General features: G+C 36.4%; 1 long non-coding RNA gene across 1 annotated transcript; it reads right to left on the bottom strand.

The window, feature by feature from the left end:
- Positions 1-62,605: 62,605 nt before the first annotated feature.
- On the bottom strand, positions 62,606-143,911 carry LOC103349593 (uncharacterized). The gene is made up of 3 exons (XR_007922491.2): positions 143,673-143,911; positions 141,979-142,184; positions 62,606-63,078 (listed from the first exon to the last, which is right to left on the bottom strand). It is a non-coding gene; the product is annotated as an uncharacterized lncRNA (long non-coding RNA).
- Positions 143,912-144,179: the final 268 nt, after the last annotated feature.

Below are 144,179 nucleotides of genomic sequence, written 5' to 3'. Positions count from 1 at the left end.
TAAAATGAACAGTCTTGGATTAAATGTTATTATGGTTTTAACAGTGGCTGTGTATATATAGCAACACATTCTTTAGGGGATAAAAGGGGATTTAGGGACGGGGGTTGTGGTACAATATTTTAAGCTGCTGCCTGTGACACTGACAACCCCTATGGGACCCAGTTCAAGTCCAGCTGCCACACTTTCAATCCAGCTCCCTGGCAATAATGCACTGGGAAGGCACTGGAAGATGGTCCCAGTAGATGAGTCCCTGCCACCCATCTGGGACACCTGGTTGGAGTTCCAGACTCCTGGCTTTGGCCAGGCCTAGGCCTGACCATTGCACCTATTTGGAGAGAGAACCCAAGGATAGAAGACCTCTTGTCTTTGCACCTTTCAAATAAATAATTAAATATTTTTTTAAAAATGAAAAGAAAAAAAATTTATAAAACAAATAAATGTTTCACCATAGCATTGGATTGCAATGAACATGAGGAATGCTTATTTTCCATGAATTTTTGGAATGTATATTATCTGTAATATTTATAATGCAATACAGTGTTCATTATACAGGATTTCAGGATTTCGATGCATAATACAGAATACAGGATTTCAAACATATGCTGACAATTTTAATATTGCCTTCAGAAATGCATAACTACTATCTATGAGAAAAAAGAACTGAAAATATCAATTGAGGGATTCTTATGAAATGTCTGACTAGCACCCCTCAAAATTGTCAAGATCATCATTAAAATTAAAATATGGAAAATTGTTGCAGTCCAGATGAGGCTAAGGAGACATGACAATAAATGCAGCATGTGATCTTTAATGGGATCATGAAATACCAAATAAAAAAAGGCATTATATAAATATATGTTTTCTCTGATATGTGATAGTTAATATAAAATACAAAAAATGTATAAGAATGAAACTGACATCTTATGATTTAATTAGAGTTTATAGCCCTTGTCAATATTCCTGTGGAACAGCGGTCTTTCACCTTTTCACTTATTGAACATGACGGCTAATGACACATTAAGTATGTGTGATTATAAAATAAGTTCCAAGTATGTTATTACAAAAATTAAAAGAATAAAAGAAAGGCAAGAGGAAGAGAAGAGTGGGGGAAGGAAGGGGGGAAGTATGGCTCTGTCTTAGAATTGTATCTATGAGGCCAGCGCCGCAGCTCACTTGGCTAATCCTCTGCCTGCAGCGCCGGCATCCTAGGTTCTAGTCCTGGTTGGGGCGCCGGATTCTGTCCCAGTTGCTTCTCTTCCAGTCCAGCTCTCTGTTGTGGCCTGGAAGTGCAGTGGAGGATGGCCTAAGTGCTTGGGTCTTGCACCCGCATGGGAGACCAGGAGGAAGCACCTGGCTCCTGGCTTCGGATTGGTGCAGCGCACTGGCCGTGGCTGCCATTTGCGGGGTGAACCAACGAAAGGAAGACCTTTCCCTCTCTCTCTCTCTCACTGTCTAACTCTGCCTGGCAAAAAAAAAAAAAAAAAAAAATTGTATCTATGAAATACTTGAAATCTGTTCTATTTATAATTAATAAATTTTTAAAAGGCATTAGGAAAAAATAATGAAGACCAAATGAATTTCTGTATTTAGTTAACATGAACACACTCATATTTGTTCTCTCATAGTGAGAAATATACTGGAGTCAATTTATCATATATATATATGATGTATATATAGCAATTTAATACATAATGTTAACAGTGGGAAAATGAAAATGAAGAATATATTGAAACTCTGCATTTTCTTCCAAATTGTCTGTACTAAAATGCAGATTTTACTGTGAATACACTTTAATTTTCATTTATTTTGAATTTTTTTGAAAGACAAAGAGACAAAGAGGGATTGAGACAAAGATGGAGAAATATTTTTCATGTGTTTATTTACTCAATAGATACTCACAACAGCCTGAGCTGTCAGATGCTGAATCTGGGAGCCTGAGCTCCCTCTGGGTCTGCTAAATGGATGCAGGGAATTAAGTGCTTGAGCCATTACCCACTCCCTTCCAGTGTGCACATTGGAAATAAGATGGATCAGAAGCAATGCAGTAGGGACTCAAACCGGCACTCTAAATAGGATGCAGGCTTCTAAAATAGTGTCTTGACCAGTGTGTCAAACACCTGTCCCAATAAATTTTCATTTGTAAGTCCATGTGTGAAACTAAAATTTTCCACAAATTACTATGAAATAGGAAATATGTGATAAAATGAATGAATTCCATGTAAGGAATTTTTAATTAATGCTTTATAAACTTAAACTGTACTATTATAAAAATAGTACTGATTGACTAAATTAAATTTGAGTGAAAGAAAGGACAAGTTATTTAAAAGTTAATCACAGTGTTTCATCAGTTTTGTAAATGAATATCCAGTTTATGCCACACAGTAGTAGAATATTTCTTATGCAGATTCAGACGCAAGGCCAGATTAAATAAATACATTATTTACTTTAAAAATAAAGTTATATTCTTTTAAGTTTATAAGTAATTTTTTAAAAGATTTATTTTATTTATTTGAAAGAGTTAGAGAAAGAGAGAAGGAGGAAGGAAGGGAGAAAGAGAGACAAAGAGGACGAAAGAGAATGATCTTCCACCTGCAGGTTCACTCCCCAGAAGGCCACAACAGCCTGGGAAGGGTGACAGGCCTAAGCCAGGAATCAGGAACTTTATCAGTATCTCACACGACAGGAGCCACGAGCTTCCTCCACGTCTTCTAAGTGTGTGCAGGAGCTCAAGGACTTGGGCCACCTTCTACTGCTTTCTCAGCACATTAGCAGGGAGCTGGATCAGAAGTAGAGTAGCCAAGACTCAAACTGGCTCCCATATGAGATGCCAGCATTCCAAGCACCAGCTTAACCTGTTAAGCCACACTCTAGCTCTATATGACAATTTAAAGTAATAAGACAATTTATAAGTTGGCTCCACAATGAGCTTTTTTAGGTTTGACACTTTTATGGTGAGAGTACAGTAAATTTGAAATCACCAGATCTATTACTTTTATATTACTGGTTACTCTGTAACATTGATGGTATTTCATGTTTAAAGAATACTTTTTTTCTGTGACCCATCGTGTTATGACAAGAACTAATCAATAAATTTGTTAAGCTAGTTGTTAAACTAAGCTAGATTTTAAATTAATATTTTAAGTCAAAACCAAAAAACATATTGATACCTTCAATTTTAAAAAATGAAATTTTTAAAATTTTATTAAAATAAAAGAACACATTTCATATATTTCACAGGTAGAGTTCTAAGAAAATGACTATATTTCCCTTTCTCCCTCTGTCAATTCCTTAATGTTCATTTTTTGTCTTAAATTTTAGAAAAATGTAATTTCAGTCCACTCTTGACCATAGGCTTAATGCACCACTAAGTACTATACTCAACAAGTGAAAAAATATAAAGAACACAATTCCACAGGATTATAAACAAGGGTTAAAAAACAATCAAATCTTAAGATGTTCATTTCAATTCTATAAATATTTTTGTATTCTATAGTAACTACTACGTATCAGAGAAAACATGATATTTGTCTTTTTGGGACTGGCTTATTTAAGCATAATGACTTCCAGTTGCATCTACTTTGCTGCAAAAGACAACATTGCATCATTTTTTTATGGCTGAGTAGTATTCCATAGTGTGTGTGTGTGTGTGTGTGTGCAATTTCTTTATCCTGTCATCAGCTAATGGACATCCGGGTTGATTCCATGTCTAAGCTATTATGAATTGAGTTGCAATAAACATAGAGGTACGAATAGCTCTTTATATGCTGATTTAATTTCTCTGGGCAAATTCCCAGGAGTGGGATGGCTGAGTCATATGGTAGATCTAATTTTAGACATCTGAGAAATCTCCATACTGTTTTTCATAATGGTTGTACTAGTTTATGCTCTCACCAACAGTGCATTAGGGTACATTTTTCTCCACAATCTTTTCAGCATTCATTATGTATTCATTTTTGGATGATACCCTATCTAACCTAATTGTGGTTTTTATTTGCATGTCCCTAATGACTAGTGATCCTGAGCATTTTTTCATATGACTGTTGACTATTTGTATTTCATTCTTTGAAAAATGCCTTCTCTTGGCCTTTGCCCATTTCTTACCTGCATTGTTTGTTTTGTTGTTGTTCAGTTTCTTGAGCTCTTTATAGATCCTGAATATTAATCCTTTACCAGTTGCACAGGTTGCAATTTTTTTTCCATTCTGTCAGATATCTCTTTTCTTTTTTGAATGTTTCTTTTGCAGTGCACAAGCTTCTTAGCTTGATATAATTCCATTTATCTATTTTTGCGTCTATTGCTGTGTCTTTGGGGTCCTTTCCAAGAAGTCTTTGCCTAGGCCAAAGTCTTGCAGAATTTTTTTCCATGTTTTCCTCTAGTAATTTGATGATATCAGGTCATAGATTTAGATCCTTGATCCATTTTGATTTGATTTTTGTATAAGGCAAGAAATAGGGGCTTTGTTTCACACTTTTGCATGCATAGGTATAATTTTCCCATTTCTTTAAGAGACTCCTTCTACCAGAAAATGATTTTAGCTTGTTTGTCAAAGATTAGTTGGTTGTAGCTATGTTGATTAATTTCTTGGGTTACTATTCTGTTACAATAGCCTACATGTCTGTTTTTCTCCCAGTACCAGGCTGTTTGGATTATAACTGTCCTATAGTATGCCATAAAATCTGATATTGTGATGCCTTCGGCTTTGTTTTTGTTGATTCTTTTAGCTGGCCATAGCAGGTAAAGCTGCTGCCTGCGGTGCCAGCATTCCATATGCACACTGGTTCGAGTCCCAGCTGCTCCACTTCTGATCCAGCTTCATTTTAATTTATTTTTTATTTAGTAAATATAAATTTCCAAAGTACAGTTAATGGATTACAATGGATTCCCCCCCCATAATTTCCCTCCCACTCACACCCCTCCCATCTCCTGCTCCCTCTCCCATTCCATTCACATCAAGATTCATTTTCAATTATCTTTATATACAAAAGATCGATTTAGTATATATTTAGTAAAGATTTCATCAGTTTGCACACACACAGAAACACAAAGTGTAAAATACTGTTTCAGTGCTAGTTATAGCATTACTTCACATTGGACAACACACTAAGGACAGATCCCACACGAGAAGTAAGTACGGAGTGACTCCTGTTATTGACTTAACAATTTGACATTCTTGTTTATGGCGTCAGTAATCTCCCTAGGCTCTAGTCATGAGTTGCCTGATCCAGCTTTCTACTATGGCCTGGGAGAGCAGCAGAAGATGACCAAATGCTTGAGCCCCTGCACCCACATGGGAGACCTGTAAGAAGTACCTGGCTCCTGGCTTCAGATCAGCTCAGCGCTTGCCGTTGTGGCCAATTAAGGAGTGAACCAGAGGATGGAAGACCTCTCTCTCTCTGCTTCTCCTCTCTATGTAACTCTGACTTTCAAATAAATAAATTAATCTTTAGAAAGAAGTTTGCTTTAGCTATTTGAGATGTCTTGTATTCCCATCTTAATTTTATAACTGTTTTTTTAAGATCTGTGAATTTTCTTGGTATTTTGATTGGCATCACATTGCACCTGTAAATCACTTTGAGTAGTATGGACATTTGTATAATATTAATACTGCCTTAAACTATACATGCCTGAATATTTTGCCAGTTGTGTACCACCAGTGTTGTGGTGCAGTAAGTTGAGCTGCCTCCTGTGATGCCAGCATTATATATGAGCACTAGTTTGAGTCTAAGCTGTTCCACTTCTGACCCAGCTCTCTGGTAATATGCCTGGAAAGCAGCAGAAGATGGCCCATGTACTTGGGTCCCTAACACCCATGTGAGTGACCCAGATGAAGGTCCTGGCTTTGTCCCAGTGAGACCCAACATTTGCAGCCATTTGGAGAGTTAACCACTGGATGGAAAATGTCTCTCTCTCTCTTTCTTTCTCTGAAACTTTGCCTTTCAAAGATATAAGTAAATATTCAAAAATATTTTTGGCATAAATAATAGATCTTAATATTTTCTGCATTTATTATGGCACATGATTGATAAGATGATCAGAAATAATGTCATAAAATATGACAAATGTCAAAGTAAAAAATTACAGAATATCCATTTTCTTTTTCATCATATTAATATCTGTATTTTGTCTATGTGCACAGTCAGCAATAGTAAGTCAAATAGTTACCATAGCTTCCACATAAATTGAATACATGTTAGATGAGTGTGTGAGGGAAATTTTAACTTTAAATGAAACTTAGTACACATACATATTTAGATACACCACTAAAGTGGCAGTAGACTTAATCTAACACTCCTAAAACCTACACACTAAAACCTCAGTGTAGTCAGAAGTAGCCATGAAAAACAAGCTGGCAAAAGTGATTCTATGAAGGGAGGAGAGAACTTCCACTTTGATTATGACCTTGTCTAAATATGATCAGATTTGGTGAACTCAAAAGGCCTCCATAGCCTTGGCAACTCATGACAAGAGCCTAGGTTGATTACTGATGCCATAAACAAGAGTGTCAATTTGCTAAGTCAACAACAGGAGTCACTGTGCACTTACCCCTCATGTAGGATCTCTGTCCTAAATGTGCTGTACATTGTGATTTAATGCTATAGCTAGTACTCAAACAGTATTTTTCACTTTATGTTTCTCTGTGGGTGCAAACTGTTGAAAGCTTTACTTAATATATGCTAAATTGATCTTCTATATATAAAGATAATTGAATCTTGATGTGAATGGAAGTGGAGAGGCAGTGGAAGAAGGGAGGATTGATGGTAGGAGGGAAGTTATGGGGGGAAAAAGCCACTGTAATCCATAAGCTATACTTTGCCGGTGCCGCAGCTCAATAGGCTAATCCTCCTCCTGAGGTGCCGGCATTTCGGGTTCTAGTCACGGTCAGGGTGCCAGATTCTGTCCTGGTTGCTCATCTTCCATTCCAGCTCTCTGCTGTGGCCTGGGAGTGCAGTGGAGGATGGCACAAGTGCTTGGGCCCGGCATCCGCATGGGAAACCGGGAGAAGCACCTGGCTCCTGGCTTTGGATCAGTGCAGTGTGCTGGCAGCAGTGGCCATTGGAGGGTGAACCAATGGAAAAAGGAAGACCTTTCTCTCTGTCTCTCTCACTGTCCACTCTGCCTGTCAAAAAAAAAAAGTGATTCTATCATCAGTGGCTATGGTGTCAGTGATCAACTTTGGTTACTAGAAGGAACAGATTTAATGTTTTTAATCCAATATAACTTAACCATTCTGAAGATTACTAACATTAAGATTTTACTGTATTATTATCAAGTGTGACCTTACATGTATAATATTCTAGGAATATTCTGGTATTAAACTCCATAGAGTGAGACACCACACAATATTTAACAATAATACATCGTTTCCTAACAGAAGGTCTGTTGGGAAGGAATAGTGTTTTGTGAGTTCATAAGTATCAAAAATATATTTCTACCATTTTATTTCAAATGTATTCCCATATATTATTACACAACAAATTACCTCACAAGTTACCTGATTAAAACAACAAACATTATTATCTCATACATTTGAGAGCAGTTTAGCTTGATGGTCTGGTCCAGTTTCTTGAAGGAGGCCGTAGTAAAACAGTTTTCTAGGGCTGCACACATTGCACAGTTTATTTGTGGCTAGAAAATCTACTTCCCAGATCCCATCCTGGAACACTTCTTGTGAGAGGTTATTTTTCCTTGCCACATTGTTCTCTCCATAGGGTTCCTCTTGTTATGATTTCTCCTTTACTGAGTTTTCTACCTGAAAGAGATGAAGGGAACAAGGCAGTCCAAGACAGAATGTTCAGTCTTTTATGACCCAATATCAAAAGTGGCATACTATCACTTTTGCCATAGATCACAAACATAATACCCCAGGCATGTGGAAGAAAATTTCAAGGGTCTAAATGCCAGGAGGTGGAAATCATTGTGGTCCTTCCTAGAGCTTAGATACTGCAGCAACTCACATTCCTTAAAGTGTGTACGATTTTGTGGGAATGTGTATATTTTTCGTGCACATAGGCTGAAAGCTTTTTAAACTCAGTACCTATAAAATAATAGGCAACATCACTGTAATCATTATATTATTCTAAAATTTGACATCATAGCAATACCAAAAAAAAAAAAAACCACTTTTTTTCCCAACCCTTATTCTCAAGCATTTGAAAGTCCATTTTATCTGTTTTGTTAAAATCTTACATGTAACAGTTTCCATTTAAAGGAAAGCCACCACCTGCGCCAGTGGCATTGCATATGGGCACCAGTTCATGTCCCAACTGCTCCACTCTGATCCCTGCCAATGATTTGGTAATGTAACAAAAGTTGTTCCAAGTACTTGGGCCTCTGTCACGCATGTGAGAGACTCAGAAGAAGCTCCTGGCTCCATGGCCATTGCAGCCATTTAGAAAGTGAACATGCACACACACACAAACACACACACATAGAGATAGAGAGAAACAGAGAGAAGATTCATTTATTTATTTGAAATGAGAAAGAGAGGGAGAGAGGGGAAGAGAAATAGAGAGAGAGAGAGAGGGAGAGAGAGAGAGAGAGAGAGAGTGAGAGGTTTGGGCTATGGCTGGAGCCAGAAACTGAGAACTTAATCTGGCTCTTCCACATAGGTTGAGGGAGTCACAATTGTGTCCTTAGCTACAGGAGGCAGGAATCAGGAGGCAGAGAGAGATACTGAGCCCAGGCACTCCAACATGGAATGTAAGTGCCTTAACAGCTCTTAACCATTAGGCAACACACTGCTCTGAATATTTAGATTAATTATTTAAATGTTTTTGTTGTTCCATCGCCTTAGAGAAACTAAATGTTTTGAATTACATAATGTAATTGAAGATCTAATTTTTGAATATAGTCAACCATGTAATTATTTTACTATTGAAATGCATATCATTTAATTATTTTTTACAACCTAGTAGTAATTCATCCGAAAATCACATTGCTTTGGGCAAAAAAGATATGGTTGTTTTAAATATTATCATTTACAAGCACTGTTCCATGCAATGACTGAATGTGGCAAATTCTAAACCAAAATTTCCCTCATCAATTTTCCAAGCATTTGCCTTTCAAAGCATTATTCAAAAGTAGGTTTTATGGTATAATTTTTAAGAGCTGATAAGGTCAATTCAAAAGCAAACCAGAGTAAATAAATCTCAGAGATTTGTGCCACTACAATTGCAATTTTGAAAGAAAGAAAGACAATAACCTTTTTCATTCTAATGTTACCAAAATATGTGCTTTCTTATATTGCTGTGTTGCACTGGTACACTGACTGCCACTGTGGGGAATTTAAAAAAATAGTTATGAGCTGTTTCGAGAATTCAATAAGCTGGCAACCTGCAGTTCATGACAGTTAGAATCATGCTAATCTTTGGAAATCATTTGGATATCATTTTATAATACCAATGAGAGTGGAAGTAGCAAATTATTTAGCTTTATATTATTTTAATTCCGTAATTAAGTAACTGGAATTGGAACAAACAGTTTACTACTTCCGTTTTAATTAACATTTCACTATATAACTATAGTACTCACTAAAAACAACATCTGCATACAGAAGCAATTATGATATGCATTACTACAAGTAATAAAATGTTTTACTAATCAAACATTAATGTTGATCAGACATTTTTGTACAATTGCAATTATAAGAAAAGGAATCAGGTTACCAGTGAAGAATGTTCTTAATTAGGCTTTAACATGTCCAGATTAGCCATATTTTGTGTTCCTATTTAAAATATTCTTTCATTAGAGACATTCAGATTACTTTTAAAGTCATTTAAATGTTTCAAATTTAGCTAAGAGATATTATTCTTATTTGGTACTCCATTGTAATGACACAGTTTTATTAATAATACAGCTCCAATTGTGGGTAGATTTATCTAGTGAGCAATAAACTTTTTAACAGCATAAAGAATTATCAAACATTATTAACTCTGATTTGCAATTTTAATGTAGAACATCAGTTGGCTTAGATTACTTATACAACAGATATAACATTAAAGACCAAAGATCTCATAAGTAATATATAATATTTAAAGTATTCTTATCGCATTAAATATTTGGCTCAATCACACAAATCAAAAGTCTATATTAATGGGTTAACAGTTCTTTGTAATATTGCATTTTGAAATAATTATTTTACTTTTCAGTAGGGTTATTTGATATTTGATAGATAATTCGTTGTAGCAATAAAATTAATCTATACTAAAGAAATACAAGATAGAAGAGAGGGAAAAAGTGTTCCACATCTGGCAATGACAGAATCACTCTTATTAGAATTTCCTTTCTTCTAAAACTTAATAAAAATTTGGGCAAGTTAGAAGGAATTGGAAAGGAAGGATGATTTAAAAATAAATAACCTAAATCATCACTAGAAATAGTTAGAAAAGATAGAAATTAAATCCAAGGTCAGGAGAAGTAAACAAACAATAAGTATGACTATTATACAATAAATAAAACTAATAAAGATGAAATTTTAGGCCAGCGCCGCGGCTCACTAGGCTAATCCTCCGCCTGCAGCGCCAGCATCCCAGGTTCTAGTCCCGGTTGGGGCACTGGTTGTGTCCTGGTTGCTCCTCTTCCAGTCCAGCTCTTGGCTGTGGCCCAGGAAGGCAGTGGAGGATGGCCCAAGTGCTTGGGTCCTATACTCACATGGGAGACCAGGAGGAAGCACCTGGCTCCTGGCTTCTGATGGGTGTAGCGCACCGGCTGTGGCAGCCATTTGTGGGGGTGAACCAACGGAAGGAAGACCTTTCTCTCTGTCTCTCTCACTGTCTAACTCTGCCTGTCAAAAAAAAAAAAAAGATGAAATTTTATTCTTTGAACTCTTAGTAAAACTGACAGTCCCTTTAGTGAGACTAATCTCAATAAAAGGAGTGAGGATGGAAGTATCAATAATGAAAAGGGAAAATACTATATGATATATTCATTTCAGAGATAGCAAGGGAATATTCTAATAAAATTTAGGGTGTATCTTTCACAAATTTTATAAAGGGGACAAATTTTTGTGGGATACAACCTGGTAAAATTGATAAAAGATGAATGGAAAAACTGGAAACTTCTATGATTAATAATAATTTAAACTGTAGTTACAGAATAGCCCACAAATTAATCCCCAGATGGCTTCATTGGTAAATGCCAAAGAGAAAGTAAATACAGTAAAAATTTAAAATCAGTGCTCAAATACATATTTCATTAACAATTTATGATGATTAATTAATTTGATTCAGGAAAAGTCTATTCCTATACATCAGAAAGTTTACATTATATATTTTACATCATGAGAATTCCCCAATTCTTTTGGTAGATCTTGAATGTTTTCTTTTAAGGAGATTGTGTGGTGAAATGGGGACAGAATCCTAAGATTTCAAATTACAAAGAACAAAATTTTCTTTATTTTCCTTTCTAAACTGAAAATGTAACTTTGCAGTTTAGGTAAGTAAGAAGTAAGGAATCAACCACAACATTCCTGTATTGTTTTCTGGGATTTTGTATCTTATTATTAACCATTCAACCACACAGTCACTACACTGATCAAAAATGGTTTCTGGGGACCACTGCCTGTAGTGCCAGCATCCCATGTTGGCTCCTTTTTGAGTCCCGGCTGCTCCACTCTTGATCCAGCTCTATGCTGTGGCCTGGGAAGGCAGTAGAAGATGGCACAGTCCTTGGGCCCTTGTACCCACATCAGAGACCCGAAAGAAGATCCTGGCTCCTGGCTTCAGATTGGTGCAGCTCTGGCCATTGCAGTGATCTGGGGGAGTGAACCAGTAGATAGAAGACCTCTCTCTCTCTCTCTCTTCCTCTCTTTTTCACTCCGTCTTTCTAATAAATAAATGCATCTTGGGATTACATCAAATTGAGAAGTTTCTGTACTGCAAAAGAAACAGTCAGGTAAGTGAAGAGGCAACCGACAGAATGGGAAAAAATATTTGCAAATTATGCAACCAATAAAAGTTTAATAACCAGAATCTACAAAGAGATCAAGAAACTGAACAACAAAACAAACAACCCACTTAAGAGATGGGCCAAGGACCTCAATAGACATTTTTCAAAAGAGGAAATCCAAATGGCCAATAGACACATGTAAAAATGTTCAAAATTACTAGCCATCAGGTAAATGCAAATCAAAACCACAATGAAGTTTCACCTCACCCAAGTTAGACTGGTTTACATACAGAAATCAACTAACAACGGATGCTGGCGAGGATTTCAGGAAAAAGGTTCACTAATCCACTGGTGGTGGGAATGCAAACTGGTAAAGCCACTACAGAAGACAGTTTGGAGATACCTTAGAAACCTGTATATTGCCCTACCACATGACCCAACCATCCCACTCCTTGGAATTTACCCAAAGGAAATTAAATTGGCCATAAAAGAGCTGTCTGCACCTCAATGTTCATTGCATCTCAGTTCACAATAGCTAAGACATGGAATCAACCTAAATGCCCATCAACAGTAGACTGGATAAAGAAATTATGGGATATGTACTCTATAGAATACTATATAGCAGTAAAAAAATAAAATAAAATACGGTCATTTGCAACAAAATGGAGAATCTGGAAAACATTATGCTGAGTGAAATAAGCCAGTCCCAAAGGGACAAATATCATATGTTCTCCCTGATCTGTTGCAACTGAGTACCTAAAAGCAAACCTGTTGAAGTGAAATGGACACTATGAGAAACGGTGACTTGATCAGCTCTTGTCCTGACTGTCAAGGAACAATTTACTACTTTATTCCTTTTAGTATTTTTTTGTTCTACTTAATAGCATTGGTTGAACCCTTTAATTAACACACAAATTATTCTTAGGTGTGTAAAATTAACTAAAACATGATCCCTGTGAAATATAAGAGTGGGAATAAGAGAGGGAGGAGATGTACTGTTCAGCACATGCTCACTCAGTCTTACTCCTAATGGCAAAGTTAGAGATGGTGCCAGGGGATTCCAATTCAATCCCATCAAGTTGGCATGTATCAATGCCATCTTACTAGTCAAAGTGATCAGTTTAAGTTCATAACTGATCATAATGATAGGATTATGTGTCAAAGGGATCAAATAAACTAGTGTCTGATAATAATAACTGATAGAATTAAAAAGAAGAGAACAATCCAACATGGGAAGCGGGATACACAATACACTCATAGAATGGCAGATGGCCTAAACAACACTCTGGCCTCAGAATTAGCCCTTAAGCCATTCGGATCTGGCTAAAAAGCCCATGAGAGTTTTGCAGGCATGGAAAGTCAAGACACTGTGGTGGGCCGGTGCCACGGCTCACTAGACTAATCCTCCACCTTGCAGCACCGGCACACTGGGTTCTAGTCCTGGTCGGGGCGCCAGATTCTGTCCTGGTTGCCCCTCTTCCAGGCCAGCTCTCTGCTGTGGCCAGGGAGCGCAGTGGAGGATGGCCCAAGTCCTTGGGCCCTGCACCCCATGGGAGACCAGGATAAGTACCTGGCTCCTGCCATCGGATCAGCGCAGTGCACCGGCCACAGTGCGCCGGCCGCAGCGCACTGGCCGCAGTGGCCATTGGAGGGTGAGCCAGCGGCAAAGGAAGACCTTTCTCTCTGTCTCTCTCTCTCACTGTCCACTCTGTCTGTCAAAAAATAAAAAAATAAAAAAAAAATAAAAAGACACTGTGGCAAAAAAAAAAAAACAAAAAACAAAAAACAAAAAACAAAAACAAAAACAAAAACACCTAAATGAAAGATCTCTGCGAGTGAGATCCCAGTGGAAAGAATGGGCCATCAAAGAAGCAGGTACCTTTCTCTGAAGGGAGGAGAGAGCTTCCACTTTGCAATGGCCTTATCTAAATAAGATCGGAGTTGGTGAACTCCATAGGCTTCCATAGCCTTGGCAGCTCATGACAAGAGCCTTGAGTGATTACTGATGTCATAAATAAGAGTGTCAACTGTTAAATCAACAACAGGAGTCACTCTGCACCTGCTCCCCATGTAGGAGCTCTGTCCTTAATGTGTTGTTCTATGCGAATTAATGGTAAAACTACTACTCAAACAGTACTCTATAATTCGTATGTCTGTGTGGATGCAGTCTGTTGAAATCTTTACTTAGTATATACTAAGTTGATCTTCTGTATATAAAGATAATTGAAAATGAATCTTAATGAAGAATGGGATGGGAGAGGGAGTGGGAGATGGGATGTTGCGGGGGGAGGAAGGTTATGGGGGGAAAAGCCACTATAATCCAAAAGTTGTACTTTGGAAATTTATATTTATTAAATAAAAGTTAAAAATAAAGTATTTTTGTCAGATTTGTTTTGTAGAAACTACTAAAATGTTAACACACTGTTTCTTGTATTTATGAATTCAAACCTGAGAGTAAAAATTCATGAAATTATTTTTTCAATTGTTGACTCATGTTCATTTCTAAAGTTATGCTTTTATTTTCTCAGTGTGGTGATGTGGCTTTTATATTTTTAGATAAATACTTTTATCATCATCAATAGAATAAAATGAAACATGCAAACTTGTAAATACTATTTTCATTACTGTTACTTTTAAATGAAGAAAAATTAATTAATACAATTTTTATTGTGTATTTAATTCCTGCACACAATTTCTAGAAGTAAGCTAGTTTTTAAGAGATAATGCAAATCCTATGAATTTGAGAAGTGTCTTCAAACTGATTGCTTATTACATACATTAAAATTTCATGTTTCATGTTCTTGTTGTTTCTTGTTTTGTAATCGAGGGAGACTAGGCATAAGATCAGTTATTTTCAAATTTAATTTACTTGTGTGTGTGTGTCTTTTTTTTAGTGTTACTCTTATTGCATCAATCAACTTCTCCTTTGCTTCCTTGAGTGTTCTGATTTTCTTCATTTAGGTTCATTTTTTTTAGACTTTGAATCAGACATATGAAGACATTTGAATACTACAGAAGTGGCATTATGCTCTGCCTAAAGAGGTCATTAACACTGACAAGTTTACTATTTATTCAATAGTTTTAATTTGTTTTTTTCACTTGACCCTAAAGCTGTTTGTTTTCTCACTCATTTGTTTAATTCTCTAGGCCTTAATTTTTCCATTGTGCCTCTTCATTTGTTCATGATTGGCCTTTTCTTGATTTAGCAACTCACAACATTCATAAAAAAAAGTGTAGTTGTTCACAGAGCATCTAATGTCGGAGAGATTCATTATGTTGACATTTTATAGTCTTTCCAATTATACTTTCTTCACTGGTTGTCCTCAAGTATCCTATTTATCTTCGTAAGTACTTTCCTTAGCTTTACAGAAGCTTTTCATCAGGAAACCATTTTTAGGCTTTATTAAAATCAGACATGTGCTGGGCCTTATTAAAATCAGGCATGTGCACTATTTCTCATTTTCTAAGTGAATAATAATATTTCTTGCTTATACGTATATCATTTAGCAAAGCTGAGAAAGAAAAAATGACTTTCTTTGATATCCCATTACAAATAAGTGTACTTTAAAAGTATCTATCTTAGGCTGGGTATTTATGTGCAGAGGCAAAATTTTAATATATCACATGTTTATTATTTCACTTTCATTACTTTCTTCCTTCTTTTGTGATTATTTCTATGAAGATGGAAGTGATATTTCTGTCAACTATTAGAACAGACTGATTTTTGTTTGCTTCTGCAGTGAGGCTAAGTAAATAGTACTCTCTTCCTTGTCAAGAAAGTACTGCAAAGGTGTAACAAATGAAGTATACAAATCACATGAATCACAAATCACTTCAAAATTGGAGTTCTTGACTTGTTTATTTAAGCAAGTTTATTTCATAACACACATTTCTAAAATTGAGTATACTTACACTGCCAATGAGAACATTTGATGATGGAACAATAGAAAAAATTCTTTTTCTCCTGATTACTTTCTCACTGTATCCAAAGGAATGAGGAAGTAAATTAAGTGTTCCCAGATGCACTCAACTTGGTCGATTACACTCACTTTACCTCCCTCTATGTGGAGTAAATAAAATATCTGAAGGAGGATAACCATATGTGTAGAAAGCAACATTCTATGTCCTCGAAATCCAGACTAGAGAAAGACGTCCCTCAATTACCCAATTACCATCCCCCAAATTTTTATTTAGTAAGACCACTAGAATCTGTAGTTGCAAAGACACATTGATATCCTCCTTAAGGGTGAAGATGGAAGAGTGGTAGCAGGGCAGATCTGGAGCAATATTTGTGAGAATATTTTTCATATACTAATTCACTGCATATTTGCATACCTCCTGGGACAATGTAGAGGACACTAGATATTTGTCCCTAAAAGTTTCTGCAATGTTTAAGAGCAGTACAGTGACTAAATTGAGTCTAAAGCAACGGTCTTACCACTGAAAATTCACTTGCTATCTCACTTTTCTTACAAGATTATTTTGAGCACCCCTTTTCCATGAAAGCATAACCAAGATTCTGCAATAATAGAAGTAGTATCATTCTAAAACCAGATGCCTAAAGCTAATCCAATGATTAAAAATGTCAGTGAATAGATATGCTTTATTTGGACATATATTTTGTCCTAATATTACACACCATGGAGAGATTTAATTCCAGATGCTAAATCCCCTTAACATTAATCCAAAACAGATGAAAAAAGTCCAAAATTAATTTTTCTTGCATATGTGAGTTTGCATCCCAAAGAAATGAAAATCCGCGCTTCGTTCTCTCTTTGAAACTTTGCTATATTTCAGATCTAGAAGTTCATTTTCAATGCCTGGATAGAATTTGGCCTCTTCATCATCACTACATGAAAATATGTATATTATATGTATATTTTCTTTCAGGGCCTCAGTCTCTGATGTACCTTACCTTCAGTGCATTTAAAGGTTTAATGTTACGATATAATGTTACTACCCTGGACATATACCCTCCACCTCTAGCAAACCACAGAATATACAGTACCTAATCCAGTTAGCACATTTAATTATGTTGCCAGGAGATAAGCACATGATATTGCCTCTGGCTATAGAATAAGGTCATCTGAACCTGATGGGATACAGAGTGTCTGGGGTCTTGTCTTGGCTATACTCTTCCACTTTCCTCTAATGTGCACTCTGTGAGGCAGCAGCAGAAGCTGAAGTACTCAAATCTCTGTAGCCTGCGTGGAAGACTCAGATTGAGTACTTGCTTTCAATTTTGGCTTGGCTATTGTGGGTATTTGGGTAGTGGGTAGGAGATCTGTCTGTAGCTCTGCATTTCAAATAAAATAAAAATAAATTTATTTTTAAACTAAAATATACTTTTGTAACAAAATGAATTTCAGTAGGCAGTGAAGAAACTCTGATATTTCAAATCACTTTTTTACAAGAGTCATTAAGCTAATTTACCAGTAAAATATATGCCAAACAAAACTTTTTCAAGGAAGTAAAAACTCAAAAGATTAAGTAGGAATTCTGTAACTTATAAAACTGTAGATTTTTTTTTCAATTTTTCACCTGCTAAGTTATTATTTGATAAGACTTAATTTTTTTAACTTTTATTTAATGAATACAAATTTCCAAAATACAGCTTATAGATTACAATTGCTTTCCCCCATAACGTCCCTCCCACCTGCAACCCTCCCCTTTCCCACTCCCTCTACCCTTCCATTCACATCAAGATTCATTTTCTATTCTCTTTATATACAGAAGATCAGTTTAGCATTCATTAAGTAAAGATTTCAACAGTTTGCTCCCACACAGAAACATAAAGTGAAAAATACTGTTTGAGTATTAGTTATAGCATTAAATCTCAATGTACAGCACACTAAGGCCAAAGATCCTACATGAGGACTAAGTGCACAGTGACTCCTGTTGTTGACTTAACAAATTGACACTCTCGTTTATGGCATCAGTAATCACCCTAGGCTCTTGTCATGAGCTGCCAAGGCTATGGAAGCCCCCTGATTTCACCGACTCTGATCATATTTAGACAAGGCCATGGTCAAAGTGGAAGTTCTCTCCTCCCTTCAGAGAAAGGTACCTCCTTCTTTGATGACCTGTTCTTTCCACTGGGATCTCAGTCGTGGAGATCTTTCATTTAGGTTTTTCTTTTTTTTTTCCCAGAGTGTCTTGGCTTTCCATGCCTGAAATACTCTCATGGGCTTTTCAGCCAGATCTGCATGCCTTAAGGGCTGATTCTGAGGCCAGAGTGCTGTTTAGGACATCTGCCATTCTATGGGTGTGCTGTGTATCTCACTTCCCATGTTGGATCATTCTCTCCCTTTTTGATTCTATCAGCTAGTATTTGCAGACACTATTCTTGTTTATGTGATCCCTTTGTTTCTTAGTCCTATCATTATGATCAATTGTGAACAGAAATTGATCACTGGGACTAGTGAGAGGGCATTGGTACATGCCACACGGTCATCAATATGAAAGAAGGTAAAGGAAGGAAACCTGACAGCAAAAGATCACAGGGAATTCAAAGCATACATTAGAACTTATCTTTGGCAAATGGCAGGGCAAAGTTACCACTTATCATTAGTCACATTGAACATTAATGGCCTGAACTGTCCAGTTAAAAGACACCGATTGGCTGATTGGCTTAAGGAACAAAACCCATCTATTTGCTGCTTACAAGAAACACATCTTTCCAACAAAGATGCATACAGACTGAAGGTGAAAGGCTGGAAAAAGATATACCATGCCAACAGAAATGAAAAAACAGTGGGCATAGCCATCTTAATATCGGACAACATAAACTTTACCACAAAAACTGTTAAGAGAGACAAAGAGGGACACTATATAATGATTAAGGGATCAATTCAACAGGAAGATATAACAATTATCAATGTATATGCACCTAATTACAGGGCACCAGTTTATTTAAAAGATTTGTTAAGGGACTTAAAGGGATACTTAGACCCCAATACAATAGTACTGGGGAACTTCAATACTCCACTCTCAGAAATAGACAGATCAACAGGACAGAAGACTTAAATTTATACAATGGTTCTCAACTGGGGGTGATTTTTGTTCCAAAGAGACCATTTGGCAATGTCTGGAGATATTTCGATTGTCACAAATGGAGTGAGATTACAATTTGTAGCTAGTAGGTTATATTAGTTTCCATAACAAATTAGCACAGTAGGATCCATTAGAAACTAGCACAAATATGATGGCTTAAAAACAACAGATGCTGGAATAGACAATTGGCACAGCACTTAAGATGCTGCTTGGGACACCGACTTCCCACATTAGAATACCTGAGTTCAATTCCCAGCTCCACCTCTGATCCAGTTTCCTTTTAGTGTGTACTTCGTTGGGCAACAGATGTAAACTAACAGATGAAAGAGTTCTCTCTTTCTCTCTCTCTCTCCTATCTCTCTCTCTCTCTCTCTCTCACACACACACACACACACACACATACGCATACTCTGCCTTTCAAATAAGTACCCCCAAAAAAGTCCAAATGTTTATTCTTTCATGGTTTTAGAGGACAGAAGTCCGAAATCAAATATGGCAAGATCAGATACCCACTAAATGTGCCAGCAAAGAATCCTCCCTTCCTTGCCTCTTCCTAGCATCCATTGGTTACTGGAAGTCCTAGGCATTCTTTAGTTTTTAGTTCATCAAGATAAAGGGTCATGGGTATACACTGCTCTGAACCCACATTCTATGGATTTTGAATTCAACAAGGAGAAATTCTCAGCACAAAATTAACATTTCAAATATATCCCAAATAGGCATAATTCCACCTATGTTTATTCCTATGATTCAATTTCCCTTTGAACAAAATTTCTAACTCAGAACTTATTGTAATCCTATAAAGTGACATGTCATTCCTCTATTTTTGAGCAGGAATTTTAGTCCTTTGTATCAGTGGAATTTCTTAGGACCAAGAAATTCGTCTCCCAGGAAAAGTTTCTCTGTAATCAATAGTCAATTCTTCAAGAATCACCTTCAGATCATGCAACAGGAGATGGCATTTCAATGCACACAGAAGCCACCACTGGACTTGAGACCACTTAGTGCCTTTATTTTCCTGTGTGAAGGACCCCTGAGTGGAGAATGTGACTTTTAGCCATGATTTAGAGTTTCTTAACCCTAACCCTAGCACTAACACTTTACAAATGAAACCTCCAGAGCTCACATGATCACAGGTAGAACTCAGATGACTTGAAACTGAAAAGCGGTCAATATTGTTCAGCCTCCCAACCCCACTTCCAATGTTCATAAATTTCCCTTTAGAATTAAATAATCATTACTTCTGACATGAAAGCTTGAGAGAAGCTTTCTATGCTTTCTTGCTGAGTTGCAGCAGCCTATCTATATCTATATCTATATCTATATCTATATCTATCTATATCTTGAGGCTGGCAATCTAAACAAGATAAGAGTCGGAGAACTCAAGGGGCTTCCATAGCCTTGGAAACTCATGACTGGAGCATAGGGAGATTACTGATGCCATAGACAGGAGTGTCAATTGGTAAAGTCAACAACAGGAGTCACTGTGCACTTACTCCTCATGTAGGATCTCTGTCCTTAATGTGCTGTGCATTGAGATTTAATGCTATAACGAGTACTCAAATAATATATTTCACTTTGTGTTTCTGTGTGGGAGCAAACTGTTGAAATCTTTACTTAATGCATACTAAACTGATCCTCTGTAAAAAAAAAAAAAAAAAAAAAAAAAAAAAAAAAGAAAGAAAAGAAAAGAAAAGAAACTATCAACTCCCAACTTGACTCTCACTGGGATTAAACATGACAATAGGTCTGATCTGATTTCATCATCATTAAAAAAAATCATCTATTATTTTTCACTTTATGTTTCTGTGTGGGAGCAAACTGTTGAAATCCTTACTTAATGTATACTAAGCTGATCTTCTGTATATTAAGATAATCGAAAATGAATCTTGATGTGAATGGAAGGGGAGAGGGAGTGGGAAAGGGGAGGGTTGTGGGTGGGAGGGACGGTATGGGGGGGAAGCCATAGTAATCCATTATTCGTACTTTGGAAACGTATATTCATTAAATAAAAGTTAAAAAAAAATAGAATCTGGTAACAAGATAGAAAGTATTTTAGATTTCTCATAGTACTAAATGACAGAGAAAGCTGTCTAAATCAACTACAGAGACATCTCCACATTTTGTAGATTAAAGAAATGACAAACATTTTATATTACCTTTTTTTAACCTAAAAATCTTTTATTTAAGGTATACAAACTTTATGCATTACTTTTTGTATAATGAAAAATAATGGGAAATGGGGGTGAGTGTTTGGCTTAGCAGTTAAGATGCTTTAGATCCACATTGGAGTACTCGGGTTTGATGCCCCAGCTCTGGCTACTGGATCTACCTTCTTGCTAATATAGACCCTGGAAGGCAGCAGTGATGTCTCCCAAGTGATGGGGTCCTTAATACACATGTGGAAAACCTGGATTGAATTCCCTTGCCCCCCCCTCCCCCGTAGCCACTGCAGGCACTTGGGGGAGTATAGCTATAGCTGTGGATGGGATCCTCTTGATCATCTTTTTCTGTGTTTCAGCCTCTCAAAATAAATATCTCTTAAAAAATGGAACGGTTGATGTACAATGTAATACTTTATCCATTTTAGTATTTTTTTTGTTCTAGTACCATTGGTTGAACTCTGTAATTAACACACAATTATTCTTAGGTGTTTAAATTTTAACTGAAAAGTGATCCCTGTTAGGAATTTGGAAAACATTATGCTGAGTGAAGTAAGCCAATCCCAAAGGGACAAATACCACTTGTTCTCCTTGATAGGTGACAACTAACTGAGCACCAAAAAGGAAACCTGTTAAAGTGAAATGAACACTATGAGAAATGGTGACTTGATCAGCCCTCACCCTGACTGTTGATGAGCAGCTTAATATGTTATCCCTCTTAGTATTTTTTTTGTTTGTTCTACTTAATACTTTTGGTTGAATACTGTAATCAATACACAATTACTCTTAAGTGCTGAAACTTAACTGAAAAGTGATCACTGTTAAATATAAGAGTGGGAATAAGAGAGGGAAGACATGTGCAATTCAGGACATGCTCAAGTTGACTTACCTCAAACGGTAGAGTTAGAAACATACCAGGGGATTCCAATTCAATCCCATCAAGGTGGCATGTACCAATGCCATCTCACTAGTCCAAGTGATCAATTTCAGTTCACAATTGATCATAATGAAAGGACTAAGAGTCAAAGGGAGCACATAAACAAGTCTAGTACCTGCTAACACTAACTGATAGAATAAATAAAGGGGAGAGTGATCCAACATGGGAAGTGAGACACTCAGCAGACCCATAGAATGGCAGATGTCCTAAACAGCACTCTGGCCTCAGAATCAGCCCTAAAGGCATTCGGATCTGGCTGAAAAGCCCATGAGAGTATTTCAGGCATGGAAAGCCAAGACACTCTGGCAAAAGCTCTCTGCGAGTGAGATCCCAGTGGAAAGAACAGGTCTTCAAAGAAAGGGGTACCTTTCTCTGAAGGGAAGAGAGAACCTCCATTTTGACTATGACCTTGTCTAAACAAGATAAGAATCGGAGAACTCAGAGGGCTTCCATAGCCTTGGAAACTCATGACTGGTGCATAGGGAGATTACTGATGCCATAGACAGGAGTGTCAATTGGTAAAGTCAACAACAGGAGTCACTGTGCACTTACTCCTCATGTAGGATCTCTGTCCTTAATGTGCTGTGCATTGAGATTTAATGCTATAACGAGTATTCAAACAATATATTTCACTTTGTGTTTCTATGGGGGTGCAAACTGTTGAAATCTTTACTTAATGTATACTAAACTGATCCTCTGTAAAAAAAAAAAAAAAAAGAAATTATCAACTCCCAACTTGACTCTCACTGGGATTAAACATGACAATAGGTCTGATCTGATTTCATCATCATTTAAAAAAAATCATCTATTATTTTTCACTTTATGTTTCTGTGTGGGAGCAAACTGTTGAAATCCTTACTTAATGTATACTAAGCTGATCTTCTGTATATTAAGATAATCGAAAATGAATCTTGATGTGAATGGAAGGGGAGAGGGAGTGGGAAAGGGGAGGGATGCGGGTGGGAGGGACGGTATGGGGGGGAAGCCATTGTAATCCATAAATCGTACTTTGGAAATTTATATTCATTAAATAAAAGTTAAAAAAAAAAAAACTTTCCAGATCCGTTTTTTGTTTGTTCATATCTACTATGCATTAGACTGGGAGAGGCTACCAACAGGGACCCTGCAATCAAGTTCTTTATGTCAATTAGTATGACAACTGCAGCCTCCAGGCCTACTACCATTTGTATGAGATCAGTTATGTTCTTTGTAATGCTGCTTAAGTTCTCTCCTGTGGCCTTTGCTGAAATCAAGATTGTGTATGTCTAAGGTTAAATCCTTAACATCTTTCTGTGGCCAGAACGTAGCCCTCAAATAGATGTTTAACCTTAATCCCCAACCAGGTGGTGTTAAGGAATGAGACTTTTAATTTAGGGCTCTTTGGCCTTAAAAAAGAGTTTAAGGGAACTGCTTTCTTTGTTCCACCACGAGAGGACACAACAAGACAGCACCATCTTGAAGCACCAACCAAGCCCTCACCAGGCTCTGGATCTACTTATGCCTTAAATTTGGACATCCAGACCCCAGAAATGTGAGCAATCAATTCCTATGGTTTATAAACCACTCATATTTAAAGCATTTTGTTAAAGCATCATAAATGAACTACAATCCTCAAGACAAAGAGCCTTTATTTTGTGGAAGAAGCTATAGTCCCTGTCCAAAGACAGAGTAGCAAGTGGTTACCTTGGCGCTTCACACTCAGTTAATAGATATTAAAAACCAAACCAAAAGTCATCAAATTGTGCGTTTAAAGTGAGGAATTTTATTTATTTGGATAAAACCATAATTCTAAAAAGTGATATAGCAAAACAAACAAGTAAAATAAAATTTTAGGGACAGCAAGCAAGTCAAAGGTTGCCATGCACTGGGAGCTGAGGAAAAGGAAGAACTACAAAGGGACATGAGAGCACAATTAAGGGCAAGGTAAATGCATTACATCCTGATTTAGTGTCCTCTAGGAAATTGCACGTACATTAAAAAATTATGGAACTCTAAACTTAGAAACCAATGAACATTACTCTATGGAAATTTTATATTAATAACATTGATTTGTAGAATATTTTTAAGGTTAACTACCTAAGAGTCTACTAACGTGAAGTCTAGACACATGCTAGGAACAGCCAAAAAAATTCCTCCATGGGTAGTTTCTTATCTTCAAAATTTCACTCTTTTGTTTTGCTTATGAATTTCCACAGAATTTGTACAAAATATTGTAGCAATATATAGGATTTGAACAAATAAGACCTTAATTTCCTGTAGAATGTTTGTATAATTTAAGGAATAGTACAAAGGAGTGACTGAAGAAAATGTTTTTAGTATAGACTTTTAATAATGAAAAAGCCCAATTTGAAGACAAGGTTTTGAAAAAGTAAAAAGTTTTGATCCTAACACTAAAATGCAGAAAAAAGCAGATTTTTTCCTTAATTTGTAAAATTTATTTTTAATTTATTTTTAAGGAATACAAATTTCATAAGTACAACTTTAGGAATATAGTTATTCTCCCCACCGCATCAGCCCTCCTTTTCCCTCCCCTCCTCCTCCTCCCTCTCCTCTTGCCAGTTCCATTCTCCTTTAAGATTAATTTTCAATTAACTTTGTACACAGAAGACCAACTCTCTACTAAGTAAAAATTTCAACAATTTACACACACATACCAAAAAAAAAAAAAAAAACTGTTTAAGAGCTATTTTTACAGTTAACTCTCAATACAACTCATTGAGGACAGAGGTCCTGCATGGGGAGTTAGTTTATTGCAGCTCCTTAATATGTTTGATTTTGAAAATTTGAGGAAACCTTATGCTTTGCCTTCTTTTTCATAAACCTTCTCCACTCAAACATGTGGAACACAGTTATAATTTCATTTTCTTCCATAGGCATTTGCAGTTGTCTTTCTTTTCCCTAAAGATTTATTTTATGTATTTGAAAGAGTTACAAAGAGACATAGAGCCTGAGAGAGAGAGAGAGAGAAAAAGTCTTCCATCTGCTGGTTCACTCCCCAGATGGCCAGAACGGCCAAAGCTGCACCGATCCAAAGCCAGAAGCCCGGAACTTCCTCTGGGTCTCCCATGTGGGTCAGGGGCCCAAGGACTTGGGCCATTTTCTACTGTTTTCCCAGGCCATAGCAGAGAGCTAGATTGGAAGAGGAGCAGCCAGGACCAGAACCAGAGCCCATATGGGATGCTGGCACTGCAGGCTGGAGCTTTAACCCACTGCACCACAGCGCCAGCTCCTGCAGTTGTTTTTGAGATGAGTAGTTTCTGTGTCTGGCATTGTAGGATAGTGAATAAAGCTGCAGCCTGTCATTTGGAACCCAGCTGCACCACCTCCAATCCAGCACTCTGCTATGGCTCGGGAAAGCAGTAGAAAATGGCCCAAGATCTTGGGCCCCTGCATGTAGTGTGGGAGACCCAGAAGAAGCTCCTAGCTCCTGGCTTCAGCGGTCCAGCTCAGGTCATTGCGGCCATTTGGGGAGTGAACCAGAGGATGGAAGTCCTCTCTTGCTCTTCTCTCTCTCTGTCTCTGTCTCTGCCTCTGCCTCTGTCTCTTTGTAACTCTGCCTTTCAAATAAATAAATAAATCTTTAAAAAGAAGATGGGTAGTTTCTTTTGTTAAATTTTTCATATTTCCTGAGCATCTTTCAAATAGTATATATGATTTTATCTGTACTAGTCTCAATAATGTGTTTTTATTCCTTCTCACTTTGAGAATTCCTTCCCACTATTGTGTCTTTCAGCACCCAGTGCTCTATCCTAACTGTACACAGGCCTTGGTGTTGGGCCCTGCTTGTCCCAATCTGCTCTCCTCAACACAAACTGAAGCATTCAGTATTCAGTACCCCTTCACTTCTTCCAATAATGCTGCATTTCTGTTTTAGAGAGTCCTAGCAGGTAGAAACCCTAATTCAAAGGCATTCTTAACACATTTACAGGTTATAATATCAATATTGACCCATGTCATTTCATACAATTTGCAATGAAACCCTTCTAGCAGAGGTCAGAGAAGCTCAATCACCAGAAGGCAACACACACAAATCTGGATTTGACTTTCACTAGGTGTTTTAGTGGTTTCTTTATAGCTCTAATCTTTGCTTTGGACACTGAGTAATACGAAGACAGCCTCAGTTTGACTAAACTTTAGACAAGCTTATTTCCAACTCTAGGACCCTGATTTCTTCCCCCTCTCCATCTTTATTGAGATGTAGTTGACAAATGAAACTAAATGCAATACAAGTGTAGGGTTTAATGCTTGATTACATTGTGAAATAATCACCACAATCAAGGTAATTAACATGTCCATCACCTCAGTTAGTAGTTTGTTGTTTTGTTTTTCTATTTTGTATATATGATGAGAACAACCCCTCTCCCACTCTTGCTTGATATTCACTTTAGAAAACTTGTAATCCTAAATCCTTTCCCTGCACCCTTTGAGATGTAAATCATGTTAAAAGCCTCTTGGGTGATTTGCAAACCACAATCATCTTTCTTCAGGATCTGAGAGCCATCTCTCTGAAATGCAGTCATCAAAGATGTTAGAGTCCCTATCTCCCAGTTGCTGTGGGAAAGTAGGAATCTATTTTTGTCAGTTGCCCAATATCAAATTGTAATCCTAGAGGTGGGTGCTGTGGCACAGTGGGTTAAAGCCTCAGCCTGCAGTGCCAGCATCCCGTGTGGGCACCGGTTCTAGTCCCAGCTGCTCCACTTCCGATCCAGCTCTCTGCTATGACCTAGGAAAGCAGTAGAAGATGGCCCAACTGCTTGGGCCCCTGCACCTGCGTGGAAGACATGGAAGAAGCTCCTGGCTTCCAGCTTCAGCTCAGCTCAGCTCTGTGCTGTTGTGGTCATTTGGGGAGTGAACCAGCAGATGGAAGACATCTCTCTCTGGCTCTACCTCTCTCTGTAACTCTTTCAAATAAATAAAATAAATTTTTTTTTTTAAAAAATTGTAACCCTAGCTCTTGTCATGAGGGAAGAAGGTTTACTTTTCCTTTGGATAAAGGCAATTTTTGCTTTGACAAACTTTACAAGATAGGCTGTCAGGAAGAGAGGAGAGACATGAAGTTGAGGGCAATAAAGTGAGGCTGGAGCCCATAGTATGAACAGGAAACTCAGGAGAGTGGACTCCTTCCTTTACGTGAATATTAAATGCCCTATGAAAACAGGGGCTTTCAGAGTGATGCAAAGCATACATTTACAGAGAGTTTGTCAAAACTCTCGGTGGTGTTGAGTAACCTGAGCCAAGTAGGGTAGGGAATTTTGTGAACCTAGTATTCCAGTAGACACATTGCAGAGTTCCCACACTCTCTGTTTTACTCTTTATCAGGAACAAAAAACAATTACCCTACTAATCTCATCCCTAATGGAACAATTTCTGCGATACTTGTTATCCTTTGACCCATCACACTCATCAGTTTTCATTGCTATGAGATCATTTATTATAACATAATTGATTATATCATTCTCTATTGCTATAACAAAATACCCAAGTCTAGCTAATTTATCAAATAAGAAATTTCTTAGCTTTTTCTTCTATAGAATGTGAAATTTCATAGCATGGTTCAGCCATTTGTTTAGCATTTGATGAGGGCTTTGTGACACTACAACATAGTATGAAAAAGCACAGGCTGAGATGGTGTAAGCATGCTAGATGTAATCTTTCCTCCTTTTCCTGTAAACTCAATACTGCCACTTATTTTGAGTACCATGTTGGTACTCAAATATTTATTCAGTTCTATTTTTTTTAATTGCAAGCAGATTCTGCTTCTGCTGCTTCTTTGTCTTCTTACTCTTTTAAGATTCATCCATTTATTTGAAAAGCAGAGTTACAGAGAGGCAGAGGCAGAGAGAGAGAGAGAGAATCTTCCATTCACTGGCTCACTCTCCAGCTGGCTGCAAGGGCCAGAGTTGTGCTGATCCAAAGCCAGGAGCCAAGAACACCCCTCACCCTGGGTCTCCCACATGGGTGCAGGGGCCCAAGGACTTGGGCCATCCTCTACTGCTTTACCAGGCCACAGCAGAGAACCAGATCAGAAGTGGAACAGCCGGGACTCAAACTGGCACTCATATGGGATGCCGGCATTGCAGGCAGGCAGCAGCCCATTCGTTACGCCACAGCACCGTCCCCTAAAATGTTGTATTCTATTTCATAAATCAAATATCCTATCTATTTATATATTTCTTCCAATATTCTATAGTATAACATTGCTTTTTGCTTCCCATATCTGTTAACAGAATTTTCACATTTTATCCTTATTATGTTAGCTAGCATTGTGATATTACTTTAAAAAATTAATTTAAAATAAATTCATTGATAACTTTCCTCCAATTAAATTTTATTCTGATATGGAGTTTATTTTTCTATATCTATTTTCATTGTAGATCATGTAATTGATTCAGTTTCTTCTCATTTCCTTTTATAGAATTTTTTTTTTTTTTTTTTGGTTTCTAATCCACACTTTTTTCAGTATTCACGGTGTGTCATTTAGGAGTTTTAAGACCTCCAACAGACTTACTCCTGAACATTTATTTATTTGAAAAGCAAAGAGGCCGGCGCCGCGGCTCACTAGGCTAATCCTCCGCCTTGCGGCGCTGGCACACCGGGTTCTAGTCCCGGTTGGGGCGTCGGATTCTGTCCTGGTTGCCCCTCTTCCAGGCCAGCTCTCTTCTGTGGCCAGGGAGTGCAGTGGAGGATGGCCCAAGTGCTTGGGCCTTGTACCCCATGGGAGATCAGGATAAGTACCTGGCTCCTGCCATCCGATCAGCGTGGTGCGCTGGCCGCAGCGTGCTGGCCGCGGCAGCCATTGGAGGGTGAACCAACGGCAAAGGAAGACCTTTCTCTCTGTCTCTCTCTCTCACTGTCCACTCTGCCTAAAATAAATAAATAAATAAATAAAAATTAAAAAAAAAGAAAAGCAAAGCAAAGAGACAGAGAGACATCATTCATCTGCCAGTTTGCTCTCATGATGCCCACAACACTCATAGCATTCTGAAGCCATGACACTCAATCAGAGTGTCTCACATTGGTTACAGGGACCTAACTACTTTGAACATCAGAAGTTGCCTTCCCGGGCTCATGTTAACAAGATGGAATTGGTTCAAGCTGGGACTTGAACTTAGACACTGCTGTCTGGAATGCAGCTACCCCAGGTGGCATTAACAACTGCGCCAGAAGACTGCCCACAACAGACTGTTTAAAAATCTATTTAGAATGCTACATTATTTTAGTTTTACAGAGAATTAATGCTTTAAGATTTTGTTTTCATGCTTCTTAGTATGCTTTGTTTTCAGTTATATTTTCCATCATTTTTGTCTTGCAGTTTTTATTTCTTAATTTTCTTCTCTTTGATTTGACTGCCTAGCAGTTTCTTCTGTCCAGAACTACCAAGTCAGAAACAGTCTATTATTTCTATCCCAGAAATTGCTAAAGTTTTTTTTTTTTAATTTAATTTTAAGCCATGAAGATACTGGGGGCTAGAAGAGTTCTGTGTAGTGGATTCCTGCCTATTCCTCTCATTTGCCTAGTTATACAACTTCATCTGATTCATGGTTATAGGATAAATCAAAGGATATTCTGTGGAGTTGCACTCTATGACACAGGGGGCATCATGCTATTCCTTGATCTCAAATCATTAGCGTGGTTCTAGTTCATTACCTCTTTTATGGTAGTTTCTGTAAAACTCATAGGAGCTGAACATTTCACTGTATGAAGATAGACTTTTAAGATTATGTTTTGTTATTGTTTCTTGGGTATATTAATATTGGATTTTAATTTAGATAAGTCTTAAAATTTCATTTATTAATGGTATATTTTTGGTGCAGTGTTATTAGAGATCAAGTCAAGAAGTCACAATACAGTCATGAGTAGGTTAAAAGCCTCAATACTTTCTGTCAGGATTGGAAAAAATTTTCTATAAAAAGTCAAAAAATAAGGGTCGGCGCTGTAGTATAGCAGGTAAAGCTGACACCTGCAGTACTGACATCCCATATGAGTGCTGGTTCAAGTCCCACCTGCTCCACTTCCTATCCAGCTTTCTGCTATGGCCTGTGAAACAGTAGAAGATGGCCCAAGTCCTTGGTCCCCTGAACCTGCGTGGGAGACCTGAAAGAATCTCCAAGCTACTGGATTTCGGTCTGCTCACCTCTGGCCATTATGGCCATTTGGGGAATGAACCAGTGGATGGAAGGCCTCTCTCTCCTTCTCGGCCTCTGTCTCTCTGTAAGTTTACCTTTCAAATAAATAAATAAATATTTTTAAAAAGTCAAAAAATAAATATTTTAGGGTTTTTAGGCCATATATGGTCTCTGTCATATTTTGTTATCCTTCCACCCACCCTTTCTCCAATGTTTCAAATGTAGAAATTATTCTTAACTTCCAGGCCATACATTGTCCCTATACCAGGTAAGAAGATAATTTTGTGTTATCACTTCAATAAATATTAGTACTGATGTGACAGAGTAGTTGTGCCCATATATAAGATGAATGCATGTGTTTTAGTTTTTAAGTGGGAATATCAAGGTTACATCATGCTTAATCCAAATTTTCTTAATTGAATATACCTTAATTTTTTTTTTTTTGCTTAATGATAATGTATATAATAGTAGTTCATTTTTTTTCCGGGAGATATTAGAGACTAGACTTGGGTGTCAGTCAAAATAATGGGAAATTCTTTAGTGTGCATGGAGTTCTGAGAGTTGAATAAGACATCTTAATTCAATTAAATTGTTAAATATTGGAGGCCTGTGCTGTGTCTCAGTGAATTAAGATGATATTTAGAATGTCCACATCCCATATAGGAGAGGCTGGTTTATGTCGTGGTTATTTCAGGCTTTTGATCTAGCTTACTGCTATTGCACCTGGGAGGCACCTGCCAGCCCCCAGGGAGACCCTCACAGAGTTCCTGGCTCCAGTTCTGGCTGTTGTGGGCACTGGGGAGTGAAGTAGTAGATGAAAGGTATTTCTCTTTCTGTGTCTCTCTCTCTACGTCTTTCCCTCTCTATGTCTCTCTCTGTCTCTTTCACATAATACATAATAAAACTTTAAAAAATTACCAAGATCAGGGAAATCCACTCTGAGAAGAAGTGCGTTTTGGAGGAATCTTCTAAAAAGAATAAGTGTTCCTCACTTATATCAAGGTACTCACAGAAATGGGTGCTTTGTTTAGAATCTATTCAAGAGTAAGAAAGCATAGTGCAAGTATTTAAGGTTAAGACATCCTTTGTTGTTTCTCTCAAGTAGTAACAAAAATCAACATCATCAGCAACTCTCTGAGTAGAAAAGCATTACTGGAAAAAGCCATTAAGCTATATGATATGTAATTTTCAAAGGATAATGATGCAGATGAAAAGCCTGCTTTTGCTGACTTGTGATATCTTTTTCAGAAAAGCAATGTTTAGGACACTAGACTGGGGAGGTGACAGAAAGTTATTTAGTTAAAATATTAAACTTGCATTAAAGCAAAATAATTTTAATTATTTGAACAAGCATATTTTCTGTGCATCATGGAGGGCTGTTAATTTAAAAAATTTAAGAATCACTGTTAGGAAAGTTGGGAAATGTTGCAAGCACTTAATTTATAAAAGTAGACATGCAAACATTCCAACAATATAATAAATTTATAATTATTATACTTCCAAATATATCATGAGACAAATTTGCATCATACTCAATAATCACTAATTATCAAAAATGACTATATCCAGTAAACTAATAATTCCATACTATTACCAGAAGTTTAAATCAGTGCATCTTTCCTGGAAAGGAATTTTGAAAAATGCATCAACAACCTTTAAAAGTGGAACTCTTAGGATTATTATTTTGCAATAGGTGTCTGTGGGGACAGTTAATATATTCCTCAGAACTCTCATATCTCCTGGCTTTGAGTCCACTTCTGATTCTAGCTTCCAGCTGATGTGCACCCTGGGAGACACCAGGTCATAATGACTTAGGTGGTTGGGTTTCTGCCACCCAGGTCGGGGGTCTGTATTGAGTTTTGGGCTCCTGTATTGACCCTGACCCTGACCCTGACCCTAATTCTGCTTGCATTTGCTAAGTGAATCAGTCATTGGAAGGTGTCTCTCTCTCTTTCTTCTTTTCAAATAAGAAATAAAAATAGATAATTAAAACTATAAAAAAGACAAAAATATAAAAGTATTATAAAATAAAATAAAAATATATAAAAGTATCAGTCTACTTCCAGAAGTATATCCTTGAATATAATCTATAATAAAGATGTAGACAATAATTTTTATGAATCATAATATAGTTACATATAATAGCCAAAATAAATTGAAAGCAAATAAAGACATTAACATATGTGTTAGTGAGATATGACAATCTCAAGTATTAAATAGACCTTATCTTACTGACATAACACATCTGGTCTTCTCTTGAAGCCATAAGTGTGATGACTTCTATTACATAGATATTTCATATGAAACTTGGCATTTGTAGAAGTATAAAGGGATAAAGAAAGACTTGGCTTCAGTGTCAGTGTTTGTTAATAAAATATTATCTTTAGTTATATTTCAAAAACTTTATAGAATTACTTTTAATAAACACGTAATTAACGGCCTCTTCTATTTGCTGGTGCATGCAGTTGCAACTTAGCTATAGATTTAGTTATCTCTATTTAAAAGTGAGTAATGGAAGTAATATGCAAACTATGAACCCAAAATTCAGTTTAGAAAACACAACAAATTTATTTTAATAATTATTTACTTCCAGATAGCCCCTTATGTTATGATTATTTATCATTTTTAATAATATTAATTATTTTTAATTATTTAAAGAATATACACTTTTATTGGCCAAGGTTATTGAGTATTCAATAACATGTTTTCCTGTTTTTATTTATAAATATATTTCCATGGATGTAACATCTGTATGTGCACATACAATGTAATTTCAGTAAATATTTTAGATCCATCAAGCCTTTATAATAAAAAATAACTGCATATTTAATATTCAAAAATTAACTTCCAGATAATGATCCACATAACTTTAGATAGATGAATATAATGAATTCAAAAATAGACTTTTTAAAGTTACATGACAAATGCTACTTTTTAGTCTCTTGCTGTTTGCAAAATATTTGTTATATAGTCCAATCTGTGGACACATACAAATGAAGTAAAGCATTATTCATTCTTGACTGGAATATGGTAAAAAGAGGACAGAAAAAACTATGAATATATTCATACGTATGATTATATACATGCACATATATAAAGCAAACATTAAATAAGTGACTCGAACAGTGCTAAATCATCCAGTTAAAAGGTAAATTATGCATTTGGTCACATATTCTCTTTCATGCATACTTTCAGCAATATTGTTTTACCCAAATATATTCAAGATATAGTAGCAAACAGAAAAATAGAGATGATGCATTTTTCCACTTATGAACATAACATCTAGTAAGGAAGATAAGCTGATAAAAGTACAGTAATTTTTGAAACATATATATATGTACACATATATATATATGTGTACACACATATATATATATGCTCTGAAAAAAGTTTAAAAATTAAGTTGAATCTCAAGCTGTCAATTTCATTCCTGTACATCTTTATAAATGTTAAGTGTGAGAATAGGAGAGGGAGGAAGAAGTAAGGGTAAGAGCATGGGTGGTAGGAAGGGTAGGGTGGCAAGTATTATTATGTTCCTAAATCTGTGAATATGAAATTTATATACCTTAAATAAAATTTTAAAAATTAATATATATTTTTTAATTAAGTTGAAAATGTATTGTGTATGTGTGTGTGTGTGTGTGTGCAAGGTTGAGAAAGAGAGAGATCAAGATAGGCTGCTTGAAAAAGTTGTCATTTAAATTGGTTCTTGAATGATAAAATTTGAGAACATCAGTTTAAGATAAAGGACATTTCAGATAACAGCGTAATGATTTTTGTAAGACAGATGTAATGCAATAGGAATGAAAAAATACTTGAAGAAAAGTATATAAGAGAATTGATGTGTGACCATAGAGGGCAAAGAATCCGAGAATAAGATGAATAAATTTATTCAATAGGCAGCAGACAATCAAGTTGGTTGCCAGGCAAAGAAAGCCCAATATTAGTGCTGTGCCTTATGATTAGGGATCTGTCAAACCCATTTGACTTTGGCAAACAATTACAAATCCACTTACTTCTTAAGACGAAGCAAACAAAAAATAATGAGGACTTGCTTTTCTAGACAAGTCATAGAAAAAAATCCGACTTTCGCTCAAATTCTAATCATCAATACAATTATAATATGGCGGAAAATGATGTGGATTTTTTAACATATAAAGAACTGAAGTATGCAAAAATAGGAATAAACTAAACTCTAGCAAGTGACAAATGCTTCATGGGAGAGAGAGGGCACCCCCTCATTTCTGGTGGAGCTGCAGAAACAGAAAGTGTCTTTCCTAATTGGTGATATGGACAAGTCATGCCTTTCACAAAACGTATGGTGGCATGGGGGCGGTGTTGTGGCATAGCAGGTAAAGCCGCCACCTGCAGTGCTGGCATCCCATATGGGCACTGGTTTGAGACCCGGCTGCTCCATTTCTGATCCCGCTTTCTGATATGGCCTGGTAAAGCAGTAGAAGATGGCCCAAGTCCTTGGACCCCTGCACCTGCACGGGAGACCTGGAGGAAGCTCCTGGCTCCTGGCTTCAGATTGGCGTAGCTCTGGCCCTTGCAACCAATTAAGGAGTGAACCATTGGATGGAAGACCTCTCTCTCTCTCTCTCTCTCTCATTCTCTTTCTGCTTCTCCTTTTCTCTCTGTATAAGTCTTTCAAATAAATAAATAAATCTTTAAAGAAAAAAATGTATGGTGGCATGTGGTCTGGCTGCAAATGGGCAGAGAGGATTGATGGGATTTCTGAGGAGCCTCAACTGCAACTACTTATTCCACTGAGCTACTTATTCTCCATGTGCTTTCACTGAGAACATGGGGAGAAGGTCAAAGATCAGGAGCACAGAGAGAGACATGATAAAGAAATTATTGGGGACCCTCATGTTTTTGGAGACCAAAGACAAGAATCGAGGTCTGAGAGAAATCTTTCTTAAGCTTTCCTGGCTTTCAGTTCTCTAAGCAAGTGTTCGGGCAGCTAACCTTAGCAAGATTCTTCTTAGGCTGTCTGAGTACTCAAAGAGTGATACAAGTCCCAGCAACACAGTGGGCATAGTGATGAGGCACAGATACATTCCCTGAAGCTCAGAAAGCTAGTTACAGGACAAGAGGGGAAAGAGCACCCACCTGGTGTGAGAAATCCATCAGTTCAACTGCAATATGAAAGTCACAAAATCACAAGTGTATATTCTTAATATAGAGGAATAATTGGTCTCATTTCCTCTTTCTCAGACAATTTTTTTGACAGGCAGGGTGGACAGTGAGAGAGAGAGAGACAGAGAGAAAGGTCTTCCTTTTTCCCGTTGGTTCACCCCGCAATGGCCGCTGCAGCCAGCACACTGCAGCCAGCACACTGCGCTGATCCGAAGCCAGGAGCCAGGTGCTTCTCCTGGTCTCCCATGTGGGTGCAGGGCCCAAGCACTTGGGCCATCCTCCACTCCACTCCCAGGCCACAGCAGAAAGCTGGACTGGAAGAGGAGCAACCGGGACAGAATCCGGCTCCCTGACCGGGACTAGAATCCTGTGTGCTGGCACCACTGTCGAAGGATTAGCCTATTGAGCTGCATCACCGGCCTTCTTTCTCAGTCTTATCTCTTACTTTCTTAACAATTTAATTTTAAAGTAAGTATGTAGGACTAACTCAGATGTAGAGAAAGGAAATGGCATACTTGAGCTAAATACCAAATTCCAAGAATGATTAGATTCCCATGTGGAAGCAAATGCCTGTCCAAGTGGGTAGTTGAGGGGGCGAGTCAGAAACTGATATTGAAGAGGGAGAAACTAAGAAATATTTAAGAATTTTTCAAATGAGGAATCCAGTCCTGTTTAGGCCAGTCCAATACAACTTATAAGCCCTGAGAATACAATTTAGAGAATTAAGTTTTTCCCCAATGCAACGCATAGCTTTTTCTATCATGTCTATTTCACTGATAGCAAGAAGTATTAGCAACTGCATGGAAAACATTACTATAATTAGACACCAAATATGTGGAGGAGTGCATCACCCATCACTACTTGTGCCTGTGGTTTCAGACTGATTTGTATTCCATCTTAACTAGAAATGGTATCATTAATATAACTTATGGCAGGATCAGTGATAACTTTCTCATAGTACTCATATTCTTGATGACACTTCCTTGATAGTTTGCATAAAAAATAATCGTTCTAGGTAGAGTGCCTGACTAATCAATGATGAACTTATTTTGTAACTCACCTATGAGTCAGAATTTCCAGCCTCAGTGATTTATGGAATGGTTACACAAAAAATCTTTTCTTTTTAAAGATTTATTAATTTATTTGAAAGTCAGAGTTACAAAGAGAGAGGAGAAGTAGAGAGAGAGAGAGAGGTCTTCCATCTGTTGGTTCACTCCCCAATCGGCTGCAATGGCCCGAGCTGTGCCGATCTGTTTTTTTTTTTTTTTTTTAATTTTATTTAATGAACATAAATTTCCAAAGTACAGCTTATGGATTACAATAGCTTCCCCCCCCCCATAACTTCCCTCCCACCCACAACACTCCCCTCTCCCACTCCCTCTCCCCTTCCATTCACATCAAGATTAATTTTCAATTATCTTTATATACAGAAGATCAATTTAGCATATATTAAGTAAAGATTTCCACAGTTTACACCCACACAAAAACACAAAGTGTAAAATACTATTTGAGTACTAGTTATAGCATTAATTAAACACCTAAGAGTAATTGTGTATTAATTTCAGAGTTCAACCAATAGTTTTAAGTAGAACATAAAAAATACTAAAAGAGTAAAGTATTAAGTTCTTTTTTTTCTTTTTTTGTTTGTTATATAGTTATTTTTTTTTATTTAATAAATGTGAATTTACAAAATGCAACTGTGTATTGTTGTGGCTCCCCCCCCCAAACCTCCCTCCCTCCCGTGGCCCTCCCCTCTCCCACTCCCTCTCCCATCCTGCCCTTCGTTGAGTTTCATTTTCAATTACCTTCATATACTGAAGATCAACTTAGTATATACTAAGCAAGGAGCCAGGAGCTTCTTTTGGGTCTCCCACACTGGTTCAGGGGCCCAAGGACTTGGGCCATCTTCTACTGCTATCCCAGGCCATAGCAGAGTGCTGGATAGGAAGTGGAGCTGCTGGGTCTCGAACAGGCACCTGTATGAGATGCTGGCGCTTCAGGCCAGGGCGTTAACCCAATGTGCCACAGCACTGGCCTCACACAAAAATCTTGAAATGCTCTTCCTAAAATGCATGAGGTGCTATGTTGAGGAAAACATGGCCATATACTCTACATGCCAAGGCAATTGTTTTGGATATAGGTATGTGGAGATTCAGAAAAATTAAGAAGATGTGTTGTTCATTACACAAATTTGGATTCAAGGCCTTATATTAGCAGAGTTACACATTTGGTACTTTCTTTGCTTCTTCCAGGTGATAAATAGCCCATTATCCTATGAAGGCTGTTGAGTTCAAATTTAGAATTAAACGGAGTCTGATCAATAGATGGTAATGAAACATCCTTTTTCTGGCACTAGAAATGTATGAGGTTAATGGTGTGATTTAATTTGCTTATGGAGGGACAGTGGAAGCAATATTGGCTATAACTCTCAATGGTTTGTTTGAAAGGATTGAAATTTCCCAAAAGGTTTATTATTATTATTATTGAAGCATTGCTATGAGTGGCATATTCAAAAGTTATTAAGATTAAGAACTGTGGCAGTGCTTGGGCTATTTTATGAATGGCATCAGAAATATGCCTGATCTAAAAAATACAATAGCGATAGAAGAAAAAAGAAAATGGGGTAGTAGACATGTTTAAATACCAGTGTCTAAAGAACATGAAAAGATTGTAATGAAGCTGCTGAAAAACAAAACAGGAATTAGATATGGACTGGTCTCTAATATCTTGGTTAGAAGTTATTGAGTATTCAAAGTGCTTAGGTTTTCTTTATGGTCTTAGATCAGAGATCTGTTTCCAAAGATTGGCTGTTTTTAGAGTATCCCTGTGAATCCTCATCTTGAGATAGGCCCTCTAATTGTGGGCACCCTGGGTTCCTTTTTCAGGGTGAAATGTGAACACAGGGACTATCTCCTCAAACATTTACTGATATATTGCTAATAGTACTGATTTGTATTCGTGAGATTCAAGAGCGGTTTCCAGTGAGATTCAAAAGCGGTTTTCCTCTGGTGTGTCTTCCAATAGACAAAATCCGCTGATTGAAGAGCATGATTAGGTTACTAGGGGATATGTTATGGAAAGGCAACTATTGATGAAATGACTGGGGATACTGAGTCACTTGCATGAAGCTTGCAGAGCACAGTATTGAAGGTTAAATCCTTCAAAAGTTGGGCCTTCCAGTTCACAGTTCAGAGCATAAAAAATGAAAGGATGTGTGATATGGTCATTAACATTACTCTAGTATCTACGGCCAAAGGAGCTCAAGAGTTCCTGAAAGTTTTGCTAGTTTTAATTTCAGAACATCTTTTGTTCTTCCAACCTTTCCAAAAATTCGTGTGTACCAAGGCCAGGAGAGTTTTTAAATAAGCAAAAGCAACTTTCAATTTTCTTTTATAATAATTTTCATAAATTAGGTGTCCTATTCATTTTAGATTAAAATTTCTATGCTTAAGATTAGAAACAAAAATTGACAGTTTTAAAGCAAAGTTGAGCAGTTTTATTTTAATCAAGGAAATGTTTCTGTCCATTCTGAAAATAGCAATATAACTAAAACATGTTAAAATCTCTTGGAGAATTGAAGGTGAATAACATCCTCATGAAGGTATTCAAAGGGCTTTTCAAGTTTTGGTTCTTTATCTTTATAGTTTTCCGGGTTATGTTGCTGACAAATGACACATAAGATTAATATAATCTCAGATGTCATTTTTAACATTCCTTTTCAATTTTGATTTAAGGTAATAATCAATTTGTTGCTAACAAGGTGAGTAGCTTAATGGATAAGTTGAAGTACTTGTTGAGTTTCCCTACTCCAAAAATCTAATATAAAAGTGCTACAAAATTCAAAACTTTTTGAACACTGATGTTATGCCACAAGTGGAAATTGTCATGGTATGAGTTGATCTCAAAAGACACACTGTAAATAGTATTTGAAATTACCTTCAGGCTTTATGTATGAGGTTTACACTAAATGTAAAACAATTTTGTGTTTAGACTTGGGTTCCATCCCTAGGATGTCTTGCTGTGTATATTCAAATATTCCAAAATTTAGAAAAATCTGAAATCAAAAACAGTTCCATTCTCAAGCATTTCTGATTCAGGCTATTCAACCTGTTGAATATATTTGCCATTATTTGGACCCAATTAGCGACAGTTGTAGGAAAACCAGATATTATCTGAGTAAAAGGAAAAACATATTTTCTTTCTTTCCATTCATCTCATTTGAAATCAAGCTAAGAGTCAATAGTTTATAATGATCTCAGTCAATCCCTCTATTTATCATTTAGGGTCTTGGTTAGCAATACTACCTTATTAAGGGTAACTTTTTGTGATAATGATATTTTAGAACATTTTTATTATTGTTGTAGGCTTCCGCTTTTATAATGACCATCTTGCTAGGAAGTGGTAATTTGTTACTTACTTTTTATAAGTTTTATAGTAGATGAAAACCCCTATATATTTTTAAAGCATCTCAGATTAATGCGGTACTCCAAGAACCCTATGTAATATCTGTATATGTTTATTTTCTATTTGACAAGTTGCAGTAAGTACAGTAAGTTCTATCTAAGTTGATTTTTAGCTCAGGTAGAGGCAATATTCTTAAGAATACCTTAAATTATTAACAGCATATCCTTCTTGGTAACCTCCAAAGTCATGATTACATTATAATCTATGAGCAAAAGTTGATTGGGATTGTCAAGGGGAGTCTTAAACCTGAGTTAGGCACAGAGCATTTCCTAATTGAGAACTGACAGCTGTGAGGTTTTGCTTCTGGAGGGACAGAAGAGTGGAAGAACTCAGTATGCTGCTGGGGTGAGTTGTAATGGAAGAGAGAAGGAGCAACAAAATGTGTCTTTAATCTGTGTAAAGGGGTTCCATGTTCCCAGTTGGTAGTACTATCAGTAGTGTGTGTGAGGAATCTTAGGGTTAGATTGACAACATAGAACTGGTCTGGGAGAAGCAGTGCCAAGTTTTGAATCATCAGCATAATACAAAGGAGATACACCTTATCAAATAAGTCAAAGGTGAAGCTATGGTAATCTCCATGAGGCTCAGTTACCTCTCCAAGAACTTCCTGGGCCATTCCTTCACAAACTCTGTCTGCTCGTAGGGATACCTAGAGAAGGAGTTTGTTGAAGAGCTTGCTACAAGTTGCAGAAAACCTGGTCACATTCAGATTCTAAGATGAGAAGTTCCCAGACTGAGAAATTAGTCCATTTCATAAAGATATGACACAATCATGGGAAAAAATATGGCATCTGTTGTCTAAAATAACCTGGCTAATCTTGGAAATCCTCCTAAGTGTCATCATAAAAGAGCCCTGATACATTTTTATAGTATTCAACTTTCATCAGGAGAAAGCAGTCTGGCTTTTTAGATAGGTCATGTCCTTAATAATAAACTACATTGGGAAATGTTATGATTTATGTTTTTAAACTTTCTCTAAAGGCTTAGAGCAAGTAAATGCAATCACTTCCAGCATTTACCTTGTCTCTGAACAAAATAGGAAATCATCTATCATATAAGAACTTAATTTGAATTTTTTAAATATTGAATGAGTATCTTAGAAAAAGAGAAGAGGGCTTCAATGAATTCTTGTACATGATTTTGCAGGTTTACTGCTTTCCTCCCCAGGTGAGGCAAAAGGCATTGAGTAGGGCCTGGCATTGTGGCGTATCTGGTAAAGCTGCCGCGTGCAATGCAGGAATCCCATATGGGAACTGGTTTGAGTTCCGGCTGCTCCGCTTCCCATTCCAGCTCATACTAATGCACGTGGAAAAGCCTAGGTTCTTGAGCCCCTGTAACCATGTGGGAGACTTAGCAGAAGCTCCTGGCTTCTGGCTTCAGCCTGTCACAATCCTGGCTGTTGTGGCCATTTGGGGAGTGAACCAGCAGATAGAAGATTCTCTCTCTCTCTCTCTCTCTCCCCCCCCTTCTCTTCTCTTTGTAACTCTGACTTTCAAATATATAAGTTAAAAACAGAACTCATGCCATTCATTATTAAAAAAAAAAAGGCGTTGATGATCCTGATCTGGAAACACACTGAGAGGCCAGACCAAGAACCACTACTGAGCAAGTCATCGCTGGGATGGTGTATAGAAGTTGGATTTGGGTTAGGTTCGGTTGGAATTGTTTTGTCTAGCAATTTTGTGGATGCCTCTCAGTCATGAACAAATTGGTCAATGTCTTTTTTCACTTAGTTTCTTTTAATTTATGTTTTTAAATTTCTTTTTGAAAGAGCAGAAGAGACAGAGATATTTCCTACCTGCTGGTTCACTCCCCAAAATATCAAAAACAGCTGGATCTGGGACAGGGTGAATCCAGGACCAGACTCTAATTGTATCTCTCACATAACTGGTAGGAGCTAAAGTACTTGAGCCAATATCTGCTGTTTTCCAAGTACATTAGCAGGGAGTCAGATTGCAAACAGAGTAGCCAGGAATCAAACTGGCAATCCAGTATGAGACACAGGGGTACCAGACAGCAGCTTAACCTGCTATGTGGCAATACCTGCCTCTTTATTTAATTTTAAAAATGTTTTTGAGAAGTGTCTGCATTGTGGCATAGTGAGTAAAGCCACCACTTGTGATGCTGACATCTCAAGTGGGCAACAGTTTGAGTCCCAGCTGCTCCACTTCTGACCCAGCTCCCTGCTATTGGTTCAGGAAAAGCAGTTGAGGATGGCACAGGTGTTTGGGGCCCTGCCAGCCATGTGGGAGACTCCGGTGAAGCTCTTGCCTTCTGGCTTCAGCCTGGTTGTTGAGGCTATCTGGTGGAATGAATCAACAGATGAAAGATCTCTGCTGTCCCCCACCCCCAGTAACATTGACTTATAGATAAATAAATCTAAAACTTTTTTTCATTTGAGAGAGAGAGAATCCACTGGTTCACTTGTCAGATTTCCACAACCCAAGGGCCAAAGAAATTATCAGGAAATTCAATCCAGATCTCCCTTGTAGGTGACAGTGTTCCAATTACTTGAGTTATCACTACCTCTCAGAGTGTGTAAGTAGGAAGCTGTAGTCAAGAGCTTAGCCAGTTTCAAACCTACAAACTCCTAACTGGAATCTTAACCACCTCAGTTCACTTAGTTTCTTTCCTAGTAGGACTGGAGGATGTTACATGCTAATGTAAGATACCAGAAGGCTCTTCAACAAGAAGTCTTTAAATATAGGTTTAAATTATTGTTTTAATTTTGATTTTAAGTTATATTGGAGGAATTTGTAATAGTTTGATAGAATCTACCCAAACCATAACAAGTTTCACTCTAATAGTTTTTTCTTATGCCACTGGAATTTTTAGCTCATGGCATGTCAGGTATAGTGTCAAAATCTTTATCCGGCCAGCACCATGGCTCAATAGGCTAATCCTCCACCTTGCAGCTCCGGCACACTGGGTTCTAGTCCTGGTCAGGGCCCCGGATTCTGTGCCAGTTGCCCCTCTTCCAGGCCAGCTCTCTGCTGTGGCCTGGGAGTGCAGTGGAGGATGGCCCAAGTGTCTGGGCCCTGCAGCCGCATGGGAGACCAGGAAAAGCACCTGGCTCCTGGCTTCCGATCAGCACGATGCTCCAGCTGCAGCGCGCCGGCTGCGGCAGCCATTGGAGGGTGAACCAATGGAAAAAGGAACACCTTTCTCTGTCTCTCTCTCTCACTGTCCACTCTTCCTGTCAAAAATACAAAGATAGGAAAAAAAAAATCTTTATCCAGAATATGTATGAAATATATGGAGAAGGCAAAGTATATCCAGAGCAGACACAGTTTGATTATGAATAAAAATGTCTTTTGAAACCTTGAGAAATAATTCCTTTGGTATGCATTTAATAACACAGTTCCATTTAAAAATATTTTTCTATTAAAATTACAGAAATAGAATTGCAGAGCAAGATGAGCTGTTTTTCAGCTAAGGCCTCTAGGGTTACTGTTAGGGGCTTGGAGATAGGTAAAAATCTGTGGCATAGAGTCGTATGTGTACAATGAATAATAAATTAATTAAAAATACTGGGCATTAAACTAAGAAGAGTTAGAAATGGACACTATGAGAAACAGTGACTTGATCAGCTCTTGTCCTGAGTATTGATATACAATGTAATACTTTATCCATTTTAGTATTTTTTTTTTGTTCTAGTACTATTGGTTGAACTCTGTAATTAACACACAATAATTCTTAGGTGTTTAAATTTTAACTGAAAAGTGATCCCTGTTAAATATAAGAGTGGGAATAAGAGAGGAAGGAGATGCACAATTTGGGACATGCTCAATCGGACTTGCCCCAAATGGTGGAGTTAGAAACATGCCAGGGGATTCCAATACAATCCCATCAAGGTGGCATGTTACCAATGCCATCTCACTAGTCCAAGTGATCAACTTCAGTTCACAATTGATCACACTGACAGGTCTAAGAGTCAAAGGGATCACACAAACAAGACTAGTGTCTGCTAATATTAGCTGATAGAATAAAAAAGGGAGGGAACGATCCAACGTGCGAAGCGGGATACACAGCAGACTCATAGAATGGCAGATGTCCTAAATAGCACTCTGGCCTCAGAATCAGCCCTTAAGGCATTCGGATCTGGCTGAAGAGCCCATGAGAATATTTTAGGCTTGGAAAGCCAAGATACTCTGGGAAGAAAAAAAAAAAAAAAAACTAAATGAAAGATCTCTGTGAGTAAGATCCCAGTGGAAAGAACGGGCCATCAAAGAAGGAGGTACCTTTCTCTAAAGGGAGGAGAGAACTTCCACTTTGACTATGACCCTGTCAGAATAAGATCGAAATCGGTGAACCCGAAAGGCTTCCATAGCCTTGGCAACTCATGACTAGAGCCTAGGGAGATTTCTGACGCCATAAACAAGAGTGTCAAATTGTTAAGTCAACAACAGGAGTCACTCCGTACTTACTTCTCATGTGGGATCTGTCCTTAATGTGTCGTCCAATGTGAAGTAATGCTATAACTAGTACTGAAACAGTGTTTTTACACTTTGTGTTTCTGTGTGTGTGCAAACTGATGAAATCTTTACTTAATATATACTGAATCAATCTTCTATATATAAAGATAATTGAAAATGAATCTTGATGTGAATGGAATGGGAGAGGGAGCAGGAGATGGGAGGGGTACAAGTGGGACGGAAATTATGGGGGGGGAGCCAATATAATCCATAAACTGTACTTTGGAAATGTGTATTTACTAAATAAAAAAAAAACTAAGAAGAATAATATCCATTCTTTTAAGAATGAGACTGACTTTTTCTAGAACATTTAAAGGCAAAGTAGGATATGTGTCTTCATTGACTTGAACTGCGAGATTTTCATGTGTTTTGATATTTTTAGTAAGGTAGGAATATCTGTTTTCATTTGCTATGTACAATACCTAGAAGTGTCTTTGCCAAAAAGTGATTAGCTGGGAAGTGGGCCACCCGAGTTTGATTTGCAAAACCATAGTTTGCATTGGAATCCTGTTTTGTTTCCATTCTAGAAATGTTGCACCAGGTATTGTATATTTCCTCCAGAATGTCAAATTCAAGTATTAAAATTTTTAGTATTGTCTAGATTGCAGAAATTTTTAATTATGCACTGTAAGTTGTGCCCAAGTTTTAAAGTCCATAGTTACATGCATATTTGTTCATGGGAGGGATGGATCTTTGGCATTGACATTTTGGAGATCTTAGGAGAGTTATTGGGAAGAGTAGGCATTCTTGAACAAGAAGAAGAGAAGGGTGAAATCAAGAGTAGCATGGAGAGCCTGGCACTGTGGCATAGTGGGCAAAGCCTGTGACTTCAGCATCCCATATGGGTGCCAGTTCAAGCCCCAGATGCTACACTTCTGATCCAGCTCCCTACTAATGCACCTAGGAAAGCAGCGGATGATGGCCTAAGTATTGGTCCTCTGCTACCCATGTGGGAGACCCAGAAGAAGCTCCTTGTTCCTAACGCCTACGTTCCATCTGGCCTAGCCCTAACTATTGCAGCCATCTGCTAGTTACACCCAAGATGGCCATAATAGTCAATGATAGGTCAGGCCAAAGCCAGTAGTCAGGAGCATCAAATGAGTCTCATGTGGGTGGCAGGGGCACAAACACTTGGGCCATATTTCATGGCTTTCCCATGCCATTACCAGGGAGCTAGATCAAAAGTAAAACAGCCAGAATCAAACTGGCACCCACATGGGATGCTAGCATTACAGGCAGTAGCTGTACCCACTATACTGCAACACCAGCCCTCAGGGAATTTATATTGTAGTTGCTTAATTCTGTCAAATTGCCTGTTAGTTTTTAGCCAAAAAAATAATTTTGTGAATACTTTTTAAATCAGAATTTTGATTAAAGGAATTGTTTATCAATAGAATATGTATTGACCATTGATATTGAGAAATACCTTTTCTAAAGTGATTTTCAAATGAATGATTTTATTCAAGACAACTATTCTTTGGAGTGGCTATTGAAGGCCTAAATAATCTTTGGTTAATTTACCACATGTAAAGAGATGGGTGAAAGAATTAATACTACAACAAGAGCATGTACAAAAAGTTCTTTTTTTTTTTTTCTTGGAGGAGGCGATTTAGAATTTTACTTAGATTTACGATAAGATGATTCCAGGACCAGCACTGTGGTTCATCAGGTAAAGCCTCTATTGGCATCCCTTATGGACCCTGGTTCCTGCCCTAGCTGCTGTACTTCTTATTGATCCAGCTCCCTGATGATGGTCTCAGAAAGGCAGTGGAAAATTGCTCAAGTGTCTGGGCTCCTGCCACACATGTGGGAGACCCGGGAGAAACTCCTAGCTCCTGATTGGTGCCTTACCCTTGCCTTGGTTGTTGCAGCCATTGGGAGAGTGAACCAGAGGATGAAAGACCTCTCTCTCTGACTTTCAAAAAATAAATACATCCTTTTTTTTTTTAGAGTTAACAACTACCAATCAAAAGTGACACTTGTGCACTTTGTCTTGAAATTCCATCCTGAGAGCTGGCCACCTTCTGATGCGGGCAGGAAAATATGACCCCCTTCCTCGCACTTTTAACCCCTTCCAGAAAGGGAACTGGAAAAAACATTCTCATCATCAAAGTCATCTCAAAGATGTCCACATCCTAATCTCTTGGATCTGGGAATTTATTATCTTACATAACAAAGGGACTGTGCAGATATGGTTATGTTAATATTGAGATGAGAACATTATTTTGTATTATCCAGAATAGCTTAATATAATCACAAGGATCCTTAGAAAAGTGAGAGAGTGAAAGAGCAAGTAGGTTCAGAGTTAGAAATTTGAATTGTTGCCCTGCCGCCTTTGAAGATGGGCTACAAGCGAAGGAAAGCAGGTGGCTGCCAAAACTGGAAAAGATGAGGAAATGGACTCTAATGTCTAGAAAGAACACAATCTTTCTGGTACCTTGGTCCTAGCACCAAAAAACTGATTTTGGACTTCTAAACATTGGAAAATGATCACTTACATCACTGAATTGTTAACCATTGTCTATAGAAGCAAAGGAATTTATACAGTCAGCCACAGTGATGTGTGTCCCTTAAGACATCAGTCTATGGAGAACACAAACCCCTTGGACTGTGAGAAGAGCTGAACCAACAAGATTTTAGGTCCTATACATGTGTTCCATACCATGATTCTCCTCTTTTTACAACTGCGACTTTGAGACAGCTCAACACAAAATAGATGCACAAAAAAGATCAAAAAGGTGTTGAAAAGAATGGTCTGATGCATCCAAGCACACACACACACAAAAAGGCAGGAGGGGAGACAAATTGAACCAAGAAGCACAATACAAAGGGTGTGAAGCTCAAATGTAGTGCTCTCTTTCCACATCAGGGCAGACAGAATAAGCCATGAGGACAATGGGTCTCCTTGACTACTGAACCCAATCAAAAGCTGGATTGAACAATAATGAGAAGAGCACAGGGTGTCACCATGGAATCGCAAGGAAAGCTGTAGAAATAAAAAGACCACCCAAATAAGAACAAGCAGAAGCTTTGTATTTGACAGAGACTGAAAAATAAGAAGGGAAGAGGAAAAACTTTATATTGAAGAATGGGAAAATCCAAAGTATCCTCTGATTAGAAGTTATGACCATGCAAAGTTACAATGAAGCATGGACCCTTTGTTATTGAATTCTGCAGCATATTGTTTTTCCTAGATGGTCTTGGTTTGGAATTTGGGGGTAAAATATAAGGAAGCTGGTTGTCATTGACCAAGTCCTCCCCATTCTGGACAACGCATGAGTTTCTAACATCCTAGAAACTTCAGACTTGCTGCTCCCTGTAATCACATGAATATACATTTATTGTATACCCTCTCTCTATAAATTTTGTTTGATTAACACTGACAGATTTAAAAAATTTAAGATGAATAAGGAGATGAATGTCATCTTGGACCAAAAGATAAGTACTCAAAGTCTGATGAGAATCTATCACAACACATAGAAGTTCAAAGGTATTCTCACTGAATGAGAAGTCTGGGACAATATGAACACCAGAATAACTGAGGAGAGTTATCAGTTAAAATTTGTTGAGTAAAAAGGAAACAATGAGCCAGCATCTCCCTAAAGGCCCCATCTTGAAACAAAGCCATACTTGGGGTAGGACTTCAGGTGGATTTGTGGGGACATAGTTCATAAAATAGCCAGAAGCTTATTAATGTTAATATCCTGCCTTTGATGTTTGCATGGTTGTTTCTTTGGAGAATGTCTTTGGTACAGAAGCCATACACTAAAGTATTCAGTGGTGATAGGACATTGTGTTGACAACTTGTTTTCTAATATTTGAAGAAAAGCGCTTCTTTGTACTGTACTTGAAATTTTTTGTATAAGCTTCATATTGTTTCAAAGTTCAAATAAAATAAAATTTTAATAATGAAAAACTGTGGAATAATGAGAGAAATCCAAACTGAGGAACATTTTACAAAACAAGATGCCTCTCTTCACTTCATAAGCATCAGTGTCGTGAAGGACAAAAGAGTGAAATAAAATGCATGATCCTCATTGGAAAAGAAAGGAGGATGTGTGATATTAAGGACAGTATTACAAAATGAGCATAATTTCAATGTGCATAATGTATTTTAGCAACATTAAATTTCCTGAAAATGATAACTATTCAGTGGTTATGTCCTAGTGAAGAAATGTAGCTATGGATGTCAAAGGTGATACTAAAGGATATTTCCAAATTATTTGCCAATTTTTCAGAAAAAAAATGAGCAAAGTGTAGTTAAAATACAAGAAAAAAAGATGTGAATTTAGCAAAAGGACTTATAAAGTCTATTCAAAATACTTTTGTGACTTTTATGAAGGTCTGACATTTTTCAAATTAAAAGCATAATTAAAAAATAATAAGCCACTAGAAAGCAGAAGAGAGAAGCAATTTCCTACTCAGAACAGTAATCTACCAACAAATTTAATATAAAAATTTCAGGGACTATACAAAGAGAGCTAAAAATACTTTACTGGGAGAGATAATAGTCTGAAAAAAGTGGAGAAAGTATTAACCCACAGTAATAATCACCAAAAAATATGAAAACAGAAATGAGATTGTCTTTTTTGCTCACCAATTTGAAAAGTAAGTTAGAAATAATGCAAGTATTGAGAAATGAGCTTTTACTTCCTACTTAAGGAATTTTATAAATTTGTTTCATCGGTTATCACATCAATTTTCTAACAAGATTAAAAGCATGGTTTCAGAATGAATCAGCCTTTTCAAACTCTTAGAAGGTGAATATAGTTACTCAAACATTTTCTGTACAGTCATTACCTCATCTCTCCCTTACTTTTCTCAGGGTAGATGGAACCAAGGAGAAACGCTGACAGGAGACTGCAGACAGGAAAGACAGGAACAGAGTATTTCTGGCCTTATCTCCATGTGGAAACTTCTGTGACTTCAAACCCCTGTTGTGCTGTTGGGGTTGTGGTTTCAGCTTCCACCCAGAAGACAGACCCAATATTTGGATGACAGTAACACTATCTCCTTTAAACTCAATGGGAATAGCAGTTTCAAGCTGTTCTAATTTCTGAGTTGCTTCACTAACCCATTTTTCTTTCAAATGGGTTCTTAAAATAGGTTTGCAACAAATTTTTCATTTTAAATACTCTCTATTATACCGCTTTGCACAAGTTTCATTGTATGGATGGAATATTGATTGACAGAGTTTGAATCCTGCTTGTAGTACAATCGTAAAGACAAATTACATTAACCATCTGGTCTCAGTATTAGTCAAGATACAGCAAAATGCAAGAATAATTTAAAGGTAAGTATCCAAAATTTTATTTTTAAGTTTTTATAGTTCAGAAAGTTGATCAGCCCATAAGTTTTAATGAAAAAGAATCAGTGTGTCCAACTTTTGTAATATTCTGAAATAAGCAGCTAGAATTAATTTTTAATCATTTGTTTTGTAATTGCTTGCATTGCAGAGTTTTCTGACTTACCTTTTGTGTTTTTTATGGTTTGCAAAGAATACTCTAGCTACATGTCACTAAATAATAACTATTATTTAAAGGGAAAAACTCATGGCAATGTTAATCAGAAAGCATGCATGAAGCCATTTGTAGTTTCTCTACAAGTGGCTGTTTGCATGTCTTGAAGAATTAGCGTTCCTTGTAAGTTGGAGTCAACACTTGAAGATATGTCAACATCAAACATGCTGTCATTCACTCACATATATGAAGGTAGTTTCAGTCTATCCTCACTATTATTAGATATCATAGGCCGGCACCACGCCTCACTAGGCTAATCCTCTGCCTTGTGGCGCCGGCACACCGGGTTCTAGTCCCGGTCGGGGCACCAGATTCTGTCCCGGTTGCCCCTCTTCCAGGCCAGCTCTCTTCTGTGGCCAGGGAGTGCAGTGGAGGATGGCCCAAGTCCTTGGGCCCTGCACCCCATGGGAGACCAGGATAAGTACCTGGTTCCTGCCATCGGATCAGCAGGGTGCGCTGGCCACAGCGTGCTGGCCACGGCGGCCATTGGAGGGTGAACCAACGGCAAAGGAAGACCTTTCTCTCTGTCTCTCTCTCTCACTGTCCACTCTGCCTGTCAAAAATAAAAATAAAAAAATAAAAATAAATTAAAAAATAGATATCATAAAGGGAGAACTGGTTCACTATTAACTAATTCAGAGTGTGTGGGTAGTTACCTATGGCAATAACAAGAATCAACTGTTTTGTAACAAGTTTTCTAAATAGTTTCTTATGATTACCTTTTAAAAAACGTTTACTTTATTTGAAAGTAAGAATGGCAGAGAGATCTTTATTTTATTTTTTTTTTAAGATTTATTAGACACATAGAGTTACAGAGAGAGACAGAGAGAAAGGTCTTCCTTCCATTGTTCACTCCCCAAATGGCCGCCAAGGCCCGTGCTGCACTGGTCCAAAGCCAGGAGCCAGGTGCTTCTTCCTGATCTCCCATGTGGGTGCAGGGGCCCAACCACTTGGGCCATCCTCCACTGCCCTCTCGGGCCACAGCAGAGAGCTGGACTGGAAGAAGAGCAACCAGGACTAGAACTCGGTGTGCCGGCACCGCAGGTGGAGGATTAGCGCTGTGAGCCAAGGCTCCAGCCTTGAAGAACAGGAAAAGTAATTGTAATGATTTTCATCCAGAGAAGAGGTGGCTGGCAATATCTCAACAGAAGAGAATGATCAAAGTCATTTAGAGATGGCTTGGTCAGAACTAATGTGATTTCTGTGTTGGGGGATTGAGGGGTGAGCTAGTAGGGGTGATACTCAAAAAAACATTTCTGCAAGAGAAGAAATATACTTAATCTGAGTGGGAAAGTACTTGGTGGATTATTTTTTATGTGTGCAATTAACTGCTGAGGTGTATAAACTTGGAGAGATACACAACAAGCACTATCAAACAGAAATTGGAGTTACAGAGAGAGTTTGAGAGAGTTTGAGAGAGAGCTATACCACTTTATCTTTCCAACAGTTTTTTTTTTTTTTTTTTTTTTTTTTTTAAGAATTCAAGGGGCTGGCTCTGTGGCATAGTAGGTAAAGCTTCTGCTTGCTGTGCCAGCATCCCATATCCCATATGGGAGCAGGTTTGAGTCAGGCTGCTTTACTTCAAATCCAGCTCCCTGCTATGGCCTAGGAAAGCAGTGAAAAATGGCCCATGTCCTTGGGCCCTTGTATCCACGTTGGAGACCCAGAGAAGCTCCTGGCTTCAGATCAGTGCAGCTCCAGCTGTTGCGGCCAATTGGGCAATGAACCAGTGGATGGAAGATCTCTCTTTCTCTCTCTGCCTCTCCATCTCTCTCTGTGTAACTCTGACTTTCAAATAAATAAATAAATAAATAAATATATTTTTTTAGCAAAATAATTCCAGTTGCTTGACAGCCATGTCATAGTTGCTAACAGTTGTCCCTCACTTATTTTGAGTCATCTCTAATGGAGTTTTATGTGAATGGGCACATAATTCCCTGACTTCTAAAAGAAACCTACCAGGAAGCATTGCAATGGAGGCTATAATAATTGGATTAGATTTAAATAGTGAGCTTGTTGAACCCCTGAAAGATGTTTATGCTTTATTGTGATGTCATCAATGAGAACATGTTGGAAATCATTTAAATCCTAATTCTTGATCCCATTCTTTAGCTCAGATTGAATTTTGAAAAGGTCTGCCCTTCATTCTATTAATTTCTCTTGAGGAAGAGAGAGGCCTGGACTATGCATCATCATTCTACTTATTCAGGGTTCTCTAAGCAGCTGTGTGTGAACTGCAACAAATAAACACCCTGGAGTTGCTGTGATGGAACAGGGGGTTTCTGCTGAGCTGCAGATAGCTTCACAGAGGAGAACGTTTGGATTAGAATGCATAAACTGATGCCTAAAACCAATTGGAGGGAAAATACATGAGAGAGGTGATGTGTGTCTGATATTGTGATTTAAAATGCCCCATTTTCTTATGTTTGAATCCAATTTTCAAATTCATTATTTTCAGCTTTAGCACTCACATAAATAAGATCAAGAAACACTAGGCACCGATGGCTGGCTGATCTTTTGCCCTAAAATACCATCCTTGAGAACTGCTTTCGAGAGACTTTGGCATTTCAAGTTAAGGTCTTATTTGGCAGTACTGCTCTTTTCTCTGCATTGTTCCCAGAAAGTGTGGAGTTTAAGGAAATGGAATTTTTATACCCTTTTTATCCCCTTGGCTACTGATGCACTGATATTTTGGCACTCCCAGTAAGATGGCAGAGCTTTTCTGCAGTGCATTTTATTTTTAGAGAATTCCTTTAACTCTATCTGCTTCTGTCATCTTCCACACAGGTGACAGACATACACATTCATGCACACTCACACACATACAGATAAAGTAGAGAAAATCCCTTTTTTAGATGTAGTTTTAAGCAGTCACAGAGATGTTCTTATACTAGCCAAAATTTCTGTAAGACATGTACTCTGAAAAATTAACTCCATTAATGATCTATTTGGGATGTGCCATTATAAGTTTTTATTTAAATAATAACCCTTCAAGATATTTACTGCTAATAATAATAACTAATACTATACAGAGTCTGTTCTCAGAATTTGTTAAAACAGTTTAATTTAATTTTACCTCCTATGGACAGAATTTTAGAGATGTAGTAACTGAATCTCAATCTCATCACTGTAAAGGGATAACAGTAAACTAAGTGTGAGGTTTACCCACTCTTTAATGACCCAAAGAACATTTGATTAGAACAAAAGCTCTCTTATCCAAACTTGAAGCTAGTCCAAAATGATACATCAAAGCACCTTCCAATTCCCTGAGAGAAAGGAAAGTAGAAGAGATGGGAAGGGATGATTTAGCAGTTCAATAAGTGGAGGTGGGAACTCCTTATTCCCACAGCTTCCAGGATAACTAGGCTGTGATTCCAGACGCACAGAAAGCATTCTAACATGATTTGTTAGATCAATAAAAGATGAATTAATGAATATGTTATGAACAAGCAGGATTCACAACAAACAATTCTCTATTCCGTCAAAACAGTGAGCTCACGCCTTTGAACAATAATCTCCAAGTATTGAGGCGAATCTTTCTTTAATTAAACAGTTATCAATCTCTGCCCATGAAGTACCTTATATGCACAGCAGGCCAATATTTGGTACAAAATATAGTATCATTTATCAATTATTCATATATCTTAATGTATTAAAAACTCCTAGAAAAACACACAAATAAACCATAAGCATTCTTGTAGCTTACATAGTGTTCTCATCATCCATTTAAATTTAGGCAGAACTCCTCTTATGAGATTAACCAACCTTAAACTAATAAGTGCATTTAATTTAATGTACATTTAAGCATCATGGTAAGGTTTAGGTGATTTTCTTGACAGACTAATTCAAAGGATCATGTTAAGCAACTATGTAAAATTTACCACTATATATATATGTGTGTGTGTGTGTGTGTGTATTCAAGTTTCAAGATATATATATATATATTATACACACGTATATATGTATATATTTTTTACATGACCTGGATCTTTTTTATAACTTGTCAACTTGGTTGGTTAAAACAATGCCCAGATCTCTTGTTAAACATTATTTCTGGACATGAATGCTAAGAATATTGCCCCATGGGATTAGCATTTGAATCAGTGTGGATGGGCATCATTCAATTGGTTGAGGATCTAAATAGGACAAAAAGCAGAAGAAGCAGACATTTCCCCTTTTTCTACTTCCTACCTGTCTGTTTGAAGTGGGGCATCCCATCTTCTGGACCTTGTACTTGTGTGTAGGCCATCCCCTTCTTAGTTCTGAGGCCACTGGAATTTGACTGAATTAGGCATTCAGCCTGCAAAGGGTGGGTTGTGGGCCTTCTTGGCTTCCACAATTGCATGAGTCAATCCCTTTTGAGGCAGAAGAGTACTTCAAAAATTGTAGAAAAATGGAATTGAAAGATGTGTTAGGGGGCAAAAACATTTGAAAGCAATGCATAGTCTTTTCATAAGATGCATTTTCATGAACTTTCTGAATACCTGTGTATACAAGGATTTCAGAATATTTTTTTGCCGATGTAAATTTTTAATTTAATTCAATTTTCCAGAAACTTTATGAATAATGTTCATCTATGCCACTGCTTCTGTTTCTCTGGAAAACCCTAACACAGTCAAGTTGTAACACTGGAATGTCTTACATGAAATGTTTCCCCAAGTATGTCTGATGTAAAAAAGAAAGGCCTGCCTTGAGGGGTAACAGATAAAACTGCTGCCTGAGATGCCAGCATCCCATATGGGCACTGGTTCCAGTCCTGGCTGCTCCACTTCCAATCCAGTTTGCTGCTACTGTGCCTGAGAAAGCAGCAGAAGGTGGCCCAAGTACTTGGACCTTTGCACCTATGTGGAAGACCCAGAAGAAACACCTGGCTCCTGGCTTGGGCCTGACCCAGCTCTGGCCAATGTGGCCATTTGGGAGAATGAATCAATGGTTGGAAGATCTCTCTCTCTCTCTCTCTCTCTGTCTCTCCCTCTCTTTCACTGTAACCCTGCCTTTTAAATAGAAAAAAAATTTAAAAAGAAAAAGGAAAAGAAAAGAAAAAGAACGGCCCAACACAGAGCATTATCACTGTCAGGATCCTATATTGCAAGGAGAAATTTATCATAGATGATTAAACATAAAGAAGTGAACAACAATAATAAGGAGCTTAAAAAACCTTTGAGATGACTGTCAGTACAGGTGCAAGAACAAACATTTAGTAACAATGCTCAGAATCACAGACCGAGCTGCTTGAAGAAGGAATTGTTACAACTGCCACAGTCCCCACATATCCCCCGAGGATCTGGTCCCAGGATTCTATCTTTAAGGATTTATTTGTTTATTTATTTGAGAGGCAGAGTGACACAGAGAGGGAGATACTGAGAAAGAGAGAGATCTTCAACCTCTGGATTTACTTAGGCTGTGCCATGCTAAAGCCAAGAGCCAGGAACTCCATCCAGATGTCTCCCACATAGGTGACAGGGGCACAAAGACTTGGGTCATCTTCCAAACCAGTCCTCTGATGTGAGTTGCATTGCAAGCAATGGCTTACCTCATTGTACTACAAGGTCATCCCCTGCTTCCTGAATTTTGAACTGCTTTGCAGTTTGTGATGCTAACAGCATGGGCATCACCACTGCTATGTGAGGAACTAAATAATGCAGTCAATTTTTCTTCATAATCTACAAGCCTCTATGGTCACTTTTGTTGACAAAATTAATTCAGATGGTAGTATTTTCCCTCCAAAGTTCAAATTTTATCTAAATTTTCATGGGGGTGAATCTGATTAGTGAAATCCATAGCACATGCCTATGACCAAGACACCAAAGATTCACTGGAAGAACATTCAGGCATCTACTTTGAGAAAAAAATGTTGAGTGGTTGAATAATTCTCGAAAATAATAGGGAACTACCAAATTTATCTGAAAAATAGAAATTGTAATGGAGGCCTAGCACATTTGCCAAAAGCAATTAGTTATATAATGCAGTTTCATTAGTCAAGTCAATATAATTGTCCATAATAACTAAATCAATAGTGCACTGGTACAGCTACTACTGTTAAGCATAATTTGCATTCATATAATGCTTCAGAATTGACATGGTTTACATTAATTCACTTTGCCTTTTTTTAAGCCCATGACAACCTGGGAGATATATCATGGAGTCAAGGCTGGAGCTCAGCTCATTTCTTCTAGCACAGCAGTTTTCCAGAGTCGGACCGTGTAAGCTTGGGGTGCCCCAGATGCTTTCGGGAGCACCTGAAGTCAAAGCTATTTCCTTGATGACATCAACGTGTTATTTTCCTTTTACACTATTGACTTTTGGAAGCAACAGTAGGTGAAACTGTTGGTGACTCCACACTGATCGAGACTGTGAAACTAAACTGTACTGCCACACATTCAGAGGGAGAAGACAATAGCAACTTTTTACTGTTGCAGTAGTTAAAAAATCTATTAATTTTTTGAACAGTGGGCTTTGAGTGTGTGTCCTTTTTATATTCTATTTGATAGAATGCAAAGTTCTTGTGAAGCTCCTCTGTTGCCTATTGAATCTTGGTCATTAATCGTTGTCTTGAAGAAAAATACTCATGTGGTTGTTTGAGTTGCCAACTGAACAACTCATTTTTTTTCCTCACTGAAGAGTGCTTTTATTTCAGAGTGGCTTACAATCTTCCTGTTGTCATTCAGACTTGGGTATTTGACAAATATTTTCTACAAAATAAACAAAGTAAGCCTGTCACTCCAAGAGGCATAACTAAATTCATTGATATTGATAAATTGGAACTTTTAATGAAAATTGATATTTTGGAAAAATGCATCCAGAATATGAACTTGACAGTCTTCTTATATTTAGAGTCATTTGACAAAGTCAATGATTATATGAAATAATGTGACTTTTTAAATTAATGTTTTAAATTTTAATATTTTCATTTTACTTAAAAGGCATAGTTGCAACATGGCAGATGGAGAGAGACCTTCCATCTGCTGGATCACTCCCCAAATGCCTGCAACAGCAAGGGCTGAGCTAGACTGAAGCCAGGAACTTGGAACCCATTCCAGGTCTGCCACATGAGTGGCAGGGACTCAAGTACTTGAACAATCATCTACTGCTTCTCAAGGTGTGCAATAGTGGGAGGCTGCATCAGAAACTGAGAAGCTGGCACTGGAATCAGGCAGCTTGGTATGGGATATAGAGTATTTACTGCTCTAAAAACCTGCCCCGGGTGTGATATTTTAAAATATTTTATAACTAAATGTACCACAATTTGGAAAATTTACATGAATCAGTGAACCAAAATTTCCCAATTGACAAATATATAATGCTATAAACTCATGTGCTGATAAAAGGTACATTCATGTAACAGGTGTTTGGCATAACAGTTAGGACACATATTGGGATGTCAGCATCCCATAGAGAATGCCTGAGTTCAGGTCCTGTTCCCATTTCCCATTCTAGCTTCATGTTAGTGCACACACTGAAAGGCAGTTAGTGATGGCTCAAGGAGTTGTAGCCCTAATATCTATCTGGGAGAGCTGGCTTTGACCTGGTCTAGCCCCAGTTGTTACAGGCATTTGGGAAATGAACCAGCAGATAGAAGATTCTCATTCTCTGGCTCTCCCTCCCTCTCTCTCTCCCCCTCCTTTAAGTAAACTGTACCAATGAAATTTAGTGTAATAAAGGATGAAAACACCATTGAAATAATTTCACTTAGCACATTGCAACTAGCCTTTAAAAACTACCATTTGTAGAGTAGTACGAATGAAAAAAAATCTATCAGCTAGGGACACTATTGAATGATTAGCTACCACAAAGAATATCATGAGTTTGACTGAAAACATTATGTGGACCTCCATTTGTTCCAGGAATGATTTGCCACACAGAACGTTTGATTTTTGTTTTATTTAGAGGGAATGAGAGAGAGAGAAAGAGGGAGAGAGAGAGAGAGACAGAGAGAAAGAGAGAGAGAGAGAGAATCCTATCCTCTGTTCATTCCACAAACATTTATAATCTTCCCAAATTGCTCACTTTCCCACTTGTAGGCATCTAAGAACGTGAATATATACTGAAGACAAGTTTAAAAATCTCCACCATTTCCAAAAAAAAAAAAAAAACATCCTAACTTTAAGAACACTTGCCAATTAAAGAGCTTCTTATTCCTTTTCTTCTGTAAAACTAACTCTTCCTTCAAATACCTTTGAATCCTACTGAAAAGTACATGACCACAAATGAGTTCCTTTTGGACTGCAAGCTCATGAATAAATTGCCTTTACTAATTTTCTTTCATATTTGATCTTATTTTTCACGTTATTAAAATATTCCTCCTTTTTATATCCACATTTTATGTGAGTGAATTTCTATATGCTTTAGTCAAAACAATATATTACATTAGATTGAGTGGAGAAGATTATATGAGAATAGAACTATCCTCTAATATGACATATTTAAGAGATTTTAAAAGTTATAGAAAAATGCTATTATTCTCAGCAATTTTGGTTTTGATAATTTATTTAAAAATACATGCTATTTTCATTAGCACATACTGGGTTAAGCTTTTTAAAAGGTTTTTAAAGGAGACTCATTTGTTTATTTTAAAGGCAGAGTTACAGAACGAGGAAAGAAAGGCAGAGAGAGAGAGAGAGAAATTGTCCAGCTGCTGGTTCACTGCCCAAATGACCATAACAGGCAGGACTGGGTCAAGCCAAACTCAGAAGCCAGGAGCCAGAAACTCCATCTGGATCTCTCACATGGGTGGCAGGAGCCAAAACACTTGGGACATTTTCTGCTGCTTTCCTCGGCACATTAGCAGGGAGCTGGATTGGAAGTGGAGCAGCTGGGACATATACTGGCCATCCATATGAGATCCAAAGCATTGTAGGCACTGGCGCTGAGCCACAGTGTAGGTCCCTGATATATATATATATATATATATATATATATATATATATATATTTTTTTAACTTTTAAGCTTACATTTTTAAAGTTTTGGTTTTGGCTTCGGAAATGATAAATATTTAAATATATAAGCCATAAAACAAAATTATTCGAGCATCTTAATGAATTTTAATGGAGCAGAGGTGTTCTGGAACAAATATTCCATTAAAGGTTCTACTTCTGATAAATACATATATATATATATATTTTAAAAAATGGTATCCTAATAAAACAACTTCCATAGTTTTAAAATGCTTGAGGTGATGCACATGTCCCTTCATGTAATTTTTAAATTGAATGTCTAGTATTCACAGTGTGGTCAAAACACAAGATTGCTCCACATCAAAAATAAAATTGATGATACTCGAAATGTTCAAAAGTATTAACTTAATGAAATGATACAAATTAGTAAGGGCTCTTCAGAGAAACAGAACCAATAGGAAACTTGATAGCTAAATAGAGAGAAAGGAGAGAATCTAGAACGGGAATTAGCTAACTTTATTGTGGATTCCAAGAAGTACTATGCTGGAGAATCAGGAAAATCAGTGATGAAACTCAGTTTGTGTCCCAAGGCCTGGACAAGGAGTACTGAGTTCTTACAGCATGAGATGGATATTTCAGCTCAAAAACACAGTGGATTTGCCCTTCATCTGCTAAAATTGCCCCCAACAAATCTATTCAAGCTCCAACAGAGTAGATAATGTCTGAACAAACTGATAAGTGAGAAGTTCTTTGCTCGGTCTCCAGATTCAAATGTCGGTGTCTTATAGAAACACACTCAATGACACAGACACAATGTTTTTTTTTGTTTGTTTGTTTGTTTTTATTTTATTAACCCTTTGGCTTTCCTTTAACCCAGTCACATTTGCAAAAGTAATCATCACACAATGTATTACATTAATCAGCATGTTGTATTATTTAAATTATAGGAATCAGGATTTTTATTTCAAATAATTCAATCAGGAAAAACGATGAGGTGGCCTGGGGAAGGCGGTGAATCCAAAAATGCCACATTTCAGACAACAGTAAGGTTTTCATTCACATTTCGCTTTATTTTACAACTGTATCTTCAGCTGTATTCCATGGAAATGTATTTCTTATTTACTTCACAACAGTACTTTTTAATGGAACAATTAAAAACCCACAAATTTGTAATTTCTTGTTAGCATGAAACCATCTGGTGTCAAGCTTTATACATCAGGATGGGATTTGAAACTGGTATGCTACCACATGTTCAACACTAATCACCAATGAAACCTGATGAAAATAATCTCTCTTCTGTTTTCAGAAATGCAACTATTGTATTGAACTTTTTTTTTGGTATGGTGTTTATTATACATCAACATATATTAGAATTGTATTGAACTATGTCAGGGGCAAGAACATTCCTACCAGAAGATTTCAAGACAATACTCAAGATACTCCGTATTTGTCTATATATACCTGTAACATGATCTTATCTGTAGAAACAGAAATGTTTTACAGTGTTTTAGGTAAATTTTTTACATTAAGAGAATATTTCCTGAAATATATTGTTAAATGCTCAGTGTGACTAAATGGCAGAAAACACAAAAATACCTCAATTTTAGTTGTTTATTGTGTGATTAAAGTATGCATGTATCTCTGTCAATCTTTAAATACATCATAATTAAGATATGTAGCAATTTCATCATTCCATCCATCTTTAAATTTTATTCTCCTACTTAAATGTTTGTTCACATAAGTTACTGTGTTGACCCAATTAGATTTTCTGTACTGACACATGGATATCCACTCATCCATCTATTTTTCCCTTTCCCCATGAAAATAGTGGAAGGTTCAGATAATTTGGGAAATTATAACCATCAGTACAGAAGGAGTTGGTTTGCTTTTTTCTTCTATAGGAACAATCAATTTGATGAACTTTCTTGAATTTCTGGAAGAGATAGTGGTTTAAAATTTCATTTAAAAATATCCTTACCTTCTACTCACTTAATAGCAAGAACAAAAATAAGAACATATGATTTATAAGGAAATATAGAAATGTACTATATTATAAATTCAGACATTAAATGGTATATTCTATTTGAAATACAAAACAAAAATAAAATGAAGAGACTCTTTAGATAAATATTTAATTTTTTCTATTAAAAAATCAAGGGGTGAAGTTGTCAGATATTTCCTAGAATATGAAGTATACTAAAAACATCTATCTTGTGCTTTAGTGGGGTAAGGGCTGGCAACAGGGCCCAGCTACAGCAGGGATAGATCTTTTACTGTTATCAGCAGTCATAAAAGAGCCAGAAAAAACACCATCCTGCCAAAATATACATCAAAAACATATCTCATATCTAGCTTCCTACCTTGAACGAATGAGGCCTGGAGATGAGCTATCTTTGTACCTGCACAGCAAATCTTATGAAAAGGAAAAATATGTGCCAATACATATTGGCAGGTGTTCACAAGAATTTTACCGCATGAATGTGTCTCTTCTAAGACAAGCTGTCTATTGGTGGCAGACCCAGAAGCAGTCCTAGGACTGAAATATCTGTGTCCTCTGATCTGGCCCCATTGGATGCCCTGCCCCCTGAAGTCATCTGCATGGAGCCGGGGCCTGCCATTTTCCTCTTCCCAGCAACTGTGGATTTTTAATTTCTCACCCTAAAACCTCCTGAGAAAAATAGTTGAAGGCAGAGGAGGATCAGGGAATGGCAGAGGTCTGAAATGCCTACAAGATAGGGCTTTGTTCTTTTCATATCTTTTTGTGTTTGAGTGGAAGAATCACATCTGGATATTCATTGGATACTCATTGAGAAGTTTTTCATCAAGTATATTAGCTTTCTATTACTGCTGTAAAAATGCTCATATATTTGTTGATTTACACATTGTAAATTTTCATTTCTGACAGTTCTCTCAATCACAACCCAGGCACAGGTTTCACTGGGCAGACCATTCTTCCAATTCTGTGCCTGGAAACCAACTTTGTCTTACTTTATTTCCACAAAATATTTCTGAGTTTTTGGATTTTCTTACAATGGTCATTAGTAAAAATAAACAATTGTGATTGGTTATTTAAAATCTGTCTGTTTACAGTTCACTTTAGCACTTTATTTTCCTTCATAAGGGGCAATGAAATGGCTATGAACCTTAAGACTACTGAATTTCACATGCACACCTTTAATTCTCTCAACTGTGATAATTTGATGATCTGCAGTCTTCATATTAAAGACTGTATTGCATTGATATTCATGAATCAAATTTGAAAGCCTGAATATTTACTACAAGAACCTCAGGTAAAATGTGACATTGGCGAGATCTCCTTTCTAAAACCTCATTTGCCTCTCAATCTCTTATTTTTCTCTGTGAAAAGTTACAGCTTGTAATTTGATCATTGCCTACTCCATCTCTGTTCCAAAATACACTTGGTCCAATTGTACATAAAGTCCTCTCACACTCCATACTACATAATGGTAACTTACTTTCTCAGAAAATAATAATAAATAGATAAATGTGACTTCTAAAAATTTTATCTCGATTTGTTTACTTTCTTATTGATACAATTCTAAGATGATGATATTCCCTTGCCTCCCTTCCCCTTTCTCTTCCTTTTTTAGTTTTTGAGATAACATTTTTAATTTATATTATAATCAAAAGCATAATGCTATTACCTTTATGAGTGATAAATCTCATTTTATTATCACAGTGAATTATGGTTTCCAATTTGTTTGAATAATCTTTTTTGAAAGGTATCTGAATTTGCTCTTTATATTGGTACTATACAATGGAGTATAGTGTTTAATATACCCAGTATATAGTAGAGTATAGAAATACTACTGACTACTACTGAAATTAGTCCAGATAAAATTAAGAGATCTATGTATGGTTGTATTTCCATAATTAATAATTCTAAATCATATAATATTACAAAATGATGAAGACACATCCCCGCACTTGAAGCCTTTGCCTAGTTAGAGAAAATAACTTTCTACTCTGTTCCCATTCAACTTTGTTACCTCACTGTATGATGTACTTATGTTGGGAGAAAGTACAGTGCTTTTCTGACACAGAAGGATGAAAACATTTTGGTAATATCTGAATGTTCTTTGACATTTTGTTGAAAATAGAAAAAAAAAAGGGTAAATAAATTAGCCATGACAGGTGTTTATCTCCTTCACTGATTTGAAATTCATTCTGTTATTTTTGTTGGGTTGTTCTATTTATGATAATAACATTACATATTTTATTTTTTCAATAAAGACGAAGTATAAATATGCATGCAGATGTCCACACACGCATATATACATATATATTTTTATGCTATAAAGTTATGCTATAATATAGGCAAACAATGTAGAATGATTGGATCCAGACTGGAGAGTGAATGGCATGAAGAGATGTTGTTCAATGAGTAGAATGCTTCAGCTATAAGGAGAAAGGAATATATGTTAATTAGCTTGTTTGCTTTTTTTTTTTTTTTTTTAAGTGTAGATATCAGTGGCCAGCATTGTGGTATAGTGTGTTAAGCCACTGCCTATAATGCCTTCATTTCAAAGATGTCCTCATTTGAGTTTCAGCTGTTCCACTTCTGATCCACCTCCCTGCTAATTTGCCTGGGAAAGCAGTGGATGTTGATGCAAGTACATGGGCCATTTCACCCAATGAGACCTGGATGAAGCTCCTGGCTCCTGGCTTCAGCCTGGCCCAGCCCGGGCTATTCTGACCATTTGGGGCATGAACCAGCAGAGAGAATATCTGTCTCTCCTTCTCTGTCTCTGTAATTCTGCCTTTCAAAAAATAAATAAATCTTTTTTAAATAAAATAATTTTTAAAATATAGGTAACCATTTTATTCCTTTGGGAGGGAGGGAAGGCAGGAGGAGGGAGACAGAGAGAGAGAGAGAGAAAGAGAAAAACACATACTACCATCCACTTGTCCACAATCCAAATAACTACAGTAGCCAGAGTTAAGCCAAGCTGAATCCAGGAAGGAACTCAATATAAGTCTCCCATACGGATGGCAGGGACCCAATTACTCGAGCCCTCACCCACTGCCTCCAAGTGTGTGCATGAGCAAGAAACTCATGCTATCAGGAGCTGAGCTGGGACTGGAAGCCAGGCACTTTGATGTCAGGTGCAGGCATTCTGAAAGGTGTGTTAACCTCTCAGCCAAACACTTTCCCTTGTTTGTTTGCTTCTAAAGAACAATGGAAGTGGCCTAGGATTTTGTTGACAGTTCTGTCACCTATAAATTAATACCTAAAACAGAGCATCAGGGAAAGAATTTCTGAACCAGGACACAAGTCTTGTGAGAAGATAAATTCCATGAGAAGTGCTAATAAAGGTTAAACCATAATCAGAGGGTTCTCAGAATGGGATACAATGTGCCTTAAATTAACTGAACCTACAGTAAAGAATTGCTGTAAAATTTACATAAAGGCTGTGATGATTATTTTGAAAGGATATTTCCTAGCATGTAAGTTTCCTAGTGTGTTACAAACTCAAGGCATTGCAAGCACAGGACACAATATACAAAGTATTGTCACTGAGAATTATCACTGTGAAAAATATCAAAATCTGTTTACATACCCAAGGAAAATTATAAGGCAATTTTAATCATTGATTTTTGGTCAAAGATTAGGCAAAGAGGTGAGCATGCTATGGTTCAATGGATTAAGTGGCTGCCTTGGATGCCTTCATCCCCTATCAGAGTATAAATTTGAGTCCTAGCTCTTCCACTTCAAATCTAGTTTCCTGCTAATGCTTCCTTCGAGGCAGCAGATGATTACTGAAGTGTTTGGACCCCTGCAACCCACATGCAAGACCTGGATAGAGTCCTGGGCTCCTAGCTCCAACCTGGAGTGAACCAGAGGAAGATCTTTCTCTCTGTCTTTCTGTTTTTCAAGTAGATGGCAATAAATAAATGCTTAAGAAAAAAAGAGAGTAGGCACAGACACAACTTCACCTCTTGGAAGATTAATAAACTAAATGAAGAGCACAACAGCAAAATGAATCATACATTACTCCTTTGCAAGTGTAGCAAAGAATGGAGCGGTGGGGAAGTGTCAAATACTATGGTGATACAGTGTGTTGGATGTATTGCAATAGAAACAAAATGAAACATCAGGCCAGAACTACTTACTCTCTCAGTAATTCCTAAAAATGTACTCTAAAATGAGTAATAAAGTAAATGAAGGCATACAAAGAAAAATTTATGAAAGAAATTAAGATGGAAATGCAATTTTATGATTTGCGAACATGACCAGCAATAGTAATAGTAGACTTAGAACATCAAAACAAACCACAGCCATTGGGAACTCATCTGAGGAAATCAGATCTGATTTGGAGGAAAAATAATAATTAATTAACAACATTAAAACCAAAACTATGATTTTGATAACTAATGTAAATCCAGCATAGAGATTGCTGTTCCTTACCAAGAGAAATAGCAAGAACAACAAATTCGAATTTTAAGTAGCCTTTCTAGAGCTGAATGCTACTAAGGAGGACTCACCTCAATCTGAGAAAAGTAGAAAGCAAAGAGATAAACAGCTATAGAAAAATATTGATTGGTTGACTTAATAAAGTTATTGAACTGAAGATTGAAAAAGAATTGCCAAAAATTTCAGAAGCCCATTTCAGCACAATTTGGAAACCTAGAAAAATGAAACTGAAGTCACCCCTTCTCCTTAGAAGCACTAGATACCGACCCAAGGAAGCAGGGTATGCAGATTCACAAAGACCCAACAATTGAGAATGACTGATTCTCTCCTAAGGCAAGTTGTAATTCAGGAATGATGAAGATAGAAACAAAAATCTAGATTACTGTGAATCAATGAATATTTTGGTCCCTAAAAATTGGAAAAGTAAAACCAATCAATATGTAACTATATCTGAAGAATAAAAATACAAATTATGAAGTAATTTAGAGAAGTCAATGAATTTAGAAACAGAACCAGTTTTAAATAACTAATATTATAGTTCTAAAACAGAATGGATTTTTATAAAAATAAATGCTTAATTATCATTGACAGAAAAGACTAACCCCAAGATTATGACAATAAAATCAAGAAAAGGGAACAAATGAATTTGCATTATATATGTTGAATTTTTAATAATAAAGTAATTAATACTGCTTATTAATTAATTAAGACTAATTAGTACTCACTTTGAAAAGTAAATATAAAGTTTACTTCAGAGATCACATCAAAAACTAAGCAATTCTAAAAGTTAAAATTAAGCTTATCACCAACATAATTTGGACAAACACAGACCTGAAAAATTAGTCATTACAATATTTATGTCAGAAAATTTTGAATTAAAGTAGAAAAGTAAATAGAGTCTTCTTTAAAATTATTAAAGAGAAAACTATAATGAAGTTAAAATTACAGCATCAATGAGATAATGCATACATATATACATGTTTGTAAAAATGGAAATTTACAGAGCTACTCATAGGACTATAAACTAGAGTTGGACATCCATAGATCAACTCAGTCCTGAAGTCAAAGTGATTATAGATAAAAAAATTAGAAAATCTGGAAAGTTTAATCACTATATATCTTTTCAAGTATTTATTCATTTGAGGTACAGTGAGCAAGAGAGAGAGAGTGAGCTCGCATCTACTGGATCATTCCACAAATACCCAAAACAACTGAACTGGAGGGCAAAGCCAGGATCCAGGAACTTAATTCAGGCCTCCCACATGGGTGGTAGATGTTGAATTACCTGAGTCAAGCAGATGCCTCCCAGGCTCTGTATTAGCAGGAAGCTGGAGTTAGGCATGGAGGTGGCATCATTTCCAGACACTCAGAAATGGGACATGTGCATCCTGAATTGCAGTTTAGTCACTGGGCAAATGCCCATTATCGTTGTAATTTTTTTCTTTTAATAATTTTTGTTTATTTGTTTGCTTTATTTGAGAGACAGAGACACTGCTCAAAATGGCCAAAGCTGAGCCAAGCCAAAGCCAGGAGCTGGAATCCAATTCAGGTCACCCATGTGGGTGAGAGTGACCCAACTACTTGAGTCAACACCTGCTGCCTCCCCAGTGTGTGCATTAGCAGGAGCTGGAAGCAGAAATAAAGCTGGGACTGAAACTCAGAACCTCTCATATGAGACTCACATGTCATATGACCTTAATCACTGAGGACAAGCACTGATACTTAGCATAATCCTTTTGTTTTAATTAATTGATTAATTTTGTTGAAAGGTAGAGACAAGGGGATAAAGAAAGACAGGAATACAGAGACAGACAGAAAGAGATCTTCCATCCACTGGTTCATACCACAAATGAGAGCAACAGCTGAAAATGGGTCAAGCTGAAGTCAAAGCCATCAAACTCACTCATAGCTGGCAACGGTCCAAGCATTTTAATGGTCTCCACTGCCTCCCAGGGTGCACATTAACAGTAAGCTGCAATCATAAGCTGAGCCAGGACTCAAACCCAGACACTCTGATATGGGGTGTGAGTGTCTCAATGGTATCTTAACTGCTACATCAACTGTCTACTCTTCCCCCAGAATGTAAAATTTGTGAGCATATCAACTTTATTTTTTTTTGAATATTTATTTATTTTATTTGAGAGGTAGAGGCAGAGAAAGAGACAGAGAGAGAGAGAGAGAGAGAGAGAGTATTCCACCTGTTGGTTCACTCCCTAAATGGCCACAACAACCAGAGCTGGGCTGATCTGAAGCTAGGAGCTTCTTTCGGTTCTCCCACATGTATGCAGGGGCCCAAGCACTTGTACATTGCTTTCCCAGGCCATAGCAGAGAGCTGGATCAGAAGTACAGCAGCCAGAACTCCAACCAGCGCCCATATGGGATGCGGGAACTGCAGGCGGCGGCTTCACCTGCTACACCACAGCGCTGGCCTGTAACTTTATTAACTCAACAAGCATGTTATACATCATCTTGGGATATTTTCAAAAGTTCTCCCTTTACAAATTTTTCCTCACATTCTAGGAATGTAAATTTTCAGCTCTTTCTTTCCTTTAGAATTTCTGTTTAATTCTTTCAGTTTTGCTCTTTCTTTCCTTAACTTCCATTTTCTCTTACTTCATTATCTGTTGCATAATTACTCTCAGAACTGTAGTCACAGAACTGCCAACCCTGGAAACAGCCAAGATGTCGTAAGATTTCCTTCACTATCTGTGCCAATAGCACGCATTAAAGGCAATGGCATTCACCAAACATGACTCCACTTTTAAACTGTTGCTATCCTGAACATAATAGTGCTCAAGAAATATTTGGTCAAGAGTGAACAAACCTGTGTGTGTGTGTGTGTGTGTGTGTGTTTGTCTCCCTGTCAAACATCCCACAATTTCCTTGTGCAGGATTGTTCTCTGAAAGGCATCATCTCCAGATTTATAACTGGTGAACTTGGAGGTGGGGGAAGGGCACGATATGCTACATTGCTGGGAGCAATGTTAGCTGTGTTGATATTTCCTGTGAAGCATCCTCTCCTAGCCACTACCTGTGGTTTATTGAGGAACAAGTTAGTTGTAAAACACCCACCAGACATTCATAGGAGGAGGCGGATTAGAAAGTGTTTATTCAAGCTTCTGGCAACAATTCTTAATCAGCCATCCTTTATTACGTTCATTTCTAATTTGGTGCACATACATTTTCTGCAGGACTGACTGAGAAGATCTCCTGGTGGGCTCTCTCCTCAGTTTTCTCTCATTGTTACAAAGAACGGGAAGCTGTCAAGCATTAGGAATGCATTTGTAAATGTATGTTATATGAAGGGTTATGATAATCTGAAGAATTCTTAGGATCCATTCAAAAATTACCAAATATAAGAAAACTACAGTAAGGAAGGAGCCCCTCTCCTATAGAACAATTTCATCCTAATTTTGCCTAATTTAGGATTTTCTGACCCTTTGGCTCTCTCAAATAACCAGGGGAAAGTAACTGCAAAGGAATCGAGTTTCTAAGGCTCCCATCATCTTTACTGCTCTAACACTGAATTCTTCTCCAGTTAAATTCCTGTTTACTTATTTTGAGTCCCCAGTTGAATATTCACTTCTTCCATTTGGAAGAAACTAATATAAACTAATTGCCCAGTGACCGTTGCACAGGACATGGTATCAGCAAAGTGGTAGTTTTTATAATCTCGTGCTCATCCTCTTCTAAAGAATCCTTCTGCAGTCCACAGAAGCACTCTTATCTCACCAGTTCATAAACACACCCAGTTCCTGGGCAGCCAAATTAGTCCATACACAATTAAGCTTTAATTATCCCCCAAGTCCAATTTGATATCTGATTTTGGGTGAGCTTTGTCTATACATATTGATTACACTTCTTAGTTGACAGCAATAGCATACACAAATATTGAAGGTTTGCTGTGCTAATTTCTGTAACTTGTTCAATATTTTCACTGTTCCCCACAGTGAATGGATTCCTTCTTGGTATATGTTTGACAGAGATCAAACAGTTAAACATCTCAATGGCATATATTTTCTTACAGTAGCAGAGTCAGCATACTTTTTTTTTAGAGAACCCAATGGTAAAACTCAGTCTTTATGGCTTTCTAGTCTCTTAGGCAACTGCTCAAGTGTGCTGTGGAGCATGGAAGCATCGAGACACAATATGCAAATCACTGGACATGTCTGTATTTCAACAAAGCTTTATCTATGGGCATTATAGTCTAAATTTCTTATTAATTTCATGCATTGTAAAATATTCTGATTTTTAAAGCACTTGAAAATATTAATAGCCGTACACAAACAGGCATTATGCTAGATTTGGCTCATAAGCTACTATTTTTCAACTTCTGGTATGCTGTATCAACTTCAAAATGTACAAAAAAAGGGTAACATTTTGAGATGAGAGCTATGTTAATTTACTTCACTACAGTAATTATTTCACTGTATAGATGCACATCAAAATATCAGAGTGTATGTGTATATTTTAGGAAATATTCATAGCCAAACATTCAGTACTTCTTTCTCCTCTGACCATAGCACTCTACACTGATGGAAGTAAGTTGGAACTGGCTACTCTGATCCATCAACTTCAGCTACAAAAGCACAAAGCTCTTTGGCTCACACTTTTAAAATCTGTTCCAGTTCTAATTCAGGTCCCTGACAACTTGGAAGTGATCTGCTTTCATTCTTCATCCCTCCTGTCAAGGCAATGGTTCTCTGCATGGGTTCTTAGCCACATTTGGAGAATCTGTTAGTGTTCACTTATTCCACATCCCTTAGAGGGGATAATTAACTAAGACTCAGAATAGAAAACAAGCCTGACAATGTCCTGCTTAGACCTATTGAGTAATGGGAAATCTGCGTTGCTTCAAGCCAATTAGGAAGGAGAATGTACATTATTGTAGGTAATTTAAATATATTTTAAACCACAAAATGAATGAAATCAGAAGGCAAAAGAAAAAACTCCCAATATATTAGTAATATATTATCCTACAATCAGGTCTGATCATTATGTTACTTTCATATTATATTTCTTCCATGTGGTATATAATTCTCCTTTTTTAGTAATAATATTATATTGGCATTTTATATAAGCGTAATCACTAAGCATAATCTCCTAACTTGCTGTTCTGTTTCCGTCAGTTCAAAAAACTGCCAGATTCTCCCCCTTTCTGTTTCTCCATTTCTATCCAATACAGTCATATTAAAAATTGTGGTTAAATTAGCTTTCAGATTTTGGATATTATGACTATGCAAATATCATTTCCTTCACATCAGGTAAGGCATTGTAAATATGTTTACATTTATTTAATTCTACTACTTTTTCATTTTCCCTGGATTTACTGCATCTTATTTGTTTTCTCTGTTAGCTATTCCTAATTTTTCATACTGACCAGTAGCCTCAAACAGGCTCTCAATACTATATCACAAACTAAAAAATGCATGGTCTACCTGAAATATGCATTTTGTTTTCCAACTAGTAAGCATTTCCTTTCCTTGCTCAAGTCTGAACCAATTGTAGATTCAAGAATGCTCCAGTTCTGCCATTTCCTTTACCCTCATTTTGAGAGTTCTCTTTACAATTTTTCTTTGTCAAGTGCTGTGTTTTCAGGATTGTACATTTTCTTGCTTCTATGTTTCAGCATTGACTTTTGTGAATCTTACCATTCTAAGAGGTCCCAGGAGTGAAATTTTTGAAGACTTGCTGAAAATTTCTTTATTCTACTCTCAGAATTGCTGAATTAAGTCATCTAAATACATACAAAAATCTTGAGACTGACATTAATTTCCCCTCAAAATTTTGAGTTTCTAATGTTCCTGATAAGATACTTATGTGTAAACATTTTATGTAATCAATTCCAATGCAAAATGCCTGAATCAAGGGTGTCAACTTTACCTGCTGTGTCATAACAATGGCCCCTGGACCAATGTCTCTGAAGCCATCTACAGAACCTGAATTTTCTTGATGTCTACAGAACAATCCATGCACTCTTCTTATTTGACCTACTTCCCAAGTGAGAAATACAGACTTTGAAAGTATAATAATGTATAACAATCCTTTGCAGTGGAGAGAGGCAGGATCCTTATAGACATTTATACATAATTTTCTTATTGATGTGGTAAATATGACCTTCAAAATGAATGGGTTGGGGCCAGCGCTGTGGCATAGCAGGTAAAGCTACTGCTTACTGTGCTGGCATCCCATATGGGTGCTGGTTTGAGTCCTGGTTGCTCCATTCTGATCTAGCTCTCTCCTGTGGCCTGGGGAAGCAGTAGAAGATGACCCAAGTCCTTGGGTCCCTGAACCCAGGAGGGAGACCCAGAGGAGGCTCCTGGATCCTGGCTTTGGATCAGTGTAGTTCCAGCAGTTGCAGTCATCTGAGGAGTGAACCAGCACATTGAAGACCTCTCTCTCTCTCTTCTCTCTCTCTCTCTCTCTCTCTCTCTCTCTCTCTCACTCTGCCTCTATGTAGCTCTGCCTTTCAAATGAATAAATAAATCTTTAACAAAAAATGAATGGGTTGTAGTGACAGTGACAGAGAGAGAGAGGGATAGACAAAGAAAGAGAGGTCTTCCTTCCACTGGTTCCCTCCCTCAAATGGTCGCAACAACAAGGGCTACAGCAAGATGAAGTGAGGAGCCAATAAATCTATTCTGGCCTCTCATATGGATGGCAAAGGTCCAAGTACGTGGGCCATCTTATGCAGCCTTCTCAGGAACATTAGCTGGAAGCTGGATTTGGAAACAAAATAGTCAGAACTCAAGACATCATTGCCACATGGTTGCTGGCATCACAGGCAGCCCCCACTGCACCACAATGCTGGCCCCTAGTTTTCCAATTTTTAAGAGTAGAAATATCTTCCCTTGAATTTAGCAAATACTATCTGTTGAGCTTATGCATGTCCACTGACAGGTCTGATGAAATTGCATATCCTGCTTTCCATTCAGATACCAAAAGCTGTTTCATGGAACAAGTGTTTTAGATGAAAATGAATAGGTAGGAAATAAAAATTTTAATGTAAATCTAGACTCATAGTTAGAAAGTTGACAGCTGCATGTTAAAGAAAAACAGTCAATATTTTCTGTGATGATAGATTGAGATGGGATTAGAAGAGAGCTGGATTTCATCTGTTTCTTCTGAACAGTACACACTTTCATTAGACTTAAAGAGGTCTCCGGATGAGCTTAACATATTAGGCTATTTATCAATCACAAGTTCTACTGTTTCTCCTTGAAAATAGAAACTGATAATTTTCATGTTTCTATGCTGAAATGTCAGAAATAATAAATATTACTAAATATCCTTTGCAATAAGTTCAGGTTTGTCAATGTATAACTATGTGACTACTGCTCCTCTGAGGTTCCTCCAAAAGGATCTGCATAATTCATAATGTCCTTGCAATATAAAGATATAACCCTGAGTTCACAAACTATGGTATCAGAAAACATTGAAGCTACTCTGAACTTTATCAGAAATGTCATATTGTTCAAATACATACTTGATCAATTTTCTTCAAATATCATTCATATGAAATAAGATTTCATACATGGAAAACCTTTTATAAAAATTTTAGCCATCCTTATATTTACAATAAATATTAACTGTTTTAAATTTTTTAAAGATTTATTTATTTTTATTTATTTGAAAGAGTTACACAGAGAGGTAGAGCCAGAGAGAGGTCTTCCATCAGCTGGTTTACTCCCCAATAGTTGCAATGGCCAGAGCTGAGCTCATTTGAAGCAGCAACCAGGAGCTTTTCCAGGTCTCCCACATGGGTCTAGGGGCCCAAGGACTTCGGCCATCTTCTACTGCTTTCTCAGGCCGTAGCAGAGACTTGGAACATAAATGGAGCAGCAAGGACTCAAACCAGCGCCATACAGGGTGCTGGCACTGCAGGCCAGAGCTTTAACACACTGTGCCACAGCACCAGCCCTTAAGACACATTCACCACTATTTATCTTGTTTTACTTTTTCATGCATAACATATGTTTCCTTTTAAAATTTTTAACATGCATGATACCAACATTCCTGTTAGAATACAAACATAAGGGGCTGGCTCACTTGGTTAATCCTCCGCCTGCGGCACCAGCATCCTATGTGGGTGCAAGGTTCTTGTCCCGGTTTCTCCTCTTCCAGTCCAGCTCTCTGCTGTGGCCCGGGAAGGCAGTGGAGGATGACCCAAGTGTTTGGGCACCTGCACCCGCATGGGAGACTGGGAGGAAGCACCTGGCTCCTGGCTTCGGATCAGTGCAGCGCTGGCCATGGCAGCCATTTGGGGAGTGAACCAACGGAAGGCCTTTCTCACTGTCTCTCTCTCTCTCACTGTCTATAATTCTACAAAAAAAAAAAAAAAAAAAAAAAAAAAAAAAAAAAAAAAAGAATACAGACATGAGTTACAGGAGGAAAAATGCTGACTTGTAATCTGAGATACAAGTAATTCACATGGCCAACCTAGGAATGTTTTGAAAGTTAATTGTGAGAACATAGAACAGGATTATATCAAAGAACAAGACTGAAATCTTAGCCTGGTCTGCCAGGCTTTGAATCATCTGATGTCTACTTCACAAGTCTCAGATAGTAAGATGTTGTCCCCTCATGATCCTTGCTCTTCTAATTCTCCCTTCTTTTCAGATTCAATTTGCATATTCCAGGCTGTTCGTGTTGCATGAATTTCCTTCCACCGCTTGTCCACTGCACCCAGTTCTCACATAGTTGATAAATAGTTCAACCATTACTTTCTCAGGGAAATCTACACTAGAATCCTTGTCTAAGTGATTTCCATGTAATGTATGCACTCCTATCAGCATGACCCTCTCCATATCTCTTATCCTATTTGCAGTTTCTTGTTTGTGTGACTCTCTGTTGAACATGTGAGTTCCTGCTAGGCTGCAGGGACCATGACATGTTTATTCACTATTATATTTTCATTACCTAAAAGTGTATTGCAAATAAGCAGAGCCGAGTAAATATTAATTAAATTAATGAATGAGGTAGATAAGAAGACTTTATTTAGAGCTGGCTTCAAAGTCTAATGAAAAGAATATCACGGGGGCCATTGCTGTGGCACAGTAGGTAAACCTTCTGCCTGGAATCCTCCGCCTGTGGCGTCAGCATCTCACATGGGTGCCGGTTCAAGTCCTGGCTGCTTCTCTTCTGATCCAGCTCTCTGCTATAGCCTGGGAAAGCAGTGAAGAAGGCCCAAGTGCTTGGGTCCCTGCACTCCTATGGGAGACCTGGAAGAAGCTCTTGGCTCCTTGGCTTTGGACTGGCCCAGTTCTGGGCCATTGCAGCCATTTGGGGAGTGAACCAGCAGATAGAAGACCTTTCTCTCTGTCTCCCTCTCTCACTCTTTGTAATTCTACTTCTCAAATAAAGAAAAGCTTATGCAAACTTTATTATTCATTGTTCTACAAAAAAAGTAGACCAAATATGAGATTGATAATAGAAAAGTAGATAGGGGATGATGAAGATAGGTAGAGAGGTAAATATTAGATAATTAGAGAAGAGATTCATTAGAGAAGTCGACTCATGAAATTTTGAAAGCTCAGAAGTCTCATGATAGGTGATCTTCAAAATAGAAAACCAAGAAAGCTGTTAGCATTTCACAGTCCAAGTCTAAATATCTCAGAATCAGAGAAACCAATAGTGTAACTTCTAGCTGAATGACAAAGACCTGAGAACCAAGGGGTCAGGCCTCTGTTGCAAGTCTCAATGCCCAAAATCAGGAGAATATGGTATTCTTATAGCCACTGGCATATGAAGCTTTTGTTATTTACAGAAGAGGGAGCAATAATTTGCCTTTTCTCTGCATTTTTGTTGTTCTAAGACTCAAGCGGACTGAATGCTTCCTGATCACACTGGGTGAACATAGATGTTTCCTCAGTCTACTGATTCAAATTTCAGTCTCTTCTGCAAATACTGCCACAGATATACTCAGAAATAATGCTTTACTAGCTATGTGGGTATCTCTTAATCTAGTCAACTTGACACCTAAAGTAAGCATCAAAAATCTAACTGTAGTGAACTTCGTACCCATAGGAATATCTTTAAATCATAATTAATATCCAAGTAAGTACAATGACAAAGTATAGTTCTCCCTAACATGATGTAATAGATATGAAAAAAACAAAAATGCAATAATCTGGTCTCATAGAAGAGGAGATAAAGACTTTAAAAATGCTTATTCATTTCCAAAATATCCCATAACTTAAAAATTATGATATAAAATTAATAATTTTGAATACTTTATAAGATATTTTATATATTACATGATATAAGAATAAGAGACCAGAAAAAAGGTATTTGCTTAATATGTGTGTGTGTGTGTGTGTGTGTGTGTATATATATAAAGGTAAAAATGAAATATTAAGTAAATACTTATTCAAGTAAAACTCTGGTTTTTGTAACTGGTCACATGATCATAGCTGGTATTTATAACTACACGTTCTGTATTCCCTTTGCTTTCAATAAACTTTTCATCTGGTTATCATTGCTTACCTACTAAGATGACCTAAACTCTCATTCAGAAAGTGTGTGGGCCATTTTTAGTTCTTCATGGATTGAGTTACTGTAATTTCCTAATGGCTTTAATCACAGTTCCTGTTACACCATATGCTTCTCGCTTCTCCTCACCAAAGATTGTGAAACTATAGTCCAATTTCCCCTTAGCAGCTTAGATAAATCACTATGTTCAACACCATACAGTAACTCCGTGCCTGTTAATTCAGAGACTTGAGGATACCAAAGTGATTAGATGTCAATCTTAACTTTCAGTTCAGCAGATTCACTACTGTGTCTCCTAGCGGAAGCTTTCCTCCTTGGAAATGGAATATTCTACCTTAAAACTGTAAGTCATAGGAAAAGAAAGCAGAGCTTTGCTCACGTATCACTAAAGGTAATGGTGAATCCTGCTATTCCCAGTTCCACCTTTTGATTCTTGGATTCAGAAATCCTGGCAATGAAAAAAGTATTACCATACAGAGACAGTCATTCCAGTATATATGGCCTTCTGGAGAACCATGCACAGCCCTGCAAGGCATTTTCACCTTGTTGTGAAAATTGTACCTGCAGGTGCAATTGTACCTGCCTCTTCATAAAGCCCTTCCTGCGTTCTTCCGAGCCAGTTGCTCCAGATTCACAGGGATTATGATAAAACAAATGAATTTTATGAATTTCAGCCCATTACTGCTCTTGTTTGACTGTGAAGTGAATTTTTGGCCAGAACTAATCAGTGGAATCCTTTGGTGGCAGGTTTGTCAGAAGTATTGTATGTAGGGAAGGAAAATCCACACCCAGGAAAAGTCCCTGTTCCAGCAAGGATAAAATGCTTTCCCTTTAATGATAGATGGGGTTCCATGTAATTCTCTTGCCACCAGTCACTGGTTTATTATCTCAGTAGACTGAACACTCAGTGAAGTTCATAGCTAACACAGTTTTGGCAACTGGAAACCCATGTTGCTGAACTCAAGCACAGCATCTGTCCTTGCCACCATAGACACTTTTTTATGAATCCATTGGGTTCCTAACAGCAAACATGGAGAGGGAAAGAAACTTACTGGTATGTGAAGAGTGTATTATCCTCCTCATTTGGTTAATAAAGTTCTTTTCTGTTGGGTTCAACTTTTAGTGAGATGTTTGGAAAGCAAATATCTTCATGTCTTTTGACCATTCAGAGAGGTCTATCCTTTCACTTTTTCCCCACATATCCTTGTCACCAATTTTCTAATAAAATCATTCCAAGTTATTTTTTTAAAAAAAGATTATTATTATTTATTTGAAAGGCAGAGTTACATAAAAAGAGAGAGGGAAAGACAAAGAGAGACAGAGGTCTTCCATTTGCTGATTCACTCCCATAATGGCCGCCATGGCCAGGACTAGACCAGGCCAAAGACAGTGACCAGGAGATTATTCTGGGTCTCCTGCATGGGTGCAGGGGCCCAAGGACTCGGACCATATTCCGCTTCTTCCCCAGGTGCATTAGCACTGTAAGTAGAGGAGCTGGGACTTGAACCAGTGCCCACAGGGGATGCCTGAATCATAGGTGGTATCTTAACCCATTACATAAAAACATCAACCTCTTTCCAGGTTCTTGATGTTTCAGACAAACCACTGGCTATAGCTAACTGGTGTACAATTGCATATCTTACCATTTCTCCTTGCAAGCAAAGTGTGCAATCAGGTATAGCACTCAAAGTTCTGCCAACTTAGAAGATTGCCCTTCACATCTATGCTTTAGGGATGTCTTGCTTAGTGGTTATATTTCCACTTCTGTCCTTTTGAATGGTGCCTGAATGACAAGCTGAGTCACCTTCTCTTTCTGTTAGTTTGTCATAGGATGCCTGGGGGACAACTTGAACAAGTCCTAGAGTCCAAAGGCCAAAATACTGACATCCTAATCTCCCAGAAAAGAAAAATAGCCTTTCTCTGAAAGAAAGAGCTTAATACTGCTTTCCTGTCCCTTCTAGTTGGATCACACTTGCTCACACTGAGTAAGGACAAATCTTCCTTACTCATTCCACTGGTTTAAATGCCAGTTCTTTCCATAAATTCCTTCCAAGATATACTCAGAAATACTGCTTTATATAATATCTCAGTTTCACATTATGCTGTGGAGTTACATCTAAAATGAACCATCAGACACTGTACAATTACTCAACATGTAAAAAAAAAAAAAAACAGGAAAGTAAAACTCAATCTCCGTTGGAAAGGTAGTATGCAAAGACTAACTACAGGTATTTGAATTAGCATAATTAGCAAATAAGAATTTTAACACAATTGTTACACCTATGATTGTTGACTAAAAGGGAAATATGTTTAAAACGAATGAAAATATATAGGAAAATTTTAGCAGAAAAAAAAAAACACTATAAAAATCCAAATTGAAATTCCACAACCAAAATACCAAGTATCTAAAGTAAAATTGTCACTGATTAGAGGTGGTGTGGTGGGTTGTCCCATTTTAATCAAATGATTACTTAAAAGTAGAAAAAGAAGCAAAAGAGAAGATTAAAGAAGACAAGGAGATGCAATCAGTAGATGCACTATTGCTGGCTTTTAAGATGGAAAGTGTATAAAATAAACCAATTAACACAAATGAATTCTGCAAACTGGATCAGAGAAATAAAGCAATTTTCTTTCAGGCTCCAGAAAGAATTACAGCCCTGTGGACAACTTAATTTCAGTCCATTGAAACTATATTGTCAGACTTGTAAATTTTATAGTGTAAGACATCAATTGTGTCCCTTTAGCCAGTATATTTGTGATATTTATTACAGAAGAAATGAAAGCTAACATAATAGGTTGACAAGCTGAGTAAAGGTAAAAAAAAAAAAAAAAGAAAAAAGAAAAGCTCAATGAGTCAGTGAGCTTGAAGATGAGTATTATCCAGTGTGAAAAATAGAGCTCACATGTGAAGAAAAGAAAGACAAAGCAGAAGGAGGTAGAGGTTGGAAAGGAAAAGGGAAGACAAAGAAGAGTGTGCCAGGGAAATGAGAAGGAAACCAATTAAAATTCTAAAATACTTGCAATGAAAACTTCTTGATACTTAGGGAAACAATGTTCCAAATTACTATCAACTTCTTGTGATAACAATGGTGGCCAGTGGCCAGCAGCCAAAAACACAACTAAAATGCTGAAAGTACACACATAAAATCATTCATATATACCAAGTCAAAAAAGACTGAGAGTTTGTCAAAACAATTTCATTTAAATTTTTTAGGAACTCTGTGATTAAAACCATCATTAAGGACAAGGTTGGAGAAATTAAATAACTTTCTTGTACCTTGTAAGAACTTGTACCTTGTAAGAACTATAGCCAAGAATCAAATCATGCCTCATTTCATATGAAAGTTCATCTTTTAAGCCATTATACTTGTTCCTATGCTCACGCAAAATCAAAAACCAAAATTTAGTAATAATGTCTTTCAAATGCAAAGCAAGCACCTGCAAGGAATATCAGAAATGTGAGTAACAGAAAACACACTGAAAAACAAGTCGAACTGGATATATTTATATTAACCGGATATATATTTTCATCCCTTAGATCTGTGAAAATTCATTAGTAAACTTTCACGATGAACAGAACTTCATACATATGTTTAGTGTTTCATCCAAAACAATTCTGATTAAAAATTATAATTGTTAAAAATACCTTCCTAAAATTATGATTTTTGGAATCTCAAAAGTTTATATGTATTTATTAATATAGATAGATGACAGAATGTTAAAGAAAAAGGAGGAAGAGAGAGTAAGAAAGGTAGAAAGAAGAGAAAGAGAAGGTAATAAGGAAGGAAGCATTCATTTGAAAAAATTCAAATGCAATGTAAGCATAAAAGAGAGTTGGAATTTATTTTTCACAATTCAGTCTGAGCTTTCTAAAATTTAAATTATATGCATCGGCTGGCGCCGCGGCTCACTAGGATAATCCTCCGCCTTGCGGCACCTGCACACCGGGTTCTAGTCCCTGTCAGGGCGCCGGATTCTGTCCCAGTTGCCCCTCTTCCAGGCCAGCTCTCTGCTGTGGCCAGGGAGTGCAGTGGAGGATGGCCCAAGTCCTTGGGCCCTGCACCCCATGGGAGACCAGGATAAGTACCTGGCTCCTGCCATCGGATCAGCGTGGTGCACCGGCCGCAGCGCGCCGTCCGCATCGGCCATTGGAGGGTGAATCAATGGCAAAGGAAGACCTTTCTCTCTGTCTCTCTCTCTCTCACTGTCCACTCTGCCTGTGAAAGAAAGAAAGAAAGAAAGAAAGAAAGAAAGAAAGAAAGAAAGAAAGAAAGGAAGGAAGGAAGGAAGGAAGGAAGGAAGGAAGGAAGGAAGGAAGGAAGGAAGGAATTATATACATTGAGATTCTCACAAAAATAATGACAGCATCTGGGAGAAAAGATGTGAAAATGATAGGATATTTGACTTGTTTATAATACACAAACAGGCATAGAGAGACAAATACACATGCAGAAAGAAAGAGAGAGGAAATTTGAGAGTTTAAAGATAGCCAGGAATAGAAATAAAATTCATTATAATAAATATTAAAATCTTACATAGTGAATTGTAATACCAAGAAGCATGTTTGTACAAGTGGATGCTTCTCTGGGCCGTGAAATAAACATTAATCAAATTCCACACACTGCTGAGCCACTTTTTATACAGCTCCTTGCTAATGTGCTTGGGAAAGCAGCAGAAGATGGCTGAAGTGCTTGAGCCCTGCTATCCATGTAGGAGACCTGGATGGAGTTCTGGGCTCCTGTCTTCAGCTTGTTCCGGCACCAGCTGTTTCAGCCCTTTGTAGAGTGAACAGTGGATGGGAGATTCTCTCACTCTTCTCTCTTTGCCTTATGAATAAATGAATAAATAATCTTTTGAGAAAAGCAACATATTAGGGCTGGCATTGTGCTGTACCAAGTAAAGCTGCAACCTGTGACACCAGCAGCCAACATGGATGTCAGTTCATGTTCTGATTGCTGTACTTCTCATCCAGCTCCTTGCTAATAGCCTAGGTAAAATAGCGGAAGATGGCCCAAGTGTTTGGGTCCCTACTACCCACATGATGCATCTGGATGGAGCTCCTGGCTCCTGGCTTTGGCCTAGTTCAGTCCTGTACATTGTAGTCGTCTGATGAGTGAACCAGTATGTAGAATGATTCTCTCTTTCTCTTCTCTCTCTCTGTCTCTCCCTCACTCTCACACTCATTCTCACTCTCACTCTTCCTCCCTCTCTGTAACTCTAACTTTCTAATAAATCTTTAATAAATAAATAAATGAACATATAAATTATGGGCCAGTGTTGTGGTACAGTAGGCTAAGCCTCTGTGGTACCAGTATCCCGTGGAGAGTACCAGCTATGTTCAGGCTGCTCCTCTTCTGAATCAGCTCTCTGCTTATGACCTGGGAAAGCAGTGGAAGATGGTCCAAGTGCTTGGGCCCCTGCATCCCTTTGGAGACCTAGAAGAAGCTCCTTGGCTTCTTGCTCCTGGCTTCAGATTGGCTCAGCTCCAGCCATTGTGGCCATATGGGGAGAAAAGCTGTAAATGCAAGACCTTTTTCTTTGTCTTTTCCTCCCTTTCTGTAACTCTACTCAAATAAATAAATAAATAAATAAATTCTTAAAAAATAAAAATGCATATATATTAGGAAAGACAAAGCTGTATATTAAATGCAATTACTCTTGTATACATTTTATTGCATTATATAATTACTGAGGTTAGAAGTTTGGTCCATGGTCAATCTTTGTGTCACAGACCAGCTTTATCCTTGATCCCAATAAAATACAATGAGCAATTCTCAATGATCTTCTAAGAGGAAAAATCTTAAACCCACAGCTTATCTAAGCTCCTTAGAATACAGCTATCTTTAATCCTTGTTTTGTACTTTTCTCATAAACCTACAAAGATTCAAATGAGGTACAAATCCATCTTAAATATTATGAAACAGATTTCTGTTATTTATGCTAGGGTTACTTAATCCATCTTCCATTAAATATAAAGGAAAAATCAACTTGATTTTCATTTTTTCTTAAAGAAACAGTATAAAAATGGTTATCTTGTTCTAGATTTATATGTTTTCTTAAACTTTAAATAGTTTCAACCATTCTTCTTATGTAAAAGTAATGCATTATCTTATAAATAGTTACTAAAGAATGATTATGTCCAGATTCTGGGAGTACAGCGATAAACAAAAAAAGTAATAACACTATTTTATGGGACTGGTAGGGAACTTACACACAGTCAAGTACAAAACAACAAAATTATCTCAGATTGCAGCAAGTGTGAGGAAGAAAATAAAATAGCCTCTTATGACATGAAGCAATGGATTTGTCACTTTAGATTTGGGGTTCACCGTATAACTATCTGAGATATTGACATTCTTATTGAGATCAACCATGCGAATATCCAGGAGCCTACATTTTAAGCAGGAAAAAGTGTGAAAAATCTAATACACATCTGAACTTGGCCTAATTTTGGAGCTGACTGAAAGCCAGTATGACTAATAGGGTTGGAGCGAAGGAGTGAGGAAAGGTAATGCACTAGGAGGGTTAAGTAAGTTAATTCTAGAGACTAAAAGGGCATGGTAAAGACATTTTATTTTTATATGTACAATAGAAATATTGAAAAGAGAAGTATGAATTTTTGAAATATGGTTTTTTAAAAGGTAGATAAACATGGATGTCTGATATACAAAGATCTACTGTGGTATTCAGTGTACTAGATACGGGAAATGATAATGTCCTATAAAAGGTTGCAGAAATTAAAAAAAAAGAAAGTAAATGCGTTGTGGTTTTATTTTAAAAAAAGAAGATGAGCGAGGTCTATTGGGTAAGGGGCTTGCATCTCCAGCATCCCACATCAGAGTGCGAGCTCATGCCCTGACTGCTCCATCTCTATTCCAGCTCCCTGCTAATGTGCCTGGGAAGGCAATAGAAGATGGCAAAGCACTGGGGCCCCTGCCACCCATGAGGGAAACAGCGTGGAGTTCCAGCCTTCTGGCTTCAGACTGGACCAGAGTTTGGCTGTTGTAGCATTTTTAGGAGTGAACCAGTGGATGAAAGATATCTCTCTCTGTCTCTCTCTATATATCTCATATCTTTCAAAAAATAAAAAATAAATGAAATTTTTCCAAAAAGTGTACACTTTTTCCTCAAATTCATTGTCTTTCCTCAATTTTTGCAATTTGTATAAACTAAATTCTGATTCTCTTATTCCTGGAAATATTGAAACAAAGCCATATAATAGAGAAGAGTTTGTATAGGAAGTTAGGCTGAGAATTAGATGAAATTAAAGGACCACTGAATTCTCAAAGTAATTATATTGTTATTTTTTTAAAAAATATTGCATGGTTCAGATTTTCTTGGGTGCATAGTTTTAGCACAAATGCAAGTCATTGACAAAAATTGTCTTTTACAAAGTACTTGTCAAGAGCATCCATAAGCACATAAAGTAAACAATTTCTGTAAGTACACTCATAACATGACATATGTCTAGGACAATATTGTTCAATGAAGGGATGCTGTTTTGTATATTAATTCCTATCAAATATCTGGCAACAACCAAGCATTACTAACAAAACATAATCACAAAGCAATATACATCAGAAATATCTCTTCATGTCAAATTGTACTTCTCTAGTATATTGTACTAATGATGGTGCTACTAACTTGCCACAGTCCCTAATGGTAGATAGGCTTCTCTCAGACTGCCCCAGTCAATATTCCCATACTTGTATTTCACAAACTATATGACAAATAGGATGCCACATTTATATATTCTATTTGAAATACACCCTGCTGCTGATTTTATAAATGCTTGCTTCAAAGATTTATTTATTTATTATTTATGTGTAGGACAGAGTAGCAAAGAAGAGAGATGCAAGGGAAAGAACTTCCTTCCATTGGATTGCTTCCCAAATGCCTGTGACAGCCATATCTGAGCCAGGCTGAAGCCAAGAGCTGTAAATTCCATCTTGATCTACCATGTGCAGGAGCCCAAGCTCTGGCTCCATCATGTGCTGCTTCTCAGGTGCATTAGCAAGAACCTGGATCAGAAGCAAAATAGTCAGAAATGTAACTTTGTGGCTCAGTGGCTTAAGCAGCAGTTTGCAATGCTGGCAACCCAGATTGGAGAGCTTGTTTGAATCCTGCCTATCTTGCTTCATATCCAGCTCCTCGCTAATTCATCTGGGAAAGCAGAGGCTGATGGCCCAAGTACTTGGGTCCCTGCCTTGAGAGGAATCCACTTGCGATATGCAATGAAGTTCTGGGCTTCCTAATTCACTCTGGCCTAGCCTTGGCTTTGTGGGCTTTTGGGAAATGAACCAACCAATAAAGATCTCTCTCCCTCTCTCTGTCACTCTGCCTTTCAAAAACATAAATTAATTGGTTATTTTAAAAAAAGGAAAGTAGCTGGGACTCATACCTGGACTCCAAATGGGATGCTGATATGGGAAGTGGCAGGATTAATCCAATGAGTCATACCAGTAACTAGAAATGAATTTCCACACTTTGGTTCTGTCCTACACCTAGAGTTTTCCTCCTTTATATCCTCATCATGACCTGCTGAATTTTCCTTTTGCGATCTTGGAATTCTTATCTCATGGTTATTTCTTTCTTGAAGTATTTCCTGACTCATTTTCGAACTTGAACTTACCTTTCTATTTCTTTGTCTCTGGAGAATACTTTCTTGTCCATATCTTTGGTATTCATCTTTGAATACCAAATTCATCACTTTCTACCTGGTATACATGTGTGAAAAATTTGTACAGGTCCTAAATCATAAGATGCCTAATGACAATAATGGCATTTTCCTTAAAATAAAATTAACTCTATGAACGTCATAAAAACAAGACCATCTAAATATCATTTTATATTTAAATTACAATTTATCTTATTTAATCATACACAATTATATACACTGCTTCATAAAGCACTAATAAGCAGGTGTCCATCAACCTATACTGACTAAGTACCTTGCCCAGGCTCAATAACCCTGCAGGTAACATTATTAAAATTCTAGTAATTGATGAAAAAAATTAAATTATCATTGCATTATTATTCAACACACTTTGGGCTAAGAGGACCCAAATTGAAGAGTCTTGATTTTTATATCCCTAACTCTTTGCTCATTCTATGTCGCAGCCTTTACTTGTAGATGTAGATTACTTGGAATTTCCCCCTCGTAGCATGGTAACACCTTCATGATAGAGATGTTACGATTACACCATAAGGATCCACCCCATAAATCTTAGCCAGTCATTATTACCAATTTCTATGTTCTCTATAGAGGTTATCACAATATTTTTTCCAAGTAAATATTCAGTAAATTTTAAAAGTAATTTGCATATAGTGGAAACCAAACTACCCATATATCACTTGGTTTTTGGAAAGATTTGCCTTAAATCTGTAGATATATGGCTTCAGTTCTCCTTGACTCAGGATTAACTTTCCTTGACATTACCATACTTTATCATGTTTTATGGGTCTCAGCAGGGACACACTGAGGGAAGCCAAGTTGTTAGTAGTGCATGCTTTGGGTTTTACATCTGTCACTGAGAATTGACCTTTTTCATTTCCATCAGAAGGAAAAACCAGTTCTGCTTCACATAAAGAAAAAGAGAAAACATTCTTAAGTAGGTTCTCCTTACTTTTAGTCTATGAAAACAATTTTAACAACAGAGATGAATGACTTCACTCTGAGAAGTCACAAGCAATTGTGTTGTCAGTATAAGAGCTAAAAGCATTTGGTTTATACATGTGGTATGGCTGTCTTAATCTTTTAGTTCATCATATTCCAAGGAGTGAGCAAAAGGCAAAGATTGTAAATTTAGCTGCCAAAGAGAGTGTGAATCATTTCTCTCAAGATTTTTAAATATCCTTTTTTAGCTTGGAGGCATAAAGAAACCAACCTGAATGAAAACAGATTTAGGCTGTAACAAGAAGACAGAATTTAACCAGCATATGTTAAAGTGCCTTACTGAGACAGAACCAAGTTCTGTGCATAAATGTTGCTTTAAAAAAATCACAAATTGTTCACACCATGTTCGCCAGACCCTGTTATAATTTTAAAGGTCAAAAGAACTCTGTTATGATAAAGAACTAGAAATAACAACAAAACAATAATCTGTCATGAGAAAGGTGTTTTGATATTTATTGATTAGTGCAAATTTATAGTAAAATTTTCCACCAAGCTCTATCTAAGGTTTTCATAGCCAAGTCTGATACTGTATTATATTATTCTCTATTTTTGCTAGGTTGATAATCTTTCGCCAAAATGGCATATTTAAGCCAAATATCATCTGATCTGATATTTAGTAGCAATAAACCTACAGTTCAATGGAACAAATGAGAATGCCCACAATAGATCCAAGTACATACAGGAATTTAAGTTATAATTCATATGACATCTCAATTCCATGTGGAAAGGTTTGATTCTTTCAAGCATACTACAAAAATGACTATAGATTAGTCTGTGTATATATCTACAAATCTATGTATCTATGTATCTATCCACCTGTGTTTCTGTGGGTATGTATCAGTATACCACATGGTAAAATAAATTCCAATTGTATACAAGTGCTGAGCAGAAAAATAAATAGCAAAAATGCTAAATAAAATGTTAATTTAAAAAAATGTTAATGTTTTTCATTAATTGGAAAATTATCTTTGAACTAATATACAAGGTTCATGAGCCATAAAAGAAAGGCTGAAAACAGGCTATATAGTTGGAAAACTAATATATACCCAATGTGCTATACATCAAGTTAAAATGCAACTATGTGAATCTGGGAAGATATCTATATCACACATGAGGAATCAATATGTGTCTTAAATGTACTAAAAGATGACAAAAACCAATATAAAAGACCATACACAGAAAAACAGGCTTTGCTTTAGGTCTCTGCACACATATGTCCTTATCAAGTCTTGGTTCCTGACAAATTCACACAAAAAGGAAACATCATAAATTCTCTTGAATCAGAGTAGGCTGACTTTCATTATTTGTAATAATGTCTTCAAGTTCTAGCATGTCTGCTACCAAGAATCTTATGTTCAATATATTATACCCTAGCTATTACTCAGTGCCTCACTTACAGTCTTTATTGAAATTTTGGATGGAGGAATGAATGAATCAAGGATAAAAAGGAGAGATATGATAAATAACAGAATACCTTGGAAAGAGTGGACACATTATTCTGAGATAAAGATCAAAGAATAAAAGTATGTATTTGGGGTGGGGGGTTGGGAATAATAGGAAACACATCTGTGTTCTAACTTTAGCATATGAGTTGTCAAGCACTATTCACTGATCATATAATATTAGATAATATGAATTTGTAGAGAATTGGAAGAGGTTGACTTTGTAAATTTTGATGTAAGTTCTCATCTTCCTAAAATTAAGAACAGAGAAGTACAAAATCTGAAAACGTTTTTGTTTAAGTTTTGACAAGAAATGATTGTGATGAATAAAGAAATAATTGGACATCGGTAATAAGAGTATGAATATTTTAAGTGGTTTAACTTTGGCCTCACCATGGACAAATGAAGCTAGAAATGTGGTGACAACATCAAGAAATAATGAGAGTTCAAGAAACACACAGGAGGACCAGCATTGTTGTGTAACAGGTTAAGTCTTTGCCTGCAGTACCAGCATCCCACATGGGCACAGATTAATGTCCTGGTTTCTCCACTTAACATTCAGCTCTCTACTAATGCCCTGGGAAAGCAGTAGAAGATGGTGCAAGTGCTTGCGTCCCTGTACACATGTGGGAGACCCAGAAGAAGCTCCTGGCTCCTGGCTTCAGATCAGCACAGCTCTGGCCATTATGGCCATTGGGAGAGTGAACCAGTGAAAGGAAGACCTCTCTGTCTGTCTCTCCCTCTCTCTGTCTGTAACACTCTGCCTCTCAAACAAATAAGTAAATCTTTAAAAAATAAAGGAAAACACACAGGAACAATGAAAAGGAAATTCAGTAAAGCAGTGGAAAAGGAAATATTAAAATGGCTGAGGAGCTGGTGTTGTAGAGCAGCAGCTTAAACCATTACCTGTGCTGCAGGCATCCCAAATCAGAGTTCAGGTTGTTGTCTCTGCTGTTGTGCTTGTCTTCCAGTTCCCTGCTAATTCACCTGAGAAAGCAGCAGAAGATTGCCCCTACCATCCATGTGGCGGACCCTGATGGAATTCCAGGCCCCTGGCTATGGTCTGCACCAGAACTGGCCTCTGAAGCCATGTAGGGAGTAAACCAGCAATTGGAAGATCTCTCTGTTGATTTGACTCCCTCTCTGTCATTCTATCTTCCAAAGAAGTAAGTAAACAAGAATTTTAAAAAGGGAAAATAACTTGCAATCTTCTTTAAGACTTGGGATTACACTTTCTCTATCAACCCTAGCTTCTCTCTCCTTGTCTTTTCTTATGGTGTTGATGTTCTCCTATATTTCTACATGCATAGCACCTCCTGGGTGACCTCCTTCAATATCAATTCCATAATTAGCACCTACCCTCTGATGATTCCCAAGTATGTATTCTCAATTCAATTATTTGCTTTAAAAATCCAGACTTCTCAGTAAGGTGCCATCCAAAATTTATCGGTTTGTAACCAGTTATAGGAAACAGAAAACACTCTAGCCATTTTTTAACTTTTATTTAATAAATATAAATTTTCAAAGTACAACTTTTGGATTATAGTGGCGTTTCCCCCCCATAACCTCCCTCCCACCCGCAACCGTCCCATCTCCCACAACTCTTCCGTCCCATTCACATCAAGATTCATGTTCAATTATCTTTATATACAGAGGATCAATTTAGTATATACTAAGTAAAGATTTCAACAGTTTGCACCCACACAGAAACACAAAGTATAAAATACAGTTTGAGTTCTAGTTATACCATTAATTTACATAGTACAACAAATTAAGGACAGAGGCCCTTCGTAGGATGTAAGTGCGCAGTAACTCCTGTTGTAGATTTAACCATTGACACTCTTAATTATGACGTCAGTAATCACCCGAGGCTCTTGTCATAAGCTGCCAAGGCTATGGAAGCCTCTTGAGTTCGCCAACTCCGATATTATTTAGACAAGGCCATAGTCAAAGTGGAAGTTCTCTCCTCCCTTCAGAGAAAGGTACCTCCTTCTTCTTTGAGATCTCACTCACAGAGATCTTTCATTTAGATTTTTTTTTTTTTTTTTTTTTTTTTTTTTTTTTTTTGCCACAGTGTCTTGACTTTCCATGCCTGCAAAACTCTCATGGGCTTTTTAGCCAGATCCAAATGCCTTAAGGGCCGATTCTGAAGCCAGAGTGTTGTTTAGGACATTTGCCACTCTATGAGTCTGCTATGTATCCCGCTTCCCATGTTGGATTGTTCTCTTCGTTTTAATTCTATCAGTTAGTATTAGCAGACACTTGTCTTGTTTATGCGATCCCTTTGACTCTTAATCCTATCATTATGATCCATGAAACTGATCACTTTGTGTAGTGAGATGGCATTGGTACATGCCACCTTGATGGGCATGAATTGGAATCCCCTGGCACGTTTCCAACTATACCAGTAGGGGTAAGTCTGATTGAGCATGTGCTCTCTTATTCCCACTTTTATTCCCATTTTTCAGTTAAATTTAAACACCTAAAAATGATTGTGTGTTAGTTAAAGAGTTCAACCAGTGGTATTAAGTAGAACAAAAAAATACTAAAAGGGATAATAAAGTATTAAGTTGTTCCTCGACAGTCAGGACAAGGGCTAACCAAGTCATCATTTCTCATAGTGTCCATTTCACTTCAACAGGTTTCCTTTTAGGTGCTCAGTTGGTTGTCACCGATCAGGGAGAACATATGATATTTGTCCTTTTGGAACTGGCTTATTTCACTCAGCATGATGTTTTGCAGATTCCTCCATTATGTTGCAAATGACTGGATTTCATTTTTTTTTTACATACTAGCCATTTTAAGCAGAAATTGATTCAATACAGTTATCAAATACTTTTAATTTTTATGGAAGAAATGGAGGGGCAACCTGAAGGCTAGAAACCTAGAAGTCACAATAGAAATTATTAAGAACATAGCACTGCAGCCGTGATTCATGTGTCTGAAGGCTGTCCCCACTTTCACTCCTATCTGTTAATCAAGGAAAAGCAGTGACTAAGCTGCTGTAGATTGCGTAGACTGTTTCCTGTGTTGGACATTTCCTCCTTTTTAATTCTGTCTATTGTTATTACCAGGTGCTTGATGCTATTTATATGATCTTTTTAACACTTAATCCTATCTATATGTTTACCTTTTTAAATTTATTTGACAGGTAGAGCTATAGACAGTGAGATACAGGGGCAGAGAGAAAGATCTTCCTTCCATTGGTAAACTCCCCAAATAGCCACCACGGCCAGAGCTGTGCGGATCTGAAGCCAGAAGCCAAGTGCTTCCTCTTGGTCTCCCATGCGGGTGCAGGGACCCAAACACTTGGGCCATCCTCCACTGCCCTCCTGGGCCACAGCAGAGAGCTGGACTGAAAGAAGAGCAACTCAGCCCCCTTATAGGATGCCGGCAAGGCAGGCAAAGGATTAACCAAGTGAGCCACGGTGCTGGCCCCTATATGTTCACTTTAACATTTAATATGATCACTATAAGAATAGCACTCAAGGAATGACAATTGCTTTAAATAACACTCTGACCTCAGAATAAGCCCTTAAGGCATTTGGATGTGGCTGAAAATGTGAGGGCGTTTCAGGCATGGAAAGTCAAGACACTGTGGCAAAAAATATCCTACATGAAGGATCTCTGTGAGTGAGACCCCAGTGGAAAGAAGGGGTCATCAAAGAAGGATGTACTTTTCTCTGCCTTAAGGGAGGAGAGACTTTCCACTTTGCTTATGGCCTTGTCTAAATACTGAAGAAGTCTGTGGCCATAAGAGGCTTTTCGAGCCTTGGCAGCTCATGGCAAGAGCCTTGGGTGATCATTGATGTCATATATAAGAGTGCTGTTAAATTAACAACAGAAGTCACTGTGCACTTACATCCCATGTAGGGCCTTTGTCCTTAATGAGTTGTATTATGTGAATTAACCGCAAAACTTGTCCTCAAACTGTACTTTATACATTGTGTGTGTGTTTGTGTGTGTTGTGCAAACTGTTGAAATATTTACTTAACATAGAGTTGGTCTTCTGTTTATGAAGTTAATTAAAAATCAATCTTAATTAAGAATCAGATGGGAGAGAAAGTAGGAGGTGGGACGGGAATGGAGATGGAAGGGTGGGTATGGAGGGAAGAACTATTATATTCTTAAATTTGTACCTATGAAATTTACATTCATTAGATAAAAGCTTTAAAAAAAACTACTGTAGAGAAATACAATGTCCTCAAAGCTATGATTGACAGGAGAAAGAGCTGATCAATGAAACCTCTCCATCCAACTCATTATTGCATTCCACATGTGATATAGGTGCAGCTGATTTTAAGCACCAACTTTTTATCAAAATTAAGGATTTTATTTTATTTTAAATATTTATTTATTTGAGGGCACAGTTACAGATAGAGAAAGGGAGGAACAGAGAAAGAGATCTTCCTACTCTTGATTCACTCCCCAGCTTGCTGCAATGGCCAGCGCTGTACTGATCCAAAGCCAGGATCCAGAAGTAGGTGCAAGAACCCAAACGTTTGGACCATCTTCCACTGCTTTCCCAGGCCATTAGCAGAGAGCTGGATTGGAAGAGGTGCAGCCAGGACATGAACCAGTGCCCATATGGAATGCCAGCACCACCACAGGCAGAGGCTTAACCTATTACACCTCTGCACCAGCCCCAAAATGAAGGGTTTTCGAAAAGCTGTTTTAGATTTTCCAGCCTCTATTACCTCTCTTCCAAGGTTAAAAGGAGGTAAGCTAGGATGCGAAGTAGAAATATGCTGTGATTATTACATGAACATATCAGACTGGAGGTTCCATGAGTAATTCAACCAATATTAAATTGAAAACAGGTTTCAGTTTGTCAAGTTGCTTCCCATCTTAAACCCTTCATCCTCCCTAATAGCACTATCTAGGGACCTTTCTTTATTCCTTATTTCCTTTGCTTCCAGTTCTTATAAATAAATGAGTTTCATTGATTCTAGCATTTAAATATCTTCCAACTCCCTTTTTATGATTCTACATGACATTTCATCAACTCATTATGCATGTGACTTGGAGAGATTTTCAGCATTATTTTTTTATTTTTACTTTTGTCTGTGATTGAAATGCTGGTAAAATGTTTCTTATTAGAGTGACCTGAACTGAAACAATTTTCCTAATCTTTAGGTATTTAGTGAGCAATTTTAATACAGATATACTTATTACATATTCTTATTTCCTTCAAAGATTTCTTTCTAAAAAGATTATTTCAGAGGTTGGCCCTGTGGCGCAGCAGGCTAAGCTGTTGCCTGTGCCGCTGACATTCCATGTGGGTGTCAGTTTGTGTCCTGGCTGCTCCTTTTCTGATCCAGTTCTCTGCTATGGTCTGGAAAAGCATTACAGGATGGCTCAAGTCCTTGGGCCTCTGCACCCACATGGGAGATCCAGAGGAAGCTCCTGGCTCCCGGCTTCTGGCTTTGCACTGACCCAGTTCTGGCCATTGTTGCCATTTGGGGAGTGAAGCAGCAGATGAAAAATCAATCTCTCTCTCTCTCTCTCTCTTTCTGTAACTCTGCCTCTCAAATAAATAAATAAATAAATAAACAAAAACTTTAAAAAATTATTTCATCCTCCAAAATAATATAACACTATATTTACAATAAAAATTGCTTTAATATTTGTTCTATGAGTATTTCTGTTTAAGCCAAAAATACTCCAGACTACTGAAAATGTAAAGGCTTTCTTTCATTTTTTAGGGTTATACTGTGATTTATTATTTGGAATTTTATTCAATTTTATACATTAATTTGTGTTTTAAAATAGTCAGTGATAAAAGTTGCATATTCCATTTTGCAGTAAGATGAATGAAGGCTCTCAAAGATTTCTCAATCAATGAAAGCTTTGGATACAAGACTATATATTCAAAAGAGACTGGTAGATGTGCTTAAACTTAGGACCTTGATGTAGGAAGACTTCTCTGGATTATTCATGAGTCCAATGTCATCAGCATCATTATCAGATGTAGGTAGTAGAGTTAGGGTCAGAGACTTAAACTAGATGTGATGATACAGCCAGAAGCAGAAGTAGTATAATTTGAAGATGAAGAAAGTGGCCAAAAGCCAAGAAATTCAGGTGGTTTCTATTAACTGAAAAAGACAAAGAGATTGGTTCTCCCCTGAAATTTCTAGAAGGAATACAGCCCTGCAAGTACAAGAATAGATCTTTGTTGTTTTAAGCTACCACATTTGTTGATGTTTATTATAGCAACAATAAAAAATATATATATTTTTACCACTTACACAGACCCACTTCAGTCTGGCATGTTGTATTTTGATTGTCTTCTATTTGAGTAAAAACTGAATTTGGAATGAAATTTAATGTCACACTTGCCACCATGGGATTCGAGGTCCCAAAGAGATTGCCATCTCTGTTGAGAAATTGATCTTCAGAGAAATACAGAAAAATACTCATATCCATTACATGATGCATTTCTTAATTAAAACATAACGTGTAGCTTAGCATGTAAGAGGTGCTCAATAAAATACTTGTAGTGCATTGATATATAGAGAGGCTCTGTTACTTATTCAATAATCTATAAGATAGTTTATCTTAGAAAATCCAATTAAGTCAGGCAGGTTCTTCTTTTTGAAAAGTACATAGGTGCTAAACCAGGTAAGCATAAAAAATACTTTGGAATGATAATGTTTGATTATTCATAAGCAGAGAACAAAACAGAAGGTATAAATAATGTCTTTATGGTTCAATTTTTCCCTGATTTTTTTTTTTCTGCAGCATCAATTGCTTGAGAATATTGGAGGCACTTAATTCTTTCCTCAATCATTTGAGGCTTTCCAAATTGAATATGAACCATTTTGTGATGGTCACTTAAAATCAGGATGCTAGATAAATTTACGATAGACAGTTAGATAGAAAAGAAAAAAAATAGGCACCACAAACATGTGGAATGCATCCAAGAGTCAAACAGATGAAAGGATGAACAAGGACATTCTCATCTTTTGCACTATTCTCCAGTGACCCATAAAAATGACAGCTCCACCCTCACTTTCTATCACAATCTTAGTTCTGTTCTGAAAACACAGTCACAGTCTCCATAGTAGAATCCACCAGCCACTCATCTGTGATAGGACCTTAGTACCCTTTACACTCCCACTGTGCACATGTGATGCTGCATCTGACAGGCCTTATGCCTGGATATCTTAGGAGCTAGCCTAAGCTCCTTGCCTTAAGTTCTACCTATTTTTGAACATGCCGTTCATTCTCAAAGCTGTGATGACAATTTTGTTAAATATGCATGGGAATTACCTGCCTAGGGTCCCTTTTTACTTTAACTAACTAAATGTCTCCAATATGTACGGATCTCATCCTAACCCAGGAAACTTGTGTGAACTCTGAATCTTCTCCCTAATTTCTGTACAGTTACTGATAGCTTACCTATCAAGCTAGAACAATTTCAGTACAGATCATATATGATTCATCACTGTTCTGAAGTAATTTAGAGATTACTTTTAAATTTCCATATATGTAAAAAACATTTATTGTGATTTAATGAATAACACATATATTTCTTTTCAAATAATGGCTTTAAATTCATGAAAAGGTCATTAAAAGTTATATAATGGAGATTCCCATTATATAACTCTTCAATACAGGCAATACATTGTTTTTATTTTCATGGAAATATGAATATAGTATTTGAATTATAAATTCCTCCTTTGTAATCATTCTAGTATGATTGGTTATTCAAAATGTCAACTCTAACTGATCAGGTGCAGATAAAAATGGAATTAAATTAATATAATTCATTCACAAATGTTAGATTCTTTGTTCCCATCTGTTACAATCCTTGAGAAGCTTTTGCTAAATTAACTTCATGAACAAAATTATAAGCCATTTTCACATAAAATTAATTTTAAAAGTAATGCTGTACACCTAGACCATAACTTAATGTTAACATAAAAGAAGATATTGGTGTTTCCCTGAGAGTAGATGATGGAAAATGAGTCAATAGTTCCCAGGAAACAGAAAGGAGGGTATATCATGCAACCAGATGAAGTAATAAATGAAACCATAAATGGGTATGTTGATTACATAAAACATTGAAGATATAAATGATGTGATAAATCACAACCTTAATTTAGTGATTGTATTTATTTTGAATTAAGTAACAAAATAATGGTGGTAAACTCACATAAAGGAAACCCCAGAAAAATTTTAATATACCAGTTGGAACATTGGAACTAATTGGTGCCAGGTCAACACGAAGTTAATTTTCCATTTTCATGAGGAACAGATGGTGTGGATGGACATGAAAATTGGCTTCATAGAGGGAAAAATGGTTTAGTTTGGCAAGTTAACTTTAGAAAATATTCTTCAGAAGCTAGATCTACTCAGCCATTTTGAGAATGTTCTCCCACTAATACGGTTGATTAAGGGTAATCATGACTATACATGCAACCTGCACAGGGACATCCAGGTTCCTCCATTTGCTATTTTCTTGCCTTTTCTGCCCAGTCTTGTGTAACATGTTTCTGAGAATATTCATTTTCTTTAATTTATTGGAAGCTAAATAAACAAAGAAAACTATCTTATAATGAACTGAATTAGAGGCACTTTCTACCGACTCAGGCCTGTACCATAATCACATGATGACAAATTACAGAAAAATGATAGAAGTCATAGCCATGGAACTTTTGAGGAAAGGTTGTTTTAGAGAACAATGAAGAAATTTTTAAGAGGAACCAACTAAATTTTATCTAAAATTTAGTATTTTTGATTCAGAAGAAGAATTATTTATTTAATGTAGTGATGAGACTGAATGACCAGAGGGCTCAAGTTGTTTTCATTTTGCTTGCTAGTTAAAGGTCTGAATCGGAACAAGTAAGAGAAGCAGGGAGATGAACAGCTGGCTACGTCTATCACACCAACTAACGGTTGTTATAAACTTGAGCTACAGCAACATCTATGGAATAAAGAAAATGACACTTTTGTGGCCTGGTAATTTACATTCTAGTTATGAGACCTTTAAGTAGAACATAAAGGAAAGAAAGAAACTTCCCCCAAAAAATCTAATATTGATTATAAACAAAGAAAACCAATGTTGAATTCAAGCATTTTTAATAAAAATGAAAGAAAATAATATAACATGAGAGGCTTCAAAATGGAATTAAAAGGTACGAAGTGAATTTTTGTACAAAAAATTCTGTACTTCTTGGATCATGCATGCATACAAGCAGTTTTCCAAAAGTTCAAGGAAATGTACACTATGAAAACGCTGTGCATGGGTTTCAAAAATTTTCAACAAAATAAACTTATCATTTAATTTGAATTTCTGGCGACTTTTTAAAGTTGACTTCTGTAATAAAAAAACTAATAATTCACAAGAAAAATGATAAAAAGTTGACTTGATATGTAAATAACTGAAATACTATGAATAATAAAATTATTTTTACAGAAGAGATAAATAGGACATAGATAGCTGCATCATCAAAGTGAAAATTATGACTTCAACGATGACTAAAATGAATTTTGTTTAAAAGAATGATATCTAATATAAATATAATAGTGTATATCAAGAAAGCATCTATTCATAGAAAATATTATACATAAACATATTAATGGATATACAGATGAAGGAAAGAATTGGGAAAGAAATTGAAAAAAGTAGGTATAAGCACTGTAACTCTATGCACTAGACACTAAGTGTGGAGGGAACAATGAACTTTCTAGGTTGGAATTCATATGTAATAGAAGCCCTGGGAGGAACTGCTGTTCTGCACGAAAGTTGAATGGAAAAAGGAAGAAATATTTATTGATTTAGAAATAGATAAAATCTTAAAAGAGTGGAAAAAAGTGCTCCTGCAGTTTCTTTTAATAGAGAGTGAACATCCTATAAAGTCAATATAACTATGATTTTAGCAGAGGACATGTCAAAATATGCAGAAAGTAAATATCAAACTTTAATTTGAGAATGAAATTTATTTAAAATGTTTGATAGTTATATTATTATTTTGAAGCATAAATATTTTTTATTTTAATGTCAAAAATAATCAAACATCAATGGCAGGCATTTGATCTAGAGATTAAAACACTAGTTAAGATTCCCCTCTCCCATATTGGAGTTTCTGAGTTTGATATTTGCCTCTGGCTCCTGGCTCTATCTTCCTGCTGAAGCAGATCTGGCAGGTACTGGTGATGATTCAAATGACTGAGTTCCCATGACACACATATGAGACCTGGTAGGCCTGGTCCATCCCCTGCTGTTGCAGTCATTTGTAAAATGAGATGTGTATAGAAAATCTCTCTTCTTCGCCCCAGCCCCACCTCTCAAATAAATTTTTAATTGAAATCAATCAAATATCAAATTATTTTGAAAACTCTGAAACGAACTATGTAAATTTAACATGTCTTAAGTAAAAATAAGAATACTCCTATAAAAGAATCCAAATCATATATCCCTAGTCTTCAGGTATTGTCCTCGAGATGGTGTCTGTCCCAGGAACCAGGAATATAGCTGCTTCTATTCTACCCCTGCCTTACCCTCGTGCTTGATCATAGATTGCATCGAGGACCAGAAGGGCAAAGGGAGTGCGAAGGAACATTCTGACTCATAGAAATCCTGGACCAGATATGGCACATGTCACTTCTCACATTACTCTGTTGAGATCTTAGACCCTCATTTGTTCAAGAACAGTACGTACATTCTGGCAACAGTTAGTAACCTCTATACTCATACACGTGTGCATACACACACACGTGCACACACACACATTCCATTGCTAAAGTTATTTCAGGAATGCAAAGAGTAACTCAGCTAGGGAAGATTCAAAAACCAGACAGCCAGAGTCCAAATTCTGTATCATCTTACTTGGAGCAGAGATGGGGCTATGTGCCTAACCTTTCAAACTTCTTATTTCACTGACTCTGCGAAATTACAGATGGTATTGTAATGGGCCATGGCTGCTGGCAGATGATCCATTGTGAAATGTTAGCATCTTCTCAATTGCTGTGGGGTCTAAGGTGACCATGCATTCCAAAAGCTGCTGGTGTGAGATGGAGGAGCTCCTATTCACCAGAATCCCTGAGTGACCATGTGAAATGAAGTGGCATTGTACACTCAGGCCATGAGGGACTAGTAGTTTAAGTGGTAAACAGCACGTTTGAATACTCAATTAGTTACAATTAAGGTGCTCTCTGCTACTTAAACTAACCTATTATAATATGTCGTAGAGTCTTTTTCTGGCTCCCTCATCTAGAATGTGTAATAGCAGTAGTAATAATAATGATGATAATAATACTGCTAGATCATAGGGTCCTTGTGAGTATATAATGCATGTAAAACATAAAAGGCATGTCTCACTTGGAATATAAGTACTTCATAGATTGTTGGAAATTAATATGATTTTGGAAGTTAGAAAAGTGTAAAAAGGGACTGCCTTTGTGTTGCAATGTGTTAAAATGTTTGTTGTAATATCAGCAACCTATATTGGGATGCCAGTTAGAGTTCTAGTTACTCCACTTCTTAACTAGCTTTCTAACACACCTGGCAAGGCAACAAATGATGGCCCAAGTATTTGGGCCACTGCCAACCCCTTGGAATACGACAATGAAGTTCTGGCTTCTGGCTTCTGACTGGTCCACACCTGGCTGTTGTAGCCATTTTGTGAAACAGCAGATGGAAGATCTTTCTCTCTGTGTCTCTGTCACTCTGACTTTCAAATAAGTAAATAGATAAATATTTAAACTAGGAGTATCCCTATGTCATATGTTTAATTATCATATATACAAGGTGATTTATAATAATATCAAGGAACATTAAGCGGTCCAAATTTTATGACTTGATAAGAAACTATTCTTTCGATTTTGCCAACTATGAAACAGATGCACAAAATACTTAAGTTTCATGATCATGTTGTTAATAATAGATAGATAGAGAAAAGAGTTAACCCTAAAAAGCATCACTCTAGATGCTACTATGCCATCTGTTTGGATATGTGTCCAATTTTTGAATCATCCTAAAAAATTAAATCATTCTGCTTTATATATAATACAAATACAATTATAAAATGACCATTTCTTTTTACATGACTGTTATTGTATCAGTATTTTAAGAAATCTTTTTTTCTGTTAGTAGATACAAAGGAATCTTTATAGATTTATTCTTAAAATATAATAAAACACAACCATTGCTTATGTAAGCAAGGCAGGAACTAAATTGTGAAGTAAAGTTAACAGAATGATAAAAGGAATGGAAAGCAAAAACTGAATGCAGCATAGTAAAATCTGTCAAGGGACTCCCATAATTGAATTTTGTTCTGTTTTAGAATTGTTTGTTTTAATCTGTAGTAAAAGAAAAAGATGACAGGAGAATACCAATGTTCACGTCCAAAGTCATAAGAATGAAAAATGAGAAAGTAAGAAGAGTGACTCCTTTATTTTACTTTCTTCTGAATTTCAGAGAACCAACAGTAAATTGAAGTTAAAGAATAAAATCAGAAGGAACCATCTCATGACCATCAGAGGTTTTTCCAGCCCCTACCTGATTTATGAAGATCTCAACACTCACTTGTAATGATTACTCAAATATGAAGTCTTAAAACATTTGGAATTTTAGAAGATGAGTGTAAAGACAATTGCTTTCTTGTATAAATTGGGAGTAGGGAAGGACATAGTCTAAAAATGTCAATAACATATTTGCTACTGACTTTTGGCCATGCTCTAGAACAGAATATTAATTCCATCACCAGAAGATACAGTTTACAGTGGCGACAGCAGTCTACATTTAAATTTGCATCCTGTTCCAAAAGACAATATCTGGAGAATAGCAAAATCACAATAACACAAGCTGATGTCAGTATGAAATGTGACAGCATAACATATAAATGTTAATAAAGTGGGTTTTTATCATGGGCCACAGTATCATAATTATTTGAAGAACAGATAACAGACTCATAATGGAAAAAAAATGTTTGACCTAGAAGCAGAAGGCATGAATCAATCTGAGTATTTTCCCCTAGTCTATTTGATTAAATCATTTATACAAATAAATTAACAATGGAAGAAAAAATAATCCAGTGACTTATTTGTAAAATGGAAGAGATGAACTTTCATAAAATATATTTCATAAAGGTTGAATGACAAAACTATGTATGAAGTTGCTTTTTAAATTGTTGAACATCCAGAAAAGTAAGTTTATTTATGATGTACAGAGAATTCCACACTTATAATACCTTCTGTTTGGTTTTAAAACTGTAGATAATGGTTTACCATTGCATTCTATTTTAATTTTCTTCCTCTGTCTTTTTTCAATACTTATTCCTCAATTCTAATGATTAGAAGTTAAATACCTGCTTCTATACTTGCATTGGATGTTCCTATATATCTGTAACAGATAGCTCTATTCACATTCCAGAGAATCTAAGCACCTTGAAATAATTTCCCTGTTTTTATTTCCTCACGTGTTACACACAATAATTATCTAGCATTTAAGAACTCTTTTCTTTCTTCTATCTCCCACTTGAATGACTCATGATTCTTGCTTTATGTTACAACAATTTTTTGGATTCCCAATATATTTACTATTCATTATTGCACCTCCATTCATTTTTTTTACAACATTGAAAGTTATAACTTTATTTGTTGCTGAGTTTTATATAGGAATTATGCTTCATTTTAAAAATTCAAAAATGCATTTTCTGTCATTATACATAATTTGACTAATTATTGAGTTATATTTTGATAACATTTCCCTTCAGGACACTGAAAAATTCTTTAAAATGGTCGGCTTCTATTGTAACTGTAAAACACCCATGTTGAATTGTTTCATTTATTTGTAAATTGTCTCTATTTAATTGTTGCTTTCTTTTGTTTTTTTCAAAACTTCTTTTTCTGCTTTTGTTCAGAATTCTTTAATATCTTCTTTTCTGTAGGTGCAATGAGATACATGTGTGAATTTTTTTATGATATCCTTCATGTCTGCTAATTGTTCTCATGGCTTCCATTGTTCATTCAACATAATTTATGTAACGTTGAAAACCTGGTATCAAATGTGATTTTCGGTTCTATGGACCCTCCTCCCACTTGACAATTTCTTGAAATTCGTAATACTAACAGATAAATTTGTATAGAATTTTTAAGATTTGTCTTATTTGTTTTAAAGGCACAGTGGCACAGAGAGTGAGAAACAGAGGGAAAGAGGTCCTCAATCCATTGCTTCACTTCCCAAAAGGCTTCAAAAATAAGAGCTGCACCAGGCCAAATCCATGAGCCAAGAGCTCATTCCAGTCTCCCACATAGGTGCAGGGGTCACCTTTGACTGCTTTCCCAAGCACATTAGCCAGGAGCTAGAAGTGGAGCAGGTGGGATTCAAGGCACTCCAATATGGGAACTGGTGTCATAGGCTATGGCTTAACCTGGTCTGCCTCAATGCTGGCCTACATTCCGATGGTTGTAGAATCTTCATTATTATAATGTCCTTATTTTAATATAGTATGTAGCATTTTCGATGTTACATACTATTGATTTATATTTTTGTTCATCATCTGACTTCTCTATTAGGCTAATCCTACTGTTTCTTATTTTTATGGAATCACTCATTTTTCTTGTGTTTTTGTTATTATAAAAAGCAAGCTCCTGGTCAATGGAAGGTTATAAGAATAGTCTGTACTTTATTTAAGTATCTTTATTTTACTTAAGAAGCATACATTTTGAGTTTTATTTTATCAGGCATTTAAGTTTTGTCAACAGTCTACAACTAATGGTGATTTATCTGTCTGAGTTTACAAGAACACACAGATAATGCTATTTGAAACCCAAGCGGACATCAAAGAAAACCTGTGGTTATCAATTGTCAGGCAAGAGCTAATTTTTTTTTCTTCTCCTGGAGCCCAGAAAGAGACACTCAGTCTTGCTTGTTATTATCGTTTTGCTCTGCACATATTTTCCCTAATGTACATTTTCACTTAGTAATGGTTCCTTAAAGTGTCCCTTTTGTCTTTGCTTTTTATTCAGAGATCCAGTTTTTATACGAGGTACCCACTCTTCACTTCATTCTAGAAGTCATTGGCTCCTGTCTAAACATTACCTTTAAAACACAGACTACTTGATTTCTGAGGTAACTGAAAATTGTCTACCCCAAAATAGTATTTGTAAGATTGTTCTTTCCTTATTCTATATATACATATAAAAAGAGAATAAATTATATTATAAATATTTTATGTATATTAAATTATATGCATATATTATATATTACATTTTATTTATTTCAGATGAAGAAGAGCCAAAGAGAGGCAGGCAGAGTTCTCTCATCTATCAGTTCATTCCCAAAATGCCCTCAACAGCTGGAGCTAGACCAGGAACCAGAACCCAATCCATGTCTCCCATGTGAGTGATAGGAACTCAGCTACATTAGTTATCACTTGCTGGAATTATCACTTAGCAGGAAGCTGGAAGGGGAAACTGATCCAGAATTTGAACCCAGGCACTACAGCACTACAGCACTGCAGTATGTGATATGGGTATACAATCCAAACCAACGTCTTAACCACAGCACCAATCACATTCCATTTTATTTCCTAGCCTTCACTCCACTTTGTTCTTCAGGTAGTCCTATATCTTTTCTTAAAAGGTCAACTCTGAATATGATAAGTATCTTTTTCATACATAGCATAGAAATAGTGTCAGATAACAAAATGCAAAAAACTATTGAAAATGGAGCAGGTATGTATCAGTAATTTTTAGAACTTTTTAACCTTATTTTCTCTATTTTTTCTTAATGTTTATTATAAATGGAGAAGGTTGACACTTGAAGAACAAACCAACCCATAAGTGATGGTTAATGTGCCATAAAAAAAGTAAAATGATAAAAAAAGAATAAGACAAATTTTAACATAAATTAAATTCTCAACTACAACATAAAACAGTCACACTAAGACAGCTTTTGGTATAGTACCTTGAGCACTATGGTCTGTGTGGAACAAAGAAATTTACCCCGAAAATAAGGGATAGAAAGTCTTTAAATATCTTAGATATGATGAAAGAAAAGTTAGACTTTTCATGCTACTCTAGAAGAACTAGGAATTTAAAAGCTAGGAGTTAGAAATAGGAGTTAGAAATAGAGATGAATCAATATATGGAAGATTTTTGATAATAAGAGATTTTATCAACGAATTAACTTATGCCTAAAGCCTTGAGGATTATGCAGAAGAGAATACACTAATATATTCCTAAGATGCTGTAGCTGGTGATGTTTCTGCTCTCAAGGGATATAAATATAAATTTCCCTGAAAATCTTATTAGTCTCTGTCTCTCTGTTCATTTGCTGCTGGTTTCTAGGGATAGCTACAGATTTAAACTTTTCTAACCTCTTATGAAACACAGAGGCATCAAATGACATAAAACGTCTTACCACACAGTTTCAGTGCTACACTTGTTTCCCTCCACTGGGCCACTCCTTACAGTGATCTCTCTTCCTTTTCTTGCATTTTTATCATCAAAAGCTCTCAGGTCTCTAATGTCCACTTTTTTCTCACTATGTATTCTTTACAAGCATTTCATCTGCCATCATGACTTAAATGCCATTTGTTTGCTTTTACAACATCAACAACAAAAATTTAGTCTAAACTGTTGTTATCATTTGATTGGACTGATGGTTAATTCCATGTACAAACTTGACCGAGCCACGGGGTGCCCAAATATTTGGTCATACATTATTCTCAGTGTTTCAGTACTAGAATGACATTTTCACTGCTAGAGTGCAGAAGGCAGATGGTTCTCCCTAGTACCGTTGGACTTCATCACATTGATGGAACCAAAAGACTAATTAAAAAGAAACTCCTCCTGCCTGACTGAGCCGAGACATTGGGTTTTTGCTTATCTGTTGGTTTGGTCAGAGACTGAATCATTGAATGTTCTTGAGTTTTTTACCTCTTGACTGCTGATCCACTTCCTATTCAGCTCCCTACTAAGGTGCCTGATAAAGCAGCAGATAGCCCAAACACTTGGGCCCCTGCCACTCATGTGGGAGACCTGGTGAAGCTGCTGGCTTCTGACTTTAGCCTGGCTCAGGCCCAGATCTTTTGGCCATTTGCAGAATGACCCAATAGATGGAATATCCTAACTTCCCTTCCTTCCATTCCCCTTTTTCCCTCCCCTCCCCTCCCCTTCCCCTTTCTTCCCTGTTTCTCAACTCTGCCTTTGCAAACAGATAAATCTTAAAAGATCAGAGAAAATTAAGTAATCCTCTGGTTACAGATGGCTACCAGTGGAAGATGCGTGCAAGTGTTCCAAGGATGCAAACTTCAATTGCATGGGAGAAATAAGTTCAACATATCTATTTTATAACATGGTGATAATAATAATACACTGTGATTCAAAAATCCCTACAAGTAGATTTTAAGTGGTCTCATCACAAAAAAAAAATGATAGTGTGATATGTAATGAATATATTAATTAGCCTAATTCACCTATTCCACTATGTAGACATATATATATATATATACACACACACACATATCATGTTATATAAAACAAATATATATGTTCTACAAAAAAATTTAAAAATATAGAAATTGGGAAGAGTAGTCTTCTATTCTATGAAGCAGCTTATAGCAAGCAACAATACGTTCCCTGACCTGAAACATACTATTCACATGTTGTTTGTTTGCCTATGTCAACATCAAACTCAGAGATTCTAGATGTCTATTCTTTATCTCATAAGTGCTTGGATGAGTTCTTTGTACCTACTAACCAATCTGTATAAAACATCTACTCTCTTGACTCTATGCTCCTCACCTTCCCCCAGGATCCAGAACTTTGGCCCACACTCAACCAGAGACAGCATATAGCTCTTCCTTAATGGCACCTCACCATGCAGGCTGACCTCAGGGTAAAATATTTTCTGATCTACTGCCCCCTCACTACTCTCCTTCACCAAACTTCCCTACACTATGTTCTTTCTGGCCCTTTTGTGCTTAAACCTTGAGATGCACACAGATCTTAGATTATGAACAGTCTTTCTGTGTAATAATCTCTGTCTCCAACTATAGCAGTGCCTTCTCTCCCCTTGCGATAATGCTTTCATATGATGTCTCTTTTACCTAAGTCTGAATTTGGTTTAATTTGACTTTATGAGATCAATATTTCAGCTAAGTTATTTTTTTAATCCTGTAAGTGATTCTTTCTCATTCAGGGGTGGCGAAAGTTTTTTCTGCCAAGGGTCTTTTGTATATTTTGAACATCATTTATGGACGTTATTAACTTATCAACTTAAAATGTAGCCTACTATAAATTTATTGAAATTCGAGTCCCACCTGTAGTGGAATTTGGTAGGGCCACACCAAAAGATTTCTAGGGTCTCTTACACCTCATGGGCCTTACATTCCCCATCTCTGCTTCATCTAATATCTCCTGATTCCATTAATGGTCAATCTCTAAATTAAAATAATTTAGATAATAATACAGGTTTAATATTTTCAATTATATAATATTCTGGCTCCTTGTATACATCTTGCTTAAAGATTTATTTCATTTATTTGAAAGGCAGAGTTACAAAGAGAAGAAGACAGAGAGAGAGAGAACTTCCATCCATCGGTTCACTCCCCAGATGGCCAAAACAGCCAAGGCTGGGCTAGGCCAAAGCCAAGAGCCAGGAGCCAGGAACTTCTTCCTGATCTCCCACACGTGTGGTAAGAGCCCAAGCACTTGGGTCATCATCCATTGCTTTCCTAGATGCATTAGCAGGGAGATGGATTGGAAGGGGAGCTGCTGGGACTCAAATTGGCACCTACATGGGGTGTCAGCACAGTAGACTGAGGCTTAACCTTCTAAGACACAACACCCTATCCTACCTATATATTTCTAGGTTTAATTGACAAAATTAACCTATTTTCCTAACATCTGAACTCTCACTGTTCTGCTCTTCTCATACTATTTAGATGAACTATAAAATCTGTTTCTTTGTAAAAATTTGCACATAAAATATATAGGTGAATAATAATAGCCTCTACACTTGAGAGGCTTGTATCTTTATTTATATAAGAGGAGTAAGTTTAAGGTATTTCATATATACAATTTGAATAGCTTAAGATATGTCTTTAAATAGTTTCATTGCTTATCTAAAAACCTTAAAATGCTCTCTTGATCTTTCTACCTCAAAATCCATTGATATATACTAGATATTGAATAATTCCACAAAATACTTAGTTGCTTTGTCTAGTAAGAATTTCTTTCATTAGATTTGTTTGTGAAAGTGACTTGGGATGAAACTTTAAAGTTGATTTACTACTCCCATATTGAAAAAATACTTGCTAAATATTATAAATACGTACATGCCGCCTAACACAGTAGAATAGTAAATGCACATTAATACATACCAATCAAATACAAACATAAAGAAAAAAGAATACCTCCATGTTTAAGAAACTGGAGAGCTTGAATTTTGTTCCTAAATTGATAAGTGATCTTTGAGAAGTGTCCTCTGATTTTCCCTTTGTTATTATTTATTTGCTTATAAGATTTTACTATTTGGATTAAATTATCTAAAAGCTTTTTTTCTAGCTGAAATGCTCTTGGCAGATTTTTAAAATGTACAGCATACTTTTCTTATAGGAATCAAAATGAAGACCTCAAGAGGAAACAAAGTTTCAGAAAAACAAAATGCAATTTAAATGATCTTTATGCAATATATTTGTGATCATAATTTCCTTGGTTACTATATAATGGAAATACTTAGAATTACAAAATGTATAAGATTATAAATTCATTTTATAACCAATTTATTCTCTTCAACTGTCTGACATATAGTGCTCAAAAGAGTTGAGTCCCATAACAAAATTGATATAATGTGTGCTATTTGCTCTATCTGAAATGGAGATGAAAGTTAACATTTGACACATTTATATTTTTCTCAAATGAAATGTATAGAGAATTAAGGTTCCAAATAATGTAATCACTTTACTTAGGCACATTATTTTTTATCACAACTATAGCTTGAAACTATAGAGATCACAGCTTAATATTTAACAACTGCCCAACACTTTAAAATTTTATTAGTTTCACGTTGCTCTATTGCTATGCAACTTCATTTGGCTGCAGATTTTGTCTCTAACATGAAAATTTTGCTCTTCACCCTGTTTCTTATTTTCTCTTTTAATTAAAAAGTATAAGGAAAAATCATTTCTAGTTTTAAACCATATTTTAGTTAGAATATCCAGTGACTTTCCTTTATATATAATTGCAGAGTTTAAATTCTCTCCTGGCAAGCGAAAGAACTGTCTGCTTCATTCCCACACTACTGAGCATTATTTGTTCATCTACAGTATAAAAGGCAAAACTATGTACAATGCATTTGGAACTTGATGATTTCTCTTTTAGAAATGATTTATGCACTAGAAGGAAGACTTTCATATGTCGTCACTCATAACATATAACCACATTTTTAAGCAGTAATGGAACAGAAGCACAAGAGTAAAAGGGGACTTCTATGTGAAATTTCAATATTTATATGCACATCAGAAAGATATATTCAATCTAAGAGCTTAATTCTTAATATAACTAGGAGATCTTTTGAAAACTAAAGAGCATGTACAACAAGTAATTAGATTTCTTTTTCTCTTTCAATAATTTTGATTTTTTTTTTTTTTTTTTTGGCAGGCACAGTAGACAGTGAGAGAGAGACAAAGAGAAAGGTCTTCCTTTTCCGTTGGTTCACCCCCCAATGGCCGCTGCGGCCAGCGCACCACACTGATCCGAAGCCAGGAGCCAGATGCTTCTCCTGGTCTCCCATGTGGGTGCAGGACCCAAGCACTTGGGCCAACCTCCACTGCACTCCTGGGCCACAGCACAGAGCTGGACTGGAAGAGGAGCAACCAGGACAAAATCCGGCGCCCCGACCAGGACTAGAACCCTGTGTGCCGGCACCGCAGGTGGAGGATTGGCCTATTGAGCCGTGGCACCAGCTAATAATTTTGATTTTTAAAGAACATAAAGGTCAAATCACAGTTCATAGAAGAGGACAGCACACTTGAAATGATACTCCATGCTCATCTTTTCATTCATTGAACACATATTGAGAACATAGTTCAGTCACATATCTAACATTGGTTTGAAAGAAGGCATACAAATTTAAAATAGTTTTGTGGAATACAGATCCAATTAAATGGCTGCTGGATTTTTGAAACTAAAGATATCAGTGCTACTTGTTTAATATGATTTCACTGTAATATTCTCCAAGTCATTAGCAGTTATTAAAGAATCAAATCACACATGAAGTAGCTTATTATTTCCATTGTTCACAGTAATTGTTGAAGATACAATTTCCTTTATGTAATGGATGTGTCTTAATTTTATTGTCTGGTTAGTTTGAGTTGGCAAATAGCTGAAAAGAAAGGAAAGTAATCATCTTTGCCATAGAATCATTCAATAATGTTTTACCCTTTCTATATATAAGTTGTGTTCCTGTTATAATCCTGACCAAATAATATTCTAAAGTGGATTATGATCAACAATTTCTTAGAAATTGGCTTAGCCAGAAATACCTACAGTAGACTGAAACTTGCAAATAAATCAGGTCAATTTACTGTGAGTAAACTACAGAGCACCATAGCTTTCTGTAAAAACTGGAAACTTAAAATACATTTATTTAAGAATTTTATGGTTGCTTTTCTACTTTTCTGTTAAGGCTACAGTGATGAAGTTTATTGTAAGCATTATCCATTACTGTGCCCAATACTTCTTTTCTATAAAAATTGTTTAGCAGACATTATAATAAAAAATGTTGTTTCCCATATGGGTGAAAAATAATAACATAATTCAAGTGTCAAATAGCATACATGGTCAGTAGATTTAACTACACTTATTGGGATTTTGAGCAAATTTAATTCCCCATGATGTCAAAATGCTTTAAAATTCAGCAATTTTTTCAACAAAACATATTTAAAATTACTTCACACTTCAGTGAAACTGACTCAGCTTCAGGGTAAATATAGAAACCGAAGAGTGTATGGCACTCACGTCAAAGCTGGTTAAGGGAGGAAGTGGAAAAGGTAATCCAGCCAGTCCAAATCTCCAGGGAAATAGAACATTCATGGAGCAGAATGTCCCTCTGGCACACCACTGTGATTATTTTCTTCACTCTTTAGCCAAACTGATTTTATAAACTATTCTACAAGAGAATAACACACTTTTACGTGACATAAGCTTCAAGTATGCCTTTCTGAAATTTAGACTAGAACTCTAGAGGGGCATCAGGTTTTTACAACTAGCCCTGTAGTGTAAGCATTTGCCTTTCCTACTTATATTTTACTTATTATACAAACTTAATGATATGTATTAATATAATCGATAGTCCAAAATATACATAAAGGTAGTGGATGCAGAATGGGTGCTAAAGCCATTGGGGTGTCATTTCAACTAAAACAATCTCTTGTTTGAAAGGATTAACACCCAAGGCCAGGTAGAGACAATTTTACTCCCTCCTAAGAACCAGGAAATAATTTCTTTGATATATGATACACTTCATATATTTTGAACTCTATTATTTTTGTCCTCCTGATTTTCTAATTTATCTTTTCAAATCTCATGTAGATATCTAATTCAGCTCCTAGTTTTTAAATGTTTATGGACTCCAAAGTTTGAAGTATAACAATCTGGGTTTCAATGTGTGATTCTCGCTTGTACTATACAGCATTGATAAATTGTTTTAGCTTCCTCTGCCTCATTTTTCCTCATCTGTTAAATGTGTATAATACCAGATGCAGTTCGTACCATTATTTAAAGACTAATAAAGTTACTACAGCTTCCAGTCTTGCTTGTTCCAGGCTGCACAGTATGTCAAAGGAGTTTTCTCATATTTCTGCTTATTTTGAAAATTATATTACACATTTACAACTTTATGATGTGTTCATATAACTGTTTCACCAGTAATGCACACTTAATAAAGTAAAAATTAAATATTAAATAAAACAAATTGGAATTTGGTTACAAACTCTTGTAAGGGCCATGAGAAGAGCCCCATTCACCCACATTTGAAACATAAAATTATCTTTGTCGTCTCTGTTACTAAAATATTCAATTATAAATTATATCCTCTGAGGGGCCGGCACCGTGGCACAATAGCTTAATCCTCCACCTGAAGCTCCGGCATCCCATATGGTGCCGATTCTAGTCCTGGCTGCTCCTCTTCCGATCCAGCTCTCTGCTATGGCCTGGGAAAGCAGTGGAAGATGGCCCAAGTCCTTGGGCCCCTGCACCCACATGGAGACTTGGAAGAATCTCCTGGCTCCTGGCTCCTGGCTTCAGATCTGCACAGCTCCAGACATTGTGGCCATTTAGGGAGTGAACCAATGGAAGAAAGACTTTTCTCTCCGCCTCTCTTACTGTCTGTAACTACCTCTCAAATAAATAAATAAAATCTTATAAAAAAATTATATCCTCTGAATTTTCATTCCCAGATTCCCTTCCAAAGGTTCTCAAAGACTAGATTCAGCCTGTATGTCACATGCATACCGTTGTCCCTGAGCCTAATGGACTGCTAACCTTTCATACTACCTTTGGTTATTTCTACTGAGTTAAGATCTAACTCTTTGCCTTAGATTGATCTTCCTTAATCACCTGCTTGTCACACTGTATCTCTAGCCAGAAATTCTTAATGGCACTCTAAGGCAAAAAACAGTCACAATTTCTCCTTTCCACTCAAGACCAATGTACTTAGATATCAGTACTATATATATTTTCTATCCTCACAGTCTTTGTTCTCACTGCTACTAACAGAACATGTTGACCTGGCTTCTTAAGTAACAAACATTTATTTCTCATAATTCTGAAGACTGGGAAGTCCAAAATCATTGTCAGCAGATCTGATGTCTAATGAGGACGTTCTTCCTGAATGTCAAAAGGTTGTCTTCACCGTGTATCCTCACATGGCAGATGGAGCAAGCCTTGCTTTCTCTCCTTGTAATGATACTAGTCTCATAAAGGGAGCTCTACCACCATGCCACCTTTTAAAAATAATTATTCTCCAAAGACCCTCACCTCATAATAGAATGCCATTGGCATTAGTTGTTCAACATATGAAATTTGAGGGAACACAAATGTGTAGTCCATAATGCTCCTACCATTATGTAAGTAATTCTTCAATATAAGGGGAGATTGGCTCCAGAACTCCCCAACAATAACCAAATGCACACAAGTTTAAGTTCTGTAAGTAAAACAGCACAGTACTTGCATGTAACCTATGTACATTTTCCCCATACCCTAAAAATTTTCTCAAGATTATTTTGCTAATACAAGGCAAATGCTTTAATCATTGGTACACTGTATTGTGCTTGGGAATAAAGATAAGACAGCTAGTATATACATGTTTGGTAAAGAAATGCTTTCTAATATATGGTTCCTCCAGGTTTAGTTGAACCCACAGATATAGAACCAATGGATATGGAAGTCTGGCTGTATTTGCTATTTCCTGTCAATGTTCTCTCTCTTTCCTATTCTTGTGCTGTTACTTGGTTTTCAAAGTTTCTTGTATATAATAGAAAGTCAGCTATTTTTACTCAATAAAGACAAGGATTAAGCTACAATGCAAAATAAGGACAGAATATCATTAAAACAAAATTCTGAAAAAAAAAAGAGAATGCTTAGAAAGTGCATTTGTTTTCTTGGGTTGCCATTATTAATACCACAAAATGGGTGGCTTAAAACAATAGAAATGTATTGTCTTATAATTCTAGAAGCTATATGTCTAAAATCAAGGTGCCAGAAGAGTTTATTTCTTCTGGGAGACTTGGAGGAAAGGCTGTTCTAGCCTAGATCCTGTTGGTTACCAGATTTCACTGGCATTCCTTTGGGTTATAAATGTAGCACTCTAATCTTTACATTTGTTGCTGTCACTTGACTATCTTCTCTCTTTTTCTCTCTGATCTCACACGACATTTTCCTTTCTTTCTCTTTCCCCTTCTTAGAAGGGCAACAGTCCTATCAGATTAAAGACCCATTGCACTACCTTATGACCACTTCTTAACTTCACTAACAATTCCTTCAATGACTTTATATCCAAAACAATCACATTTTGAGGTTCCTGAGAATTAGGACTTCATGTAGCATTTTGGCAGACACAATTCCACCAATATAAAAGAAAAGAGTAAAAAGTAAGGGTTGCAGAATTATTTGAGTTGTTTTTTTTTTTTTTTTAACTTCCTGAGTACTCTGTCCCTGACTGTGTTGAACCCCCTCTGCCAACACTTAAAGAGCTACGCACAGGTGAACAATTAATCTCATTGCACTAACATAAAGATAATATGAGTTTCCACCTCAAGGCATTTTCTTACAGATTAAAAGGAATTACCATGGATAAGCCATTTAAAGCAGTGCTTTGCACGTATTTGTCACGGCATCAAATTTATTATTGTAGGCAGCACTGAGTTAGTAACTTCACATATCCAGTGTAAGTTGGGGATTGGACTTCTCCATATGTTATCTTCTCTGAATCTTTACTGCTTTGATTTTTTTCTAGCGTTCAACATTTCTCTACACAGTAAAATAACTACAGCAATGGCCTTGGACTGTTTTCACTGAAGGTATGATGAAGGCACCAATTCTGTCAGAGGTAGAGAAAGTCATCATAGAGGAAATGGCTTGCTATATCAAACTTAGGGTGGAATATTCAAGAATGCATACTAGGGCCGGCACCGCGGCTCAATAGGCTAATCCTCCGCCTAGCGGCGCCTGCATACCGGGTTCTAGTCCCGGTTGGGGCACCGGATTCTGTCCCCGTTGCCCCTCTTCCAGGCCAGCTCTCTGCTGTGGCCCGGGAGTGCAGTGGAGGATGGCCCAAGTCCTTGAGCCCTGCACCCCATGGGAGACCAAGAGAAGCACCTGGCTCCTGCCTTTGGATCAGAACTGTGCGCCCGCCACAGCGCGCTGGCCGCGGCGGCCATTGGAGGGTGAACCAATGGCAAAGGAAGACCTTTCTCTCTGTCTCTCTCTCTCACTGTCCACTCTGCCTGTTAAAAAAAAAAAAAAAAAAAAAAAAAAAAGAATGAATACTAGTTCCTATGCTCTTCAGTGTCTACACTCCTTACTCCAGAATACTTTCCATTTTTGTGTTGACACGTTTGTATCACAAGGAAATCCGTTTAAAAAATTCTAAATTATACACATTTGCCTATATGACATCTATACTTAGTTATATAATAACTTATTAAAATAGAATCAAGGCCGGCGCCGCAGCTCACAAGGCTAATCCTCTGCCTGTGAGTTCTAGTCCCGGTCGGGTGCCGGATTCTGTCCAGGTTGCTCATCTTCCAGTCCAGCTCTCTGCTGTGGCCCAGGAGTGCAGTGGAAGATGGTCCAAGTCCTTGGGCCCAGCACCCACATGGGAGACCAGGAGAAGCACTTGGCTCCTGGCTTCGGATTAGCGCAGGGTGCCGGCCGCAGCAGCCACTTGGGGGTGAACCAACAGAAAAAAGAAGACCTTTCTCTCTGTCTCTCTCTCTCTAACTGTCCACTCTGCCTGTCCACCAAAAAAAAAAAAAAAAAAAAAAAAAAATCAAATGCATAGTAAGTGAAAAAAAGAAATTCACTTTTCACTTTCCTTTTCTGTAGATGTCTTTTTAGTATTTCATTTCAGAATAGTTTTAATACAAAAAAAAATGTGAGGTAGCAATAAAAGCATTCCCATACATCCGTTACTGCATTTCTCCTATTAACATCTTTTATTAGTATTGCTACAATTAATAAACCACACCAAATTTCCCCTATTTTTTTAATCCCAAAGATTTTTATTTTCCCATCCTTCCCAGCTTCTAATAGCCAACATTCTGTGTTCAGATTTAGCTTGTGTGTTTTCTTTTTTAATTTTTAGCTCCCACATGGAAAGGAGAGCACGCAGTATTTGTCTTTCTGTGTCTGACATATTTCACTCAACATCATGTCCTCCAGTTCCAAACATTTTGCTACAAATGAGTGGATTTAATTATTTTTATAGATGAATAATATTCCATTGTATAGGTATGCTACATTTTCTTTATCCATTCATCTAATGATGGACACCTTAATTAATTCCATATTTTAACTCTTATGAAACAGTGCAAGTATCTCTTTGATGCAATAAATCCCTGGCTTTTTTGTGTATACCCAGTAATGAGTTTGCTGAATCATATGGAGTTCCATTTCTAGTTTTTAAAAAAATCTTCATACTGTTTTCTACTGTTGTTGTATGGTTTTATATTCTCACCAACAGTATATAAAATTCCCCCATCTCCATATCCTCACCAGCATTTATTGCTATTTTTTATGTAATGACTGTTCTAATATCTCACTATGATATCTCACTATGGCTTTGATTTGCATTTCCCTAATGACTAGTGATATTGAACATTTTTTTCATGTATTTTGTTGGCTATTTATATTTCTTTTGAGAACTGTCTACTCTGGTCCTTTGCCAGTTTCTTAACTGTATTGATTTTTTTTTACTGTTGAATTATTTTAGTTGCTTACATATTCTGTACTTTAATACTTTGTTGGATAAATAACTTGCAAATATTTTCTCCCATTCTGTAGGGTTTCTCTTCATTCTATTGCTTCCTTTTCTGTGCAGATGCCTCTGAGTTTTCATAATCCAATTTGTCTAGTTTCATTTTTGCTGCCTGTGCTTTTGGGGTCTTATTCAAGAAGCCATCATCCACACCAATGTCTTGCAATATCTGCTTGACAATTTCTGCTTGCAATTTCAGAGCTTCCAGTCTTACATTTATAGCTTTGCTTTGTCTTGAGTTCATTTTTGTATATGCTGAAAGGGAGGAAACTAATTTCATTCTTCTATATACATACATCCAGTTTTGCCATAACACAATGTAACTACACAGAAAAATTATTTCAATATTTTACATATTTTGCTATTGCCCACCTCTCCATCCTATGAAACTTTAACTATCTATGTTCTTTAAATCTGACAACTAAGATATTTCATTTGAAATTTATAATTACAAACTGTTTTCTAAGTATGCAGGTTCTGTGTATATATTAAAAACACAAAAAGGACAAAACATTTTTAGAATAACTGGATAATAATTCACCACACAATGATCCCCATGGGTAAAACAAGTCTAATTGGGCTCAAAATGAGAATCTACTTACAAATGAAGTTCTATAAATGTTCAAGACATTACAAACATTCCAATGACGTTTTTATTCTTATAATAAAAATTCTAAGAGAAAAGTTGCATTAGATGACAATTTAAATTAGTTATAAGGACAGAGAACAAAACACAATTTTTGATGACCACACAAAAGGCTGTAAGTCTACCTAAAGACCATACATAAATCTCCTTAACTCAGAACCTGAAAACATCTGATCATCTACAATACACTCACTTTCTATTGTACAGTATTAGTTTAAATGTTCTTTTTTTATAGTGTATTGAAATTCTCAGCATTTCATAATTGAAATAAAAATATTTCTGACTGACATAAAAACCATGTTTCTATAACTATCTTTAATATATTTCATTACATATTGAATGTTGCTTTAATTAAAGATATTGCAACTTATAAGGTCATGTCATATATTAAATATTGTTATGATAGTTCAAAAAGGAGATGTGGATTTTTTAGTTATAACCAGCTTATCATCAAAATTTTTTAATATTTATGGTCATATATACCTCTGTTTATGGACACAAAGTTATTGATAAGATAATCCTTGGTCAACAAAAAATATAATGAGGGTAAATATTTTCTCAAAATAAATTTATTTTTCATCATTTTACTTATATCCTTAACACAAATTTACTTTTGATCATGTTACTTAAATCATTAACACTCCTAAACAAGTGCAAGAGATTTAGATAAAAATCAGTGAAAAATAACAAAAGGATTATGCTTATTTAAATAAAGAGTGACTTTTCTAAAAAAGTTAAAGCTTCAAGTAGGCAACAGAAATAGATAGTTATTTGTTTTGTATTTACTTATTCCAACATATGTATTCATAAAAATAATGTTAAGAGTTTCACATGTAATACACACAGTACCTTTAATGATTCAAAGAGTGTCAAACAAAAAATAATTCTATAAAAGAGTTTATTAAGTATCAAACTCAATAAATGCATCTATATACATTCTTTTGATATGAGATCATTTGTACTTACTGTGGGCATTGGTTCAAAGGAACTAAAAACTGAAATGGGGGACTCATAATTTTTCTTGTTGATAAATCTTAATGGATATTCACTAGAGAGCTTTGAATAGGTTCAGAAAGTGTATGAAGTTGAAATAGACTCCACACTCTTAAAATGTGTACCCTAGAAAATAGAATTAGACTTATATGTCAGTCATTATTTAGCATAATATTAAACATAAGGTTAATGGAAAAGAACAAAAGTTATTATGTGGTTTTAAAATAAGATTTGCTTCCAGCTGAGTAAATCAGGAAATGTTTTGACCTCAGTCCTTCATAAAAATAAAATAGGCCAGTGAAGTAACTCTATAGTATATGTTGAACCATTTAATTGGTTTGTAGATAGAAGCAAAATAAAACAGAGAGATGTTGTAACAAAAAATAAGATTAGACAAGATTGGAAAACTCAGTTTGGCAATACGTAATTCTGGGTTGCACATAAAAAATTAAGGTAATTTCATTTTATGCATAATGAAGACTCTTTAAAACATTTTATGCAAACTGTAACATTATTTTGGTGGCTTCAGAAAAAATTAATCTGGCACCATTGTGCTGTCTGAATTGGAACAAGAATCAAGAAATCTACTGAAGTATACTGGAACTGTCCTGGGAAGAGGCAATAAGTTTAAGGACAGTTGAAATGGAGTAATGGCTATTGGATTGGAGAAAAAGAAAAGAGAATAATGAGCAGAAAGATGTTATGAAAAGACATAAGGAAGAGAGACAATGAAAAATGCTTGGGATAGCAATGATTCAATTTTAGATATGATTCATGGACAGGTTATAAAAACATCCAGTTGGTGCAGCTTCAGCGTAGCACTTATTTGGACATGTTAAGTGATAATCAGTCAAATGGTATAACATCTGCAAATTTGTTGTCACTTTCTTTCTGTGAGATATTAGGACAGAATTTTGAAAAATAGGAATTTAATCATCAGATGTCAGAATTCCCTGAGCCTATTTTTATTCATTTGAAAGGCAGAGTTAGAGAGAGAGGGAAAGACAGATCTTGCCATGTTCTGATTTACTTCCCAAATGACTCCAATGGTTAAGTTTGGATCATGTTGAAGCCAAGAGCCTGGCACTTCTGCTGGATCTCCCACATAGGTACAGAGTCCCAAGCACTTGGGCCATCATTTGCTGCTTTCTCAGGCAATTAACGGGAAGCTGAATGGAAAATGGAGCTGCCAGGACTTGTACTAAAGCCCATATGGGATGTAGGCATCACAAGCATGTGACTTTATACTCTATGCTGGCCCCTGGAGATGTTTATTAAAATGTAGAATTCAAAGTCCTTTTCTTTTTTTTCTTTTTCAATTGATGCAACTCAGTAATTTTGTCTTTGACAATCTGATTACACATGAAGAATGCCTCAGAAGCAATGCCACCAAGTCCCTAGATTTCAGTTAATGATGTCTTTCTCCACACTGCTGCATTAGGTTAACACAAACACAAATGACCATCCTGTCCTTTCTCCTTTATGGTTCTCCCTTTCTATTCATGATATTGGCAGTTTCATGCAGAAAAAATAGCTTTTGAAAAATTATTACTCCCATAAATAAATTTGGCCATATAGGTCTATTGTCCAGGAAAGGTCAGATGACCCCAAGCATCAACAGTAAACATTCTGGTCTTATTATTGTCAAAGCCCTTGTCTAAACTACTAAATGCAAATATCCATTGAAATTCACTAACCTTTTTTTTAACTTTTATTTAATGAATATAAATTTCCAAAGTACAGCTTATGGATTACAATGGCTTTCCCCCCCATAACTTCCCTCCCACCAGCAACCCTCCCCTTTCCTGCTCTCTCTCCCCTTCCATTCACATCGATTCATTTTCAATTCTCTTTATATACAGAAGATCAGTTTAGTATACATTAAATAAAGATTTCAACAGTTTGCACCCACATAGAAACACAAAGTGAAAAATAATGTTTGAGTACTAGTTATAGCATTAAATCTCAATGTACAGCACATTGAGGACAGAGATCCTACATGAGGAGTAAGGGCACAGTGACTCCTGTTGTTGACTTAACAAATTGACACTCTTGTTTATGGCCTCAGTAATCACCCTAGGCTCTTGTCATGAGCTGCCAAGGCTATGGAAGCCCCCTGATTTCACCGACTCTGATCATATTTAGAGAAGCTCATAGTCAAAGTGGAAGTTCTCTCTCCCTTCAGAGAAAGGTACCTCCTTCTTTGATGACCTATTCTTTCCACTGGGATCTCACTCGTGGAGATCTTTCATTTAGGTCATTTTTTTTTTTTTTTTTTGCCAGTGTGTCTTGGCTTTCCATGCCTGAAATGGGCTTTTCAGCTGGATCCGCATGCCTTAAGGGCTGATTCTGAGGCCAGAGTGCTGTTTAGGATATCCGCCATTCTATGAGTCTGCTGTGTATCCCGCTTCCCATGTTGGATCGTTCTCTCCCTTTTTTATTCCATAAGTTAGTATTTGCAGACACTAGTCTTGTTTATGTGATCCCTTTGACTCTCAGTCCTATCATTTTGATCAATTGTGAACAGAAATTGATCACTTGGACTAGTGAGATGGCATTGGTACATGCCACATTGATGGGATTGGAAATTCACTAACCTTTAAAATCTGTTTTAATTATACTTCATAGTCTATCTATGGGAAACCTATAAATACTAATTTTGGGTGAGTATAATTCAAAAGAGCCTTAATTATAATTAACAGTGAGTTATGAGAATAAAGACACATTTTTGAACATTTGTTTAATCTTGGTGTTTCAAGAAAAGAACTTAACTTTAGGTTAATGAATTACAGAAATCAACTATTACATTGCATAATATTTAAATTAATTTTAGATAATGATGCAATATTGTTGGTGAATAGATACAAGTGTAGCATTGTTATCTAAACTAATTTTAGTGAGTGCTGTACATGATAACTTTTGTATTTAAAAACAACAGTAATATATGTAATTAACTTTTATTTCCTGTTCCAATACTTATACTTTTTCACGTATTTTACTCTTATTTTTATGAACTGATTTAATGGTTTGATAAAAGTATAAAATTTCTGAAGTCATAGTGCATTCATTTTGTATCTTTATCCTACAGTACATGACCTCAATTATTTTTGTAGTACAAAAAAATGAAAAAAATGAAAGTATATAAATAAAACAAATTGTGTAGACCCAGCAGAGAGTTGTGAAAGATCTTAGCACATTAAACACAATTTTCATGAAATTTTCTTTTATTGATTTAAGAAGTATTTCTAACATGAAAAATATAGGCAAAGTTTCTAAAAAGGAGCTATATTTCTTTCCTCATTAATTTTTCAATAATTTACAAGTGGTTTTAGATCAAAACTAGAATGCAAATAAGGGAATATCAAGAAATTTAGTTACATATATTTGAAATTTAACATTTCTGTAATTACATGCTATAAAATATAAATAATTTTAAAAAAGGCAATCTGAAATTGCATGATAAAATTAGTAATATTCTTTTTCAAAACTTAGAATAAAAAGACCAGGTTTCCTGGATGCAGATAAAGAAGAGATATTAAATCTATTACAATGGTAAATCATCTGTGTGTAGCCAGGGTTGGTGTTGTCAAGGTCATTACAGGTCTAGTAATGTTACCAGAGAATGTTCATGCAGGCATAATTCAACAAAGAAGGGTGACAGGCCTGCACACCATCTTCAATGAGAAGAGTAGAGGATCATGCAAAAGTTGTTTTGGTAATGACAGAATAAAACATTACTTGAGCGGATTGAAAAGCAAATTACAGAGACTATTTTTTAAGAGAAAACGAATTATACCAGAGTGAATGTAGGCAGAATCAGAAAGATGATGCATTGGAAAAGACGGTTGCCATATGGAGATAAAAACCATGACATTTTCCTAAAAAGGGAATTTATATATCAATCTAGGTTTAGATTTGGACTGGATTGAATCATACAAATTTCAGTATTTTAAGAATATAAAAACTGAATTGTCCCTAATGTTTACAAATTTAGCTGAGAAAAACCTCCTTTAAATGTATCTTTAGAAAAACAGAATGTTGGCTTCCAGATTCTAAAATTTCTTGAGTAATTTTACACCAGATTATGGAATAGTCTGTAAAGAAATAATTATAAATTATTTTAAAATATTTTGTATAAATATATTTTAAACAATTATATGTTTAAAAAAGCATTCTGTTATTAAGTTCCACATTTTCTTCATAAATATGCCTATTGGTCTGCAAATCTAGACTACATTTCGTACAACTAAGCAAACCAACATTGTAAGGAAGTTAGAAAAACAGATGTGTTCATGTGAAGTCTGATAAAAAATGAGAACAAATTACTCTCTGTCTTCAATATTTCCAATCGTTAGACCTTGCACAGACCATGTAATAAAAGAAATTTATTTCTCATCAGAGCCTTGCCATTCAAACAAATCAGAACACTCCAGGAGTAGAATGTGTTTGCTGCTTCCAGAATGTGGTGCTCTCGCTCATGCAATTGGACATCTCAGTAGTAAAGAGTTACCATGTGTATCTTTGGCACTGCATGTTTGGAGATGTATATTAATGTGTATATCCCAGTATTATCATATCTTGCAGTTGAAGAAGAAATTGTCACTGGAAGAGAGAAGATATGGTCCAGAAGAACTCCTCTAAACCGGATTCTACTCTATGTACTTACACATATACTTCACAGCTACAGATCCTACAAGATTATATGACAGTTGTGCAAATTAATATAAATGCAGTCAAAGTCTATTCACAGATACTTTTTAGTGATAGAGCATGCTAAGATTTCATTTTGCACAAGGATGATAAATGAAAGAAACAAAACTATAAAATATGAAGCCTAAAATCAGATGTAAAATAGTAAATGGACATGATTCTAAATACTCGGGAGAAAATCTGTTAAAAGATTTTCAATAACAAAAATGGAAAAAGTTGCCACCAAGATTTTAACATCCCCAAGAGAATAAAAGGAAATATGGCCTCACTGTCCTTATAAAAATTTCTACAGCATTTTTTGCAGCAAGAGGAAAAAAATTTCATCCTAAAATTCACATGGAATCTCTAAGGACCTTCAATAGCTAGATCAATTTTGAAAGCAAACAATCAACCTAGAAGACTTATACTTCTCAATTTCAAGACATACTTCAAAAGCATAGTAATTAAAAGAATATTGTGCCACTTGCACAACATAAACACCAAAACAGTATGCACTGACATAAAGACTGTCTACACAGTCCAACAAAATAAAATGAAGAGTCCAGAAATACACACTAGCAGACATGATCACCTAATAGATATGATCAAATTGTCTTCAACAAGTGTGCAAAAAAAGCCACTATGGTATTAACATCCCCAAGAGTATACAAGGAATATCTCTATACAAATAGGATATCTCTATGCAAATAGGATATCTCTATGCAAAAGGATAAAGGTGAATCTTTATCTTTACACCATATAAAATTGACTCTAAATGGATTGAAGCATTGAACTCTAAGACTACCAGAAGAAAACAGAGAGGGAAAACACATGACAGTAGATTTGACAACTATTTCTTGGAAATAATGGCAATAACAGAAGCAACAAAAGCCAAAATAGACAAATAAGACTACACCAAACTTTAAAACTTTTGTGCATCAAGAAATAAAATCAGGGCTGAGATCTGTGTGGGTTCAAGCTGTTGAAATCTTTACTTAGTATATACTAAATTGATCTTCTGTGTACAAAGATCTTAATGAATGAATGGGATGGGAGAAGGAGTAGAAGATGGGATGGTTTGCAGGTGGGAGGGTCCTTATGGGGGGGGAAGAACAGCTATAATCCAAAAGTTGTACTTTTGAAATTGACTGTTGATGAGCAGCTTAATATGTTATCCCTCTTAGTATTTTTTTTGTTTGTTCTACTTAATACTTTTGGTTGAATATTGTAATCAATACACAATTCTTCTTAAGTGCTGAAACTTAACTGAAAAGTGATCACTGTTAAATATAAGAGTAGGAACAAGAGAGGGAAGAGATGTGCAATTCGGGACATGCTCAAGCTGACTTACCTCAAACAGTAGAGTTAGAAACATACCAGGGGATTCGAATTCAATCCCATCGAGGTGGCATGTACCAATGCCATCTCACTAGTCCCAGTGATCAATTTCTGTTCACAATTGATCGTAATGATAGGACTTTAGAACCAAAGGGATCACATAAACAAGAATAGTGTCTGCAAATACTAGCTGATAGAATAAAAAAGGGAGAGAATGGCCCAACATGGGAAGTGAGATACACAGCAGACCCATAGAATGGCAAATGTCCTAACAGCACTCTGGCCTCTGAATCAGCCCTTAAGGCATGCAGATCTGGCTGAAAAGCCCATGAGAGTATTTCAGGCATGGAAAGCCAAGACACTCTGGGGGAAAGAAAAAAAAAACCTAAATGAAAGATCTCCACGAGTGAGATCCCAGTGGAAAGAATGGGTTATCAAAGAAGGAGGTACCTTTCTCTGAAGGGAGGAGAGAACTTCCACTTTGACTATGCGCTTCTCTAAATATGATCAGAGTCGGTGAACTCAAAAGGCTTCCATAGCCTTGGCAACTCATGACAAGAGCCTAGGGTGATTACTGAGGCCATAAACAAGAGTGTCAATTTGTTAAGTCAACAACAGGAGTCACTGTGCCCCTACTCCTCTTGTAGGATCTTTGTCCTTAGTGTGCTGTACATTGAGATTTAATGCTATAACTAGTACTCAAATAGTATTTTTCACTTTATGTTTCTGTGTGGGAGCAAACTGTTGAAATCTTTACTTAATGTATGCTAAATTGATCTTCTGTATAGAAAGAGACACGAAAATGAATCTTGATGTGAATGGAGGGGTAGAGGGAGTGGATAAGGGGAGGGTTGCGGGTTGGAGGGAAGTTATGGGGGGGAAGCCATTGTAATCAATATTCTGTACTTTGGAAATTTATATTCATTAAATAAAAGTTAAAAAAAAGAAATTTACATTTATTAAATAAAAATTTTCAAAACAAATCAGGGCTGGTTATTGTGGATTAATATAGGTTAAGCCACTACTTGGGATGCCTGTATCCCTTGCCACAGTGGCAGTTTCAGTTCTGGATACCACATTTCAGATCCAGTTTCCTGTCAATGTGCCTAGGAATCAAAATAATATGATTCAGATACTTGGGTCTCTGCCACCTATGTGGGATACTTGGATTCAATTCTCTCAGCTTTGGCTTAGCAAGTCTTGGATGTTTGTAGGTACAATGGATGAATTGGAAACCTGGTATATGCTGTTGATGTTGTAAAATGGTGCCACCAATATGGAAAATAAATTCCTCAAAAAATTAAAAATAGAAGTACCACATAATCCACTAATGTCACTTGTGTTTATATATCCAAAATAGAATGAAGCATCCCAAGTGCCTATCAAAGAATGAAAAAGCAAAATGTGGAATATACATATGCGGAAACTTACTTTAGAGATGAAGAAAATTCATTCATATGCTGCAACATAGGTAAATCTAAGGTCATTATGCAAGGTGAAATAAGCCAGTCACAAAAAAACAGAATACATACAATTCCATTTATATGAGGAACCTAAAATGATGAAAGTAATAAAAACAGAAAGAAGAATAGTGTTTATCAAGGGCTTAGGGAAGGAAAAGGGAAAATTGTGTTTAATGAATATAGAGTTTCATGTTTGCAAAAAGTAAACATTCTGTAGATCCATTTTAAGCTAATGTGAATATACTTATAACTATGAACTAAAAAAAGTTAAGGTGGTAACTATTGTTTCATGTCTTTTTTCACAACAAAGACAAAGAAAAGAAAATATAGCCTCCCTGAAGAGAAAAAAGACATTAAGAAATGAACAGATTCCATATAACGTGTATATAGTATCATGAAATTAAAGAAAATTAGTTATCGAAATGATTATAAGAAATCTAAACACACACACATACACACACACAACTATGTCAGAGAAAGGAAATACATAATTTGTATTACAGAAAGTGAAACAGGCCAGAAAAATTCTGCCTGATCATATTCATATCTAGAATCTTAAAAAGTTGATATCATAAAAGCTGAGAGTAGAAAGGTGCTTGCCAAAGGCTGGGGAGAGGATGGAGTGAGGAGTGGCAAAATTGTCAGCAGTACTAAGTTGCAGTCACATAAGACAAGGAAACTCGGTTATTCTTTGCCCAGTAGAGTCACTATGGATAATGATATTTACTTTATAACTTTTAAAAGCTAGAAGAAAGGATATTGAATGTTTCACCATGAAGAAATAACAAATGTCTGAAGAGATAAATCTGCTTACTCTGATTTGAAAATTACACCATGTATGCATGTATGGAAACATTAAATGTCAGTTTTTTGAGGCAAAAGTAGTATCAAATATGGGTATTTGGGAGAGGGAGGGGGGTAGGAGGCAGGAGAGACGGACACACACACACACAGAGGGGGGAGAGAGAGAGAAATTAATATTAATTTAAAAATTGAAAGAAAAAGGGAAAACAAAACAAAAGAAGTTTTACAGAAATAACACTTTCTTGTGGCCAAGACTGTTACATACAAATTGAAAGGCAAGAATACATTCTAGAAAAATAAGTAAAATAGGATCATCTTTTAGAAATAGCTACAAATTCATTAGACAATAATGGAAATTTTAAAATCTAGTTGGAAATCCAGAAAGAAATAAAAATTTGAAGTTTGAAACAATTGCTTTAACATTCTACTGAGAAAAAAGTGTACTTCAAGAATTGTATACCAAGCCAAGTTGCTCTCCTATGTAAAGGTTATATAAAAGCTTTGCAAATATGCAATCTCTCAGTCAATATTTCATTCAGGTAGCTCTTCTTGAAAAATATTTTTGAGCTTTTACTTTTTCTTTTTTTTTTTATTCTCCTACTTGCTGGAATGTTCCTGCTGAGGTCCTATGCTGTTATTCCACATCTATCAGATATCTAAAATTGAAATGCTCTTGAGCTCATAGTCCTTGGGCCCCATGTCTTCTCTAGCTTCATTAACTACCAGATGATCTTATTCATTGTCATACCTATAATGCTATCAATATATTATACAATAGCTCCAATCAAGCTATTGATTCTATCTCTTCCCTGTATCTCTCTCCCCTAATTCTTGTAGTCACTTTTCCAAAAGCCCATATTCTACTTGGATATGTCTAGAATGCATCTCAGACTTAAAGAGATTCAAACAAGATTCTTGATTTTCTCTTATGTTCATTCCATTTCTACTACAGAATTCCAGTTGTCAGTAAATGGTACCTTCACACTTTCAATTACTGAAACAATGATCTCAGGGAGACCCTTGATTTCTTTTAGTCTCATATACTTCTTGTGTTCTACTTCATTTTCAAAATATTTCCAAAATTGAGCCCCTTTTTGTCACATCCACCAAAAAGAAAAATCCTGCCTTAAGTTACAATTTGTCTTACCTTTCACAATCATTTCTAACTGATCTCCTTGCTTTCATCTTTGCCTTCCTACAGTATTTTCTTAATAGATTTTATATATATATATATATATATATATATATAATATGATTCTCAAATTTTACCATCTATGAGAACCACCTGGAATTCTTGTTAAAGCATAAATTTCTGGTAAAAGCATCTGGTGTGGTAGTTAAGATGCCCATATGCCATATAGGAGTGCCTGATTTGAGTCTTAGCTACTCAGTTTCTGTTCCAGCTTCCTGCTAATGCACATCTTTTTTTTTTTTTTTTTTTTTACAGGCAGAGTGGACAGTGAGAGAGAGACAGAGAGGGAAAGGTCTTCCTTTGCCGTTGGTTCACCCTCCAATGGCCGCCGCTGCAGCCGGCGCACCGCGCTGATCCGATGGCAGGAGCCAGGATCCAGGTGCTTTTCCTGGTCTCCCATGGGGTGCAGGGCCCAAGCACCTGGGCCATCCTCCACTGCACTCCCTGGCCATAGCAGAGAGCTGGCCTGGGAGAGGGGCAACCGGGACAGAATCCGGCGCCCCAACCGGGACTAGAACCCGGTGTGCCGGCGCCGCAAGGTGGAGGATTAGCCTATTGAGCCACGGCGCCGGCTAGCACATCTTTTTTTAACTTTTATTTAATAAATATAAATTTCCAAAGTACAGCTTTTGGATTATAGTAGTTTCCCCCCCCCATAACTTCCTTCCCACCTGCAACCCTCCCATCTCCCGCTCCCTCTCCCATTCCATTCACATCAAGATTCATTTTCAATTATCTTTATATACAGTAGATCAATTTAGTATATATTAAGTAAAGATTTCAACAGTTTGCACCCACACAGATATACAACATGCAACGTACTGTTTGAGTACTAGTTATAGCATTAATTCACATTCTAATTCAAGAATTGTATAGCAAGCCAAGTTACTCTCCTATGTAAAGGTTATATAAATGCTTTACAAATAAGCAACATCTCAGTCAATATTTCATTCAGGTAGCTCTTCTTGAAAAATATTTTGAGCTTTTTCAACAGCCCTTGAATTTTAGTATCTACCAAATTATAGAATTCTTCTCTCATATCATGTAGACCATAATTTAATCCTGTCTGCATTTGGTGAGGTGAAAGCTGCAAAACTCTAAAGATTTCTCAGTAATCTCTCATGTATTTCATATATTACTTAGGTCAAGGTCAAGAAATACATAAATGTCATTCTCTCTGCTTGATGTTCTCTGCCAAAAAATAAGATTATCCAGTCATCCAACAGTCTTGATTCAAAGACTGGGCGGCCTTGTTTAACATGGAAAAAGACAGCATAAGACAAAGAAGTTTGTCTGTGTGTTAGTGCGGAGCCTTGGAAGGCCATATTATGGGACAATTTCTCAGTAAGGCCCTAAAGTAGAGTTAGAAGACAAGGCTGATCTGACATCTTTCTATCTTCCTTCAAGTTTAGTCTAAGATGGTATTCTATTCCAATTTCTCTCTCTCTCTCTCTCTCTCTCTCTCTCTCTCTCTCACACACACACACACACACACACAACCACACAAATTGAAGAAAGGAAGTATTTTTCTAGTTTAAAGGAAGATTTTAAAATCCTAAAATAGTTGTAATATAAAGAATATAAGAGAATATAAGAGAAGATGTTTAGTCATGACATAGATTTACTTTCATCACAGAATAGAGGCTTTTATTTTGATAAGAGCCCTAAAGCCTTTTGCATCTTTAAAACAATGATTTTGTATGCTCTGTCTTCTGATTTCTGTACGAACAAGAAAAAAATTAGTGATGTAAAGGAATTTGAGCTCTGCTTTGGAATTCTTTTCTCTTACGATTCTGTATTATCTACAAGAGATCACATAAAATGAAAGAATAACTAATGGAAAAAACATATTATGAAGAAAAGGCAGTGAAGAGTAAAGCCAGTTAATTAGAGAAGTTTAAATACTAAAGACTCTTTAAACAGGTTTATTAAGGTATCATCAATATACCATAAAATAGTATGTAATTATACAAGTTAATGAATTTTACCAAATTTACAGGGTTGTGCAACCATCCCCACAATCCTGGTTTAGAACACATCCACGGTTCTCTAAAGGCCCTTCATGCCCATCTGCACTCATTGCCTATTTCCTCGCCCCAGGTAACCACTAATTCCTTCTTTTACTCTACAGATTTGCATTCTCTGGAAATAAAGATCTGTTCCAAAAGGGGACATGGTTTTATCTTCCTAAAATTTTTAGACAAGTGTTAACTGAACTTCACTTTCCTGACTCCAGAACCCAGAATTCCAAATAACTGACCTTCACTGAGAAGCAGTCTTAACCATGTATTTGAGAAAACACAGAAAACCAAGCTGTAAACATGATAACCTCATTTGCAGTTTATTTATTTATTTATTTATTTTGACAGGCAGTGTGGACAGTGAGAGAGAGAGACAGAGAGAAAGGTCCTGCTTTTCCGTTGGTTCACCTTCCAATGGTCGCTGCAGCTGGCGCACCGCGCTGATCCAAAGCCAGGAGCCAGGTGCTTCTCCTGGTCTCCCATGTGTATGCAGGGCCCAAGCACTTGGGCCATCCTCCACTGCACTCTCGGGCCACAGCAGAGAGCTGGATAGAAAGAGGAACAACGGGGACAGAATCCTGCGCCCCCACTGGGACTGGAACCTGGTGTGCCGGCGCAGCAGGCGGAGGATTAGCCTATTGAGCCACTGCGCTGGCCATCATTTGCACTTTTTTACAATGTTCTTACTCCCAGTACTATGCCCCAAAGATGAAATCTTTATTTTTGCAATGGTGCTTTGCAGATAATCCGAAATGGGTCTAGTGCCGTACAACTGTCATCTAAGCACCTAGTATTCCTGCAGTTGCTGAATATCCATTTAACTATTGTCCTTCATTAATTTTGATTTTGCCCACAATACAAGGCATGACTTTAAGAGCAATTCCTCATGGAACAGATTCCAAGAGCAAGGGACAAGGTCTCTTTTTCTTTTGGACCCATTTCCTAAAGGCCAAATTCTTGTCTTCATAACTGAATAACCATTTGTTGCTCATGATAGTAACTGTACACATTGGTTAAATTGTCACTTTATTTCAGCCACACCAATATCAATATCTCAGACATTGTGATATTCTTTGTATGAGAAATTTTCAACCACTAGATACTATTTTGTCTGATCAGCATCTATAACTGTATTCGTTCTTTCAGAAACTGATAGAAACTAATGGACAGGTATCATGTCAGGTTTCAGATTTTTCCTTTCTCTGAAGAGTGTGAAAATTTTCAATTCTATTAGACAATGCCTTGAAATACTCAAAAGTGAAGGGGTTTTTGGCGTGCGTTTTAATTTTCATCTTTCACTCTACCATGTTCTGGATCGTCCTCTTACCCCTCTGCTGAGATAGTTTATGTATCTGAACAGAAATTTTCACAACTCAACATAAGCTAGCTCTTTGAGCCTTGATGTGAGAATTAAATACTACGTCACATTAAGAGTCATTTAACTTTGGCCCATTGGAAGGGTTAAACAATATTAGTAACTTACTCATTTGGATTTTCCTTTGTTTTTTATAAACTAACATTAATAATTTCAATTTCTTGTTTACATTAATTATAATAACTTAAAAACTCCTATATTCATATATCTGGAGAGTATCTTCATTCTAAGAAAAATTTTGGATGCAAAACGTGTATGGGAATTGTCTTAGATTTGTCATATTATGAAGATGACATGAAACTAAAGTAATGTACACAATATTTAAAATCCAGGCAGCCAGTTTCAAATAGCATGACATTATAGTGATAAACACAACATAGTCCCCTTCCTTCACTAACTTTGGAGTCCGTCTTCATGTTACAGGTTTACCAACAATTATTAAGCCAATTGTTTCTTCCCTTTACTTTCCCCCATGATAACGTTCCATTAAAAAAAAAAAACACCAAATAAATTGGAATGAGTGTGTACCATTTCCAGAACTATATTTTGGTACATAGAATGGAGATAAACAGAGTAAGTTTGGAGAACTAGAAAATCTGATTTAATCCAATTACTGTTGATCAGCTACCAGAGGACATTAATTGATTACACAAACTATTAAAACTTTGTTCCTTTAATCAAGAAATTCAAAAATTAGTCCAGAAATTAAAAGTTGTTCTGTCAGCATTTATGTGATTGAGTCTCATATCTAATTGATATTTTCTTTTTTTATGGTGAACATTCAGATGTTTATAATTTGAATAACAAATACATTGACCTAATAATTTATTCGTATTTTAAAGTCACTAAAATAAAACAAACTGTAAATGTCTGAGCTTTCAGAAGAGATATCTTAATACTAAATACAAAAAGATCACATAAGCTTTTTCTGTAATTTTTTAAAAAATTGTTACTAATAGGAAAGCTCTTAAATTATCTTAGTCAAGCTCACAAAAAGGTTTAAAAAAATAAAACATAATCTAAAAAGAGTTTACCAGAATATTGAGCTCTCCTTGATATTCACAGAAATCAACACAATGTCCATTAGTGCAGAATAAAAGACATAAAACAATTCAGTGTACAAAAAACACCCTACATTAATGGAACATTAAAGTTATGATTTAAACCCACAAAAGTCAGGAAATTCAGAATTAGAACTCCCAAGGTAACCTTAACTATGACTTCTTGTACACAAACGCTGTTTAGAAAATTGAGATTTTTGCCTTCCTGATCACTTGTCACAATAAAGAATAATTTTGAAGGGTAAAAAAAGACACTACATTTCCTTAGAACCACTGTATTTGTTTAAAATGTTATACCTATTTAGAAAATGAAACTTTCAATCTTATTTGATAATATGAGCCAATTATGGAATAAAAATAAATTTAAAAACTATAATATAGAAACCTATAGAATCTAGAACATAATGTACATATATATGATTTTGTATATATATATGACACATATGGATCTGGGCTTTGTTTTAATGATAACCGTAAGTACCACATAAAAACATATTCACATTGAAGATTGACAGTGGGGGACATTATTAAAATAGAATAGCACGTAAAGAACCGGGATCAGGGAAATAATTGAACTGAAAGTCAAAAATATCATGGTACATATTTATGAGTCTGAAGCTTCCGGGGAAAGATGGTTCTTCTCTACAATCTGCCTTCTTCATTTGTAAAATGAGACCATTCAGATGACATCTTAGTTTCTTGTAACTTCTAAACCAGTATAATCTGTGACTTCACATCAATTTATATTCTAAATTGGAATCATCAAACTGACATCACAAGAGCTATGGATGATCATCCAAGAAAGAAAACGGTGTTAGTAAAGCACTGAACTTCTCTGGGATAGAATCAGCCCTGCTTGCTGACATTTGGAACTTTTTGTGATGAATTAGTTAACTCATCCATCCAGAGATTATTCATATCTTGTGACTAGATTAGGGTAAATGCTTTTTAGTAAGTTGAAAACATTCGTTGGGGCTGCACCGATGTGCTCCTAGGTACTATAAATACAAGAACAACAAGGGCTGAAGAGTTAACAGGAAATGGAGAAAGGCTTACAGTGCTGTTGTGGTTTGTAACTTTCCAAGCAAGGTCACTAAACCAGTTTTTAGACCTCTTCAAATTCATTTTATTGCAGAAGTTAGTCAGATGCCAAATCAAAGTCCTGTTAATGAAACAATAATTTCTAAGAAAAACACAGGATTTTGAGTTCTATTTAGATCAAAGGAGTCAATTGTGCTTTGCTTTTAATTGCCTTGGTTTGAAACTTTTGTTGGAGTAAAAGCACAATTAGTGTGGAATAACATAGACTAGTACAGAGCAACATAAGGATTCTGCCTCACTGCCAACTAAAGTCTAATTATTATTTGTGAAGTTGGAACTTTGTGCCCAAGAATATTTTTCACCCAAAAACATAGTGTAATAATCTTCAGAAAAACCAAAAAGTCTTTGGATCTTCTGATCCAAAGAGCAGGAATGACTGAATCTAGACAGCATCCATTAAGAGAAGCTACTACAGCCAATTTACATAGACATTTCATTCACTGATGAATAAACTATAAAGAAAATATCATTAAAAATTATACTAATGCCATTTACAAAAACCCACCAAAACTTTAAATCACAAATGTCATAGACTTATTTCTGGCAATTTTTTTTTTCAGATTTTCTTGTATGTAGTTGGATAAATTGGGAGAAGAGCAATAGAATATGGCATATCCTCTTCTCAGCAGAAAATAAAGTGAATTCTTAATAATATCTTACAAAATACCTCAATTATTTTCAGGTTTGTGTATTACCTTGCAAATATCATCAACGGGGATGTATTTGTTTTAATTAGTAATAAAACAAGCCATTCTATAGTCTGCTTTTAAAAGAACAATAAATTACCATATTTATATATCACAACCTTTCAATCATTATTTTAAAGACAGCATGATCTGCTACCACATTAGTGCTCTATAATTTACTTAATTTCCTTATTGTAAGACACTTCAGCTATTGGAGAATACACCCCAGGGAATAACCATGTGCATATTGCTTTTTTTTATTCTCTTGACAAATTTCCAACATGAAATATTTATGACTTAATACGTCGAGTGACATTGTAGCTAACTGAAGGTGAGGAAAGGAGCATTTAAAAACTAGTCTGCAGTCTCAACCAAAGTGACTGTCAATGATTAATTGTCTACTGAGGTACTGGGACCAGAATCCTATCTCCTGACAGAAGAGAAGACTTTAATGGTAGAATCCGGTAGACATGCATGTCTATTCATCACTCTAACTCAGTTCTTGATGAAGCCAAGCAGATAATAGTTTCGATTTAGACATCCATTCACACACACAAAATATGATTATATCCTATCAAAATACTTTTTATATTTTTAAAATATATTTATCTGAAAATCAGAGAGAGGGAGGGAAAGAGGGAAAGGGAGAACATGAGGGAGAGGGAGAAGGAAGGGGAAGATTATGATGAATGAAAGAATGAATGAATGAGAAATATCTTCCATCCACTGGTTTACTTGCCAAATGCACGCAAGTTCTAAGGTTGGACTAGGAATCAGTAATTCGAAGCAAGAAACCAGGAACTCAATCAACATTTCCCAAGCAGGTGACAGGACCCAAGGAGTTTGGTCACTCTCCAATGTGTCCCAAGATCTCTGTTAGGAGGGAGCTAGAAAAAAAGTGAAGCCTGGATTCAAACTCAGGCACTCAGATATGGAATATGGATGTGTTCTAAACACAATATTTGTGTAAGATTTATTTATTTGGAAGACAGAATTACAGAGAGGGAGAAGGAATAGAGAGAAAGAGAGACAGAGAGAGACAGAGACAGAGAGAGAGAAAGATAACTTCCATCCACTGGTTCACTCCTCAAATGGCCACTACAGCTGGGCCAAGACTAGGTCTGGCTGAGGCCAAGATCTAGGAGTTTCATCCAGATCTCCTACATAGGTGTAGGGGCCCAAGGACTTGGACCTTCTTCCTCTGCTTCCCCTGATACATTAGCATCAGAAGTGGAGCAGCTGAGACTCATCTGTAATACCGGTAGCGGCTTAACCCAGTGTACACCGCCAGCCCTTCCAAGCATCACCTTAACTGCTGCACCAAATGTCCACCCTTCAACATTTTATAACCTTGATTGTCAAATTCAAATAATTAGAAAACAAATTCTGAAACTGAAACAAAAATCTGTATGCTACAAATCTTATAGCCCAATAATCATTGATATTTTTAGGGTGACCACTTTGTGTAGGTAATAAAATTATCTGGGGAATCTCTTTAATAAGCAAAAAAGCACTTTTACCATGAAATATCACAGAAAATGGGTTTAATACCACTTTAACAGATACATTCCACTTGCTTGAATACTAGTAGAAGTTTCCTTCTCTTTCTTATCATAGCTACATCTCTCTATGGAGGAGTCTACCCTTTAATAACTTTTTTTTTCTCCTAATCACTGTTCAACCCTATGATCTTGTTCTGGGTTCTGCCATTTGACTGAAACCTCTCAGACAATAGGCAGCAATAACCTGTGTGTGACAAAATCTCTTGAACACTTTCCCATCTCTGTTTTATTTGACCTCTCTGCCACGTTAATATTTTTGATTATCCTCTACAAGAAATTTTATTTTCCTTGAATTTCACCTATAAACTCTTCATTCTATAACTTCAATTTTTCTGTCTCTTGAGAGAGAGAGAGCTAGAGAGAGAGAAACTTTTACATTTTAGGATGAAGCAATTGAAGGCAATGTCCTACCCGATTCTTTTCTCATGGTATATTGTTTCACTGTTGAAAGATTATCCATATTATTTATCTTTAATACTTAAATATTGCCTTCAATATACAGGTTCCATAATTTAGATTCCCTGTCTAAAAGTATGGAAAGAGTAAAAAGGATGTATTGGAAATCTATTTTTCCCTGTATATGAGAAGTTTAATGCTTTTTAAAATGGGACATACTGCCTTATCCCAAGACCTACTGTCCCTATTTTAATACATTTTTCTCTGATGAAAGACAGTATCTACTTTATCACCCCAAATCATGTCATTTTCAGCCCCTCTCACTTTATACATCCAGTTAATTATTGCATGCCACTGAAATATCTCTGTAATCTTTTACTTTATGTCCACTGCTATCCCTCCAAAGTATCTCTTTTTATTAAACTATTGAAATATCTCAATTTGTTCCATGATAATTTTTTTTCTGGTCATGTTTCTTTCCAAACTTCCTCTAGGTTCAACAAAGAGGATTTTCTAAAATGCACGTTGAATCAAGTCAGTTGCCTCTTGGAGCCTTTGAACTTCAATTACCTGCAGAAGAGACCAGACATCACTCACTCAGCTCTCTCAGAAGAGGCTATGGAATTCCTGGCCTTGAAGGTATAATAATCCAAGATTGCAGATTCTAGTTTAGTGAGCATGGCACAAGGTAGGATCTCAGAGAACCTGGCAATGCTTCTCAGTCATCCAAAGATTCTATGATCAACCATAACTTAGGAGCTTCATATGATGACATTGGAAACAGGGAGTCATAGAGTTGTGCTGGGTAAGATGATTTTCCCACTCAAAAGGAACAGCTTTAACAAGGCTCTGAATCAAAAGAGAACAGTAAGCTTTAGAAAACTCTGATAGGTTACTGGGCCACAGGATCTTTACCTTCACTAAAAAGAATGTGGGAAAGTAATTACAAAGAAAATTGAAGAGGAATATTGGGATAAGCCCTTGGTACACCATATTGTCACAATGATCAAACAGTATGCCCACATCTACGTTTTAAGGAAAATAACCCCAATCACACAAGCCTCTGACTGAGAAGTGTAAATGTAAAAATCTTCATGATCTAGCTCTCCTTAAATCATCAAAATCCTCATCCTATGACACCAGTTCTAGCATTTCCTACTCTGCAGGGCCATCTTCAACAATTACTCTGTGCTTTCATCTACCATATGAACGTATCTATTTGAAGATTTGCATGGTCAACTTTTAAATTTCTGTCTCCACACTAGAATGATAGTACCTAAAATCATGGAGTATGTTTTTAACTCTTTATTCACGGCACCTAGCCCAGTATTTGTCAGTTGTTAGAAAGAATAAAGGTACAACAGAATAAAGAAAGACGGAAAGGGAAAGAGAGAGAGAAGAGAGGGAGAAGGGGAGAGAGGAGGAAAGAGGGAGAGAGAGAGACAGTTTATGTGATCAATACATGTTATTTTCATACTATTTCCATTAAGACAGAAAAATGTTGGAGTTGGGAAAAAAAAAGCTTCCCATGAAATAAGTAATCACAGAACCCTTGACAGATGGTTATGCAGACTTTGCTTGAACATTTGGTGACTTGTGGCTCATTTTTTATAAACTAAACCAATATTTAAAACGTTGAATTTTTAGAGCTGATGTTTGCTTTATAACTTTTATCCACTGAGCCTACTTTTCTCCCTCTGGATATGTGAAATTAATGAGAGAAAACGTCTCTGGGTACTTTATGCTGTTCAGTACACTTCTCTGGACAGTTACAACATCGATTAAACTACAGGATTGATGAACGATAATATGGCCTCAGCCGAAGCTAAGCCTATCAGATTGTTTCATTCACCACTCAATTTTTTTGGAGTTATCGATGTTTGCTTTTGTTTCTTGAAGATTTTGGCCCTTTTTTGGTTGACATTCTGTCCAATATTACTCCTGTACTACATTATGATAATTTTAGTATCTCCACAGATAATCTTCCTGTGGACTCAGTATTTCTTACTCCAATAATTACTGCTTAAATTTCTATGCCACATATAAATTGTTTAGTTTTAATCCTACACTTTGTTATTGCCAATAATTGATCATCTCCCATAGCTTCAAAAATTCTGGTTTTGTATCTGCTTTCTCCTCTTATTGCTCTAGTACCCTAACTCAAGGAATTATTTGAATTCAATAATATGGACAATCTATTGATTCTATCCCTTTTTACTTTCAGTCACAGTTATTTTGTCTTCGATTTGTTCCTTGATTTTACATTGTTCTCTTGATTTTGCATTGATTTCATTCCCTAATTTTATGTCAACTTAGTAAGTTCCTCTTCTATGTGTAGGGGAACAACTGCAAATGTGGTTATACCTTTTTCTTTATACCTCTCTACCTATGCATTTGAATGTGTAAATCCATGATGCCTAACATTACATGATTCTTTAATAATATGTTTCTCTTTCCTTTTAGTTTGCAAATTCTACTCTTTTCTCAAATCTGACATTTCCTCACAACTGTAATTTTCACTTGAAACTTTGTTTAAAATCTCATTGAGAGAAAGGAAAATTTCTGAACAAAGCTTCAAGATTTTCCAATCATAAGATTTGAAGTCTATTTGCATTTTAGTTTATTTGAGCATATGTTGTATCCAACTTCATTTTCCCAGCATCTCAAGGAAAAAATCTTGGACTCAACCAACAACGTTCTTTATTTTAATATGTACATTAAATACAAGAAGATTCTTAACATTGTAACAGATTGAGAATGTACTTTGTTCCAATTCCATAGCTACAATGCAGGACTAAGCTAAAGAAACAGAAAAGAGACTCCAAAACGATTGTGATTCTGGTCTCTTAACTTGTTACTCTTGGTACATCCTTGTCAATCATTCTACATTCTATTTTCAGAGCAACCAAGGTAATACTCTTAAAACATTTGGATCATGTCATTCCTTTGCTTATCTCACTAATAAAAGTCAAAGTGATGACAGTGCTTCTTGAACTCTCTGAGGAAATGGAACATTTAAAAAAATCTTTCAGTATCCAATAAATCATGTGCCATTATATTATATGTAATAAATACTTAGAAAAATCAAAATGGAAAATATTAATGCAAGCCAATTAGAAGAAGATTCAATAAATCTAAAATTATTTTACAGCAGTCTGTTTTAAAACTCAAGCTGTCTTTTTCTGCCCTCTTTTCATCATACAGTGGTGATAACATGTGCAGTGACATGAAACTGTGTTCCTTCTATGGGTGGTCTAGATCAAGTCCACAGCTATCTTGCACACCTTACCTTCTTTACCTCTTCCACTCAGTTTTCCCTTGACAGCCACATCAATCTCATGATTTTAAATAAGACAAGTATACTTCCGCACTAAATAAGTTATTATTCTAATGTTAATCATAGCCATGTTTATTGAAGCAATGTTTTTTCCAAAGTTGTATTTGTGTTATTACCACATTTCCTATACTGCATCACAGAAGCATTTTTTCAGTTTCCTTTAAGTTTAATCTTTCATTTAATCACTTATTTTTCAAGACAGAAAGGTAGGTTTTTTAATAAGCATTATTTACGATTGTTATTGTGTTGTGGATAATATAGCCATAGGGAATACTCAGTTGGAGATTTGGTCAAATACCAAAAGTTTCACTTATTACATTACTCTTTTTTGTATGTTAATCTTAAAAAATATTCATATTAGTCTTACAAATTTTGATATGGTATATCAAAATGAAATAATTATGAAGTCTATTTCCATGACTACAGACATGTAGTTTAAGTAGTAATCTAAATTTGTACATTTAATATGTGTAACTTAGTATGTGTAACAAAGGACTGCAAATGTAATTCTACATTTTCCATGTTTTTATCATTTAAAAAGTTTTATATATTTATTTATCATTCATTCATTCATTTCAGAAAGAGAGAGGGAGAGAAACTGAGAAATATCTTCCATCCCTTGGTTCACTCCCCAAATGGTAACAATAGGCAGGGCGGATCCAGGCAGGAGTCAGGAGCCTGGAACTCCATCTAGGTCTCTTACCTGGGTAGCTCCCCTGATATTTTCCATAGTTTTTTTTTAATTTTCTTTTTTTTAACTTTTATTTAATGAATATAAATTTCCAAAGTACAGCTTATGGATTACAATGGCTTCCCCCCCATACCGTCCCTCCCACCCGCAGCCTTCCCCTTTCCCACTCCCTCTCCCCTTCCATTCACATCAAGATTCATTTTCCACAGTTTTTAAAACCTTTCAAGTCACAATCTAAACATCTTTTAAAAGCATATTTATTTTCCATAAGAATAAACAGAAATGGGCAGTAGCTGGTGGAATTTATGAGAGGATCAACAGTTAGTGCCAACAATCTTAAGATTCATTCTTAAAATCAATATGGTTATCTATAAATTAGCAATTCCATGGGGTTTTCTTTTGTGGTTATCTATAGTTATTCCTAGTTAGATGGATAGATTTTAATAGATGTGAGTCATTATCAAGTGGGTCACTGGGGAAACTGACCAAAGTCTTTATTTTACTTTATTTTATTTTATTTTATTTTATTTTATGTGAAAGCAGAAAGTCTCCCAATGGAAGTAGAAAGGAAATCCAGAAAAACAATAGGAATATTCATGGAAAAATGACAAGGCCAAGTTGTTATTTATCAATAGTAACCTTGATTGTAAATGCTCTGAACTCTCCAATTAAAAGATACAGGTTGGGTGAATGAATTAAAAAAACAAGACCCAGTTCTTAAAAAACAAGAAAGACACATACTGAAAGTGAAAGGATGGAAAAGATATTCCATGCTAACTGAAAGAAAAAAAAAATGCAGGTATAGCCATCCTAGTATCAGACAAAATAAACTTTAATACAAAAACTGTTGAAAGAGACAAAGAAGAACACTATGTAATGATTAAGGGACCAATTCAACAGGAAGATGTGACTATAATAAATGTATATTCAACCAGTGCCAGGGAACCTGGCTATTATTTTTAAAGATTTATTTAGTTTTTTGAAAATCAGAGTTACACAGAGAGAGAGGAGAGGCAGAGAGAGAGAGGTCTTCCATCCTCTGGTTCACTCCCAATTGGCCACAATGGCTGGAGCTGTGCCAATCAGAAGCCAGGATCCAGGAGTTTCCTCCCAGTCTCCCATGCAGGTGCAGGGGCCCAAGGACTTGGGCCATCTTCCACTGCTTTTCCAGGCCATAGCAGAGAGCTGGATTGGAAGAGGAGCAGCCGGAATTAGAACTGGCCCCCATGTGGGATGCTGATGCTTCAGGCCAGGGTGTTAACCTGCTGTGCCACAGTGCTGGCCCAGGGTTCCTGGCTATTTAAAACAAATGTTAATAGACATAAAAGGACATAGACTTCAATACAGTAGTAATGGAAGACTTCAACACCCCACTTTCAACAATGAATAGAACAATTAGACAGAAAATTAACAAAGAAACTACAAAACTAATCTACAATATGGACGAAATGGAAATCACAGAACATTTCATCCCACAGTTTTCTTTATTTTATAATGAAAAAAAATGAAAATAAAAATTTTATAATGAATTATAAGAAGAGTACAGTTCTTTACCTTCTAAAAGGAGAAGTTGAAATAAGACACTGTGCAATAATTTATTATTTTCTCTTCATTATTCTTATCAAACTTTTTTTTAAATGTATTTACTTATTTGAAAAGCAGAGTTACAGAAAGGAAAAGGCAAAGAGAGAGAGAGAGAAAGAGAGAGAGAGAGAGTCTTTCAATTGCTTGTTCACTCCCCAAATGGATGCAATGGCAGGAGCTGGGCTGACCAAAGCCAGGAGCCAGGAGCTTCTCCCAGTTCTTGCACATGGTTGCAGGGGCCTAAGGACCTGGGCCCATCTTCTACTGATTTCCCAGGCTATAGTAGAGAGCTGGAGCAGAAGTGGAGCAGCCAGGACTTGAACTGGTGCCCATATGGGATGCCAGCACCGTAGGCAGCAGATTTACCCGCTATGCCGCAGCACTGGACCACTATCAAATCTTCTAAAAACTTGCTCTCGTCTCCTCAAACTCATTTCTTCTTTTTTTCTGTGATGTCCTACTTCTTTGAAGATTTTCTCCTGTTCTGTCTGTAAACTCTACTTCCTTTCTCAGAAACTGGAGCATATGGTTATTTATTTTAAGATCTTACTCTTTCTTATGTATCTATGTGCTCATTCTCTATTTATTGTTCACAGCATTTTTTATTATATCATACAAGACAACAAAGATAGTGCTGATTGAAGGTCACTCTATGGATTTCATCAAAAACTATGTTTCCTGATCTCTCAAATTGAAGAATATTTCTCTGGGGCCTTTCTGAAAACAGCACTTGTAAATTTTTAGTGCAAATTATCCATATATCAGATGTAGGTTAAAGGATACCAAACAGAAGATTTGTAGAATGAACAAATGTAGACATCTAATATAAAACATGAAAATAAAATTTAATAAAATTGTATTGTATAAGGATTTTAATATGCAAATTACCTGCTTTTGTCACAAAAATAGTGAGATTATGATTATGTTTATCTGCTAAACTACAGTAAACGTTTGACTACAAAAATGTGTCCCATCATATCTGTAGGTAAACCTCAAATACACAATGAAATTTGTTTTTATCAAGTATCTCTAGTTCATGTCCATTTGTCATGAAACTGATGCTGGAGATGAATTTTCAAAAGTATATTTCTGTGTTAATACACCATCTGATTCACTCAATAGCAATATAATATCTGATATATTTAATTTTTATAGATAATTCATAAGAATATATTAATCCTAGATTTTGATATTTTGTTCCCAAATGATCTGATCATTTAGTTGTATTGTTATGAACTTTTTGAAGTACCTTCACATACATACTTATCTATATCTAGATAAGTAATATTTTGTTGTATTATGTTCTCTTATAAAAGATGTTTATCTTAAAATAAAGATCAGTAATTCACAAATCTTTTTCATAGTTCTGTGTAATTAAGCAGAATTACATGGATTCTCTGCATGTTCTCCCTTCATGCTTTCTGTAGCTAAAAGATAAGATCCACTAAGAAATACATTGCATTATGTAAGCGGTCATTTATTTATTTCAATGAAGTTCACCAAGCTATTAATAGTAGTTTCATTGCTAACTATTTTATCAAACTATTTTACTTAGAACTTAAAGGTTAATGACTTTTTATTCTATTTTGTATAATTTTAAAGATGTTTATACATTGTTAAATACCTGAAAAATGTATTTTTTAAATGTGTACTTTCAGTCATTCCATTTACCTTCTGAAAACATCCAACAAGCCTTCAGTAATATTAACTGATGACTTAACAGATGTTATTCATTAGTAAAACTGTATTGACTAAATTTCATGCTATCCTTGCCCTCCATTGTGGGGCAGCTGATTAAGCCGCTGCTTGAGGTGGCTGCATCCCACATTGGAGTGCCACTTCAAGCCCCAGCTACTCTGCCATCCATCCGGCTTCCTGCTACTGCATCCTTGGAGGCAGCAGATGATGGCTCAGGTGCTTAGGCTCCTGCTACCCACATGGAAGTCCCAGATGGAATTCCAGGCTCATGGATTCATCCAGAACCAGTTCTTGCGGTGGTAGGTATTTGGAAAGTGAACCAGCAAATGGAAGATTCTTTCTCTCTTTCCCTACCCCCATCTGTCTGTCTCTGCATTTCAAGTAGATGAAAAATAAATAAATAAACATTTGAATCCTTCAACTCAAACCAGAATGACATGTGTTAACACATATTCCTATCTGCATAGACCACACATATATTGAATGCACTTTCTAAGAGTATAATGCCTTTAAGGCAATCATATGTGTTGTTTTAGATGATGACAACAATTGCAGTGTGGAAAGTGAACCACAAAATCTGTAGAACAGCTGTAATTTTTAAATGATATATTCTTTTATTAATTTACATTCACAATATGTGAATGTAAGCATTTACATTGTTATTTGAGGACACAATTTCTAAGTAACATAAAAACATTAGGTTTTTCAAGTTTCACAAATCCCATAATAAAATTGCATGTTGATTATGCATCTTTTCATAGCTAATTTATCTAGCACATATCAATAAACATAGCTGCTGCTCTATTCTGACAGGGACTTTTGTCCATGTTGGTCAGGCCAATGCTATTTTTTAAGGCAATCTCAGTTATAACCCCAGCAGATGCCCTGAAAGTCTCAAGGAACCACATATACCCAGTAACTACTTTCTAAAGAGATTCTTTAAAATGTAGAAAAACAACCAAACCTTAAATAAAAGCTAATATGTCCTATGTTAGCCAAAATATAAATCAAATACTAAACTACATGAAGACATTTTTGTTTCAAAAAGTTTAGTGACTCATTCTATTACATGTTTATCAGCTGCTATATCCCTCTTTAAATAAAAAGCATTTTGACAAAATAAAGATTATGTATTTTCTATACCTGCTTGTCATATAACTATCAGATTTCTCCGACAGTACTTCTGTTGGATGAGACTCCTACAGTGTTGCTTCAGGTTAGTTCACTTCATGAATCTGTTTTTGTTCTGTACTGCCCATTGCACACAGGTTCATGTGTTAGTATGATTCGATATATTTCTTCAAGACCATTTATCTGTTCTCCACGGTGTCTCATTAAAGTTTATTTATCTAAAAGGCAGAGTAAGAGAGAGACCTTTCATTCTCAGATTCATTTTCCAAATGGCTGCAACAGCTGGGACAGGGCCAGGGAGAAGCCAGGAACTAAGAACTCCACCCAGGTCTCCCATGTGGGTGACAGGTGCTCAATTACTTGAGTCATTACACACTCCCTTCCAAGGTGCACATTAATAAAAAGTTGGATCTGAAGCAGAGGTGGGATTCAGTTTCATTCACTCTAATATGGATGCAAGCATCCTAGCAGTGTTAACTGCTGTGCCACAGTGTCCACAGCTGGTGCTCTTTCTGGATTCTAGCCTTTTCTTAAGTTCTTTCCTGACTTCAAACAATCTGGCTCCTTCCCACATCTAAACCTAACAACTCTATAGCTTCTCATATAAGCTGGATACAGCACTAGAATATGGCCTGATTTTCAGATTTATGTAACTGTTGGCTTAGCTTCGGCCAAAATTACTTTCTGTGTATTAGCCATAGCGACCAACTAAATGCGCAACTGAAAGAGGACACACGATACAGAATGGAAGGATGACACCTGTCTTACTAAGCAAAGAAGTCAAGATATTTGATTGTTAAGGCAATACAAGAAAACAAAGAGGACAACAAATTTTATTGAGAAGCCCAGATGTCCTCTATATGATACACTAAAACAATTAATTTATTTATTTTCACAAAGAGAACTTTATTGAATTACTAAACAGTTCCAACTTAGTATGCTTTGTAATTAAATGTCAAATTGGCCACTTTCCTTATAATATTCAAAAGTTAATCAGGAACAATAGAAATGCCTATTCTATATATCATAGTATTTAGTGTTAGCATTAGGTAATTAATGAATATTTGCTCTTATGTCCTGAATATTTATCATGTCCCTAGTATGTACTAGATTGCCACTGGGAAATATGTAGAAAGCAAGAGCTTGGTAAAATCCTATCTTCTGTGATTTAAAAAAAAAAAAATCAGTCTTCTAGGGCAATGACAACTGATTACACATCAACAAAATGTTAAAATAAAGCAGTCAAAACACTGGCTTCTCATCTGCAATAACAGAAAATGGAAGAAAAAGGAAGACCCTCCATAGACAATTGAGATTTTAACACTACAATCCAACTCTCAAGACTGCAAGCAGGGTACCAAATGCGTGTCAAGCAATAGAAAGGCATTTTTGCCCATCTGAAGAAAGTCTCCAATAAGAAACCTCGATTGAATATTTACAACTATATTTAAAAAAATAGAATTCAGGATGAAGCAGTGTTGATCCATGAATCTTAACATCCTTGTAGTTAACTGTACATATATGGCCATGCAATAAAAATGAATGGCAACTATCTTGTAACATCATGGGCACACAGAGATTAAAAGCTAGTAATGTACTTAAACTAAAATAAAATCTCTCCCAGTGCAAACTAAAATAATGAAGAATGCATTCTGGGATGTGGATGTACTTAAATCTAAATGTATCTGAAGGTATTATGGTCTTACATTATTTCATATCATTGCTCCCAAAAATTTCAGCTTGCCTTCATCACACATGTCCTTTCTCCATTGCCTTGTATGTAAGCAGAGTATTTTGATATAGACAGTGGTGGTGGAATGAGGTGAAAAGTTTATGCCAAGATGGCCACTGAGGTGAAAAGGTCATGCCAAGATGGCCGCTGACAACAGAAACTGCTTGGCAACAGGCCGTGATTGGATGGCTTCGGAAACCACATGATAACAGAGGAAACCACATGAAAACAGAGCCTGACTGACTGCAGGCCATGATTGCATGGTTTCAGAAACTGCCTGGCAACAAGAGCCTGACTAGCAACAGGCTATGATTGGATGGCTTTGGAAACTGCCTGGCAACAGGCTGTGATTGGTTGGGGCATAGACTGCCCCTTGACTTGATTGGCTGGTCTTGGCTATATAAGCTGTTGTACTAACTCAAATAAACGAGTCTGCGGGCTGCTCGCCTCAGGCCTGCTTTCACTCGACTCCTGGGGTCTG

The sequence above is a fragment of the Oryctolagus cuniculus genome, chromosome 14 (genome assembly GCF_964237555.1).
Source record: "Oryctolagus cuniculus chromosome 14, mOryCun1.1, whole genome shotgun sequence".
In the NCBI taxonomy this organism is placed as follows: domain Eukaryota; kingdom Metazoa; phylum Chordata; class Mammalia; order Lagomorpha; family Leporidae; genus Oryctolagus; species Oryctolagus cuniculus.
The sequence above is the reverse complement of the archived record's forward strand: the minus strand, read 5'-3'. Positions and strand labels throughout refer to the sequence as shown.